The 144,179-nt window shown below is 44.5% G+C and overlaps 1 protein-coding gene across 1 annotated transcript; it reads right to left on the bottom strand.

Annotated features, from left to right (window-relative positions):
• Positions 1 to 45,263: 45,263 nt before the first annotated feature.
• CAV2 (caveolin 2) lies at positions 45,264 to 136,852 on the bottom strand. The gene is made up of 3 exons (XM_069228928.1): positions 136,540 to 136,852; positions 135,676 to 135,863; positions 45,264 to 47,175 (listed from the first exon to the last, which is right to left on the bottom strand). Exons 1-3 carry the CDS (start codon positions 136,684 to 136,686, stop codon positions 47,025 to 47,027), a joined length of 486 nt encoding a protein of 161 aa, XP_069085029.1. The 5' UTR covers positions 136,687 to 136,852; the 3' UTR covers positions 45,264 to 47,024.
• Between the last annotated feature and the right edge of the window lie 7,327 nt (positions 136,853 to 144,179).

Genomic DNA, 144,179 nt, shown 5'->3' with positions numbered 1-144,179 from the left:
GTTATGTTTAAGTTTGAATACTAGTGATGTTGTGTGAGATGCACACACTGTCTTTACATGCTTCCCTGAAATGACAATGACAGCTGCTACCAAATCTTAGTTAGAACAACGTGAGACTCAGATGCTTGAATTCCATACAACATGCTTGAAGACGTTTGTCCATGTTGGTAGTTCGTTGATTGCTGATATCCTCTTATGTTGTCTGACTAACGACATGAGTGATTACGTTTGTTGCCTAGTAAAGTGTATGCCATCATATATCCAAATGAAAAGTGAACAATGCACAATAGTGTTAGAGTATGCACACAGTATAGGAGATAGCAGTTGCCCCCCCCCCCCCTCAGTGAGTCAATGTCAATTTTAGGAAACTTTCTCTAAGGGCAGTTTAATAGGGCACTCAGCAGTAGCTGTGTTTTGCTATTAATGGTAGTGAAAGTGAACCTTTGCATTTCTGGCATTGCCATAAACTGTTTTATAGTGGAACATTCATGATGGGTTACATTACTTGTTAGGTTCACATGCAAGACATTTGAAAATTAGTGCACTGTACTAGTTTTCTTTATGGTGGAATAGTGCCTTCTGGGAGTTTTGGTGCTGTCAGTTCCCAGCACTTCACATGCCATTTCCAAGGACTGTGTAGACAGGTTAGTTTAGTAGACAGATGGCATTAAAAAGAGTGGTATTTGTATATTTTGCAGAGAAGGGTGGTGAGTGGTTTGGTAACTGAGGTGGGGAAGGGTAGTGAGTGAGCATTCAAGACCGACTTTTTGATGGCATGAATGTTGTGGGGACTTACCAGACCCCACTCCCCCAGGTATTCCTGTCAGGCCCTCAGGATGCAGGATGTCCAAGACCTTCTCCTCCCACAATATGAAGTGTGAGGGAGGAAGCAGGGGCCCACTGTCAGTCTTGGGTACTGCCAGCTGGTACCTGGATGCCAAGGAACGTAACTTCCCCACTGACGTCGTTCCACTTCTTCCTGATGTCGTCTCTTGTACGCGGGTAGCTGCCTATAGAATTGATCCTGTTGATTATCATTTGCCAAAACTCAACTTTCCTGGCTATTGATGTTTGCTGGACCTGTGCTCCAAGAAAGTGTGGCTCTACCCTGACAATTCCATCCACCATCACCCTCAACTCATCATCTGTGAAACATGGGTGTTTTTGTGGGGACAAGGTAGTGGTGGTATAGACAGCGAGGTAGTTAACAAAAATAGGTGGAAGGAACTGTTAGTGATGAGGTGTAGGTGCTGTGATGTGAGTGGGTGACGGTTATTGTGTATTGTGTGTGGTGGTAACTTGCGTGTTGTATATGGCATGCAGGTGTGGGGTGTATGTGTGGTGAAATGTGTATAGGTGCCAAAGTATTTTTTTCTAAATCTGGGATTGTTATTTCTTCTATGTGGCTGTGAGTGGTGTTCTGTTTGCAAGGGATTGGGTGTTGTGTAGGGGTGTGTTTTATAGTGCAGTGTTTAGATGTCTTGGGTGTGTGGATGTGTCAGGTGTGGGGTATTCCAACTATCCAATATGGTGTGATGTTCTGTGTGATTTGAGTTCAGACCGCCAATGGTTTTTCACCATTGAAGAACCGCTGTTGTGATTTGTGGATCCGAATATGATGGGAGGATTTTTGTCAGGCTGGCGATGCTAGTGGTGGAACTACCTCTTTTCCGTCCTCCAGTGTCCTGGTGGTTTTAGAATTTTGGCTGCTTTTTGGCAGACTTTGCAGTGTGTCTCTTAATAGGGCAGTCAGATAACCCCCAACATGATGGTGTTTTGGAAGCCGAAACCGCGGCGGTCTTACCGTCATACCACCAAACTCGTAATGAGGGCCTAAATGTTACTATTGTTTTGTATTTAAGTTATTCTATTTTTATGGGATTATGTGTTTTTGGGTTAATAGAGAGGTAGGTATAGATTCCTTCTTAATAGAGACATAGGTATAGATTCCTTCTTAAATCCTCAGCTACATAAATATGTACAGGTGTCTTAACAATACTGTGATAGCATTTGTCCTGGTTATGCCATTTGGCAGGATGGTATTTAAAAGTCAACATTATGTTAGAATGCCAGTATGGGCATTTGATGATGCTTAATACCAGATTGCTATTCTGGGAACTCATACATCAATATTTACTGGTTCTTTAACAAACTAAGATGTATGATGCAGCATTAGTCACTGCCCTATGAGACACAAAAACAAATGATTAATTAGCTGCTATTTGCCCAATAACCCATCTCCTTTCTTACCTCCTTTCAGGGTTAGACGTGTGCCCTCTTGGAAGCAAACACAGATCTGCATTATTTACCTTCCATACCTGCTTCTCTCAGAATTGAAATAAAGGGGCATATTTATAAGCCCCATGGCATAGGGCAGCACAGCAAGTGACCTTGCTGCGCTGCCCTGCGCTACAGGGAAAGGGCAGAAATGCACCATATTTACAAGATATGGTACATTTCTGTCCCTTCTCTCTGCGATGGTGCACAGATTGCTGCTTAGCACCAACATCTGCACCCTTTCACCATGGAGCAACGGTATCTGCGTTGTCAGCAGGATTGTGTTTTGTGCAGGAAGTCATACCTTCCTGCACAAAACCAATCCAGAGATGCATTTTTCTCATTCTATGCATGCTGCAGAATGCAGCACAAATGGAGATAGGAAACAACAAGGAGAAATAAAGGTATTTTACTGATTCTTGTAAATCTGGCAATGCGTCAAAACCAGTGAGTGCTGCATGGGAACATCCACGCAACACCCACAGTATGTCTTTCTGATGCAGTGTAAGGCAATGCAGTGACTTGCAGTGCTTTGGCTTACACCCTATCTACAAGGCCATGAAAGGCCACGCAAAGTGGCTTTGCATGGCCTTGTAGATATGGGTCTGCAGTATGCGCCGCCGTTACCTCACAATAAGTAGTGCACCTGCGGCACACAGGGCTTGTAAATAAGCCCCATAGATTTCATTATATACTTGGCTCTGTTATTATATTGCATTGGGGTCCATATCTTTTGCAAGGCCTTAAGAGCTCAATGTGTGGTCTGATTCCATTATGCATTTTGGTTGTCTGTAGTTTCTTTTCCTTATGACTTAGCTCGATTTTTCTACTTTAGTACGATAGAAAGCTAAACAGTTGTGCCCTAACCCCTACTTACCAGCCTGATATATGTTTTCATATTCCAAGAAAACATAAACTCTCCAGCCAAACCTCTGCTTTACATGAAAAGGGCCAAATCTCCTCACTCCTTCTTTTATATAGAAGGTCCCATAGGTGTATTGCTTATATTAAACAGAGCAATAATTTCAGTGTAGGAATGCGAAAGGGGCGTCCATGCAATGAAAACCTTCTCCAAGAATTTGTCGAGAAAGCATCTACCTTCAACATAGTTCCATAGCAGGTGGCTGGTTTACTTCAATAGCAGCGACCTAAAAGAGTGCAACTCCTCAATGTGTGGAAAATCAAAGTATCAACACAAAATTCAGCAGTTTGTAAGTGACTTTCAACTTTAATGTTGTTTTTCCTGACTACTAAAATCCATGTTGACTCAGTACTACACTGATTTAAGTTTACAATGCAGCATAGTATTATAGCCCTAGAACCTGCCGTAGCGGGCTCTACCGGCTATTAAAGGCCCGCTCCTGCGTTCGGCTCGGGCATTTAACAAGGGAAAGGGCCTTTAATAGCCGGTAGAGCCCGCTACGGCAGGTTCTAAGGCTATTAGAACATTCTGCCACTCAGGGCAGAATGTTCTATTAAAAAAAACAAATTGCTCACGGAGCCCGACGGGATTAAAATCCCCTCCGGCTCCGTGAGGCTTTGTTCACAGCTGTTGCTGTGAACAAAGCGAACATTGGAATGTTGGCGCTGCGGCTTTTACCGGCCAGTAAAAGCCTGCAGCACTCCATTGTTTTCAATGGAGCAGCCAACGTTCGAATGTTCTAATATAGCCTTAGAACCCGCCGTAGCGGGCTCTACCAGCTATTAAAGGCCCGCTCCCGCGTTAAATGCCCGAGCCGAAGGCGAGTGCATTTAACAAGGGAAAGGGCCTTTAATAGCCGGTAGAGCCCGCTACGGCGGGTTCTAAGGCTATTAGAACATTCTGCCACTCAGGGATGAATGTTCTATTAAAAAAAACAAATTGCTCACGGAGCCCGAGGGGATTACAATCCCCTTGGGCTTCGTGAGGCTTTGTTCACAGCTGCTGCTGTGAACAAAGCGAACATTGGAATGTTGGCGCTGCGAGCTTTTACCAGCCAGTAAAAGCCCGCAGCACTCCATTGTTTTCAATGGAGCTGCCAACGTTCGAATGTTCTAATTTCTCTTAAGCCATCACCAACAGAGCTTCTAGTTGATGTTGCCAATTTGAAGGACAGCGCCAATTTTGAACAGCTATCCTTTAACATTTGCACTGGTGTTGTATCCATCTATCCAAGAGATAGCAAAAGTGAAAATGTGACAAACAGAAAGAAAGAGGGAAGTTAGAAAATTGGAGGTAGGGAATTAAGGTGTGGGGGAATGCAATAGATAGGAGTTTGAGAGTGAAATGTGGGTTTGCGATTTGAGGGGGAAGGCTGTGTATGTCTGTGTGTGTTTGTGTGTGTGTGAGTGTTTGGAGAGCTCTCAGTGAGAGATTGAGTGAAGTTATGTGGATATGACTGAAAGTGGATCATATGAGAACAGTGGGGGTGAACAAGGAGATTTTGGAGAGAAGGTTTTGAAAAGGAGTGAAGGCTAGAAAATATGTGAAAAGAAGAATAAGAATTCAAGGTGTGAGAAAGGATAGTCAGTTGAGTGCTGGAAATAAAGTAGCATGTGTGCAGAGCTAGGGGAAGTGGGATCAATCAATCAATCAGTACTTGTAGAGCATGTTTTATCACCTGTAGGGTCTCAAGTCGCAGTGGTGGGCATGCTGATTGTTCGAAGAGCCAGGTCTTGAAATCCTTCCTGAACTGCTTCAGTGATGCAGCCTGTCTGAGTTTGAGAGGGAGTGTGCTCCATGTCCGGGTTGCAAGGTAGGAGATGGATCTGTCTCCAGCTGTGCTTTTCTTGATTCTTGGGATGGCAGCAAGATGGGAGGATCGGAGTTGCCTTGCGGGGGTATGGGTTGGGGCAGAAGGAGTATGTTGTCAGAAGATGGGGAGATAATGGGGATTTGCTGAGAAAAGCCTGAGATAACAAGGTGAGAGAAAATGGTATTTGAGATTAAGTAAGGTGAGGGAATAAGAAAGGGCACTACATGAGGGCTGCCTAAGATGTACCTCACTTGTGAAAGAGGGAAGGTTGCACTGCTGCGACTGAAGCTGTGCCTATTCTGTGCTGCTCCTCTGCCCCCTGCGCTTTGAAGAAGGTACATTTCCACAGCTTTTTTCCATCTGTACCTCTTCTGTAAGAGAGGGGCTTGCATGGTATATGCTCCAGCTACACCTATTCCATCAGAAAAGAAGCTTCTTGCATTGTTAAAAACTGTGTTGTACCAGTTCTGTGTGTGTGGCAGAACCCTCTGCCACTCCTCCTGCTTCTGCCACCTGTCCTTTATCTATTCTTTAGTTCAAGGAAGGTTGCATTTCTACTGCCTATGTTGTAACTGGGTTGTGTAGCAATGAAGCTTGGAACAATACTTTGTATTATAAAAAAGGGGAAATGATTGCCATTGTTAATACTTGCGTGATATGAATGGCAAAGTCCTAACAGAATATTTGAGCAGAACATACCTTAGGTTTTGCACGAGAAACCAATGCCGTTTTTTTATTCGACTAGACCACTATGTAAAATTCTAAAACATATCTGCAAGTAACTGTGTGTCATTTGTGACACTTTCAGCCAATTGTGACTTTTTGGTCATCATTGCTTTTCATGTGGAGGTTTTAAGCCCATAATGCTATATTAAAAGCATAACTACAAGCCTCAGAATGTTAACACCTTTTGGTTAAAAAGCTAGTTAAGGGCGATGATCTTTTTGTCATGGAACCACTTTGCAGTCTTGTGAAAAGCATAATAAAATTAATTTGTACTTTTCAGGCTGTTTTTCACACAACTCACTAGGGCAGAGAGATGGATCAGCCATTCAACGGCAGATGCAAATGGACGGACTTCAATGCTTCTCTAACAGACATGTGCATGCCCATTAGGTGGAGCGCAAAGCGCTCCATCCCGTGATGTAATCTCTGTTTGGGCTTCTAACCACACCCATGTCACGTCAGTCCCTTACATTGGTTTGTGGACTTGTCTTTTAAAATCCGCTTGCTTTCATTAGTGTAAGGCATGCATACGTCATGCCTTTTCCAGTGTTTAGCCATCCTTGAGTGCACTGACCAACTACTGGAAACATACGAGGTTCCTTGTTTTCGTATGGTTTCTGGACTACTTTTTCTCTTTCTTTCGCAGTGCGATCATGTTGTGTTTTATGCAGCACAATCGCGCTCGTTTCTTTTTTCTTCCATTTAATGTGGCAAGAAAAGTCTGGTTAGGAGTTTACAATGCTCTAATTCTAACTCGAGGAAATGCAAGACCCGTTGCTTTGCAAGTGCTTGTTGTTTTTTTTGCCAGGAACAATGAGGGTCTGGAGAAGTTTTCAGAATCACAACAATGCATTACCTACAACCGCCACCCTAGTTCTTAAGTAGTAGGAGTGGAGTCTGAAGAGGCACAAAAAGAATGAGTATTGGTAAGGCAAATAGGACTGACCCTGACAACCTGAAACGTGTTTTATAAAAATGTTTTTTAAACAACGGGAATAGACAATAAAAGTGCAAAAGTAACAATAATTAAAAATAGCACCATCTAAAAGTGATTTGCATGTGTTTGTAAAAGAAATAACAATGACCTACTACGAAATTAATTAAAAAAACATGAAAGGAAGATAGAAGTTAAAACATTTATATAGCTACCTCCCCAGGCTCTGAAGTGGACTACTATCTAGGTGGATGTATACATGCAACATCAAAACAGTTCAAAGTGAAGAGCACCAATGGATGAAGTAGGCTGAACCATTAACTGATATAAGCTCTGGTGGTTGGAAGCAAAATGTGAATGAGATGATAGTTAATCAAAAGCCCCATCTGGTACATATGTTTGTATGTGTTTTTTTATTGTGATTTGTTTGGAAAATATTATGTTGGGAAGACAATTGAAGATGCCTCCATGCCTGAACTAAAAAAGACACAATTTTCTGGTGCCGCCTGCACCTAATCTTGGTTAAATATTAACTGGAAAAAGTCAAGCATATGGATTACAGTGTAGCTCTATCGGCCATACATAAGTTGCTCGCTACAGTTTCCGTTGCAATCAAAACTGTATGGAAGGCCTGGTTCCGCTGACTTTAAGAAGATCACTGTTTCAACTGTAGTTTGACTGTACTTAAAATTGTATCACTTGGTTTGAAAGAGCCACAAGATATCAGCCCATTACAGGGCTGACAATTTTCAACAAGGCGCTGGAGATACGTCGCCCTCTGATTTTAGCCTCACTTTGATACTAATAATATCCTCAACATAGTAGAATAGTGTTTTCAATCAGGTCACAGAACAGAATCGGCCCTGTTTGATGTAATGGATAACATTGAACTTATTACAGATTGTGACCATCTTACTCCTATTAACTCTATTTGATTGGATTCTATTAGATTGTTGTAGTAATTGAATCAGTCAATGAACCTACCTTCCTCGGCAGACACAAACACGAATGGTGGACAGAATGGTGAAATTCCAGTCTTTCAAACCTTCCTTACACTAGAGCTTCGCCTTATAAAATAAGGGTGCCACTACTCACCAGCCATCAGGATAGGGTGCTGAGTCCCTCCTGCCCTTCCCCCCTTCATAATATAAATGCTTCTAGGAAGCATTCGCCTGAAGAATTTACCAATACAATCCTATGCCCACGGGCGATAGTTCAGACTCCCAATTGTTAATTTATGGGCATGCTTGAACATGTAGGATGCAAGAGGGATCACATTCGGTTGAGCTGTATTAAAATTACATGTATTTACTTAATCTGTTCTCCCCTTTAATCTCAGGTCAGGAAACCAGCAGATCAGTGCCACGAGACCTGGGGACAGACTTAATGACACATTGCGCTGGGTTTGCATCTCAAAAGAGATGCAAATCAGCACAACATTGCACTGGGATTTAATTTCCAATGCAAAACTTGTTTCAAGCTGGAAAGTAGCACTAAAGTATACTGCTACTTTGCATCTAGGGGGTCTGCCATGTGCGGCAATTGGGCATTCCTATGCAACCGCCCATCGTTTTTGACACAAAGCCCTGTCTACGAACCTTGGTAGACAGATGTTTGCCTCACAAAATGACGCGTCCTTGATACAGGCGTTCCTACAGAGAAACGCTTACTTTTCTCCAAATATTTCTGTACTGTAAGGGTATTCCTCTAATACAAAACCTTTGCTTGACATCAGGCACACAACTGTGCACTATGGAGTGAGGTAGCCAAACGTGAGCCAGCGCTAGAGTACTGCACAACGGTGCTGTATCTCAATAGATGTGGCACTGCTCTGCTCTCTCCCTTTCACACAACGCAGCACAGCAACTTTGGTTACAGCGCTGCATTGCGTGAAAACGTAGTAAAACTGTCCCCATGTCCTTAGTGAGCATCACATAAATGTCGTGAATCAATAAACCTAAGAAATAAACTCTGATAAAAAAATCACAAAATTCTAGAAAATTGACCAAATCTTCAAAAAGATCCTTATAAAACCTGAAAATGATGGAACAGGAGTGCTTCTGTAAATCTCATGTCTTGTCCGTTTTGAGAAATGTATTAGAATCACCCAAGCTCAGATTTAACCGTTCAGATTAGTCCCATATTTATACTTTTTTAGCGCTGCATTTGCGCCGCTTTGTGACACAAAAGCGGCGCAAACTTACAAAATACAACTGGCCCATATTTATACTTTTTGATGCTAAACTGCGCTAACGCAGTTTAGCGTCAAAAAATTTTGCGCCGTCTAACGCCATTCTGAAGCGCCATGCGGGCGCCGTATTTATGGAATGGCGTTAGACGGCGCAATCAGACCGGCGCTGCCTGGTGTGCGTGGAAAAAAACCACGTAGACCAGGCAGCTCCGGCGTTGGGAAAAAATGACGTTAGGGCGTCTTAAAATGGCGCAAGTCAGGTTGACGCTAAAAAATCGTCTTAACCCGATTTGCGCCATTTTTTCGACGCCCAGACGCCATTTCATGACTCCTGTCTTAGTAAAGACAGGAGTCATGCCCCCTTGCCCAATGGCCATGCCCAGGGGACTTGTGTCCCCTGGGCATGGTCATTGGGCATAGTGGCATGTAGGGGGGCACAAATAAGGCCCCCTATGCCACCAAAAAAATAAAAATATAAAAAAAATTATACTTACCTGAACTTACCTGTACTTCACTGGGATGGGTCCCTCCATCCTTGGGTGTCCTCCTGGGGTGGGCAGGGGTGGCAGGGGGGGTCCCTGGGGGCAGGGGAGGGCACCTGTGGGCTCATTCTGAGCCCACAGGTCCCTTAACGCCTACCCTGACCCAGGCGTTAAATTCAGGCGCAAATGCGGGTTTTTTTGACCCGCCACCTCCCGGGCGTGATTTTTGCCCGGGAGTATAAATACGACGCATTTGCGTCGCCGTAATTTTTTTAGACGGGAACGCCTTCCTTGCATCTCATTAACGCAAGGAAGGCGTTCACGCTAAAAAATGACGCTCTTTCTTCATACGTTGGCGCTAGACGCGTCTAACGCCAAAGTATAAATATGGCGTTAGTTTTGCGCCGAATTTGCGTTGAAAAAAACAACGCTAATTCGGCGCAAACGGAGTATAAATACGGGCCAACTGTATTTTCTGTTTGCCCCGCTTTTGCATCAAAAAATGACGCAAATGCGGCGCTAAAAAGCTATAAAAATGGGCCTTAGTTTGTTCAGTTTTAGTCGGGTCTGCTAATTTTTGCTGTTTTGTCGAAGTCCAAAAGTGCCACTGTTGGCTGCATTTACTAAGATTGTCTCATTTATTTACATCGTAAGAGGATGGAAAATGTAGTACCAAGTCTTTCCTGAAAAAATACGTTTTTGGACGGCTTGAACATTCGGATGCTGCCAGAACGTCGGAGTAACGGAAAATAAGGCACCTGCGAATGAAACATTCTATCATCTGTTGGTAGGTGACAAAATAAAACGTCCTCGGGAAAACAGACCTCAAGGGCTGGGTGCCACGGATGTTGCCACATGCGATTCCACCATGTGGACTTAAGACTTCCCTTTATTATTGACTGTTAGTTTCATTGATATAAATTACTTTTCCATTCAAATTCTGTACTCTGTCCTATGCATTACACGTAAATATTCAGAGCTGGCATATTCATTTTCAAGATATGTGTACCCTATATGTCGAGAAAATGTTTTTTGAATGTGGTTTGTGTCCTTTTTATGGTCTGGCTTGACAGCGCAACTGTCGCCAGACAATTATGTGAGAACCACCAGGAGAGGGGCTTTGACTCCACCCTGATGTTGGGAGCCAGGAGCACATGGGCAAAAGTTGTGTGCTTTCACAGAAAAGTGCTTGTGCTCCACACAGCTGTGATCATTTTGTTTATTTATCCAGCTGCCTGAGCTTGAGCTTTAAGGGTCACACACACACATTTCATTGTAATGCTATGAAAGTGCCTTAGACAACTTGATAATCTATGGTGGTTGTCTCTGGCATCAGCACAGATGGGAGGAGGCACTCATTAACAAACATGGATTTTTTGGTCTGGCTTGACAGTGCATTTATAAGGAGACCTATTGGCATTGCCAATGGTTATTAAGTCTGGTGTATGCAAAAACAACAGATGATGGGTGGAATGAAGAAAGAATCAAACATTCACTGCCAGTCATAGATCTGGGTTTAATCCATGAGGTTTTTTGCTTGCCATGTCATTCCAGTTTGGACCTAGACAAATGCAAAAACTATTGAAGATGAACCTGGCCTGGCAGTTCGGGCTGGACTGTTCCCCTGTGTAACGGGGTCAAGACTGATGTGCATACAGCTAGGTCCAAACTGGGGTGGTGTGGTGGGCAAAAAAACAAAGGATTAAACCCAGACCTTTGTGACTGGGGTGAATGTTTGCATTTTTCAGCATTACGTCCATCATCTATTCTTTTTGCTATTAACTCCGACTTGGCATTCTACCTGTCTGCATGCCCTTTTGATTAACAATATTCATCACCATTGGTCTTCATGGGCCAGCCAACTTTAGCCATTGCTCTGAAAAAGTGTCAGTCATATCTTGGATCAGCTAAGAAGCGTACATTCATCATGTCATGCTATTGGCTCTTTGATGTACCATTCTGCCTCCTGTTTTACCTGCAGGGTAAATATCACACCCTTAGTCACATTCAATTCTATAGCTCATACATATCTCAAAGCAAATCTTTTTTTGTTGTCTTTTTACTGCAACAGGCAATGATGCAATGCTTTTGTTTTACAATCAATTGCTGGAGTTGTAAAGCACACATCCTTCCTCTCAGCCCAGTAACAAATATCAAACACTAGTGCATGACCCTCTGCCCCTCCATCTCTGCACCATTCAGGACCCCGTCATCCTCACTTGAGATCAGATTGATTGTCTCCTGTGACTGCTTGTTTCTGGTATCACTTTTTGCTCGCACAATTTTACAGCTTACTCCCACTACAGCACCCCGTCCATCACCTTGCTGCAACATTGCCACACAGGAGACATGCACAAGGAGTCAATCTCCAAGGGATACAGGGATGCAGGGTTCATGCCTGACCCATGCTTTCTTTTTCTACAGCCTAGCTTCATGAACCTTTTTATTTTCATCTCAGGCAATATCCCTATGTGACCTTAGGCTGTACTTAGGTGCATTGACAAGGCACAACTTATCTTGTGCTTTTGGTTGTGCTTACCTGCTTCTTTTATGATACTACAGTATGCAACAGTCCAGTAGAGTGTAAAGGACCATTTATTAGGACAGGATTGCAATTGATTTAACATCGACATTCCAAACTAACTCTTTACTTTGGCAGAAACATCTAAAAAACAGTTCCCTTGTACCCCACATTCGCTTCCCGCAAACTCTCTCTCCAGTATTACTTGTTTCATTCTCCCTTTCACCTTTCCTTCCAGTGAGCTTCTTCCATACCCAATCCCATTCTCAGTCTTTCACTCAAGTAACTGTCAGTGAAAATCCCTTGCCCTGTCCTGAGCATCCCATGCACTGTCATCTTTCACCCATGCTGGCTTCTTTCCTCCTCCCCGAGGGGTAGATAGGCCCACATCTGACTCCCCACCCCCCCCAACTAATGCCTAATGCCCCGCCCATTGCAACCTGCCCTACACTGGCAAACAAAATAAATAAAAAAAACAAGCAAAAACCTGGGAAAAGTCCCCAAGCCCCAAATACTTGCAGGGTGGGTTGGGGGGGGAGGGGGCGCAGAGTTACCAAGGTTAATACAAGGTGCGAGCTCAGGAAGAGGATGACCCCTTCCTGTGGCTCTTCATATACACGCCTGAGCACTCCATCCCCATCTAGATCCCACCTACCCGTTTTTTTACTCACTTTCCCACCACAAAGAATCCCATGGGAAGACTAGGCTGTGCCTCTGTTTCCCATGGGACCCTCCATCATGATGCAAACATATGCAACAGTCCAGTAGAGTGTAAACAGCCATTTATTAGGACAGGATTGCAATTGATTTATCATTTACATTCCAAACTAACACTTTACTTTGTTAGAAACATCTTAAACATAGTTCTCTTCTACCCTACATTAGCTTACCACAAACTCTTTCCCCAGTCCTATTTGCTTAATTTTCCCTATCACCTTTCTTTCCCATGAGCTCCTTCCAAACCCAATCCCATTCTCAACTCTTTCACCCAAGCACCCTTCAATGAAAATCCCTCACCCTGTCCCAGGCATCCCACACACTGTCATCTTTCACCCATGCTCCCTTCTCCCCCCTGAGGGATGGATAGGCCTGCATCTGACTCTCCACCCACCGCCTAATGCCACCCAGTAAAACCCCAGAGGATGTTTTACTTTTCCACCAGCAAACCAACTGCAACACAGCCTCTGTCTGATCTTCTGTACCAGACCTTCCCATTCCATAGTTACCCCAACGTATCCCTCAAATCCAACATGCACTTAGCATTGCCCATGTCCAATAGATGTACTCCAACTGATCGAAACATCCCCAGGTCCTCTCCCTTAAGCCCCCATGTGCCAGAAAGTTAATGCTATAAACCCCCAGAAAAAACCTGCATTGCCTGATTTAACTTCCTCATGGCTCTGTCAATCGCCCCATGCTTCATCGCTCCCCTCCATTTCCTACAGGACGCAAACAGTCCATATCACAGCCAAATTTTGTTGAATGAGCAATAAATCCCTCTACATGTGGTGGAGTAGGGTGAGCCCCGATAAGTGCACCAGATCGTTCCCTCCCAGATGAAGAACCAGTGTATCTGGACAACCACATTTCAGTATCATGGTTGCTAAGGAAGCAACAAATTCCTCCATCTCCCCCCTCTCTCCCCCCACCAGAAAACCTCATGCTGGATGCTGGGCAATCCCAGGTACATCCAGAGATCTGGTGCTCAATGTTTTGGCTGCCCAGTGGATAAATGAGTGTCCCACCATTCACTTGACCATCTTAGACCTCTCACGGCCACTCGCACACACCCTACAAGAAAAGGAATACAGTTAAGCTATATCCAGTCCCTGCACATGTCCCCGTGCCACCCCATCCCCTGGTTCATTTGCGTACATATTCTTGCAGCAGCGTGATCTCCAACTGCCAATTCTACATATCTGAGTCCATTTCCATTCCAACCGAGCAGGCCTTAGTCCTGAAAGAATGAGTCCCAAACTTAGCCGCATTCCATCGCAGTTTCTTTAAAACCATGCGTAGCAACCACAACAGTTGAAAAGGTGTAACCCTTTCCCCATTGGCATGACAAAAAATGTTCTCCCGTCCATTCCCTGGCCATCCTCTCACCAGGCATGCATCCTCATTCCCACCTTGTTGCAACCATACCCATTTGCCTCTCCCCAGCTGATCCATCTTGGATTTGCAAAACCATATCCCCAACTGACCTTTCCCTGTCTGTGTTTCCCCATTAAGCACCCCGGCCTCACGGAATGACTCCAACAGCTCAAATGCCCCAAAAACATCCATATTATACATAACCAGAAAATAGCAACCTCAAAACAATCACTACAACACTATTTCCTACAATAGCTCAAAGGTTATGGCCTCTCGCAAGCCTCTGCCCTGCCCCACCCTTTCAAAATCTTCCCCAGTATGTAATCCCCTGCCGGGTCAAAACCCCAATACAACTTCCCATAACATACCTGCCAATTTACCCACTGTTGTTGCAGGTGACAAACCTTTATCAATTAAGAGCAGAACAAAACATATCACCTTATGCTCCATGGCAACTTGATCCTGTCTCAAACAACCCCCGATGTCCCTAAAAGTGCTCAAATTGAGTCCTTGCCAGTCTGTAGCTCCTTTTTGTGGGCTCCGCTAACAACTTCTCGACCAGTCTCATGATTTTCATGCCCCCACTCCCAAACTTCTGTAGGAACAGGCATCTTGTGCTCCTCTGCTTCCTGCACCAGACTGCGAAACTAATGCAAATGTGAAGGAGACAATGAATCTGCTATAGAATTGCTGACACCCAGCACATGCTTAATTTTGAAAACAATATTCAACTTTAGACAAAACAACATGAAACAGCACAAACGCTGCAACACCCTCAAGTCCCGAGCCTTCTGGGCATTAACCAGCTCAACCACTATCATGTTGTCCACGTTAAACATCACTGTCCTGTTAGCTAGTTCACTGTCCCGCAACGCTGATGCCATCAGCAGTGGGAAGAATTCCAAAAAGGAAAATGCTTTTCCCTTGTTCCAACCAAGTCTGAGGCCAGTCCTCTGCACACTACCTCCCGTCCCAGAAAATACCAAATCCCAGGGCCCCCACTGCCTCAGCGAATATCTGCACTTGACATACTGTGACGTCCTCTTAAAAGGCCATGGAGACCTCACTAAAATCCTCCAGGAATGTTTTCCAAACTCTGAGGTTGGATCTCACCTGCACATAGAGACTCAGATTCTATGATGAGGCAACACCGCAAAAGGTCCTCCTGCCCTAAACCACTCTGCATGCAAAGTTTAGAAAATCAAGCAATTGCTGCACTACACTGAGATCCAATCTCCATGCCACCACCACTTCTCCAAAAAATGCTCAGAGTTCTTGGCTTTGTCCCTTGGTAGCCATGCCACCAGCTGATTTGTGCCAAGTTGAGTTCCCAAAAAAGTCAAAACTGTGATTGAACCCTCTGTTTTCTCTAGGGCCAACAGGACCCCCAAACTCTCCGCCATGGATTCAAATTGCTCAGGAGCCCTGGCGCATTCACCTGACCCACCATGCCGACAACAAGGAAGTCATCCAAGTTTTGAGACACCACTCGATGTCCACTCATTTTCGTAAAACTCCACTGCATAAAGGTACTGAATGCTTCAAACAAGGCACAAGAAATGGCACATCCCATAGGCAATACCCTGTCCACACAAAGTGCATCATCCAGTTGCATGCCTAATAAAGGAAAATCACAAGGGTAATTAGGCAACAGCCTGAAGGCCAATTTGATGTCACACTTTTCCAATTCCACGCCGTGACCACACCCAAGGATCAACCAAATAGTATCATCCAGAGACGCATATACCACTTTGTGTCCTCTGATGCAATGAAGTCATTCATAGAAGCTCCTTCTGGCCAAGACAAAACATGGTTCAGGTGAAACTTGCCCTCCCTCTTCTTGGGGACAACACCTCAAGGAGGAATCATTAAATCAGGAAGTGGCCATTCATGAAAGGGCCCACTATCCTTCCCGCATCAATCTCCTTCCACAACATGTCAACCACCACTCCAGGTGCCTCCCTGGCTGACCGCAAATTGTCAGCCCATTTTCTACCCCTTGGCCCTTGGTAACCAACCCTGAAACCTTGCCTGAAACCTTAAAGCCATCTCGCTGTCAGGATTTACTTCTAACCATAACAATAGTCTGTCCAGCATAATTGGTGTGTGAGCCTTTTTTTTTCGTCCAGAAGCACCTTAAGTTCTCCTCCTCTTACTTGCCCTCCATTGTTCTGATGTACTCTCCAAGGTGAAACATTGTGTGACTGGTTAATGCCTTCCACACGTGTGCTTGAATTTGCACAGGTGTTGGGAGCAAAAATCTTTATTGAACTTCAAGCAGGCCCCGATGTTAGTGCTTGCAGCCCTCGGTGTTCCACCTACCCCCTGTTGGGCAGGGCGCAGAAGAAAGGGTTTATAGACTATCGGCAAATTGCTCGCAATATGCGTAGAGGCTGTGGATTTTGAGGATGCCATCCATTGCATCCATATCTCTGAATGCACGTCCCCCCAAGGCTTATCAGGATTAATGTTCACCCAAGTCCTGTTTTCCTTGTCATAGCTGAGCCAGGCAAACCCCCTAAAATGAATCTGAGCTTTCCTTATGATATCCATGTACTTGAATAGGGCAATAGCCCTATCTGGATATTTTTCACAATAAATACTAGCAAATATCAGAAACGTAGACATCCAGTTCTCCATCGTAATTGGCACTCTGGGTCGCCGCACTAGCCCCCACTCTTCCTCTTTGGACCCCTTCTTAGCCAGTATATCCCTGTGTAACAACTTGAAAACGTCCACGTATTCGTACTTTCATACCTGGTTCCTGTTTTTTTCTGACAAGTACAACCCCAAAGGCATCGCTAGACCCATATAGGGCAGTCTTTTCAGATGAGAATCTCCTTCTTTGTCATCTGCACCTGCCTTAAACTCACTTTGTTTGATGTCAGCCTCACCCGCCTTCTTCACTTTACTCTCCTTTGTCACCTGGATCTTCACTTTACCCACCTCAGCTTCCTTCCAGGACATCCCAACCTCCTCAATCACCCCATACCCTACTCCCACCAATTTACACAATACTCTGCCCTTGCCTGGCTGAGAAGTCTCCTATACGGACCACCACTCCTTCTTACCTGGGGGTAATCTTCCTGGTTCCCGGCTCGCCTTGCCCCTTCCTGCGGGTGCTTCTCTCTGCCGCCATACCATGTTTCCAGGGTCGGCACTTGAGATCTGCAAAACACCAACTGGAGAGGCTGTTGCTCTACTGCTCTGCATACTTTGTCCTGCAGGCACACCCATTCCCACTGTATCATGTATTTCACCTTCCTCCAACTCATCACTATCAATCCCCTAACCCAGCACCACCTCATTCTCTCATTCTGTCTGCAGTTCTAGCATGTTCCTTCCATTCCTGCATTCAGCACACCTAGCACCTCCCTGTCACCACCACCATATGTAGCAATACCAGCTGAACATGATCACTCCTGCGTTGTAGGGAAGGCTACTAAAGACCCCCCTGTTGCTACAGACCAACGTCCCGAGGCTGCCATGTGCACTTCATTGGTGTCTCCATCAACCTGCCAGCCTCACCTGCTGCCTTTGTACCGCTGGTCTCCGCAAAGCTGCTATGACTTTGCGTACTCATCGCATTAGCAGACTCATAAGCCGCACTGACCCTTCGACATCTCCAGAGCCCACCTCAGGAACCCATACCCATCGCCCTTTAATTGCATGTCCAGAAGGTGCACCACCCTCCTATCGACCAGACATTCCCTTCACTTTCTTGAATTGCCCAATACACTTCAAAGCCCCTTCCCCTTCCATACAGAGCCTCTCCCAGCGCTGTTCTGTCTCCACTACCAGCCTGTGCTGTTCTGGTATTCTGGCTTCAATGTCCACCCAAAGCCATTTATTGGCGTGCACGTTTCCAGTGGAAAGAATCCCGCCTGCCATGTCACCAACCTCCTTTTCTTGCGCCTGGATCATTGCAAAATCTGGGGCATCCCCCCCCCTGCTGCCCGCTAGTACCCTGAAGAGACTCTAATGGTGTCTCCATTACCCCTGGTTTCTGAAACTGTTCCCATTGTGCTTTTTGTTTTGATAGAGGGGGATGCATAGGCCCAGCCCCAAGCTACTTGAGGCCCTGCATGATAAATTGAAAAGGCCATCATTGCCTGGGCACCCACTTGCACCCGAGATCCCTGCGTCATGTTACCTATCTGACTTGCTTTGCACTGCCCCTGCCCCAGGGGAGCCACCATCTCGGGGGAGCTGCTGTCGAAAGAGGCCCATAGTGCAAGTGCTGGATAACTCTGACACCTTCCAGCAGACTTCTGCTTTGCCAATGCGAGTGATGTGCCCACCTACTTTTTACAGAAGGTGACTTGGGTCACGTCGGGCGTGCCAGCCCCGGTCAAATATGCCAGGCCTGAGTAGATCGGCCTCACGTGCCTCCCCCAGTGTCCATAGTGCAGCCCGCACTGCGTCTGCCTTCTCTCTGCCCTCCATGTAGAAAAAGGGGGTAAGTGACACCCTGAATTGAAATGCCTACCTCACCATCGCTAGCCCACTAATGCCAACCAACCAAAATGACCAAACACCGCCAATACGAGGTGCGAGCCCAGAAAGAGGATGACCCCTTCCCGTGTCTCTTCATATACATGCCTAAACACCATCACTCCTGCCCAGCTCCCACCTATCCTGTCCTTTTACGCACTTCGCACAAAGAATCCCGTGGGAAGACAAGGCTGTGCCTCTGCTTTCCATGGGACATGGAAAAAAGGTGATGCTTGTACAGCTTTACTGTACTCCAAAACCACACATATACAGTCAGATATGATGGAATGGTAGTCCCAGATGATATAGGACCATTCCAAAACAAGACCATTTATAAATCATTCACACAAAATAAAGTATTTGTTTTCTAAACTGATATAATGTAGGAGCGTTTCTACAGCAAGGCAGCAGAAGCATGTTGTTTTGTAATTTTTAGGTTGGCATTAATGTTCAGTAAAGTTAAAGATGTTAATAAAAAGGTACACTAGGTTTTTTCAATGTCAAAGGTCCTGCCTGATTGCCCTAGTAAAGAATTTCCATTTCTGATGTCTAATTGAACTACCTCCGCGGGAACAGCGGAGATCCCTGTCTAAGCTCATGGGTAGTTTTTAATGTGACTTTCACAGAAGTCTGGATAATATTGTATGTGTAGTGAGGAAATTCTGTTTGTATTCAAGTGCAAGAAAGTACTCGCAATGAGTCCCAACATCTTCAGTCACTATGTGAGCTGGACACTGCATATGCTGTTTGGGTTCAGCTGCTTTGCGACACGGAGGGGATGGGCAGGTGATTAGATGTTTTTTGCATTTCTAGTCTGCGGCATGCTGGGAGCTTGTACAAGCCGCAGTGCTCGACCTTTATCTTCAGGAATTCTCCTTCCCTTTGTGTGAGCTTGAGTAGATCACCGACGCACTTATTCACGTTAACTGCTCAGCCTGCTTTTAACTGTTTTCTAAAACTCAAGTTCAACATGAGTACGTTTTGAATTATCACAATAAAAAAAACAGACTGTTGTTAGGACCTGTGGCTGTTATTAAGAAATAGGACTGAAAACAGCAGAATAAAACATTGTGATACTGTTGATCACATGAAAAATGCAATCAAGTCAATTATTTGGACTCTTATTGCTGTATATGCATGAAAATGTTAACATATTTGTGTGAACATTTTGTCATTGCATGTACATTTTATGCTCCCCGCAGTTAAATAGTTGATGAAGACTGGACCTGACTTACAGCTGGTTTCAGCAGCGCAGGGTTGGTAATACCCGCATTTTCCCGTTTCTTGCTTATTATTTTGTTTTCAAATTACTGCAGTGCATTGTTTGAAATAATCCAAGTTTTGTAACTATTTCCTCACCTCGACCAGAATACAGCATTTCTATCAATTATTATTATTTTCAATGTTCCATCATGCTGTGAGATATTACTTTGCTAAAATAGACCCATGACTGCAGTAAGTGGACTCTAGCTGCTTACTTCTAGGTGCACGACTTCAGAGTTTGTCTTGTTACCATAGTGAAATCATGAATTTAGAAGATCCTTTGTTGCATTCTTATGAGACTGTATTTCAGACTTCCTCTCTTTAAACTGCACCTTCTAATACATATTGGAAAATCATAAATATAAACTATATAAGGGCAGTCCGCCAAGATTGTGTTAGGTGCCATTAGGTCAAACACAGTGGAGAATATATAGAATTATACATGAGTACCTGAAAATATCGAAGTTGTTTTCCATCCAGGAGTTCTGAGAGGCATGAAATAGATGACAGCAAAGCTCGAGTTGCCATGGTGTCACTTACAATGGCAATGTAGAAAAACTCCAGGTTACTGACAACTACCCACCTACAGGTTTATGTTGTGTACAGCCTTTCAAACCCTCTTCTCCTGCCCAGATCACCAGTGCAGAGTAAGTGGACTCCTCAGAGGGATCACCCACAATATGTCCTCACCTCTCGTCAACTGTACTACTCATGCCATCATCAACACCATTACTATCAAGCAAAATCTCACTTCCCCACCCAATAAAAAAAAAACAGCCATACTACCTTCCTCCCACATCACCCTCAGAATAACCAGTCCTTATATGCGTAATCCCAAAAAAAATACCTAGGGTCTTGCCAACCTCCCTCAGACCTCTAAGGATAAGTTCTCCCCACCAAAGCAAATAAATCTGCCTGGTGTTTAACCACCCTCCCCTGTCACCCTCAGAAGATGCCTCGCCAACCCAAAAAATATCAGGCATCCTGCCATTGTCTCTATTGACTCGTAGTGTTACCCTCCCCGTAAAACTAAAAATTCTGGGCGATCTACCACCCTTCTGGACATTCTTTGCATATTTCTTCTTGCGCTTTGCCTCAAGTCAAGTTCTTCACTTTCAGCCTGACAGCAGAGAACCAATGCTGGACATACAGTAGCATTTTGAGGGGTGAATTTCAATGTGCCCTTCTTTTACCTGTCAGTTCTAGCGTGCATATCCCCGTGAAGACACGGAAGAGGGCAGATGATGATTGTGGTACTGGAGGATGACCAGTGGCTGATAGTCACTCATTGTGGGTGTGGCTCGAGAAAGGAAGGGAAGACCCAAGGGTACAAAGGACACATATTGATGCAATACCCTCTGGAGCAGTCGTGATGTGAGGTTGCCAAGCAAGAGAAATCATACCTCATCAGCTTTGTGGCATCTCAATCCTCACAACCCAACAATAGTGATACACGAGCATCTGGGAAGTCACTGTCCACCATAGTCCTATTTCTTGCTGCACCAAAGTTAGTTTTCTCTTACCCTAACATCAGAACAGTGAGCAACTGTGATTTGAAGCCCAGGTTTAATGTGTATTATTAGTTTCATGTGTTTCCATACAGAGCTAGAGCAGTTTACATCAGATTATACTGGAATGCAAAACCAGCAACCTGAGTATAATGTTCTATTGGGACAATCCAAATTTCAGCCACCTAAATCTTTACTTTTTAAAAATCCTTAACTTAATTTTCACATGGTGCAATCCTGAATAAAAAGGGCATAGCAGCCTGCTGATTATTACATTATAAGAAAAAGAGGGCTACACTTTTGAAAAGTTAGCGCCGCCTTTGCATCATTTTTTGTCACAAAAGCAGCACAAACGTCCAAAATATAATTTTATTTGTAAGTTTGCGCTACTTTTGCGTAAAGAATGATGCAAAGAAGGCACTAACTGTTCATAAATCAGACCCAGAGTGTCTAAGATGGAGAAATTACTATTCACTCAAACACAGAGTGCACCATTGGCGCAACTTTGTTGCTGACTTGTATTGCATGAACTTTTGATAAGTATGTCCCTAAATGTTTTGTATTTTATCAAAATTAACATGTAAACACGCACTTGCTATTACCTCTGTATTATGCACATTTAGTTGGCCATATCTTATGTAGGCCTGTGTTTAAAATGGCTAACGTTTGGATGTCATTTTGCTTCATGACGTGCACTTTGTTTCTAGACGAAGCTGGAGTTCAATTATCAAACACAATGATTATTTGCTTTCTTTCCATTTTGACGTATTTTCTTTTATGTGATAACTGTAGAATGACTCAATTTGTTGGAACAGTCCACCTCCACAGTATAGGCTAAATCAATGTATCTGGTTTTGTTGCAGATAGTAAATATGAAGGACGCTTAGAAGCTGTATTGTAGAGGATCCTGAGAAACTGATAAGCTCAAGCTTACCTTAACCTGACTTTAATCTTACTTTACTTGATTGGATGGTTTTATGGGAACTTTGTGTCGGTGTGGCAAATGTTAGAATTGTGTGATTTAGGTTAGTGCAGAATATGCTACTGAATGCTCTTAGAACCTTTTTCAGAGAGTTCTTTATGGGAGAGAAGATTTTACTTGCTTTTTCTTTTGAAGTCACTTTATGACAATTTGCCCTTTTACATATATAAGAATTTGATTGCTTTGGGTTTCATATTAACCAATCCATTAATGTATTGATTATTGATTAACTCTAGTTTGATGATTTTTGACTTGCTGAAAACATTTAATAAACCTTTATGATTTGAAAACTTAATCACTCTCTCTGTCTTATGGAGCCTAATGTGCTTTGCGTTATTAAAATGTATTGATTTGATGTCTACCCTCAGTCACGAAATCAGATTCCTCAGACTGTGCTTCCCAGGGCCCAAACCTGATCAAAGAAAAATGCTAATACCTGTTATGGCCATCTTAGCAGCCGTGTTCTGTAGTACAGGCATCTTTAGTTAGAATTTTGGAAGACATTTTGAGAAAAAATGCTATGTATTTCATTAAACTGGAGGAAGAAGTAGCGGAGGAAGAAGTAGCGGAGGAAGAAGTAGCGTGGCTTTGGGAGTTCCTGATAATCAAAATGGAATATTTCTAAGTATTAAGGCTGCCCACTTTAGAATTCTAATGAATATTTAAATCAATAATTCACAAACATTTGAGTGACCTTGTTTTAGAACACGCTGCACTCCATATGGTAAAAACAGCATTTTAAATTGTCATCAAAGCTGACATACAGAGATTTCCTTGTTCACTTTATAGGACTGATGTTCTCAACTAGATAGTGATGTCATATTTTGCCTTCTTGCACAAGGGTATGGTATATTTTTCTTCTTGGTTTAACATCTCCTCTATAAACAACCTTTTTTAGGTTGAGCGTAAGCGTCAGACCTCTTGCTTTAAAGTATACTTCTGTGGGCTTCCATCTATTTCATTTGTTAGTTTCAGTGTCATTTAAAAAGCCTTGCTTGCTAGTGGTCAGTCATCCCACTTCGTCCCTCCTTCTTCAGTGTGAGAGCGAGACCAAATACTGTATATTTACACTTTGTCCTGTTTATCTGGTCTGTAGGGGACTTGTTTTTTTACTTTATTTCCTACTCCAGTCCAGGGAAGTTTCCCTTTTCATTTGCAGAGCATTCTTCCTCCGAGCTTAGCTGTGAACAAGGCTATAAATCAGGCTGTCCTCTTGGTCACATTTGCTCTTTGCGGGCTCTCTGCAATCTCTCTCAGCTGCCTGGCTCCCACCCTTCCTTGGTCTGGATTTTCTTTACCAAGTGTGCCTGCCTGTGTGCTGAGAGCAAGGGCAGAGAATCACTTGTAATTGCTGATAGCCTAGGCACCCAGCTCTACCAGGGCTCCACAAACCTTAGAGACAATGCCCACTTCTGCTCCATACTGGGATCCCACTCGCACCTCCATCAGTGCACCTCAGTTCACACATTCCAAACTCTCAGCCATGCCAGTGCCTGGAACCCCACACACGCTGTCTGCCAGAGCACCTCAGTTCTTGCACTAAGTGCACTCTGCTGCTCTAATACTGGGACCTTGGGCGCAGCTCCATCAGTGCACCACAGTTCTCACACTCCAAGCCCTCAGCTGTGCCAGGGCCAGGAACCTCACAGACGCTGTCTGCCAGAGCACTTCAGTTCTTGCAGTCAGTACACTCTGCTGCTCCAGTACTGGGACCTAGGGTGCAGCTCCATCAGTGCTCCTCAGTTAACACACTCTAAGCCCTCAGCCATGCCAGAAACCCCACACAGGCTATCTGCCACAGCACCTCAGTTCTTGTAGTCAGGTCACTCTGCTGCTCTAGTACTGGGACCTCGGACACAGCTCCATCAGTGCACCTCATTTCACACACACCGAGCCCTTAGCAGTGCCCATGCCAGAATCCCACATATGCTGTCTGCCAGAGCACCTCAGTTCTTACAGTCAGTACATGCTGCTGTTCCAGTTCTAGGACCTCGGGCGCAGCTCCATCAGTGCATCTCAGTTCTACCCTCACAAGGTCACTTCTTTTCCTTACTGGGACCCCGCTCACATACAGTACCATTACAGCAGCTCAATGCTAATATTCAGTCAAACTCCCAAGCCAATACTGGACCCAAAAGAGAAAAACACAGCTCAGCCAGTGCACCTCAAGTCTAACATCCAACGCCACTGTTGATGGGAACCACCAAAGGGCCACCAGAATCCATCAATTCTAACATTCAGTACACATTTCTTCTCAGTACTGAGGCTCACACACATGCCCTTCAGGACTCCTGCTTCTGTGGTTCAGATACAATGCCACTTCCATACTGGGCCCCACTTGCAGCTTCACAAGGGCACCTCTAGGCTAACACAGGCATGCCAATACTAGGTCCCACACATAGTTCCATTAACATACTTCACTTCTGACCTTGTATGCCCCGTTACTATTTCAGTACTGAAGCCCACATACAACTCTGTCAGTGTACCTCATCCTTACCCTGCTGCACCCCATTATTCCAATACCAGGAATTACACCACGCTCCATTTCTCATTCCTCACCCACAATTGTTCTGTTGTTCCAGCACTGGTCTAGGATACAGCTCTTTCTATACCCCCAATCCCATCTGAAGCACACCAATATTGCTGTGTTGGGGTTCACATACAAATCTGCTAAATCACCTCCTGCTGTTCTGCAGTGCCTCCTGCTTTTCCACACTCTGACTTCTGCTTGAGGACATGGGGGAGCCAATTAAATCTATTCCTAGCTGCCATCTTTATTTGGGAGGGGCTGTTTCACCTATCTCACTCCATTCTTTCTATTCTCTGTTTACTTTCAATGTTTTTTTTCTTCCCCCCGCTTTCCTCTTTCCAGCTCTTAAAATCCACATATTAACTATTTTGCTCTTTCTTTCAACTGTTTAATTCTACTACTCTCCCATTTTTTTGTTTCCCCCTTCCTCTTACTGCCTTCTTTTTCAAACTTGCAAAAACTTGTTTTTTTCTTTCCTTGTTTCGTTCTTCTCTTTTTTCGTCACCAATAAAACTTCTTTCAATATTTTTTTCTCTTCCCTTCATTCTCTCTTTGTCTTTTTTGTTTGCTCTTTCCTTTGACATCCTTTCACTTTTCTTTTTAGATTTTTCTTCCTTCCTTCCTTTCTCTGGTGTTTTTCTTATCTTTATCTGTCAATTCACATTTTACTATAAATCTCTCTTTTCCCCGTCTGTATGTGGAAGCCACAAGTTACTTGTCGGGACCTGAAGTGTCAAAGGGGGTGATTCTCACCCTGGCGGGCGGCGGAGGCCGCCCGCCAGAGTTCCCCCCTCCAGAATACCGCACCACGGTCATTAGACCGCTGCGGGTATTCTGGGTTTTACACTGGGCTGGCGGGCGACCGCCAAAAGGCCGCCCGCCAGCCCAGTGTAAAACAACCTTCCCACGAGGACGCCGGCTCCGAATGGAGCCGGCGGAGTGGGAAGGTGCGACGGGTGCAGTGGCACCCGTCGCGAATTTCACTGTCTGCAATGCAGACAGTGAAATTCATTGTGGGGCCCTCTTACGGGGGCCCCTGCAGTGCCCATGCCATTGGCATGGGCACTGCAGGGGCCCCCAGGGGCCCCACGACACCCCATACCGCCATCCTGTTCCTGGCGGGCGAACCGCCAGGAACAGGATGGCGGTATGGGGTGTCTGAATCCCCATGGCGGCGCAGCGAGCTGCGCCGCCATGGAGGATTCAGAAGGGCAGCGGAAAACCGGCGGGAGACCGCCGGTTTTCCACTTCTGACCGCGGCTGAACCGCCGCGGTCAGAATGCCCTGCGGGGCACCGCCAGCCTGTTGGCGGTGCCCCCGTCATTTTAGCCCTGGCGGTCGACGACCGCCAGGGTTAGAATGACCCCCAAAGTGTTTTTCCCATTCTGTGTCTGTGGGAAATGTGTCAGTACATACATGAACTGGTTCTTTCGCTGCTTGTTTCTCTCATCATCTCTCTTTTTTCTCTAATGTTCATTTTTCTCTTTCTTTCCACACTTCTTTAATTTTTTCCCTCATCGTTTGTTCGCTAGCTTCCTTCACTTTTTTCTTTCGCCTCATACGTTTGCTCTATTTCTTCTGTTAGTTGTGTTTTCAATTTCTCTTTCTTTCTTTCCTTTCTTTCTTTCTTTTATTTCTTTGCAACCCCTTCTTTTTCTTCCTTTTGTCTGTTGTACTCCTTTCACTTCTCTTTTTCTATCCCATCTGCTTTCTCTCCTGAGGCCTAGTTATCAATGGAGCAAAAGGTGTACTGGCACCTGTGCCCAGAGACCTATGGACCTCACTCAAGTATAATTACCGCTGTATTTTCCTACCAAAATTGCAGTCAACCATTTTCATTTCTTACTTCAGGTCCCATGACACCACTACTATGCCACTTGTCCTCTCCATCTTTACTCCCAACTCCCTCTTTTCTTTCACTCTGCAATCTGTCCCAAATTATATTTTTGTTATGGTGTTTTGAGCATTACACTCTAATGCCAAAAGTTTATTTCTGATAAAGGTTTATGTGCATATTTTTTAAGATACAGGATGAAAGTAAATTGAAGTGCTTTAGCTAAATGCTGGGCCACTGAAATTATTTGGCAGAAAAAATATGAAATTATGAGGCAGGATTGACCATTTTATGTGGCAAGAAAGGTCCAGTTAAGAATTTACAATGCCAATAGCTCTAAATCAAGAAAATACGAGACCTATTTCATTGCAAATGCTTGATATACAATGCCTAGAAAACATCTTATTTTTATTTAATGCCATGCTTTGTCTAAAGCGTGCACTTCCAGTTGTGATTTCCTTCACAGTGTGCAACATGTAAGTTTCTTTTCTCATGTACACCCTTAGGTTGATGCTGAGTAGGCTGTGGGCACTCTCCCTGAAAACAATTTTAAGAGTGAGGGTGCTGACATCAATTTTATAACACTGACAACTTAGGCATTATGAAAAATCCAAGCATTTCTCAAAGAACAAGTGCAGAAATTGAGCCATGTCTATTCTGCAGAGAGGGGCAAAGGTTTGATAGATAGCCAGTGGTGTATTTTGGAGTATACTTTTGCAAATGTATTACTAAAGAATGGTGTGGTAGTGCACTGTCATTTGCTGACAGCACATTGTCCACTGAAATGGCTAACAAATTTTGCACTGATGTTCAGTTTTCCTGATAAAACTATAGATGGTGCAAGCAATAATATATGGAAATTGGGTTTCAGCAAATATTTATCGTTTGAACAGCACCAAGTAAACTGCCTTGATTTGTTTGGATTCTATTAAAAGCTTTATTTCGTTTACATGTATTTATATTTTGTTGTGTGTTACAAAAAACTGATGCACTACAGCCTTTCCTTTCTGATTTCATGTGCCCCAGCAAGATTGTCAGATAGTTCACCAATAAATCTGGTTTCAGAGAAGGAAATGTAAACAACATTCTCCATGTGCATGTTAAAAAGAATAAGCAATCGTTTTCCAGAAAATATAGCCTGACATTTGACCTCTGTCTTTGAACTCACAGCAAATGTGACAAGATAAAAAAAAAAAAATTAAAGGCATGTTTATTACCGATTCACCTTCTGAACTCAAGCATGGTTATTTTGGGGGGTTCTGCCGTTGCCCCCTCCCCTTCAACACCACCTATGTGGAAATAAACAGTGCTGCAGTGCAGCTGTAATCATCAAATTATTTGTTCCTCTCCCTGAGACCATGAGCATTGTGACAACAGGTTCTTTGGAGAGTGGGCAAAGGTAGGTGGTCAGTGAGTTTTTAACTTTACTGTTCTCATGAGTGCTTAGTTAAAAGGGTGTGCTACCACAAAGGGTGTTATTCTACCAAGCCATAATGAAACACAGAAGACCCTCAACTCGGCTAGCTTATTCAGCAATGCACACAGTAGATACAACAACGTCTTTCTAGGCACAGGGCAGGCGTAGCAGTCCTGTTGAAATGAAAATACCTGCAGAGTACATTTCCATCTGGGGCCTTCTCGTGAATAGGTTTGAGATGTCAGGGCCCCGGGCCCTTCTGTAGAAGTAATCTTCTAAAATAGGATTGATGTGATGTCTTCATTAATGTTTTTGTAACTGGTATTGTAATTTATTGGTGTTTACAAAATGATGTATGTTCATGTTAGGCGACATTTTAAATGTCTGTGAATTACCAAACACTTGTAATTTACAAGAATATTAAGAAAATTAGGACGTCGGTACAATACTTTCAAAATCAGTCCTCCACTCGTTTTGTTTTATTTTTGTTTTAAAAAGCGTTAAGTCGTCAAATACTCTAATAGGCTTCTTGACGTTCAAAGTTCAGGATTCTAACCAAAGGACCTAGTGGCCGGGTGCAAATTTTAAGAAAGCAAGGTGGTATTCCAGTGTTTGGAGGCCAATGGTGAGAATGCCCCCTGCCCCTTCATGATCCAGCTGACCCGCAAGACCTGCTGAAGCACAGAGGTGGCAGAAAATATGTCACAGGAGAAAAGTACATCTTTTAATTCCTTGTGATTGAGCAGGCTCCGTCTCCTAGATACCAGTTATGTATTTTATATATGGGTTGAAAAATAATTCTGGTTTCAAAGGCAGTCAATTTAATTTCTTTATTAGAGAGTAACAACCTTCGGTCAAATTAGATTGTGGAATCTTAACTGCTCAATTGATGTTCCGTTGTACTGCTTTAAAATGCATTTATATCTGGCTTTAATGCCTCTGGATATAGACCTAATATTGTTGTGAAGTGACCATAAGCTAACAGGTATCTGCGTTTCTTTGGCTGACATCCAGGATCTGCGAACCTGTTAATGGAGCCCTAAATACTTTACAAACAAAAAGTTAGACTGACTCCTAGGAAAAAGTATAGCGATACAGTTCCAAATTTGAAGATAGTAATGGGGATGTTGCACTGAAGAACAAGAAGAACAAGAGGAAGAACATTGTTTTCGATACTAGAAGCACCAAAAGCGCTGGAATTAGACAGCTTTATACTTTGCTTCATGAAAATCAGTCAGAGCAAAGAATCAAACTCTGGAGATCGGATGATTGCTCTTATAGGTCAGATGCGAATAGTTATATAACTATAGCTCAACTCTCTGTGGCTCGTAGGACGTGGTTGTTTGTGAGAGACAGTAGTTAAACATTGTTTAGCTCAACAAAGAAGCAGAGGAATACATTTTAAGGCCACCACTTTTAGGATTTAACAGGTGCCTCATCTTCAAATTTCTAGTACACCTTTCCAATGTGCATTTGACATTTCCTCTTCATATCAAAATAAGAAACTCATTACAGTTTATGAACTGTTAGAGAGATTAATTCAAAGTAGATGTGTTGTGCTGTGGGACAACAATATTGTGAAACAATGGCAATTTATCATATTTTTAAACATTATTGAACCTTTACATATATTTACCTATATTTATAAAAAGTTTTCCTTGCCCTGCATTCCATATGTAACAACATTTTGGAGTGCAGATAAACATCCTTCAGAATGGACTATAACGTGATGGATATCTTTCCATAGAGTGCATTTTGTACTTCCCTGCTAGCACGCCCCTTCAGTGCCAGCTGTTTTACCATTATTAAATAAATTTATAGAAATAGGTTTGAGAGGTAACGAGGTTGTGTGATGTTTCAGGTGCTTAGAGCAATGTTTCATTCACATTTGACTCTGAATCTGTGAAGAAAAATGGCAGTGCATATTCAGTCATTTTTGTGGTAAGGTGGCACAGGGATAAATCAGCCACTTCTTCCACAACCATACCCATGAAATGTGTCCAAGGAGTCCAATGTCAGACAATATGCTAATACCAATAATTATCTATCTGATCTTCTCAGTACTGGCTTCTGGACTGCAATGCCATAAACTCTAAACAACCTTATTTCTCTATTATGACCACTACAGAGCCCTGAATGTGGAACAAGATGAAGCACTATGGTGAGTGAATAGTGCTTAGCATCAGAATGGCACTAGGTAACAAATGCTTCACAAAAGAAAGTGGATTTTCCACCCCTTCCAACCTTCTCACGGATGGTTACCTTTAAAAAATAGAAAGCCATTGATGATTGTAGGAAATCCTGCAGGATTTACCCAATACCCGGCATATTCGCCTGAATGTTTAGGTCATTTTTTAATTGATCAGCAAAAATGTTGAATGACCATTTTTATACTTGGCCCACTCTGAGGGGTCACCCACAAACGTTTTGCCCTTGCCCTCCACTTTTTTGATTAATTCATTTTTGCTGACCTTAGGACTCACTGCTCACCACAGCTAAAGTTGTTGTGCTCTCGCCTTAAAACATGGTAAAAATGGCTTATACTTAATTGGCATATTTTATTTACTTGTAAGTCCCTAGTAAATTCACACTATGTGAGCCTGAGGCCTGTAAATTAAATGATACTAGTGGCCTGCAGAACTGATTGTGCCATACCCTTAAGTAGCACTTTAAACATGTCTCAGGCCTATCGTTGCAGCCTGTGTGTGCAGTTAATAAAATGTCTTTTCAACCGGGCTAAATAAACCCTTTGCTTGGCCCAAACCTTCATTTTCAAACGTCACCATAGGGTAGGCCCTGGACGGTCAAGAGGGAAGAATGCAGTATTTACAAAGTTTGCTCTGTACTTTTAAGTTTTGGATGGGCTGCTAGGAAAAAACTCTTAAACTAGTTTTTCCACTGCAGCAAGGCCTATCTCTCCAATAGGATAACATTTGGATTGCCTTATTATATTTTATAAGTGTAATTTCCAACTGTGAAGTTTGGTGTTTCTGGAATAAAAATTTAAATTCACAACTTAAAGTCGGATTTTAAATTGCAATTCTGAAAATGCCACATTTAGAAAGTTGTCATTTTCTTACTTAAGCCATTTGGTGCCTTCTGACTGTCTCTGAATGCACATCTGGAGTGGGTGACAACCGGGCTTGGTGCTTTCCCTCCAGACCAGGCTTCTCCAACCGGTAGCTCTTGAGCTACTTGTAGCTCTCCAGCTATTTGTAAGTAGCTCTCCTGTGTGCTTTCCAGCCTACTAAATTGAAATCTTTTGTGTGCCTGAATTAATATGTCTATCAAAATTCAAAAGCGTGTTTTCAAGACAACAATGTGTGTATCTTTAGAAGCTGATGGTTGGAGAGGAAAATGATTGGATTTCCAAACTAGGGAACCAGCCACTTACTTAAGCGAGCTGCACATCAGACTAGTCTAAAAAGAAAGGTCGCCCGTCCCAATTTTTGAAAACAGCTCCTTAGGTATACACATGCCAGGAGACTGGTGCAAATAAGTTGTGCAGCCGGTCCTAGACTCGGGACCTACACTGTTCAGGAACACTACCACGGGGACGGGCAACCTTTCTTTTTAGACTAATCTAATGCGCAGCTCGCTTAAGTAAGTGGCTGGTTCCTTAGTTGACTGACTACAGAGACCTATAGTTGTCTATGCATTTAATAGGAGAAGTTCTAAGTTTTGGTTCTGATGAAGCGTCGATGGATCCTTTTTGGACCCTTGAGACGCGAAACATGTTGACCCATGATTAGAAGGTGTATGATAATTTCCTGCCCCTTGTTTGCGTCTTGATTAAGAGAGTGATTGAGCATGATTTCTCAATTGTCACTCTCCGCTTGTTTTTTAACCTTGGCCAAGACCTTTTATTGATAGAATAAATTCATGATGATGTTCTAGGTTTTGAGCCCATTTTATTCTTTCTTCTCTCTTGCTCATTTTGTGTCTGTAGGTCGGCAGTGTCCGTCACACACTTCATTACGGCAGTCACTATAAAAGATCTCCGGCAAAGAGCCCCTTCTTGGGGAGCCCGTCAGACATTGCAGCGCCAGTTTGACGAGGAGCATCTCCGATAATGAAGCATGACATCCTACTGGATGTGTGAGGGCTCTTGCTCCTAACATATCGGTTTCCCTGTAATTTCTGTTTGAAACAGTGTACTCTATTTTTGAGACTGTAGTACAGAGTACACCTAATGCTGGGCCTACTACTGTGGTCCAAGCACAGATGCATCCACCATCGATACAGAGAATTTATCCAGAGGTACCAGTTCTTGAGACGATTTCGAACTTAGTGGTGCCATCGGAGCAAGTGCTCCCGAGGCCAATGCTAGTTCAGACTGAGCCGACTCCAATGTTATTGCCTCCGGCACAGCAACAGGGTTTTCTGAAGTTTACACCGATAACAGGAACACAATCAGATATCACACCAGTAATGAACCAGGCTGTGGGGGTAACTGTTCCACAAGGTGCAAGTGTCAGGGCAGCTCCAGATGCGATATCGCTACCGATTACTGTTGGTCAAGCAGTACCTTTATTTGCACAAAAGAAAGCGAGTGCAGGAGATCAGAGTGAAATGTCACAAAGTCTCGTGAGGATGGGAGTGAGTGATCCTGTGCAGATGATGTGATCTATGGGTCAGACCTTTAATGGATCTAGACCATTAATGGATCTTAGTCCACTTGTAGCATTTCAGATGCAGTAAATGGCCCAAATGTGAGTCAAAGTTTGAAACTTTTGACACCGCAAACTCCAGGCGCAGCAATGCAGCAGGTGCCAGTACCAAATGCAAGTGACATCTCGTTACAAGGATTGACAGCTCAGCAATTGAGTGAATGGTTGGACAGCCTAAATACACCTCCAAATACATCCAAGGGTGAGGAGCAGATAAATCGTGTGAGGTTAGCTACTGAAGCAACAGAGCTAGTTGAGGGAACGAGGGGAGTGAACAGGTTAGAATCCTACACAGAAGAAGAGCTGAGGTATTTGTGCCCCAGAATCACAAGGGAGGTGAGTAAGATACATCAGAAATTATCAGAGCTGGCAGGAAAACATGATATTGAGAAAACAAAACATTTGAAACAAAGTTACAGGTTAGACTTTGAGGCAAAGGATTTTGAGCATATGAGATCGGCAGGAATGAAGGCCCACTTAAAAGAATTGTTGCAGAGTGCTTAGATCTGGGGAGCATTGGAGAAGTGGGAAGGTAGATATACAAAGAAGAAGGATAAACAAAAACGAGATTCACAAGAGGGGTCTGAAGGTGTTCAAAAAGAAAGGGAATCAGTGAAGATGCTTCCGATGAGAGAAATCCCAGGAGGGCAGGTTGTTCATGTCCCATGGCACAGAAGTGATAGATTGTCATTCACAAATGATTACCCAAAATTGAGAGAGAAACCAGTTGAGTGGTATCAGCAGACAGACAGATTTGTGAAACTCTCTAAATGTCTGTGGGAAGACTTAAATACATTGTTGGAGATAGTGCTTCCAGCTGATTTGTGGGTTGAATGTAAGAGAGCAGTGGATTGGCCGACAAATGAACCAGAAAGGGATAGAGTAACAGGTGCACCCTCACCTGAGGTGATGAAACATTACTATAAGGTAATTGAGTTCCTGAAGACAACAATTTCTCCAAAAAACATTGATTGGCAGAGAATTGACAGAACAGTTCAAGAAACTAGAGTCAATACATACCTACTATGAGAGATTGCTGAAAGCATTTAAAGAGTACAGTGGTAAAGAAGCAATTGAGCCGAAAGACATGTTGCATTTTGTGTTCAGGTTTGTTGAAGGGTTGAGACCAGAAGTAGGACAGATGATTAAGAAACATTTGATTTGTTGGCAAGCGAAGTCGATTGATGAAGTGTTGCAATATGCAAAATACTGTAGTAATGAGATTGAATTGAAGCAGAAAAAGCTGAAGGAAAAAGCAATGATGATGCAGATAAAGGCAGCTCAGGCAGGAGTGCAAGGAGCCTTAGTACCACCAGTGCCACAGCAGCAGAGAACTATAATGTTCCAGCCTCAAATGAGATATAGCGGTCGTGGAATGGACATGACACGTATCTGGATTTGGGTACTGTGGTAGTTCAGAATGACATGCAGGGAATGAAATAAGATGTTGCCCTGTCATTTGTGCGGAAACGTGGTACACTGGAAGCGGGAGTGTCCGTTGATGGTGCAGGATGGTATTGTTCAGCAAGGTGGTGATGTCAGTACATTTCAAACCGTGAAAGTTCCAAGAATGAGAGGATTTATTCCAAATGTTCAGAACCGAGTGCAGAATTTCCAACTCATGCAGAAGGTGCCAGTGACGGGTGCACAGTTAACACAGTTGCAACCAATACAGCAGCAGGTTCCTATGGTACCCAGAGAGCTAATGCAGATACCTCAAGCTCCGATGGAACAGCAACAGATGATGCTTACTCAGCAGTTCACAGGTCAAAGACAAGATAGAAGTAATGACACAGTACACCAATTCCCATTTTATAGTGAGGATGAAATAAACGAAGAATGGATGAGTGACAGTTCGGATGAAGTACTGTGTATGCTTGCAGCATCCCTAGAAGTAGATCAGAGAGGACCTTTTGTGAAAGGAAAGGTGATGAGTTACAAGATCTCATTTTTAGTGGACACAGGAGCTACACTCTCTACAGTAAGAAGTGTGGAAGTCCCTAATTTACCTCTTTCGGGCATAACAGTTCACGTTGTGGGAGTGGAAAACTGACAGTTGACAAATCCAATCACAGATCCAGTGTAGGTTGAGATTGGTAATTACCAGGGACTGCATAGGTTTGTAGTCTGTGACTCAAGTCCAGTATCCTTACTGGGAAGGGGCTTAATGTGTAAGACAAAATGCTCCATTCACTGGAATAGAAGAACAAACTAATAGCAATGATGTAGAAGAACAAGTGGCTGAGACGATGATCAACAATGCTAATGAGGAATACCCATTGATGGAGTTTTTCCCAAAGTTTACTGCGAGAGAATTGCATGCAGATTTACAGGGAACAGTGAAGGAAGATGTCTGGGACCTGACAGGTAAAGAAGAGGGTTTGATTAAAGGAGTGGAACCGATTAAGATCATTTTGAAGCCAAACACAGTATTTCCGCAACTTCCACAGTATAACATGGCAAAGGATGCCCTGATGAAAGTGGCGCAAATAATTGGAGATTTTCTAAAACAAGGGTTTTTGAAGGAAGTGTTGAGCAGTCCATGTGATTCACTGATAATGGGCTTAAAAAAGCCATGCGGGAAAGTGTGCATCGTGCAGGATTTGCGAAAAGTGAACGATCTGGTGGTCAAGTGTTGTCCAGTAGTGCCAAATCCAGCAGTGATACTGTTTCAGATTCCTTGCAATGCAGAGTGGTTCACAGTGGTTGACTTGTCACAAGCTTTCTTTTCTGTGCCTCTTCATGAGGATAGTCAGTTTTTTTTTTTGTTTCAAATTCCTAGACAGAGTCTAAAGCTGGTGCAGGCTTCCACAAGGGTATACGGAGACACCATCACTGTTTAATCAGATCCTGAAAAAGAATCTGGAGTCGTTGGAATTACCATACCAATCGAGTCCAGTGCAATACATTGATGATTTGTTGATCACATCCAGGACAAGGGATGAGTGTAAGTATGACTCATTTGCCCTGTTGAATCATTTGGGAAAATTTTGGACATAAGATGTCACCTGTAAAGCTGCAGCATCGTCAGAAATCAGTGAAATACCTGGGACATCAGTCTGAGAAAGTGTCAAGAAGAATCTCCAGGGATAGAATTACCATGATATTTCAGAGAAATCCCCTGACTTCACAAAGAGATGTTAGAATGTTTCTGGGAATGGTAGGGTATTGTCGACAGTGGATTCCAAATTTTGCTGAGATTGCCAAACCCTTACAGCAGTTAACTCATAAGGAAGTTACAGATCCCATTACCCTAGATGAAGCTCAGATGAAAGCCTTCACCGAACTGAGAGAAAGTTTGTGCAGAGCTCCAGCATTGGGAATGCCTGATTACACAAAGCCATTCATATTGTTTTGCCAAGAACGTGATGCTTGTTCTTTGTCTGTTTTGACACAGGTCCATGGAGGTGCTTATCGCCCAGTAGCCACCTTGGACCAAGGTGCAGCAGCTTTACCAGGTTGAGTGCAGTAGCCGCAGTTGGTCAAAGTCTATCTCAATGTGAGGTGGTAGTCATGGGATACCCTTTGACGGTAATGGTACCACACTCTTGAGATCTTACTGACAAGGACAAAAACACAATATTTGACTGATGCAAGACTGACAAGGTATGAGAAGAGCATATTGGGTGCTCCAAATGTGACATTGAAAAGATGTACCGTGTTGAATCCAGCGACATTGCTTCCAGGTAATACTGTTTAAATTGAAAAAGAAGAAGACATTGAGCATGATTGTCTTGAGGTAACTGAGTTGTGTACAAAACCAAGACCTGATATTAGAGACACGCGATTGGAAGAAAATGACCAAATTGTCTTTGTTGACGGTTCATGTCTCAGAGATGGAACAGGGACATTGAGAGCAGGATATGCAGTATGCACAATTACAGGCACATTAGAAGCTTCCTGGCTTCAAGGTGTATATTCTGCACAAGTGGCAGAGTTGGTAGCTCTTACTTAGAGCATGCCATGTTTCTGCGAGACTAAGAGTCACAATCTATACAGACAGTGAATATGGATTTGGAATTGTTCATGATTTTGGTCAACTATGGTCGCAAAGAGGTTTCCTGACCTCTACTGGAACACCAGTGAGAAATGGCGACAAAATTAAAGAGTTGTTGTACGCAATACGATTAATTGAAGAGATTGCAGTGGTGAAATGCAGTGCACACCAAAAGACGCAGAATTACATCTCATTGGGAAATGGATATGCAGATCAAGTTGCAAGGTTTTGCGCATTGAACTGTATATCGTTTAAAGACAAGTGGGAATTCATGCCTGGGGAAGAAAATATTTGCACAAGTTTTGCATTAAAAGTGATTGATACTTTGGAAGAATTGAAAACATTGCAGGAAAATGCAGATAAGAAGGAGAAACGACTTTGGGTAAAATTGAAATGTGTTCAAAGGCCTGATGAAATTTGAATTTCTGAGGAGGGTCAGATGGTGTTGCCTAATAGTCTATTGTCTCAGATGGCCCATTATTATCATGGGCAGGCACATATTGGAAGGGATGCCATGGTTAGGTTGTTCAAAACTGATTGGCTCAATCCTAAATTCAGGCAAGCAGCAGAGGAACTATGTCATTGATGCATAGTTTGTCAGCAACTAAACGTGGGAAAAGGGATAGTGGTGAATTTGAGCCACATTGGAGGAGCAGGAGGTCCATTCAGCAGAATGCAATTGGGTTTCACTTAGATGCCTGCATGTGGTGGTCTGAAGTACGTGTTGGTGATTGAGTGTGTCTTTAGTCATTGGATTGAAGCATACCCCACACGAAGGAATGACAGTCTCACAGTAGCAAAGCTGTTACTTAGAGAGTTAACACCACGTTTTGGATATCCGATCTCTTTAGAATCAGATAGGGGAGCTCACTTCAACGAAGAGGTGATTAAACTCTTATGTGCAGCACTAAACATTGAGTAGAAGTTGCATTGTAGCTATCGCCCTGAAGCATCAGGACTAGTGGAACAAATTAATGGTACCTTGAAGTCAAGAATTGCCAAGATGTGTGCCGCTACAAATCTGAAATGCCCAGACGCATTACCTTTGGTGTTGATGTCAATGCAAAACATACCTGACAGGAAGACAGGGCTGTCGCCCCATGAGATCCTCATGGGCAGAGCAATGAGACTGCCAGTATTTACAGCCAATGCACTTGTCATTAATACAGATGATATGGTGTTGGACTACTGCAAAGGGCTGGCTGATGTGGTTCGCTCTTTCTCTCAGCAGGTGCAGGCCACTACCCTGCCACCCATCCATGACCCAGGTCACAATCTGAGAGCTGGAGACTGGGTCGTCAACAAAAAACATGTTTGCAAGACTTGTTTGGAACCGTGTTGGAAAGGTCCCTACCAGGTGGTGCTAACAACTACGACAGCTGTAAAGTGTGCAGGACTTACGAACTGGATACATGCAAGTCATGCATAGAGAGTGGTGAGTCCGCAAGGGCATGAAGAAGTGTTGTTGAGAGCACCAACAACAGCGAAACAAGTAGATACACTTGAACCGGAACAAGAGCAAGCTGAGCCCGAGGTTGAGCCTGAGCTTGTGGAAGATGGGTCTATCACCTCTATAAGAGACGAGAGTGAAGAATTACAGGAGGGTGTGCAAGAGCCCATCTCAACGGATGCAGCAGGAGAACCGAGCACAGCAGAGGTTCTCCCAGAAGCAGACGGTGCTGAAAAGCAAACAGAGCGAGTGCTAGATCAAGAGTGTGAGAGAGTTGAGACGGATCAAAGCCAAAGTGATTCCACTCCTCCTTAATCCATTGCAAGTCCATCAAGAGAAAACACCATAGAAAAAGAAAAGGAAAGGAGTCCAATCCTGAGGAGAATAATGACAGAAGGAATGAGAAAAGGAGATAATTGGCCTGAATCACAAATTGGAAAGAAGAAAGAATTAGTCATAAATGAAACAATAGAAGAGGAAGTGGATACTACAAGAAAGGAAGAATTGAGCAAATGAGAATTAAGTGGAGAACGAAGGTTGAAAAGAAAGAGAGTAGCAAGTCGAAGATCCGCAGGTCCTGAGTGATCATATGCAGCTACAAATGAATGGCAACATGAGTTTATGTCCTTTTGTTTTGATAGAGGTTCCGAGTCAGTACTTTGATGTAACCTGCAAGGGATCAAAAGACTGAGTTGTTGAGCTGATCTAAAGAAACCTGAAAAAAAACTGTTGAAATAAAACCGGAAAAGACATTGACAACCTGATATGACAATTGAAAACTGGATGTGACAAGCTGCTAATCGATTTTGACTAAAGGAAAGGGGGTTCTTGGATGTGAAACTGAATAGCGAGAAGAGAAATTTTTCTTCATTTTTGATTTTTCCGTTGCACTTTATCTAAGAGTTGCTTCTGCTTTCTGATTCTTTACAGATCATGGCTGAGTGAAATAACCAAGTTAGGAATGTTAGGTATTGTTAGATGTTGGAGTGGCAGTTATGTGTGGAATAATGTTTATAATAATGATTGTGGGAATGTCTATTTATGATGTGAAAAATGCTACTATTGTTTCTGTTCCTGAAACTACTACACTAACAGCTTTAGAAAGGTTTAAGTTAGATGAGAAATATTTGCATGATTATACTAATGGTCAAGGAGAGCTTTCTTCTAATGTATTCTATCGCTTGTTGAGTGAGTATGTTGAGACGATGGATGCAAGGAATTGTCTTGTGTGTACGCAAATTCCTTCCTCAGTGGAAGAAGGAGTTACGTACCATAGTTTCCCATTAACATATGGCATAAGCTGTAGTCTGCTACTAACAAGATTCTATAACCAAGAGTATATACAATACTTTTACTCCAATTACGATTTAGTGTTTTCATTTGTTCCTATTATTAGATATCTGAGTAAAATAGCTAAGGAGCATGATATAGTATTAGTTAGAGGCTTCTTTGAACCAGCATTAACGTTTGGGACCGCATACGCTCACAAGAATAACTTAACATGTTTACTTACACCACTAGAAAAGAGCTTTATAGGGCATACTGACGACAGGAGAAAGGCATTGAAGGAAAAGTTAGAGAAGGGATTAGAGAAGAGAACTTATCAAAATGATTATGCTTACACTGCTATTAAAACACAACGGAAGTTAGCTTTAGATGCATTACATGTAGGGAAGCTTTGTATGTATATGTAGGCCAAAATCACGCACTGACACTTTATTTATGGGAACGAGTGAATGTAGGCATGTGCTTTTGTTTCATAGTAAATGGACTTTTATGCTGAATGGTCAGGACACTGCAATTCCTGGGATTTACTATCCTTGTGGACTTAATGCTTATTACCGTCTTCCTAAAGGATGGTATGGGACATGTTATTTGGGGATAGTTTTCCCTAAAATGTATCAGATAGATGATCTAAAGAAGTTTTCAAAAGTGACTGAATTACATCATAAGCCACAGAGGAGGGAAACTGCTTCTGCGATTGTGGGAGACATTTTTGGTGCAGTAATTCCTTCTCTAGGAGTTATTTTAAATGCAATCAAGATACTGAAGTTGTCTACTATTGTGGATAACATGCTGCCAAATTCTACACGGGCAATACTCCTGTTAGATACTGAATTAGCTGCGGATAGAGCTATGACGCTTCAAAATAGGCTTGCTTTAGACATACTTTTAGCGAAAGACGGCAGAGTCTGTAGGGTGATTAATGCTACGCATTGCTGCTCATACATTCCTAATAATGATAAGGAAATAAGAGACTTACTCACTAACTTAACTAATTCAAGTAAGGATTTGAAGGAATTGAAGGAACCAGGGGTTTGGGAGAAAGTAGGAAAAGGATTTGCTTCAGCGGGCAATTGGTTTAGTTAAATTTGGAATGGGGTATTAATAAAAATTGTACAGGGAATATTTAAATTGTGATTGCTTGTATATTAGGATTATGGGGCATACGCAAATTATGGCAAGGGATAAAATTAAGGAGATCTCAAAATAATCAGTGGAGGGAAGAACAACCTAGGGGAAGAATCTGTAGGGAAAATTTGAGAAGAAGGCAAAATACAGCTGAAACAGAACTTTAAAATATTAGTAAAGAAAGGTGTGATGACATATTTAGTCATCAGAGGGACTGCTGAAGCAGATATACTAATTAGAAAATTACTACTGATGTTTATGCGCTTGAATAATGAAAAGTTTGTAGAAAAATTAATCAAGAGAAAATAATGTGCACGTTTGAAAATGTGCCCTCAGGGCACAACAGCCATTTATACGAGATTGTACTAATATAACTGAAACTTTATGAAATGATGAAAAATATACAAGAATAATGTAGTAATATTTCATATTGAAATGTATAACCTATGTTTTACCTTATCTTGTAGTGCTAACTTAGCTGAAATCATGGCCTAGTCTTTCTAGGCCTCACACACAGAGAGCAGAAATAATAATTGTGTTTGCGAGAAGCTGGATGTATGACACGACCCTGAACTGCCAGATGTTAAAGTTGTTTAGCTAGAATTTTCTGCAATGTACCGGCAGACAGGAGATGATGAAGACAATTTGATATAATTATGTGTAGAGTAGGCTAAATGTACTTTCCCAGGACTCGAACAATGGAGGCACTGACTGAAGAGGAACATGCAACAATTTCGATACCTGAAGAGCTGGATGATGAGGACATTGTATAGCGGACTAATCTGCATCTTGTGAAAGGACTAATATTAAAATTAGTAGATTTGGTAAACAAATACTATAGGTTAAAGTCATATCTGCTGACTGACTGACCAATTAGGAATTAGGGGGATGGACTGGGAGACCCTAATAAAAAGTCATGACAAGGGGCTAAAACTTCAGATGCGAGGGGACAATTGATGATGTCAGGAGACGCTGTCCAAGGTTCTGTCGTTGGGCTCATAATCTGAGAGCCTGATGCGTGGCTGACTAATTGATGACCTGATGACGAAGACTGACTTTGTTGCTGATCCATCCTGTGGATAGGTAGCTATGAAAATGTGATTGACAAATTGTGCCTTTTCTTCTAGGTACCAACTGTACTGATTATAAAATTCTCACTTAGATAGATCTTTTCCAAATTAATGTTTTTCTCTAAATTGTTTTGCATGAAGCCCCACATGCTGATGCTAATCTTGGCTAGGTAGGCTGTTAGGAGTTACGTAGATAGTGACAAATGACTGACGAGCTATCTGCTGAACTCTGATATTAATGCTGGTATTCTTTTGGCGTATGTAGGTACATTTACACATATGTTTTTTTCAGTTATGTTATGATGTTTTTCATTAATTGAGTTGATAGAATAAAGATTGATCTAACAGATGATTTAGTATTGTAATCAATAGGGAAATAAAAGTTCTTTAACTCTTCACGGAGTTGTGGTTATTCATGAATAGATGTTATAGGTATTGTCAGTATAAAATTAATGGTTGTCTATGCTGATTATTGATTCCGGTAGTCACTACATGACTAGGATACTCCATGCGATCCAAAAGGTTCATCGACCTATACGCATCCCCTTGTAAGTTTACTTTTTAAGGACCAGGCGCGCTTGCAGAGTGATAACCCATTTGGTGTTCAGAAGACTTATTACTAATATTATTACTTTGGTGCCAGGGGCACTGTAGGTATTACTCATGAAAAGGTATTCAAAATTGACAAATTATTTTTTACGTTACTCATGGTAACCTTGAATGATGTACTGAGATGATCACCAATGCTAATATTGAATAGGGTGGCCAGTAATGTAATCTTGTCTGATGTGGTGACTATTACAACACTACAATGCTAATATGATCAGTGTCTTGCAATGATTTCCATTGAACATAAGTAGCTCTTATTATAGAAAAGGTTGAAGACACCTGCTCTAGATAGCCACACATAAAGGGAGATTAGGTGTGACTGATGCGCATCCACATCCTGCTGGGCCATCCATGGCAGGATGGGAGGGAGGAGCTGACACTTACACCTGAATAGGCTGTGTCCTGTCCCCACACAAAGGCCTGCATACCCCCTGTAGTGAGTCTGTAGCCAAGGCAGGAAGGACATGGACCCTGTCCACTTCAAAGGCCTCTCTTTGAAGTCTCCCCCACTTTCAAGGCACAACTGGGTGTAAGTAGTGTACCTCAGACACCACCAACTCAGTACACTTTTGGAACTGTGGATACTCTGCCAGAAAGGACTGCTGTGCTGGAAGGACTGCCACTCTGTTGGACTGGTACTCTGTAGGACTCTGTCTTTGCTGTGCTGACCTGCTGCCTGCTGCCCTCCTTGCCTGGGAATGAGAAAGACTGGAAATGCATCTCTCCAGCCCAAAACCAAAGCGGGTCCAAGGGCATGCTGGCTTGCCTCCTGATTGATGTCTCAGGGACATACAAGACTTCCAACTTACCTGCTACAGCACCTGGACTCGGTCAACTGTGAGTCTTGCCCTGCCATATGGTGCCAGTACAGTCCTGGACCCTTGAAAGTGGGTATAAAGTGCTGCGCTAGTCAAAATCAGCACATCAGCGCTGCTGAGCTGTTCGAAACCGGTGGATATCCATCAAAACCGATGCATTGCCGCTGCTGTGGGGATCAAGTTTACCGCATATCCGATGGAGCATAGCATCACCTTCATTTCTGATACATTTCGGACTGCGCACAGCTCGGGACCAACACATAACCTACATCCTAATGATTGACACTGATGCATCGCCTACCCTGCTCCTCGCATCTCCCTTGACGTTGACGCAAACCAGGTACTTTGCAGTGGGCCCAAGCCATTCCCTGTATCTCACCTGCCCTCCATGCTGGTTGGCCTGGACTTTCAAATTTGACTCTGTCCAGCGTGACCAGATAGCCCCCATTGGCACGGTATGCTTCTAAGCACTACATTGAAGTGTATTCTTTAAAATTTCATATAGCACATTCTGCTTATTGTTTTTTTGTTGTTTTGGTCTTCTTTTGTTCATTAAAGTAAGCTCTATTTTTCTAATCAGGTTTGTGGTGATTTCACAGTTTTACTGTTTGAAGTGTTGTACAATTACTTAACATATTGCCTTTTAAGTTAAGCCTGACTTCTCTGTGCGAAGCTACCAGGGAGTGAGCACAGGTTAATTTCAGGTGTGTTTGTGACTTATACTGTCTACGATTGTGGTTTCTGCTTGGAGAGGGTGCATACCCCTGTCAGTCAGAAACCCAATTTCTAACTATATATTTACAATAGGTTTCTTTTTCATTCATTTGTGGTGACTCCTTCCACCTGTGGTGCCTATCAGAACTCTACAACTCACACCTTTTACTTTTTTTGCATTTACCACTTATTCTCTGCTTCACTCCACAGGATTCTATATCAATTCAATGCTGGAACAACCATATGCAGCACTGCCCCTACCTCATACTCACTTTTCCAGCACCTAAGGGGCATATTTATGACCCGGATTGTGTTACATGTATTCTAAGCAACATGGTGCATGCGCAACGCAAACCTTAGATGCGATTTATGAAGTCACGCAAGGCAACTGTGTGTGGTCCTGATTGGCTCCATAAATCTGGAGTAAGACAACGCAGCGCAAATCACTGTGTTGCCTTACTCTGCCCTGGGAAGGCGTTCCATGGACATTGCATGGGTGTTCCACACAACTTCCATGGATTTTGACGCATTCCCAGATTTACCAGAACTGGTAAACCAGAAAATGTGATGAAATACTACGTCTTCCCTGGGGAGGCCTAACAAGGAGAAATCTCTTTATTTCTACTTGTTACTTCCTGTTTCTATGTGTGCTGCATTCTGTAGTACCCTTTTGACACTCGGCTGCTGAAAGGGTGCCAGCGCAGGGGAAAAGGCAAGAGTGGGCGATACTGACTAAAATATGGTGCATTCCTCCCCTTTCCCTTTCACGCAATGCAGTGCAGCAAGGAGACTTGCTGAGCTGCACTGAGTCACAAAGTCATAAATATGCCCCTTAGTGTATATTGTATCCCTTTCTGGGCACCATCCAAAATAAAACGACCATAGACTTTGGTTGCAAAGAAGTGAGAGCAAAGCCAAGGTTTTATTCATCAACCTGAACTCTGCCTGGACTTCCAGAGAAACCAATCTGCAATTCAAGATATACACTGACCCCTTATTTAACCCAATACTTCAAATATGTGCAGCTATTAAGGCGCGGTTTTCAGCACACAAGACACGCGCTCATCCTCCAGTTTCTCGTACTATCAGCAAGCAACATGCTGACAGGCATCTTCATCGACTCCCACTGTCACTAAGAAAACCTGCTATATACCCAGACCACTGCTTCCAAAAACTGCCTTCCTTTATGTGGCTCATCGAAGGGCACACATCAGAAGCTTCCTGAGCCCCCGTTTTCTCCAGTATAAAATTCGAGGTCCTGGGGACATCCATGAGGCCATGAATAAACCCATATGAGTAACAAAATTAATCTTCACACCACAATATCTACTCTTTAAGGAGCCATCTTGAAATGTGACATCAGTGAGACCTGCATGCCTGCAGCTCTATGTTATGAAACTCTGTACAAGGCAAAGCCAGTGAATTTAAAAATCTGGAGTGCTGAGATCATATAAAACATTTTGTAGGATTCCTTCACTCTGTTCTAACTCTGCAAGAATGTGATTATGCAGGGTACACAAAAATACAACAAAATATCGAGCAACATTAATGATTTATTAAAAAACGTGCATGGGCTGTTACATTAGGCACATACAACCTTAGTAGGTAGTTGTTTTCATTAACGTAGTAAGGTTCACACATTTTACTTCACTGTTAGCTTACAAAAGCTGGACTAAATGTTTACGGCAAAACTGATAAATGTACACTCGTGTGTGTAAGCCATAATGAAAGGAATGATTAGATGCACCGACCTATCTCCATCATAATACAAAACTGATGTGTGTCTTAAATATGTGCGCATGGGTTGAAGGACATGTCTACTCAGGTGTCATTTTCTGCTCATTTTCTTCTATTTTTTGTTGCTTGTTTAAGGTCACCTGGTCACAGTGAGGAGGAGCAAGATACCAAGGGAGTAATGTATAGTGTGGGTAAGAGACCGAACAGGATGAACATATCTGGCTCCAAAACACTAGAGGCGAATTCACAAAGGCGTTCATGAGTATGTAAACTAGTACTACAGGAGTACTATCTCACAGGCTCATACTACCTGAGAAGTGCTACAGTAAGTAGTACCTCACAGACTCATACTCATGTAATACTCCTAAGCAGTACTACAGGAGTACTACCTCACAGACTCATTCTCATGTAATACTATCTTTAGCAGTAGTACAAGAGGACTACCCTCCCTGACTCATATTCATGTAATACTACCTGAGCAGTACTACAGGAGTAGTACTCCTCGGACTCATACTCATGTGATAGTACCTGAAGCAGTACTAAAGGAGTAATACCTCGCAGACTCATACTCATGTAATGCTATCTGTTGCCATACTACAATAGTACTACCTCACAGACTCATACTCAAGCAATACTACTTATAGCAGTACTCCAGGAGTGTACTTGATGTACCCGTGAATCCCTTGGTGGATTGGCCCTGAAACATTTGAAGTGAGAGTAAAATGGGAATATTCATCAACAAGTAGTATAAATAGAAAGGCCTGTGCCCTGTTTGCACATTTCCTAATAAAGAATTGAGAATTTCGGGCCAACTCACGAAGGCACTCATTAATGTCTTTCTGAATTAGCTCCTATGCTTATGGCTTCTAAAATACTGCAACTGCAATAAAACGTACAGTAAGCTAGCTCATTGCAGAACGCTGACAGACTGTGCATAGTAAAGACATGCATAGCTCCTGAATACACTGATTGCAGAATCACAAATGCGCAGTACCACATATAACTAGGCAAGACATTGAATCAGGTGATATGTTATATATTTGAGCCGATTTTACTGGCAATTTTGCGGTGGATTGCAAAAGACGTTCAGTGAAATAATGCTATTTTCTGCACCAAACCTATTGAAGGAAAAGCCATGTTGGAATTCTCCTTCAGTAAAAAACATATACTAACGGTTTTTATTTAAATAAATACACTGGTAAAATGCAAGAGTTCATACACCGTTTCCACAGTGTACCTTTGTATCATTCACTTGTTTAATGAGGCTGAGTGCATTAATACTGATCTGCGTGATGTGGTTCAATAAAGGCGACTCTGCTTGATGAAGCAAAACGTTAGATGAACACTTAGCAAAAGTTGTACCCTCGAGGTAAATAGAAATATTTGATATATCATTCATTTTCTGGTAATACAACTGATTCCCTGAAAAAAAAAGATTTTAGACAAAATCAAAGAAAAAAATAAATGTAACCATCGCAGCTGAAAAATATACAAGAGCACTTCCTCTACCAGAGAAGTACATCTCTTAGTCCAATGCAGTGTTATTGCACCAAAGGGGCTTAATCTTGGTCCAGGCGCACCCTGACGGAGGAGAAGATCTTCCCCGTGCTGCTGAAGCAGGGAGTAATGAACGCCTCTGTCGTGGCCTTCCATATCGTTTTCACTGAGGGCAACATCATCAGGCAGGTCTTTATGAAAGGCATTACAATCCTAAACAGAAACAAGAAATAATTAGTGTGCGGTCTTTACTTCGGCTTAGTACAATTCTAGGCAGCACAAAAGCAGACGAGTCTGCCATTCAGAAGACACCAGGTTAGAATGAATAATTTATGTAAGGCAATGGTTGTAAAATACGACTGTTTCTAAAGGCAGAACTTATTACAAATGTATCAATGAATTATAACCTTCAAATTGGTAGATGCTCTGAATGATTTTAATTCTTGTATTCTCGTTTGCAAATCTTTAGGTGCAGAAGTAGAGCAGCACTGGGGGTGTGGTAGTCTCAATGAAACTGACAGAGGAGCATGACTGTAGAAACTGTTCCTCAATCAGAGGAGTAACATACTGTATTTATCGGCGTATAACACGCACTTTTTCTCCCTGAAAATAGGGGGCAAATGATGTGTGCGTGTTATACGCCGATATAATGTTAAGGACCCATAGTACATACCGAAATTTAAGTTTATGAGGTGCGTGTTATACGCCGGTGCGTGTTATACGCCGATAAATACGGTAGTTGCAAGTGCCCCTCAACCATGCCTCAGGCATCATCAAAACAATGCTCAGCCTCAGTTGTTTCATGTACTGGTACAGCCTTTGGCATGCCCAACTGGCCAAGCCCAACACAAAACTGTGTACTGTCTCAGCATAGAGAGGCCTAGCAAGCACGAGACAGGGACCTTTCATAACCAGACCCCTAGGATATCTTGACCATATTATGGAAAGTGCCCCAGCGGTGCAGCAGGCATGTGCACCCACTTTGCGCACCCCCAGGGCACTTTGGTATTGGCGAAAGGGCCGCATATGGTTGTGTGGCCCTTCTGTTATACAGCGAGCGCTGCCACACATATACCACCAGCAAGATCACCAGTGAGAGTAAAATGGGAATATTCCTCATTTTCATAGGGGTGTGACCCTATGCAAATGAGGGAATCCATTTGACTCTGTGCCCTCATAGTATTATAGACGGTGGTGCAGAGGCAAAGAAGCTGTCGAGAGGTGCACTGTCAGTGCGGCCCCTGTTGGCAGCCCTCTGCAGGGAGGAAAAGTGGGTTCTTTGGACCCCCCCACGACATCCCTTTTCAGGTGAGTGAAGTCACTCATTGCACCTACCTGCAAGGGGATCTCTAATCCCCCTTAAAAGTGCAGGTGAGTTGCTGCCTGCACAATGAAACACAGAGCAGCTTTAAAGTAGGCCTGGGTGGAGTTCACGGAGATCTGCTACGCAGAACTCCACGAAGTGTCAAAAAAAACTCCACTGCAGTACACGGAGTTCCGCGAGCAGCAGAGTTTGGGTAAGGCACACTGTTCGCACTGAATTTCAGCATGGGAGTTTCTCCTGCGTTGTAAAATCAGTGCGAATGGCATCATGCGGAACACCAGATGGCGCTAACTTCTTTTTGCTTCACGAGTAGATTTTCTACTCGAGCAGCAAATTCCCCAACGCGAATGGCAGCTTTCTCATTGCAAGTGGTCGTGGCATACCTCGACTGCTGTATGTTTATCTGTTAACCCTAGCAATAAACAATGAGCCTCATTTAGTGGTGGGTACACTGGAGTAAACAGAGCTTGGACCCAGAATCAAGTAAAATGTTTCTCTTGACCCATTTGTAAATGTGCCATCCACAATGAGGCATTTGGGGGGCACACCAGAAATGACTCTGCAGTATGAATAAAGCAATTTTATATTTTGGTAAATGAGGCATCACTTGATTTCGTGGCATGTATCTTGAGTAAATTACACTACTGAACCTGAACAGTATTTCGCAGTTCTCTGTGTTTAGAATTAGATGTGGCCTAATGTTGATCAGTGGAGCATTGAGCAGCCAAATGTATAGAAACACTGTTGTATAGCTTTTACAGTAAGTTTTGGAAGATTTTCTAAATTAAGAGCATTCATTTATGTATTCTAGTAGTTGTTCAAGAAACCTCGGAGGTAATACCAGAGTACATTAATCTTTGGAAACTATTTCTTTGGCCTTCTTCCATTGGTGAATATCCTAAGCTAGTTACAGGAGTCAGGAAACTAGACAGAGTGTTAGATTCTGAGCATTATGTGGAAGGACACATCTGTCAGATAACCAAAACATGCTCAATTCCTGCTGTTGTCCTTCATCCGCAGAATCACAGTAGCTAATTCCTTTATTCAACTGCAAATTAATTCCAATAACTCAGCCTGTCGTAGCATTCCTAAAAACAGTCTACAATAATTTCAGAATAATCTTGTGTGTGTAAATAAATAAATATATATATATATATATATATAAATATATATATATATACATACATATACAAATACACACACACACACACACACACACACATACACATACACATACACACACACATATATATAGATATACTTAGGCCAAAGTGTTTTTTGTTTTGCTAATAACTTTAGTGAAGGTTGATAAATCGTCACAAAACTTTCCAAAACAAAAGTTAATCTCAGTTCCTTTCTGTTTTGGGGTGATCGGCCAAGTGGGGGCAAAGACAAAGGGGTGGCTCAAAACACAGTTTCCCAATACAGTCTCCAATAAGAGTTTTAGACAGCAATATAGAAAAAATGACTGAACAGAAATACATCAAATTTGACTGAAAGCTAGATCGTTACTCATAAAGTGAGCTTTTTGTGATTTAGGGTAATCCCGTTCTGTCGTTTTTGAAAAATATATTTCAAAAGTTAGAAATATCTGGGTGAGGCCGAGTGATTTGATAGACAGGCTGCAACATCAACAGAAATGTTACGGCTGCCATTTAGAGTACTCAGGGACTTGGTTCCATTGTCCTGAGTTGATAAAAAAATATTATACAAGGGGGCCGTGTAGGGGTACCTTGAACCTCTGGCCCTTGTGCGGGGAGGGACCAAATAAAATAAACATTTTTACATTGTCGTTTCTGCAGTACTCCTGCGGTACCCAGTGCCCTTCCCCCCTGGTAAAAAATGTGTTGGGTATCTGTGGGTTTCACGGCCTGCAAAGAGGGGCGGGAGGGTTGGCCGCAGGGCATTCCAGCAAGCCCATGCCATGCACAGCCGGGTCCTGTGCCTAATCCCCCCACTGCATACAGCTGGAGAATATTATGTATACTAACAAGATCATACTTTGCATTAATAAACCCTAGAAATTCACTGAAGAAACTAAAGGTTAAAGAGGAGTTATATGTAGGTTAGGTACTAAAAGTTTAAGTTACATAAGAAAAGACTTTGAAACTGAAAAAAACACAAAGGTTAAAGAGGATTTATACATAGGTTCAAGTTTTGAAAAAAAACAAAAACCAATGACTTTCACCACTTATACGTAAGTGACCTAGGTATAACTTGCACCTTCACAATATACTGCTCTAGAGATTTTACAGCACTCATGACATGTTCATTCATATTACTGATGACATCACAGATGACATCTCAAATCTATGGGGGTGCAAATGAGGCAAACAGTGTGAATTTGCTTTTTTCCCTTTTCGGTGCACCTCTGTAGATATTTATCTTGCTGATACATGTTTACATCATTGCTACAGTGAAAATGAATGGACTAACCAAAACCTTCATTTGAGTGGAGCATAAAGGCAAGATGCACTGGATAAAATTGGACGTAGTTGTTGGAGAGTCTTTCCTCCATCACCAGGTTTTGGGGTCCCTGCAAATGAGCTAGACTAGTTTAAAATAACACACTCCTCAAGAAGACACATCCTCAAGTCTGAGTGACCAGGTAGTGACAACAGTGTTTGCCGTCAGTGCCGGATAGGGTTGGCCCAGTGACTGATGCAGATGTGGGCCTGGGGGCTAGCAACCCCTCAAAAACCTACCCCATGCAGAAAAGCTTGTATGGTACAAAAGGAAAACTTCCTCCAGTTCAGTTCTTCATCAGCTTTTGCGCTATCCTTACCAACAAGAGAGATATAATGATTCTTTTTGAGTGATGAGGAGAATGGTTCATGATCTGGCCTGGAGTTACTTGAGTGATCTGATTTAAGTATGTAAACTCAGGTGATATCATCATTTACAGCTACATCAGCAACTGTAGAGATGACTGTCCAAAATGGAAATCTTGCTCACACATATACCTTCCTGACTCTTAATCAACTCCTAAGTTTAAAATTAAATCTCCAATGGTAAATTATTATTATAATATGATTTTTTTTAATTACACAGCTACCACCCCAAAAGGGCCCCTTAGCTCCTGGACTGATCATGTGCAAATTGTAGAATCTTTCAAGTGGCTTGCTATTTAGTAACAAGCAGGGGTTTTTGATTACTCAAAATGTTTTCTCAGTGAGAGTTCCAGACAAAGCGCAAGCGGAAGATCCAGTGCTTAATTTGTAAAAGAATAAATGCTGGGGTCCAAAGCTTGCTTTAAAGCCGGTGTAGCCTGCTCTATTCAATGTCATGGTTGCAAAAACTGAGGCTGCTACACCTGATGTCTCTTTAAATCACCACTAGATGCTCCCTGATCTTTTAGCTCACTTTTGTGGATTCTATTTTACTCCAGCTTTCTCGCTTTCTCACGATTTTTCCATCTGACATTTCCTCTTTGTTCCCCCCCAACTCTGAGTGTTTTTCTCTCTCTCCTCTAGGTCAAAGTTTGATGAGGAAAAACAAGTATCAGTCCCAGGTGCGTAGTTTGGTCAGTAAGACTGGGTGGGGGAGCTAGAGATTTTCCAACAATCACGCTGGCATAGAACATTAAAATACATCATACAAGCAAGGTGGATGAGACAGGCGTAAGGAACAGTGGAAATGTAGAGGAATGTGGACTGGTAGGAGTACTAAGTAAGAGAAAAGACAATGTGTCTCATTACGAGTTCAGCGGATGGTTTAGACCGTCTGCAGAACTTCTGATGGGAAAGTTGCCGCCATACAGGCTACCTCCCCGCCGGGCCCATTAACAGTTTCCCGCTAGGTCAGTGAGCGGAAACCGGAGTTTCCACCCGCTGGCCTAGCGGGAAACCACCTACAGCATTATCTCCAGCTCGTAATCGAGCTGGCGGCAATGCTGTAGGATGCAGGCTGCAGAGCAGACAGTGAACATTGTGAGGGTCATGGCTAGGGGGGCCCATGCCAAGTCCAAGGGCAATGCATGGGGGCCCCTGGGGCTCCCTGCACCCATTCTCTGCCAGCCTTTTCATCACAGTGCTACCCCCATGAAATGGCTGGTGGAGAACGAGGTTTTAATCCCCAGGGCAGTGCTGCATGCAGCGCTGCCTTGGCAGATTAGGACCGCCACCTACCGCCAGAATCCCGGATCCTGGAGGAGCTGGCAGTCCCAACGCGGCCAGACCACCATGGTTCAAATTTGGCACTTGGACTGCTGCATTGGCGGCGGTCTGACCACTATCCGCAAGTGTGGTGGTCTATTGACCGACACACTCGTAATGGGGCCCCTATTTTGCAATATAACCAACATTTTCAAGGACTTTCAAAACAGAGAGGGAGAGAGCATGCATGTGTTTTTGTCTGTGTCAGTGTAAAAATTCCTGGTGAAATCTGACAGACACTTCCCCATACCCAACTGAAAGCACCTGTACCCAACTACCTATCAGCAAAATACATTTATTGGGGGCTGTAACACCCCAAACACCCCCCCTGGAGCTACACCCATGGTCAGTCCCTAAAAAACAGAGTGCCGGTGGGCCCCACCTGCAACCATCAGATCAAATTAAGCACTAGAAAGGTCATTTTAGATATTTACATATATTTAGTACTCAGTGAATTCCTGGTGTCCCTACTTTGAAGATTATACTGATGGAATACCAAAGTTGCCTTTGTTTTGCGACCTCAAATTTCTTCAAGTGACATATTTTTGTGAATGTATGCAGTAAGAGCTTAAGACCAGATTCATAGTAAATTTTGGGCATAATGCAAGCTGAATTCAAGACAAATCGCTTTTTCATACGTAGTCACTGGATTAGTGAAGTTAATTGGCATCAGATTCTATCTTTTCAGATTGAGAGAGAGAAAGAAAGAAAAAGAGAGAGAGAGAGAGAGACTGACGAAATGAATTGAATTAATGCTACATTTTAACATGTTTTAATTTAATAACACGTACATATTTAACTTAATTTATAAAATCTTAAAATTATTACATGCATTTTAAAATATAACTGATACAAAGTTTGCTAAAAAATAAATAAACAGAAATAAGAAAGTAAGGGAGAGCGGGTGACCTTAATGTTGACCTATTGTTCAAAACATAATATTTTAACATAATGAATTAATAAAATTTAATTAATTGAAAGTGTAATAAAAAGTTAATTTAAGGAGTTTGTCTTCAGTATATCTTTAAATATTTTATTAAGTATTTTAATATTATTTTTTAAATTATTCTGTAGTTTTACTTAACATTACATTAATTTTAGTTATTTTAAAAATAATTATATTAAACAAAATTTAATTTCCATTTATTTTTATAGGAAGCTCTCCAACTGGTGACAAGGAAATTCACAGATAGATGGATAGTTACAGGTAATAACTTCACACTCATAAAATCAGTTGTGGAGTCTTCACCTCGTAGTTTAATGAACTACTGCACTAGACTTAGCTTTTAGGTTGAAGTGAAAGAGGTGGTTAATGCAGCATTGTCCAACCAAGGGATACATGTGTGAGGCCCAGGAGGTGGACTAGACAAGATGCCCTAGTAACTAACTGTTCATAGAATCGTAAATGTCCCAGGGTTTAGAACAGTCGGGGGAAATATACTTGTCCTTCAGTTACAACTTCTTACCTCAGGTATATTACCAACTTTGAGCCCCAGAACCATGCATCTATTAGCTGCCAAGCTATTGGTAAGATAGAGTGCATGTTGACATGCAGCGTTAATCATATCGCTCACATCAGGCAAGAGTGGAAAGGGCATTGAGACTGTTGATTACCACTGGGCAAGGTGTAGTGTGCTAGGAGATTTAGGGGGAGTGCTTGGTAGTGCCAGCTGCGTTGTGAACACCATTGCAGTCAATGAGTAAATGCACAGGCATCAGAACAACCAGGATCTGCTAGCTAGAGGAGAGGTGCTAGGTGGAAAAGAGGTAATGAATTGACTAATTATGGTAAAATAAAATTCAAATGCTCCATGAAACTGACCAACTGCGACTGCAATTGACCTCACAGAGAGCAGTTTCATTTTTGAGGGCCACCAACCAGATTGCATGACTAGTGGGATCTATCATGGCATTTCATATACTCTTTATCCTCATACACCATACATTATCTTTACTTGCCATTGGTCCAATATTGTATGACCCAGTTCAGAGAATGACTTTTCCAAAGGTCACCTAGGCTTCAGGTGGTCTAATGGCCTGATTCTGCACTCTCTCAAACTGTTACCATCCAGGGCATATGGCCATCCTGGAAGCCTATGGATGACTTGGAGGTACCAATAATTATTAGGAATGGGTAGTGTAGCCTACTCACCACCATGCCCATTAAGCAATTAGAGTTAGTATCATCTTTGCACTTTGGGAATGGCACCCATGTCATCACTTTCACTTGTGTGTGTCACAGTCATCCACCTATTGCCAGTGTGGAAGCTGAGGTTGTGGAATTAAAAGAACTGATAGAGAATGTTTCCTCCACTTGAAAGACATCCACAACCTATTTGGGAGCAAATAAAAATTACACCTACTTTGAAAACTCATCAGATAGAAGATTGGGGTCGCGGAAGGGAGAATGTGAGGTATTAGAGGACTTTTCCCTGTATGCTAGGACAGTCATCTGTCCTTTTTTCCCCGGCCTGTAGTAAGATCTGGAGACAAATTCGTTTCACCCTCTTTACTTTATAATGAAAGTGGGATGAAAGATTTAAAAAGGGAAGTAATGCAGAAGGGAGTATAGTCAAGGGATAGACTGAGATCAAGTGTTAAAGCCATAAATTCATTTAGCAATTAATCACCTTTAGAGCTAGCGGGAACACATTTTACTGAGCAATATATCACAGGACAAACTACAGTTACCTCTAAACAGAAGGAATGAATCCAGCAGCCCCTGGGGGCAAGGAACTGGATAAAGAAATGCCCCCTGAAGCTTAATAGCTCAAAGACAAGGTTCTATGGTCCAAAACACACTTGACGAGCCACACTATTGTGTGATCTACACTTCTAATCTTTGTGAATATAACTGAGATCAGAATGCCTTTATCAGTGGCTAACTCAAAAGTGAAACTCATTTTGTATTTTTTAAGAATACCCCCTTATTCTACGACTCTCAACCTCAGATCTGTCAGCTCTTCTGGACTTTGCCATTTATGAAATCCTCCGACTGGATGCTGACATTAAGCTAGCCGAGACTCCAGCCAGTGGCATAACAAAGGCCCCGTTAGCCCCCTCGGCGCGGAGGGGAGGGGGTAGCTCCAGCTGGGTCTCCTCAGCACAGTACACTGTGCCCCTGACTGGGTCCAAGGGGAGGGGCCCTCCTCCAGGGACTCCGCAGGGGGGGCCACTCAAGTTTAGTGATGCCACTGGCTCTAGCAAGAGTTTTTTCTTATCATCCTAACAGGTCTGGAGTTCAGAAAAGACAAAATACATAATATGACAGACTGGGAGCATGAGCAAATATAAATGCCTCCATGCCTACAGAACCCCCACTAGCTTCCTGCAGAGATTGGAATCATATTCCACACCCTCTTCATTTTTACACGACCCTCTCAGCACAGTCTACAAACCCACTGTGTGGACAAAATACCAATACATGGCTACGAGGTCTTGCTACCGGAAGAGACCAATCCGTCTTTGAAACCCAGATTTAACATTGCACTTCTTTGGAAAGAAGCAATGGTGTAGAAAGGGTCCCAGGGGATTTAATGCAAACCAGGAAAATAGCCACAGTACGCTCGAGCTGAGGAGCGAGGAACAGCCATAACTGGGGTGCAGTGGGCCCCTCAAACCTCTGGGCTCCTGTGCCATCTGCAGTACTATTTGTAGGTGCGCCCCTAAAACCGAGAGTGTACAAGTCTTTGAAATTCATGCATGAGTGAACCCGCTTTTGTGTAAGGTGAGATTCAGCATTTACAACAAAACTGAAAATAACTTACCGTCCTCATTCGCCCGTTTCATCTATAAAATCACGTTAATTACACACCGAAGAATGAGAAATCCTCCTGAAACAATATGATTCTCAGGGATAATATGAAACCGAAAGATATATTTGTGTGAACGCCACGAATGCAACCATAGCTCAAGGCACTGTTACAAAAAAGCCTAAACTCTGCCATGCATCGGAAATGAGTGAAAGGTAATTTTGGATTGCCACAATGTGTGTCTTTAAAGCTCACTGTATTATGAGATGTATAATTAAAACGAGTATTTCCCCCAAGTGCCTTTTTAGCTCCTTGTGTTGACAGATTAATGCGAACAGTACAGAAAGGAAGAGTCATATTCACTGTAGTTATATTGCTGGATTAAAGTCAGCGCGGTGTTATTGATGTCTCCTTGGAGCGTTTCTTGACTACCTCACCACGAACTAGGAAAGCTTGCAAGACGCCGGTTGATTTATGCCGGTTCTAATCCCGAAGCAAGGGGAGTAGGGCACTGCTGTCCAACGCAAACAACTGTAAATATGGCAGAACTGAGTTCCTCTGATATCCCTTCTCTAATACCTCATTCAATGACATATTAAAACATTTACCTTTTCCATCTAGTGCCGATTCCCCAAAATTACCGGTCGGGGACTTCAGATCGTGGTAATCTACTTTGATAGTTTATGAAGGGCATTGTTGGCGTTCTCTGCAACACTGACTTTATCGCTTTTGGCTTGATTGTCACCCGTCACTTTTTTAACAATAATGAAACCAAACAAAACTAAATCAGTGAGTAAAATGCCTGAACAACAAAGGCAATAGACGACTGACTACAATGCAAGAGCCAGTAAAAACGTGGGCTAACCTCAATGGCTTCAGTTGGTGTTGGATGCACACATCTCAGAGAATAGTTACACATTCATAAGCATTGTTTATTTATACATGTTTAGTCATAGAATATTTATTTATACAATGATGCTTACACTAGACAGAGTCATAACTGCATTACTCGAGGACAGTGTCAACAATTTGGTGGCATATTGTAATGCTGTTGGGCATCATCGGCTTGGGTGTCGCCCACTGTAACATATCTGTCAAGATCTCAGGGTAATGGACTCTCAGGTTTCCGCTAGAGTCACACAGTTGTCTTATTATGACTACTGAACATGGTGTCTAGATATAAGTTTTGCTGTATGTTGGTGGAGGTGTGTTTCACACAGCTCACCTGCAATTAGTTTCAATGAAACTTGGCCAAGGCCTCTTGTCACGTTAAACTGTACAGTGGAATCTGGTCTTCAGCAGTCAAACAACGAGCTCAAGTCTCCACAGTGGACTCGGTCATCCAGCACCTGCACAGTTGACTCCTCTTTTGTTTCCTGGTAAATGTGCACATATGAGGAGAACACCAACTCCTGCAAGTCTGCTCCTCTCAGCTAAATGATAGTGGAAGAGTTTTAGCAGCCCCAAGTCAATGACTAGAGCTCCAATCTTCATTGTGTCCACGTCACAAGGACTTTATTATACCATTGTAACAATCCTCCATGCTGGCCGCCTGCTTTGGAGCCTTCCTTTTGGCTTTCATGGGAGTTGTACCTCTTGCCATAATCCTTATACATTCCTTTGATTTCCAGTGGAGCCCAAATAGTTTCTGTGATACCAAGAAGTCGCCTTTCTTGCTATTGCCAATAATTGGTAGTGCTCACTTGTGTGTTGAACATTACTTTTAAAACCCTAGCTGAAATGTACTGACGAAGACTAAAAAGAATACAACCTGATGCATTTTGCTAAACATCACCCATTATCCTTGCCTTCCCGTACAGCGACCTGGTAATCCCCCCAAAACTAACTCATGGGTCAATTCTGAACTCACAGTATTCCATTAAAGACTGCCTAACTTTGGCGTCTTGTACCTCATACTCCCTTTATATGTCATCCTTCACTTTTGTTGATCAGACATAGATGATGGGAGCATTGATTCTGCATTAAGATGGTTGTATACAACTACTTCTGCTGGATTATTGTATTTCTCCTTTAGGTCCCTTACACAGCATCATTTCAGGGACACATTCCATACTCTTTTCCAGCAGCTTTCTCTTTCCTTTGATCAAATAGTAGGACTTGAAGAATCCTAACTTCATCTTTACTCTTTCATTTACAGTACTACATAAATTCACCCAAGATGGTTGTACATGAAGGTCCTTCCCTGCACTATTCTATTAATTCTTTATTCTGGGTTCCTGAACAGAGGAAAGCTTTAGGGAGGAAACGTAACAATCTACTAGCTTTCAATAGTATCCCAAGTCTATGCATTGCCAATACCGAACTGAAGCATGGTTGTTAGGGTGCTTTACACAGTACCACAACTCCTGACGGGCAATTCATGGAAACCTGAAACAAACATGTTGAAGAATTTGTATCCAGCTGGAAATATGATGAGCACTTTGCGACTTGAAGATCCTAGACTACTTTCATAAGCAGAAAACATAAATACGTCTTTTAAAATGATTAAGATCCAGATTTATCTAGGCATTTATTTAACAATGATTGCTTTGATGCAATGCTTTGACCAACTGAGACTTTTAGGGTTGTGAATATTGCATCAGTTTCATTAATATAAAGAGCCTTAAAACAAGTAAGTAACTAATTAGGCTGAGTGCCTGTTGCAGAGAATTGTTTCTAAACTCCAAGTCACAGATTCATATCTTATCATGATCAATTCAGCCTTGCATCATTCTAGGGTTGATACACTAACTCAATAGGATTAGATAGCAGTAAGCTCTCTCATTACTGAAATAATTAACTATATTAATTGTTAATATAAGTCATGAGGCACAATGCCAACTTCAAGGGTCGTCCTACAACACTTATCCTTTGGATTACAATTCCGACCATTTCTGTGCCTCTGACCTTTACTTCAAAGACATTTAAAATTGGCAGAACTCTGTTTCCTGCACCATTTCTTTCATATTCTTCTAGACAAAGTGATTGCTCTTGTTTTGACGTTTTCCTTTGGTGTTGGTCCAATTGTATCATTTTGTGAATCTGTTCCACAGTAATCAGCTTGCACCACTTGATTTAAATGAATATCACCATTACCTAAATTACAGTTATTTGGGACAGAGAAAGGATTCGTTCGCTGCCTCATGTTTTCTCTAGAAGAGCTAAACATTTTAATACACCTCATAAACCAAGCAGTGGTGAAATGTCGTGGGTGGAAACGTTTTCTTCTTGAAATGTGTTATTTTTATCACCATATTTACTAATGGGAATGCTTGCCAGCCAATGCGCCTTGACAAGGAACAGCATAGTATTCCCTTTGTAAATACGGTGGGAAACATACCGCAAGGTTAACACCTTTACCACATATTACACTCTTAACACTGCCTCCTATATATGACATTTGTGAAAAATTCCTTTAGGCATGTATTAATGTGTACTCATGGAACCAGTATGATCTCAGGATGTTAACTTGCTCACATTCTCTATTATATTTTGCAGACTTCACTAACGCCTACAGTGCAGGTTGTCCATTTCATCTGCATTGATAGCACACTTGAGTGTCATCAATGACATGCTCATTAAGAGTACTGTCATTAAAAACGTAAATGGGAGGTAATCAAATTAATGGAAATTTCTAGTAATTGTGCCGCTTTTGATAGGCATAGTACAATTTTCCTCTAAATGTGAAAATAAAATTCAAAGAAATGCAAAAAATATATAAAGTTTGTCACACGTTATTCCCCATTTGATTGAACAAGACAAATATGACTCCAGGCCTAACTCTGTAGCCAGGCTGTTGCAATTTTGAACCTGCAGTCTGACATGTCAAAAAAACCTTTTGGCATGAGGAAACATTCCTTTCAAATAATTATGTCAACCCCTCTGTAGACTTTGTAACCCACAAGGGAGGATGCATTCTATTTAAAAGTAGGACACACAGAAATTTAAAGTTACTGTGTCTTAGTGTGACTAGCACCCAAAAGCTATTTTCACTACAGAAAGGCTGACTGGTTCACAAAGAAACACTGGGAATCAATATTAAATATTAACTCTGCTATCTCAGGGTAGGGAACAGCTTAAATGTGTTAAATAAATATATTTTTAATATGTATCAAAAGCCCAACATAATGGTGAAGTCAGATTTCTGATAAGTAGTAAGGAAAAGTGACTTTCAAAAAGTTACCTCTCCTTTGCCTGAAGCTCCTGAGGCTAATTTTCATTAGCCCTTCACCTGTCACCCAGATTGTGAATAGACCTGATGAGATCTGAAACTGCTCCCAGAGCAGGTAGAGATAAGGGGGCCTCCCCTGTCACAAGCAGATGTCAGATGATACCTAAACAGCTCCCTTCCTTTGTCCTTCTAATTAGGCAGGTACCTGGAAGACACGAAACTGGCCTTTTATGAGAAGGCCAGCCTAGGTCTTCTGTAGTCCCTGGCAGTGCTTAATTTGTGCTTGTTGTTTTTGGTGAGGAGGACCGGCACTTTTTTTTAGGGCTGGCACTTATTTTTCTGCCTCAAGCATTTACTGTGAGCAAAACACACATATGGGAAAGATGGAGGAAGAAAAAAACGAAAAAGCGTCACAATGGGGGAAAGCAGAATGCAGCAAGAGTGAGCCGAAGGGGCAGGGAGTGGCTGTAAATGGATAAAGAGGCCCGAGATGGCTTCAGGATTACACTGCCTCAATATTCTCTGCTCGCACATTTAATTGCAGCAGTCACGTGTTTCAGACGATGGATTTGGGCACCAGAACATTTTTATTTACAAATTAAGCACTGGTCCCAGAAAAAGGGTGGCACCAATGGTGAGGTGTATACAAGGGGTCACACACCCCTCGCTTACCCAAGGGTATTGTGCTGAGCTTTGCTGTACGTGATGCCACTGACAAATCTCTCGCCTCCTATGAAAGATCACTGAGATTGCGCTCGGCAGACTAACATCACTGGGGGGACACATTGTGTGAGTTAATAGCTGCACTAGGGAGGAATGCACTCCTGATCTGAAGGAGGGTGTAGCAGATTCCAACAAGAAAATGAAGAATTAACTACTGCAGAAGTTTAGGCTTACACTGGAGGAGTAGCAGAGGACAGTCCGGGACACACCATAAGATTCACAACAAACCAAGGCTGATTTTGTAGATGTCTCAGTGAAAGCACTGGATGTCTGTGTGAAAGGCAATCACTACTTAAGATGGGATATATAATCTGATCACAAAGGAGCACTTCTTGAGTAACTGTTCTTCAGAGTTACACCAGCATCTAGTGGATTCCATGTTGCCTGACCCCAGGCAGCTTATGAATGCAGCTGACGTGGGTGTGTATTAGGGTGCCTACAAAAGCTCCTGAGGGGTGATCCCAAGAAAGAGGGTACCCATTCCAATGCCTCTTCAACACCAATGTGCCCTCCTTAGATACAGTCTGCTGCCTTGCCCTGCTGAAGATATTTGATTTCCATTTTTGAGACTGCCTAATTCATATTTGGTAGGAAAGGTATTTACTCTGTCTTGGTCATGGAATACGGTACTCTGTCACCCTAAAGGAGTACCCACCGATCAAATTTTGAGATGTGCACAAGCCTTGTGGACATATATTGCAATTACTGGGACCACATATTACGGAGGTCCTTTTAAATGTATTGAAAGTTTGTTGGGTGACTGTCAACATGATGGAGCTGCGGGGCAAACTTTCAATGTTTGTTTTTGAATAGGAAAATTCTAAAGCAGGAATTTCTTTTTGAAAATAAATAAAATGACTCTCTTACAATGAACATTTTCTTCCATGGAGTGGACTCATTTTACAGTTTTCACTGCTTCAAACTGTCAGGTTTTACCGGCATTGAGGGAAAGTGAAAAATGGCCATTTGTCCACCCACTCTAAACAGGGTGGGTGGGCAAATGGTCAAACCTCTGACAGCCCTTACTCTGTCGGGCCATCAAAGGTGTATGTCAATGGCTTAGACAGAGTAGTCTAGATTAGGCGAACTGACCTTCAGTTTGGTGGAGGATGTACTCTCCGGTCAAATAATTAATTGGACCCTAAGTCCCAAGGTAAAACCTCAGACCATGTCAAACCTGTTTGGCGTATCTGATCCAAGCTCCATCACAGCCAGCTTGAAATCTCACCAACTGCTGTCATCAGTTGACCTGTATTGGTGTATAATGCATTTTTGGGCTATTTTAAATTAAACTTTAAAAATTCATATTTTCTGTTACACTTATTGGATATTTGTTGTTTTGGTGTCATTGTGTTTAGTAAATTATTCTTATCATTTTTATAAATTGGAGTGGGATTTTTATTGTGTTGTTGTTTTGGACTACTTACCTGTTTTGGTATTTCTAAATGCTTTACACATTTTTCCAGGTTAACCCTGTCTACTTTGTGTCATAACTAACAGAGATTGAGATTTGAATCACTGAAACTTTCAACTGGATCTAACAAGATAGTGACCTTATTCCTTGTGGTGCATTACTGTCCACCCCAAGTAATAATTCAGTTTCTCACACCCAGACTATACTATTGCAGTATAAAACCAAAGGAACTCATTTCTAGGACTGAAACAAAAACAAAGAGCACTGGAAGTGTGCTACATGCTGATATTCCTGTTCAAACTGAAAATATTCTTTGATGATCTGACATTATTCTTCACTGACCCAAATGATGCCTAGAATTGGGCCAAGAAACCAGACCCAGCTGTCGACAAGCCACCACAAGAAAGGAAAAAAACTAAGAAAAGGCGAAATAACATGAACATACTTTCAGGGACTGCAAAGGAACTTACTAGGCAAAACCTGAAAAGGACAAGAAGAAATCACTGGAGGGTGGCACCTACAACATTGCAAGACAAAGATCATCTGATGCCACCTCAAAAACCAAAGAGGGACCATTGGATGCACGTACAGGATCAAATCTAGGTCATTCATTACAAGATGAGCTGCTTCATGGACCTAATATAATTGAAGAGGAAATGAGCTGAGACAAACCTGATAAGAGGCCATAATTAGTGCAGTATCCAAACATCCGGTTCCTTTCACATTGTCATTGAGGGAATGAGGTTCTAATGGAAGTAACATTGTTGGAAACGGGATAGCTGTCAGGAGGGACACATAAGTCGGTTGAGCTCCAGCCTTATACTGCTATACTGAAAAATGAACTTGCAAAAGTATAAGTAATTGCAATATAGAAGTTGGATAGATCAACATCTTCAATCTGCCATAGGGGTTGAAGAGGCTCTGTATGAATTCACATGGTCAGCATTACTAGACAGAATAAGTGAAGTGTCTAACATTGTTATCCACATACAAGCAGGCTGGGGCTCAGGGTAGCACACCCCACAAGTGAGAGGTGAGGTAAAGTAAGCATGCAGCTACACATACTGCAATATTGTGTATGGCATAATATTTATAATGCAGGTACTACTAGCTAGCATGTATGCACATTCTGTATAGCCCAGATCATTTCCCATCTTATTAGGAGAAGACTACAATTGTGTGGCCACCCCCAATGACTCCACAACCATGAATGGCTAAAGCCTTTATAGGTGGCCAGCCATTGGTAGTGGGTACATGGCATGACAGACATTCAACTGAAAAAGTATACTTTTTTCAAGCATGTACACAACTTACATGTCAGATTAACAAGATTCTGTGCACCCCAAAATCTATTCTATAGTTATACACATGAACATTTGGGAAAGACCACATCTTGTCAAGACCCACTGGCACTTTCAATCCAGAGGGTAAAACTAGAGCCACCATCCCCACTGGTTGAGGGCAGGCTGTAGACTCTAAGTGCAGGAATACAATAAGGTGTCAGAAAATGAGGAAACAACATTAAACACCATAGCATAAAGGGAAACATTGAGCATGGTGAGAAGGGGGTTTTGCCTTTTCACAATTCACAGGGTACGAACCAAGATTAATTGAGGCTCACATCTTTCAAAAAAGGTCTTATAGTTCTCAAGGACATGATCCATAGAGCCTTTCAATCAAAAGAAGATACAAAGAAAATGATGCAGTAGCTCAAGAGACTAAGAAATGTATATGATGTGGGGTGCATTGTAAGAATGCACATGATAGCTACATCAATAGAAAAGTAAGAAACTAAAGGGACAATAGATGAACTTGCAAGCGGAAATACACCTAATATAGCCAAACTCCACATGAATTGCACTCAGTTTACTGGCCCGTTGGCTGCTGGACTGTGCAAACAAGTCAAAACACTAGTTATACTATTACAAATTACCTGAGAGGCTGTTATAGTCTACCTCCCCAACACTAGATGTGACCCACTGCACAGAAAGTCGTACAGAACTCCTGTCCATGCAAAATACATAGTATAAAACACTTACCAAAATATTAGCTGGCCACATAAAAAAGGTAGTTCAAGACATTGCTCATTGGCTCTAATACAAAGATCATCCCTTTGATGACAGATGAAGAGAAATAACTTCTTGGAAAACTTCCTGGGAAAAAGATTCTCAGAGAAGGCTTGCCCACACTAATAAGAGGAGCAAAGTATTGTTGGGCCTGGTGCTTCAAGAGACACAGTTTAAGCAAAAAAAAACAGAACTTTCAGTGTGCAGCCTCATAAATAGGGTGGCAGACGTAAATAGGCTTGGTGACCACATTGCCAAAGGTGGGAACGGTGTGGGGGAAGGCCTGTATCTGAACTGTACTCTTAATACGGGTCTACAACAGGGCACTTTCTGCATTATGGGTTATTTATCAGCTTGCTCTGAGACATGTGAAGGAACTGCAATGCAGAACCCATCTTGCAAAGGACTTGTACATTGCTCACAATTGGCAGTAAGAAGCACCAGGTGACCCATCTTTATGGTAACCTACTTATGCAAACCAAATGCAGATTAAGTAATTAATGGTCAAAAGAGCTGGAAAGTGAATTGACAGGCAAGAAATTGGTGTTAATACTAGCATATGCACCAAAATGTAACAGAACATCTGTTTTAGACTATTACAATTTAATTATAGCCACAGGACATATCTGACACCCAGGATACAGGGGAATGTGCACCAGGTGGCTCAAGATTATTGTCCTAGTTGTCAGGGACTGGAAGTAGGCTTTTATCACATGGAATGAGCAGTTCCTGGATTGACTTAAAATTTGAAGTCAATGTTGCGTTCTCTGTCTGAAATTACCAGTAAAACCGGACTGTTACACCTTAAGGTTTCTAGACTAGACCCTGCAGCTGCTGGCCAAACAACTAACAGCCACTGATTGGAAAACAAGCAAGGTACTTGTACTGACACGTTGGCTAGCTGCATTCAAGAAGGAGAGAAATTCAGACCTGGAATGGCTGTCTTGTAGCTGTGTCCACAACTGGAGCTGATAATTAACCACCTTAGGCTGAAGAAGTGTAGACTACACCTTAAACTGAAGTGTAGATAATACCTCCTCGTTCAATGGGATAACCATATACCATGGAATAAATGAATATTTATAGTATACAAACACAGTACAGAATAGTTTTCCCTTTCATCGTCTTCCCCGGTCTCATTTACTAGATTAATGTCTAGATATGGAAAAAACATGAAATCCCACCCAGAATTCTAAATGTTAAGTCAACAAAGAATACTGTTCAAGACCATCAAGCACTGCATCAACGCCATTCTGGACTCACCCATTCTTCATTCCATGGAAAAGTGCAAAGCCACCAACCTTCAGTGAAAAAATACAGAAGATCCAGCAGCCCATCAATGACAACAAGCTTGCTTCAGTTCTTACACCCATCTATTCCCTTACAATCCCACAACAGTTAGCCTTCAAAGCCCTATCTCTCCCAGATCTTGCTGACATACTCATCTCTCTCAAAGCCACTTCTTATGAAAAGTATTTCTCTCTTACCCCTACTTACCACTGTCAATGCCTCCCTTACTCAAGGCATCTTCCCAGAAGCTCTCAAAAGAATCCTCCCACTCCTAAACAGACCTATGCCAGAACCTGATGATCTCCTTAACTACTAGCCCATCACTCACCTATCATTCATTGGCAATATCATTGGAAAAGTAGCTCGTATTCAACTCCAATATCATATCAAGGCTAACCATCTCCTACACAGCTACCAAACTGGCTATAGATCACATACAGTACAAAGATCACAACCTTCCGCATCACAGATGATGCTCTCTTGACCAGAGATGAAGATGGACCCTGTCTCCTGGTATATCTTGATCTCTCAACTGCCTTTGGCATGGCGAACCATCCCACCTTCATATGTACCATGTAGTCTTGAATGGGATTCACTGGCAATGTCCTTCAGTGGTTCTCCTCCTCCCTTTACAACCATTGTCAGTTTGTTCACATGGACACCTCCAGATCTCAAAATATCCCTATCACCTGTGGAGACCACAGGTCTCCAAACTGTCTTCTGTCATCTTCAATGTTTACAAGTAGCCACTTGCTGCTCTACTCACAAATAACAGCATCAAGATTCCTCAAAATGCTGACGATACACTAATTTACTGTTAAGTCTCCTCTATTTCAGACACACAAGGCCTCAAACACTGCTTGCACATTATCCAGACCTGGATGCCAAGTGTCTATCTGAATCTCAATCCCTACAAGAAGGAATTACATTTATTTTCCAAGAACAATAAGCAATATATATTACATAACTGGCTCAATGACATGACCCTTGATCGATTCAAACTTCAACTTTCACCTAATGCTAAGTCACTTGGATTTATCATGGACACCAACCTCACACTCAAAAAGAAAGTCAAACCATTTCTTCCAGAAACAAACTTCAGAACAAATACGTTTGCATCTGAATACTGGTAATGCCCTACTTTATAACATCCAAACTCTACACCTGCATGCTGCCACACAACTTGTCCAGGGCCTGAAGAAATATGATCACATAACCCAATTCTGATAGTACTCTATGGCTTGCAAGATGGCCGCACTTCAGTGAGGTCCCAAAGGTCAGGGGGCAGAATATGTTTCAATCAGCTTCTATGTGAACCTGTGATAGAAAGGGGTACCAGTGATTGAGGAACTTTCTTGTACCACCCAAAATAGCCGACAGGGGGCTGTCAGAGCTGTGCTGTTTCGCGTGTGGCTGTGCTGGGAGGAGTAGGCTGCGGCAAAAAGATGTTGATTGAGGAAGGCCTCAGCGGTGCCACTGGAGCACTGTGGTGAGTGGTTCCAGAGACCTGTGTTAACAAGAAGCGATCCCTATGCCAGGGCTCTGCTGTGAGATGAGCCAGTGCTATAGGGGAGAAAAGTGGAGCTCCTTTGACCCACGCCATGGTAGGAGCCCAGTGTCAACAGGAAGGTACGGATGCATCCACTGGAAGTGGACATGATGCCTCTTGGAAGGGAGAGCAGGTTCGGACAAGGAGGAGCATGTTTTTCCACTGTCTAGGGACTTCGATGACCGGGCGATGTTGGCTTGTGCTCCTCCCTCCTCTAAAACTATTCACAATCTGGCTGGAGTTGCTGGAGGGGGAAGGGGGACTTGCCAGAAGTGTCAGGACCGTTTCAGTATCTGGATGCTGTGGTCCTGCATGCCCTATTCCAGATTGTCCTCGGGCTGAGGCAGGTTGCGGCACACCTCTTCCTTAACAAGAGCCTCAGTGCCTATCAGTGATAGCTTACTTTGCCAATTGCTTGGCAGTGTGCTACACTGTACATAATTAGTCCTATTAGCACCCCTCGGCCTCCTCACAATGGGAACGACAGACAACTGTGAAGCCAAACTGCAGTTCAAGCCCATTGCGCTCCATGCCCTACATCCACAGATTATACTGAAAGGGGTTCCCAGGCTTCTACTGCAGCCACAGTGGATGAAGAGGATGATATGAAGGAACTACTAAAAAGAGATGCAGGACCAATTAGTGCCCCTCACTTCATGCATAGACTCCATCTCTGGGAAGCTAGAGAACATGAGGATAGACTGATGGAGGTAGAACATAAGATCTTATAAACGGAAGACCATCTGGCCACTAAAAGCAAGATCTTGCTCAATATTGAAAAGGTGCTTCATGTCATCACAGCTAGGACTGAAGATCTTTAAGCACACTAGGGTGCTGCAATCACCATGGAAGCACTTACTATGCCTAGAGTTTTAGTTGCATGACTTGGAGAGCTCGCTGAGACCCAATATTTATGAGTTAATGCACGCTCACTTAAGGGATAAGATCACTGAATATAACTGAACTGTGGAGAGGGAATGTCATTTCATTAGGGTGCTACGCTAGGGCACATAGGGAGGGGGAGAGATTCCGCAAGCCACTACTGATTTTGATATGACGGGGGTGGGTAGCCGCTACTGTTATTTTCAGAGAAGATGGCAACAAGGGTCCTCTTCAGGATGCACCCCAGATTCTTCATTCATTTCGCACATACCGTGGTCAGCTATACATCTCAGTAGATTCAGCACTCACATTGTGCTTCAAAGAATACCTAAAGGATTCAGCGCTGGACTGGATTGGGGATGCACAACGCCAGTTCCTAGCACAGCCATTCTTAACTGAAGAAATATGGGAGGTTATTGGCAGACTGCCCACTTGCAGAGCCTCAGATTCGGCTGGTCTGCCCGTTGAATTGTATAAATGCTACACTGCTATATCAGCACCCCACTTACTGGCAGTGTTTGAAGAAGCACATTCTAAATGCATTCAAGATGCCTCCTCCCCCAAACGACAACTGCGCTCTAGATTATAGGCTTGTGTCTGTTATTGGTGAAGAGGGTAACAGCAAAGTGAACAGAGGCATCCCCTCTTGGAAGGTGGGAGTGATGGGGGCAATCTTGGACAACAGTGGAAAGTATGGCTTTACCAAGGGAAGAAAGTAAGGGACTACGCGAAGAAAAACAATAGCAAAAATATGGGACGAGGTTCTGCTTTTGCTCCTATCAGTCTGACAACATCACCACATTAGCTCGTGTCCCTGCAACTAGCCCAACTGGTACTCTGGCCCCCCAATGCCAAATGCCGATCGGATATTATTGGGACAGTTTTAGGATGGAACAGCCATGGCACGCAGATCGGACATTTATTATAGTCCCCTTTCCTTTGGTCCCTTCAACTATGCTTTCTCCCCTCCATCATTCTCGGAAGAGGAAGCTCACTCATCAGCACATGTTGCCCAACATTTAATTAAACTTTTGCTCTTTATTATCTATGTTGAAGATGAATGTATCTGGTCTTGCGTTTAAATGTTCGGCTCTAGATGAAATTCTGGGACAATGTCTACGATCTGTATGACGTTTTCCTCCCGAACAAGGTGGATATCGATCTATCTTCAGATACGTGCACAGATTTCATTATCATTTTATAACATTGTGATTGGAATTACCTCAAGAAATGTCACCGCTCAATAATATGGTGGATGGTTACTCATTCTTGCTATTTTTCATCCCCCGTTTAGGATATGGAACATTTACCACGGCTTACAGTTGTAATTCCTGATTCATATTAATTTTAAAATGTAAATATGGTTGATTTTCAAAAGTAGGGGCTTCTTTAAGCATGAGTTCTGCGGGTGAGAGCAGAGGGGGTCGAGTGATGAGCAGGTCATCCCTTCTCTAGCTGCCAATTTATCATCTTTCCTGGATACGTTAGGAGTGCTTTTGCATGTAAGGAGATAGATATGTCTCTAGATGAGCACAATGTTACGGAGTGGAGTGCTCAAGCACCGCAGGAATAAATGAGTGCAAAAAGGGGAAATAAACAGTGTTGGCTATGGAGAGACCTGGACAGAACAGATGGACGAGGGATACACTGCAAACTGCCTGAAGGGGTGAGGTGGAGCAGGAAAAGTAAGATGAAAATTAACAAGCAGTAATCGATGGAAACGAGAGACAAGGAACAGTGAAAGTTGCCTTCTGGGAGACGGGGGAGCACATAATAGTGGGTTGAGACACAGGTGCAAAGCAAGAGAGGATGGGGATCAGAATGCTAGAAGCGAGGTCACAGCTGAGGTAAAGGGAGCAGGGCATGTCATACAGTAGAAAGTGAAGGCAGAGATGAAGGAAATGTAATAGGGAAGAGGAAACGGTGAACAGTGTATGCTGAGGACTGGGCAGGAGCATGGCACAATGGAGCCAAGAGAGCAACTACTTGAGAAGTAGAGACTAAAGCCCTTCCTTGCTGTGTTTACTTATTTGGAGTGTTGCCTTTCTCATGACACTCTGGGGCTACTCTGTATCCCATGGAGAGATGAAGTGCATTAGCAGTGTCGGAGTGAAAGCTTTTGGAGGGCATGCTTAACCCCTTCGCTGCCAGGCCTTTTCCCCTTCAGGTGGCAGGCCTTTTTTTGGCTATTTGGGGCATTTTGCACATAGGCCCTGTAGGAAGTTGGCTCTGTATGTGCTATTTCAAAGTAAGGAATAGCATGCACAGAGTCCAAGGGTTCCCCTTAGAGGTAAAATAGTGGTAAAAAGAGATAATACTAATGCTCTATTTTGTGGTAGTGTGGTCGAGCAGTAGGCTTATCCAAGGAGTAGTGTTAAGCATTTGTTGTACATACACATAGACAATAAATGAGGTACACACACTCAGAGACAAATCCAGCCAATAGGTTTTGTTATAGAAAAATATCTTTTCTTAGTTTATTTTAAGAACCACAGGTTCAAATTTAACATGTAATATCTTGTTTGAAAGGTATTGCAGGTAAGTACATTAGGAACTTTGAATCATTTCAATTGCATGTATACTTTTCAAGTTATTGACAAATAGCTACTTTAAAAGTGGACACAGTGCAATTTTCACAGTTCCTGGGGGAGGTAAGTTTTTGTTAGTTTTACCAGGTAAGTAAGACACTTACAGGGTTCAGTTCTTGGTCCAAGGTAGCCCACCGTTGGGGGTTCAGAGCAACCCCAAAGTCACCACACCAGCAGCTCAGGGCCGGTCAGGTGCAGAGTTCAAAGTGGTGCCCAAAACGCATAGGCTAGAATGGAGAGAAGGGGGTGCCCCGGTTCCGGTCTGCTTGCAGGTAAGTACCCGCGTCTTCGGAGGGCGGACCAGGGGGGTTTTGTAGGGCACCGGGGGGGACACAAGCCCACACAGAAATTTCACCCTCAGCAGCGCGGGGGCGGCCGGGTGCAGTGTAGAAACAAGCGTCGGGTTTGCAATGTTAGTCTATGAGAGATCAACGGATCTCTTCAGCGCTGCAGGCAGGCAAGGGGGGCTTCCTCGGGGAAACCTCCACTTGGGCAAGGGAGAGGGGCTCCTGGGGGTCACTTCTCCAGTGAAAGTCCGGTCCTTCAGGTCCTGGGGGCTGCGGGTGCAGGGTCTTTTCCAGGCGTCGGGACTTAGGTTTCAGAGAGTCGCGGTCAGGGGAAGCCTCGGGATTCCCTCTGCAGGCGGCGCTGTGGTGGCTCAGGGGGGACAGGTTTTGGTACTCACAGTCGTAGAGTAGTCCGGGGGTCCTCCCTGAGGTGTTGGTTCTCCACCAGCCGAGTCGGGGTCGCCGGGTGCAGTGTTGCAAGTCTCACGCTTCTTGCGGGGAGATTGCAGGGTCTTTAAAGCTGCTCCTTGAAACAAAGTTGCAGTCTTTTTGGAGCAGGTCCGCTGTCCTCGGGAGTTTCTTGTCTTTTTCGAAGCAGGGCAGTCCTCAGAGGAGTCAGAGGTCGCTGGTCCCTTGGAAGGCGTCGCTGGAGCAGAGTTCTTTGGAAGGCAGGAGACAGGCCGGTGAGTTTCTGGAGCCAAGGCAGTTGTTGTCTTCTGGTCTTCCTCTGCAGGGGTTTTCAGCTAGGCAGTCCTTCTTGTAGTTGCAGGAATCTAATTTTCTAGGGTTCAGGGTAGCCCTTAAATACTAAATTTAAGGGCGTGTTTAGGTCTGGGGGGTTAGTAGCCAATGGCTACTAGCCCTGAGGGTGGGTACACCCTCTTTGTGCCTCCTCCCAAGGGGAGGGGGTCACAATCCTAACCCTATTGGGGGAATCCTCCATCTGCAAGATGGAGGATTTCTAAAAGTTAGAGTCACCTCAGCTCAGGACACCTTAGGGGCTGTCCTGACTGGCCAGTGACTCCTCCTTGTTGCTTTCTTTGTTCCCTCCAGCCTTGCCGCCAAAAGCGGGGGCCGTGGCCGGAGGGGGCGGGCAACTCCACTAAGCTGGAGTGCCCTGCTGGGCTGTGACAAAGGGGTGAGCCTTTGAGGCTCACCGCCAGGTGTTACAGCTCCTGCCTGGGGGAGGTGTTAGCATCTCCACCCAGTGCAGGCTTTGTTACTGGCCTCAGAGTGACAAAGGCACTCTCCCCATGGGGCCAGCAACATGTCTCTAGTGTGGCAGGCTGCTGGAACTAGTCAGCCTACACAGACAGTCGGTTAAGTTTCAGGGGGCACCTCTAAGGTGCCCTCTGGGGTGTATTTTGCAATAAAATGTACACTGGCATCAGTGTGCATTTATTGTGCTGAGAAGTTTGATACCAAACTTCCCAGTTTTCAGTGTAGCCATTATGGTGCTGTGGAGTTCGTGTTTGACAGACTCCCAGACCATATACTCTTATGGCTACCGTGCACTTACAATGTCTAAGGTTTTGTTTAGACACTGTAGGGGTACCATGCTCATGCACTGGTACCCTCACCTATGGTATAGTGCACCCTGCCTTAGGGCTGTAAGGCCTGCTAGAGGGGTGACTGACCTATACTTGCATAGGCAGTGAGAGGCTGGCATGGCACCCTGAAGGGAGTGCCATGTCGACTTACTCGTTTTGTTCTCACTAGCACACACAAGCTGGCAAGCAGTGTGTCTGTGCTGAGTGAGGGGTCTCCAGGGTGGCATAATACATGCTGCAGCCCTTAGAGACCTTCCTTGGCATCAGGGCCCTTGGTACTAGAAGTACCAGTTACAAGGGACTTATCTGGATGCCAGGGTCTGCCAATTGTGGATACAAAAGTACAGGTTAGGGAAAGAACACTGGTGCTGGGGCCTGGTTAGCAGGCCTCAGCACACTTTCAATTGTAAACATAGCATCAGCAAAGGCAAAAAGTCAGGGGGCAACCATGCCAAGGAGGCATTTCCTTACACAACCCCCCCCCCAAACGAAAGAGGATGAGACTAACCTTTCCCAAGAGAGTCTTCATTTTCTAAGTGGAAGAACCTGGAAAGGCCATCTGCATTGGCATGGGCAGTCCCAGGTCTGTGTTCCACTATAAAGTCCATTCCCTGTAGGGAGATGGACCACCTCAACAGTTTAGGATTTTCACCTTTCATTTGCATCAGCCATTTGAGAGGTCTGTGGTCAGTTTGAACTAGGAAGTGAGTCCCAAAGAGGTATGGTCTCAGCTTCTTCAGGGACCAAACCACAGCAAAGGCCTCCCTCTCAATGGCACTCCAACGCTGCTCCCTGGGGAGTAACCTCCTGCTAATGAAAGCAACAGGCTGGTCAAGGCCATCATCATTTGTTTGGGACAAAACTGCCCCTATCCCATGTTCAGAGGCATCTGTCTGCACAATGAACTGCTTAGAATAATCTGGAGCTTTTAGAACTGGTGCTGAGCACATTGCTTGTTTCAGGGTGTCAAAGGCCTGTTGGCATTCCACAGTCCAGTTCACTTTCTTGGGCATTTTCTTGGAGGTGAGTTCAGTGAGGGCTGTCACAATGGATCCATATCCCTTCACAAACCTCCTGTAATACCCAGTCAAGCCAAGGAATGCCCTGACTTGAGTCTGGGTTTTTGGAGCTACCCAGTCCAGAATAGTCTGGATCTTGGGTTGAAGTGGCTGAACTTGGCCTCCACCTACAAGGTGGCCCAAGTAAACCACAGTTCCCTGCCCTATCTGGCATTTGGATGCCTTGATAGAGAGGCCTGCAGATTGCAGGGCCTTCAAGACCTTCTTCAGGTGGACCAGGTGATCCTGCCAGGTGGAGCTAAAGACAGCAATATCATCAAGATAAGCTGTGCTAAAGGACTCCAAGCCAGCAAGGACTTGATTCACCAACCTTTGGAAGGTGGCAGGGGCATTCTTTAAACCAAAGGGCATAACAGTAAACTGATAATGCCCATCAGGTGTGGAGAATGCTGTTTTCTCTTTTGCTCCAGGTGCCATTTTTATTTGCCAGTACCCTGCTGTCAAGTCAAAGGTACTTAAGAATTTGGCAGCACCTAATTTATCTATGAGCTCATCAGCTCTAGGAATTGGATGAGCATCTGTCTTGGTGACAGAATTGAGCCCTCTGTAGTCCACACAAAACCTCATCTCTTTCTTTCCATCTTTGGTGTGAGGTTTGGGGACTAAGACCACTGGGCTAGCCCAGGGGCTGTCAGAGCGCTCAATTACTCCCAATTCCAGCATCTTGTGGACTTCCACCTTAATGCTTTCCTTAACATGGTCAGACTGTCTAAAGATTTTGTTTTTGACAGGCATGCTGTCTCCTGTGTCCACATCATGGGTACACAGGTGTGTCTGACCAGGGGTTAAGGAGAAGAGTTCAGGAAACTGTTGTAGGACTCTCCTACAATCAGCTTGCTGTTGGCCAGAGAGGGTGTCTGAGTAGATCACTCCATCTACTGAGCCATCTTTTGGGTCTGATGACAGAAGATCAGGGAGAGGTTCACTCTCTGCCTCCTGATCCTCATCTGTTACCATCAACAGATTCACATCAGCCCTGTCATGGAAGAGTTTAAGGCGGTTCACATGGATCACCCTCTTGGGGCTCCTGCTTGTGCCCAGGTCCACCAGGTAGGTGACCTGACTCTTACTTTCTAGCACTGGGTAAGGGCCACTCCATTTGTCCTGGAGTGCCCTGGGAGCCACAGGCTCCAGAACCCAGACTTTCTGCCCTGGTTGGAACTCAACCAGTGCAGCCTTTTGGTCATACCAAAACTTCTGGAGCTGTTGGCTGGCCTCAAGGTTTTTGGTTGCCTTTTCCATGTACTCTGCCATTCTAGAGCGAAGGCCAAGTACATAGTCCACTATGTCTTGTTTAGGCTCATGAAGAGGTCTCTCACAGCCTTCTTTAACAAGAGCAAGTGGTCCCCTTACAGGGTGACCAAACAGAAGTTCAAAGGGTGAGAATCCTACTCCCTTCTGTGGCACCTCTCTGTAAGCAAAAAGCAGACATGGCAAGAGGACATCCCATCTCCTTTTGAGTTTTTCTGGGAGCCCCATGATCATGCCTTTTAATGTCTTGTTGAATCTCTCAACTAAGCCATTAGTTTGTGGATGGTATGGTGTAGTGAATTTATAAGTCACTCCACACTCATTCCACATGTGTTTTAGGTATGCTGACATGAAGTTGGTACCTCTGTGAGACACCACCTCCTTAGGGAAACCCACTCTGGTAAAGATACCAATGAGGGCCTTGGCTACTGCAGGGGCAGTAGTCGACCTAAGGGGAATAGCTTCAGGATACCTAGTAGCATGATCCACTACTACTAGGATGTACATATTTCCTGAGGCTGTGGGAGGTTCCAGTGGACCAACTATGTCCACACCCACTCTTTCAAAGGGGACCCCCACCACTGGAAGTGGAATGAAGGGGGCCTTTGGGTGCCCACCTGTCTTACCACTGGATTGACAGGTGGGGCAGGAGAGGCAAAACTCCTTAACCTTCTGGGACATATTGGGCCAGTAGAAGTGGTTGACTAACCTCTCCCACGTCTTGGTTTGTCCCAAATGCCCAGCAAGGGGAATATCATGGGCCAAGGTCAGAATAAACTCTCTGAACGACTGAGGCACTACCACTCTCCTAGTGGCACCAGGTTTGGGGTCTCTGGCCTCAGTGTACAGGAGTCCATCTTCCCAATAGACCCTATGTGTTCCATTTTTCTTGCCCATGGACTCTTCAGCAGCTTGCTGCCTAAGGCCTTCAAGAGAGGGACAGGTTTCTTGTCCCTTACACAGCTCCTCCCTTGAGGGTCCCCCTGGGCCTAAGAGCTCAACCTGATAAGGTTCAAGCTCCAAAGGCTCAGTTCCCTCAGAGGGCAGAACTTCTTCCTGAGAAGAGAGGTTCTCTTTTTCTGACTGTGTTGCAGTTGGTTTCCCAACTGACTTTCCTTTTCTCTTGGTAGGCTGGGCCATTCTTCCAGACTCCAGCTCTACTTTTTCACCCTGTGCCTTGCATTGTGCTCTTGTTTTTACACACACCAGTTCAGGGATACCCAGCATGGCTGCATGGGTTTTTAGTTCTACCTCAGCCCATGCTGAGGACTCCAGGTCATTTCCAAGCAGACAGTCTACTGGGATGTTTGAGGAGACCACCACCTGTTTCAGGCCATTGACCCCTCCCCATTCTAAAGTTACCATTGCCATGGGATGTGCTTTAGTCTGATTGTCAGCGTTGGTGACTGTATATGTTTTTCCAGTCAGGTATTGGCCAGGGGAAACCAGTTTCTCTGTCACCATGGTGACACTGGCACCTGTATCCCTCAGGCCCTCTACACTTGTCCCATTAATAAAGAGCTGCTGCCTGTATTTTTGCATGTTAGGCGGCCAGGCAGCTAGTGTGGCTAAATCCACCCCACCCTCAGAGACTAGAGTAGCTTCAGTGTGGACCCTGATTTGCTCTGGGCACACTGTTGATCCCACTTGGAGACTAGCCATTCCAGTGTTACCTGGATTGGAGTTTGGAGTGGAACTTTTCTTGGGACAGGCCTTGTCTCCAGTTTGGTGTCCAGACTGACTACAGTTTCGACACCAGGCCTTTTTGGGATCAAAGTTTTTACCCTTGTACCCAGGATTGGTTTGTGAAGAGGCTCTGGGCCCACCCTCCTGTGCAGGTTTTTGGGGGCCTGTAGAAGACTCTTTACTATTTTTATTTTTGGCTGTCTCACCACCTTTCCCCTGGGGAGGTTTTGTGACCCCTTTCTTTTGGTCACCCCCTGTGGAAGTTTTGGACACCCTAGTCTTGACCCAATGGTCCGCCTTCTTTCCCAATTCTTGGGGAGAAATTGGTCCTAGGTCTACCAGATGCTGATGCAGTTTATTGTTGAAACAATTACTTAACAGGTGTTCTTTCACAAATAAATTGTACAGCCCATCATAATTACTTACACCACTGCCTTGAATCCAACCATCTAGTGTTTTTACTGAGTAGTCTACAAAGTCAAACCAGGTCTGGCTCGAGGATTTTTGAGCCCCCCTGAATCTAATCCTATACTCCTCAGTGGAGAATCCAAAGCCCTCAATCAGGGTACCCTTCATGAGGTCATAAGATTCTGCATCTTTTCCAGAGAGTGTGAGGAGTCTATCCCTACACTTTCCTGTGAACATTTCCCAAAGGAGAGCACCCCAGTGAGATCTGTTCACTTTTCTGGTTACACAAGCCCTCTCAAAAGCTGTGAACCATTTGGTGATGTCATCACCATCTTCATATTTAGTTACAATCCCTTTAGGGATTTTCAACATGTCAGGAGAATCTCTGACCCTATTTATGTTGCTGCCACCATTGATGGGTCCTAGGCCCATCTCTTGTCTTTCCCTCTCTATGGCTAGGATCTGTCTTTCCAAAGCCAATCTTTTGGCCATCCTGGCTAACTGGATGTCCTCTTCACTAGAGTTATCCTCAGTGATTTCAGAGGTGTTGGTCTCTCCTGTGAGGGAACCAGCATCTCTGACTATTATTTTTGGAGTCAGGGTTTGAGAGACCCTGTTCTCCCTAGATAGGACTGGTAGGGGGGAATTGTCCTCCAAGTCACTATCCTCTTCCTCTGAGTTGCCACCCTCAGAGGGGTTGGCCTTTTCAAACTCTGCCAAAAGCTCCTGGAGCTGTATTTTGGTAGGTTTGGGGCCTATGGTTATTTTCTTTAGTTTACAGAGTGACCTTAGCTCTCTCATCTGTAGATGGAGGTAAGGTGTGGTGTCGAGTTCCACCACAGTCACATCTGTGCTAGACCTTTTGCTTCTAAAAGTTGGAATACTTTTTAAGAATCTAAAACTGGTTCTAGAATCTAATTCAAACTTTTACCAAACTTTTAAACTCTAAAAGAAATGCTAACAGGGACTAACACAAGGCCCTAGCAGGACTTTAAAGAATTTAGAAAACTTTTCAAATTGCAAAAATCAATTTCTAATGACAATTTTGGAATTTGTCGTGTGATCAGGTATTGGCTGAGTAGTCCAGCAAATGCAAAGTCTTGTACCCCACCGCTGATCCACCAATGTAGGAAGTTGGCTCTGTATGTGCTATTTCAAAGTAAGGAATAGCATGCACAGAGTCCAAGGGTTCCCCTTAGAGGTAAAATAGTGGTAAAAAGAGATAATACTAATGCTCTATTTTGTGGTAGTGTGGTCGAGCAGTAGGCTTATCCAAGGAGTAGTGTTAAGCATTTGTTGTACATACACATAGACAATAAATGAGGTACACACACTCAGAGACAAATCCAGCCAATAGGTTTTGTTATAGAAAAATATCTTTTCTTAGTTTATTTTAAGAACCACAGGTTCAAATTTAACATGTAATATCTTGTTTGAAAGGTATTGCAGGTAAGTACATTAGGAACTTTGAATCATTTCAATTGCATGTATACTTTTCAAGTTATTGACAAATAGCTACTTTAAAAGTGGACACAGTGCAATTTTCACAGTTCCTGGGGGAGGTAAGTTTTTGTTAGTTTTACCAGGTAAGTAAGACACTTACAGGGTTCAGTTCTTGGTCCAAGGTAGCCCACCGTTGGGGGTTCAGAGCAACCCCAAAGTCACCACACCAGCAGCTCAGGGCCGGTCAGGTGCAGAGTTCAAAGTGGTGCCCAAAACGCATAGGCTAGAATGGAGAGAAGGGGGTGCCCCGGTTCCGGTCTGCTTGCAGGTAAGTACCCGCGTCTTCGGAGGGCGGACCAGGGGGGTTTTGTAGGGCACCGGGGGGGACACAAGCCCACACAGAAATTTCACCATCAGCAGCGCGGGGGCGGCCGGGTGCAGTGTAGAAACAAGCGTCGGGTTTGCAATGTTAGTCTATGAGAGATCAACGGATCTCTTCAGCGCTGCAGGCAGGCAAGGGGGGCTTCCTCGGGGAAACCTCCACTTGGGCAAGGGAGAGGGACTCCTGGGGGTCACTTCTCCAGTGAAAGTCCGGTCCTTCAGGTCCTGGGGGCTGCGGGTGCAGGGTCTTTTCCAGGCGTCGGGACTTAGGTTTCAGAGAGTCGCGGTCAGGGGAAGCCTCGGGATTCCCTCTGCAGGCGGCGCTGTGGGGGCTCAGGGGGGACAGGTTTTGGTACTCACAGTCGTAGAGTAGTCCGGGGGTCCTCCCTGAGGTGTTGGTTCTCCACCAGCCGAGTCGGGGTCGCCGGGTGCAGTGTTGCAAGTCTCACGCTTCTTGCGGGGAGATTGCAGGGTCTTTAAAGCTGCTCCTTGAAACAAAGTTGCAGTCTTTTTGGAGCAGGTCCGCTGTCCTCTGGAGTTTCTTGTCTTTTTCGAAGCAGGGCAGTCCTCAGAGGAGTCAGAGGTCGCTGGTCCCTTGGAAGGCGTCGCTGGAGCAGAGTTCTTTGGAAGGCAGGAGACAGGCCGGTGAGTTTCTGGAGCCAAGGCAGTTGTTGTCTTCTGGTCTTCCTCTGCAGGGGTTTTCAGCTAGGCAGTCCTTCTTCTTGTAGTTGCAGGAATCTAATTTTCTAGGGTTCAGGGTAGCCCTTAAATACTAAATTTAAGGGCGTGTTTAGGTCTGGGGGGTTAGTAGCCAATGGCTACTAGCCCTGAGGGTGGGTACACCCTCTTTGTGCCTCCTCCCAAGGGGAGGGGGTCACAATCCTAACCCTATTGGGGGAATCCTCCATCTGCAAGATGGAGGATTTCTAAAAGTTAGAGTCACCTCAGCTCAGGACACCTTAGGGGCTGTCCTGACTGGCCAGTGACTCCTCCTTGTTGCTTTCTTTGTTCCCTCCAGCCTTGCCGCCAAAAGCGGGGGCCGTGGCCGGAGGGGGCGGGCAACTCCACTAAGCTGGAGTGCCCTGCTGGGCTGTGACAAAGGGGTGAGCCTTTGAGGCTCACCGCCAGGTGTTACAGCTCCTGCCTGGGGGAAGTGTTAGCATCTCCACCCAGTGCAGGCTTTGTTACTGGCCTCAGAGTGACAAAGGCACTCTCCCCATGGGGCCAGCAACATGTCTCTAGTGTGGCAGGCTGCTGGAACTAGTCAGCCTACACAGACAGTCGGTTAAGTTTCAGGGGGCACCTCTAAGGTGCCCTCTGGGGTGTATTTTGCAATAAAATGTACACTGGCATCAGTGTGCATTTATTGTGCTGAGAAGTTTGATACCAAACTTCCCAGTTTTCAGTGTAGCCATTATGGTGCTGTGGAGTTCGTGTTTGACAGACTCCCAGACCATATACTCTTATGGCTACCCTGCACTTACAATGTCTAAGGTTTTGTTTAGACACTGTAGGGGTACCATGCTCATGCACTGGTACCCTCACCTATGGTATAGTGCACCCTGCCTTAGGGCTGTAAGGCCTGCTAGAGGGGTGACTGACCTATACTTGCATAGGCAGTGAGAGGCTGGCATGGCACCCTGAGGGGAGTGCCATGTCGACTTACTCGTTTTGTTCTCACTAGCACACACAAGCTGGCAAGCAGTGTGTCTGTGCTGAGTGAGGGGTCTCCAGGGTGGCATAATACATGCTGCAGCCCTTAGAGACCTTCCTTGGCATCAGGGCCCTTGGTACTAGAAGTACCAGTTACAAGGGACTTATCTGGATGCCAGGGTCTGCCAATTGTGGATACAAAAGTACAGGTTAGGGAAAGAACACTGGTGCTGGGGCCTGGTTAGCAGGCCTCAGCACACTTTCAATTGTAAACATAGCATCAGCAAAGGCAAAAAGTCAGGGGGCAACCATGCCAAGGAGGCATTTCCTTACAGGCCCTCATAACTTTTTGTCCACATAAACTACCCACGCCAAATTTACGTCTTTTTTTCCAACATCCTAGGGATTCTAGAGGTACCCAGAGTTTGTGGGTTCCTCTGAAGGAGACCAAGAAATTATCCAAAATACAGCAAAATATTTGTTATAAAAAAAACAAAAGGGAAAAAAGAGCTGCAGAAGAAGTCTTGTGTTTTTTTTCCCTGAAAATGGCATCAACAAAGGGTTTGCAGTGCTAAAATCACCAGCTTCCCGCTTTCAGGAACAGGCAGACTTGAATCACAAAACTACATTTTTCAACACAATTTTGGCATTTTACTTGGACATACACCATTTTTACTTTTTTTTAATGCTTTAAGCCTCCTTCCAGTTAGTGACAAAAATGGGTGTGAAACCAATACTGGATAGCTAAACATTTCTGAAAAGTAGACACAATTCTGAATTTAGCAAGGGCTCAGTTGTGTAGATCCTACAAGGTTTTCCTACAGAAAACAACAGCTGAAATAAAAATATATTAAAATTGAGGTAAAAAAAAAACAATTTTCTTCACGTTTCACTCTGTAACGTTTTACAGAGATGTCAGATGTTTTCAAACAATATACCCTTACGTCTGCTGGACTCTTCTGGTTGTGGGGATATATAGGGCTTGTAGGTTCATCAAGAACCCTAGGTACCCAGAGCCAATAAATGCACCTTGTAAAGGGTTTTCATTCTATATCGGGTATACAGCAATTCATTTGGTGAAATATAAAGAGTGAAAAATAGTTATTAAGGAAACCTTTGTATTTCCAAAATGGGCACAAGATGTGGTGTTGAAAAGCAGTGGCTATTTGTACATCTCTGAATTCCAGGGCCCCCATACTAGCATATATATTACATGGCATTTCTCAAATAGTCGGCGTTTATACACACTGTCTTACATTTGGAAGGAAAAAATGTAGAGAAAGACAAGAGGCACTAACACTTGTTCTTCTATTCTGTGTTTCCCATTTCTCCGGATAAAAATGGTACCTCACTTGCGTGGGTAGGCCTAAAGCCCGCGACAGGAAACGCAACATGGACACATCCTATTTGACGTTGAAATATAATGGCGGTCATTACAACATTGGCGGTAAAAGCCGCTTACCGCCATGCAGAAGACCGCCAACACACCGCCGCAAAATTCCGCCACAGCTATTATGACCCACAGTTCGGAATCCGCCAAAATTCAGACACCCACACAAGTCCGCCACACCAAAGGTCAGTGATAAACTGGTGAAAACAAAACCTCCACCGTCACGCCAACAGAAATACGCCCACACTATCACGACACACGAATCCACGCGGCAGTCTTTCAACCGCAGTATTCCATTGGCAGTACACACCGCTGCACTCAAAATACACACACATTTACAAAACACAGCCACATTGGACAATTCCACATACACACACCTGATACACATACACACACCACTCCCACACACCCATTACAATATAAAACACACACCCACATCACCCACAAACCCCTACGACCAACAATTCCGAAAGAAGGCCAGAGAGAGACATCACCAGCAAGAACAACAGCATCCACAGGCACATAACACCATCACCCACAGAACTTCCACTCACCTCACACAACACACCACTACATATCAGCACAGTTATCACCACACACTCCACCCCACACATCACCTACACCACCCCATGGCATGGCAAAGACACCCCAGGTTCTCGGAGGAGGATCTCAGGGTCATGGTGGATGAAATATGAATATTAATCGTAGAGCCACAGCTATTCGGAGCACAGGTGCAGCACAGCTCCATTGCAAGGAAGATGGAGCTATGGCGAAGAATAGTGGACAGGGTCAACCCAGTGGGACAGCACCTAAGAAATCGGGAGGACATCAGGAAGAGGTGGAACGACCTATGGGGAAAGGTGCGTTCCGTGGTCTCAAGACACCACCTGGCGGCTCAGCGGACTGGCGGCGGACCCCCACCTCCTCCCCCACAACATGGGAGGAGCAGGTCTTGGCGATTCTGCATCCTGAGGGCCTCGCAAGAGTAGGTGGAGGAATGGACTCTGGTAAGACAAATCTTAACTATTACATCCCCCACCCTACCTGCATGCCAGCACATACCCCCACCCTCACCCCCAGCACTCCAACTCCTCACAAATGTCCCAACATCACAAACCACCCATTCCAACACCAAGCCCTGCATGCAACAACAAAGCATGGACACCCATCACTAAAGCATGCCCACTGCACATACCCGTACAACCCCCTAAACCATCATCACACAAGGTCCCACACAGGAATGCAAGCACTGGGGTACACGGTCACCCACCCATTGCACATCATGCCACACACAGATGTAATAAAAATCCTTTTATACCCCTGAAGGACCCTACCCAACGTCACCGGACAGGAGGGTCCACACATGTCCACACCACCAGCAGAAGAGGCCCACAGTGATGACAGCAGCTCTGTACAACTGGATGTAGATGACCAGCCCGGCCCATCGGGGACCTCTGGACAGTCGGTTCCCCTCACAGTCACAGGCCACCACAGACCTTCCCCCCTCTGGAAACACCAGCACAGCACCCACCCAGGGGGCCCATACCTCCGTCCCCAGGACATGTCAATCAGCTGTGTGTCCACCACTACAGGAAACCCAGGCTAACCCACCACCCCAACAACAACAGGGACATGGGGGCAGTGGCAGTGGGCACACGGTCCAGGGGACGGAGGTCCAGGAACACAGGGGAACTGGGAGGGCTGCTGTGCAACAGGGGGCGGACAGGCCAAGGGAACCCACTCTCCACGAGGCCCTCTCCTCCATCATGGGAGCCTACCACCACTCCCAGGAGACGATGGCAACGGTACTGGCCAAGTTTCAGGAGACCCAGCGCCTACAGTAGGAACAGTATATGGGCTTCAGGGAGGAACTCAGAACCATCAGCTCCACCCTGGGCACCATCGTAGGGGTGCTGAAGGAAGTACTCAACACCAGGAGGGACACTGTGGCACTACAAGGGGCCCCTGACACTAGCATGGAAGATGAACTGCCCACCACCTCCGCCGGTGCTAGTGGACAGGACGCCCCGCCACAGGACCACCACACCAGCACCCCACCCCCTGAAGAGGGAGAACCACCCCGCAAACAGTCCCTGAGATCCAGGAACAAGACAGAGCACGATGCCAAGACCCCCGCCAAGAAATGAGACCACCTTGATTGTCATCCTACTGTCCCACTTTGTCACCCTGTCCATTCTTAAACTGCCCCTGCTCCACTTCCTATGCCCATTTGGGCAATGCACCTGTGAGACTAATAGGCTGGACTCTGCCATGGACATTCCTCCACCATCACCCCTCACCATTTTACTACCCCCTCCAATATTGAGAACTTAAATAAACACACTTAAAGCACAAAACAATCTGGAGTCTGTCTGTGATTTCGAAATAGTGTATTAGCAATTACAGTGACAAAATGCTCTTTCTATTGTAAAGTCAACATACCTATGTCACACAGCTCTAGTACATGAGGAATCTAAGCAGATGTCACACAGTGGGACCCACATCTGTGAAATCGTAAGGGAAAGTGACAACTCAGTGACCATACACTGGGTGAAAACAACAGACAGTAGAGAGGCAGTAGTGTTAAAGTACATGTAGTAGGCAGGTCTGTACTCTTACCTGTGTCTCACTGGAAATATTGCTGGATCACTGAGTCCCTGTTGTTCATGTCTTATTCCACTGCTTCCTCTTCTTCACTGTCCACAGGCTCCACAGCTGCCACAACACCGCCATCTGGACCATCCTCCTGCAGAAAAGGCACCTGTCGTCGCAAAGCCAAGTTGTGAAGCATACAGCAGGCCACGATGATCTGGCACACCTTCTTTGGTGAGTAGAATAGGGATCCACATGTCATGTGGAGGCACCGGAACCTGGCCTTCAGGAGGCCGAAGGTCCGCTCGATCACCCTCTTAGTTCACCCATGGGCCTCATTGTAGCGTTCCTCTGCCCTTGTCCTGGGATTCCTCACTGGGGTCAGTAGCCATGAAAGGTTGGGGTAACCAGAGTCACCTGCAAATGGCGAGGGACAACTGTTAAACACGCACTAACCTGTAGGGATATCCCCAGACCCAGACAACCATTCCCACTGTCTTGCTTCCAGGTGCTCACCTAATAGCCACACACGGTGCCTCTGGAGTTGACCCAGCACATAAGGGATGCCGCTATTCCGCGGGATGTAGGCGTCATGCACTGAGCCAGGGAACATGGCATTCACATGGGAGATGTACTGGTCTGCCAAACATACCATCTCTACATTCATTGAATGATAACTCTTCCGGTTTCTGTACACCTGTTCACTCCTGTGGGGGGGTACAAAAGCCACATGGGTCCCATCAATGGAACCTATGATGTTGGGGATGTGTCCCAGGGCATATAAATCACCTTTCACTGTAGGCAAATCCTCCACATGAGGGAAAACGATGTAGCTCCGCATGTGTTTCAGAAGGGCAGACAACACTCTGGACAATACGTTGGAAAACATAGGCTGGGACATCCCTGATGCAATGGCCACTGTTGTTTGAAAAGACCCACTTGCAAGGAAATGGAGCACTGACAGCACCTGTACTTGACGGGGGGATTCCTGTGGTATGGCGGATTGCTGACATCAGGTCTGGCTCCAACTGGGTACACAGTTCCTGGATTGTGATAATCGCATGTCGCTCCTCCATTGTCTACAGGTCCACCAACGGTCGGTACACGGGAGAATGCTGCCATCTCCTCACATGTCCCAGCGGACGGTACCTATGAAGGACAACAGCGAGCACAGAGTCAACCAACTCAGAGGTGCGTACCCACAGTTTACACAGAACACCATTCATACACAAAAGGTGGCCTGTATGTGTGTTGAGGCTAGGCCTAGGTATGTGTGACGCAGTTGAAAATGAAGCCATGTGGGCCCCTAAAATGGCGGCTGCCTGACCTCTAAAGTGGGACAATGGGATGTGAGGTAACTGCGCTGGCGTTGTACACCGTCGCGGTAGGCGGTCGAAGACCGCAGCGCAATGCTGCATTGGTTAACATTGGACCCTATGGGTCCCAGGAGCCAATGACGATGTATGCATGGGTGACGGTATGCACTGCCGCAGACGTGACCGCCATTTTCTATCTGTTCATTTCACTCGATACCTGATCTTCGACAGGAGAGGACCTACACTGCAAGTGCTGCTGTGACCTCAGTCTGGAAGAGACAATGGGCCTCATTCTGACCCTGGCGGTCTATGACCGCCAGGGTGGAGGCCGGCTGAAGCACCGCCAACAGGCTGGCGGTGCTTCATTTTGTATTCCACAGCCGCGGTCGCCCAGCCGGGTCTGGCGGTTTTCCGCCGGATTTCCCCCGGCTGGGGGAATCATCCATGGCGGCGCTGCTTGCAGCGCCGCCATGGGGATTCCGACCCCCTTCCCGCCAGCCTGTTTCTGGCGGTTTTCACTGCCAGAAACAGGATGGCGGGAACGGGTGTCGTGGGGCCCCTGGGGGCCCCTGCACTGCCCATGCCACTGGCATGGGCAGTGCAGGGGCCCCCTAACAGGGCCCCAGCATGATTTTCACTGTCTGCTTTGCAGACAGTGAAAATCGCGACGGGTGCAACTGCACCCGTCGCACCCCTGCAACACCGCCGGCTCCATTCGGAGCCGGCTTCTATGTTGCAGAACCTTTCCCGCTGGGCCGGCGGGCGCCCTTTTGGCGGTCGCCCGCCGGCCCAGCGGGAAAGTCGAAATGGCCCCCGCGGTCTTTTGACAACGGAGCAGCCAAGTGGCGGTTCCCGCCCGTCGGCGGTGCCCGACACCCGCCGAAGTTAGAATGAGGCCCAATGTCTCGAGTGTCTGGGGAAAGGGCCTCTGCCTTCACATCGGAGGAGTTGGAGAAACCCGTGGATGGGGTCCTCCCCAAGTACACGCTACTGTACGGTCCTCCAGACAAACAGGTAAGTACACAGGGTGCATGTTGTATGGGCTATGCCTGTGTGGAGAGGGCTGGATGTAAGAAGGAAGGGGGGAGAGTGCGGCGTGCATGAAAGACAGTGAATGATTGTGCCACATGGCAAGGGTAGGGATGGGGGCCAATCACTTTGACGGTGCAGTTGGTAATAGGTTTCTCTTCCCCCTGTACATTTCATGTAGGTCAGCGCCCACCAGAAAAAAGATAATTGGCGTGCCATCGCCAAGGACGTCCGGACCCTGGGGGTCCACCACAGACGGAGCACCCACTTGCGGAAAAGATGGGAGGACATTTGCCACTGGAGCAAGAAGACGGCGGAGGCTAAGCTGGGGATGGCCTCCCGACGTGGGAGGGGTGCCTGTCGCACCATGACCCCCCTGATGTTCAGGATCCTGGCGGTGGCCTACCCGGAGTTGGATGGGCACTTGAGGGCATCACAGCAGATACAAGGGGGTGAGTACACTCTCATTCTGCTGACTTTGCGTGCAGTGGAGGGGTCTGAGTGGGGGAGGTGGGCTGTGGGTTTCCCTAGGCCAGGGCGAGTTCTGTAGGCAAGGTCCCTCCGTAAGGCAGGCCATGTGGCACCCCACCCCACCTCTGTAGAGTGCCAAGTACACCTAGTCATGCCCCTGTGTCATCCATGTGTGCAGATGTCATCCATAGCCTTGTAGGGCATTTCCCAGGAATTGAACAGTGGAGCCCAAGAGCACGGAGTAGTGCAGGGGGCTTCTGGGTCTGTCGTGTCCGCCAACGGTAGCGGTAATGCATGCACTAAACATGTCTTTCTTCTGTCGTCCCCCCCCTTTTTGTGGTCTCCACGTTCTTGTGTGCATTAGCATCATCAGGCAGAGGAGCAGTGGCACCGGAGGAACAGGGGGCTGCATCCAACATGGCCATGGAGGGCCACACTACGGACTCTGACTTCACCAGTGGGATGGAGTGCGAGGGGAGCTCCACGGCGGGGACAGGACCTGAGACCAGTGACAAAGACTCGTCCTCTGATGGGAGCTCCCTTGTGGTGGCGGCAACATCGGTGCCACCCCCATCTACAGGTACAGCCGCCACCACCCCTTCCAGCCCCGCCCTCCCAGCAGCCCCTCAGCCTTCGCCCCATGCCACATCCCACAGGCACTCACACAAGCATCATACCCATGCACACATACAAACATCCACTGCCTCCACTGTGTCCCCCTCCTCCTCGTCTACATCCTCCCTCCCAGTCTCATCTCCACTCACACCTGCATGAACTACCTCTACAGACAGTACGTCCCTCTCCAGCACACCCACCAACACACCCCGCTCATGTGCAGTCACCACCCCCACTACCATTCACACGTCCCCTGTGTCCTCTCCCAGTGTGTCTGTGACGCCCCCTCCCAAGATACACAAACGCAGGCACACACCCACCCAACAGCCATACACCTCACGACAGCCTCCAGCGCATGCACCTTCACCCAAAGTCAGCAAACTAACACATCCTACAACCACCACCTCTTCCTCCACTCCCAAACCCCCTCCAGCTACCCGTCCCAGTGTGTCCAAGAAACTTTTCCTGTCCAACCTTGACCTCTTTCCCACACCTCCCCCACCCCGTCCGTCTCCTAGGTCCTGAACTAGCACCTCAGCCACAACATCTCTGGGACCAGTGGTGCCTGTAGTCACCGGAATCTGGAGTGCACCGGCCACCAGGGCAGCCAGTGTGGCACGGAGCCACAGCACAGACAGTCCTCCACCTGTCAAGCATCAGAGGTTGGCCAATGCCCGGCGGGAGAGGGGGCAGACTCCAGCCACCAAAGCTACTCCCAGGGGTCCCGATGGGTGTGTGGACTCAGCTGTGACACCCTCCAAGGTGGGGAAGGGCCACAAGAAACCAGGAAAGTCTGGGAAGAGCAGCACGGCGGAGAAGACCGCCATCATCCCCGCTGCTCTGGAGGCCACCTCCAGCACAAGCCCAGCTGCCCAGGACAGGACCGCCAGCACAAGCCCAGCTGCCCAGGACAGGACCGCCAGCACCAGCCCAGCTGCCCAGGACAGGACGGTCAGCACAAGCCCAGCTGCCCAGGACAGGACCGCCAGCACAAGCCCAGCTGCCCAGGACAGGACCGCCAGCACAAGCCCAGCTGCCCAGGACAAGACTGCCAGCACAAGCCCAGCTGCCCAGGACAGGACCGCCAGCACAAGCCCAGCTGCCCAGGAGGCCACCGCAAGCACCAGCCCAGCTGTCCAGGAGGCCACCGCCAGCAGAAGCCCAGCTGCCCAGGAGGCCACCGCCAGCACCAGCCCAGCTGCCCAGGAGGCCAACGCCAGCACAAGCCCAGCTGCCCAGGAGGCCACCACCAGCAAAAGCCCCGCTGGGCCATGAAGGACCACCAGCAGCTGAGTCCCTGCACCGCCATCTCAAGCACCGCTGAACAGGGCACCGCCGTCTCAAGCACCACTGAACAGGGCACCGCCACCTCAAGCACCACTGAACAGGGCACCGCCATCTCAAGCACCGCTGCACAGGGCACCGCCATCTCAAGCACCGCTGCACAGGGCACCGCCGTCTCAAGCACAGCTGAACAGGGCACCGCCGTCTCAAGCACCGCTGGCCCATGAGCGGCAAGGGCACTGACGCAACTGAGTCCGTCACGGGGTGAATGGTGCACTCTGGGCACCATGCCCCCTCCAGAACCAGTGGAGACAGTCATCCACTACCTCTGTCCTTAGCAGGATGAAGCACTCTGGGCACCATGCCCCCTCCAGAACCAGTGGAGACTGTCATCCACTACCTCTGTCCTTAGCAGGATGAAGCACTCTGGGCACCATGCCCCCTCAAGAACCAGTGGAGACTGTCATCCACTATCTCTGTCCTTAGCAGGATGAAGCACTCTGGGCACAAGGCCCCCTCCAGAACCAGTGGAGAGTGTCATCCACTACCTCAGTCCTTGGCAGGATGAAGCACTCTGGTCACAAGGCCCCCTCCAGAACCAGTGGAGACTGTCATCCACTTGAGAGACTGTGGCTTTGCACTCCCCAGGATTGAACAGTGGGCAAACCAGCCACCGTAGAGACTTGTGAGACTGTGGATTTGCACTCCCCAGGATTGAATAGTGGGCAAACCACCCACTGTAGAGACTTGTGAGACTGTGGCTTTGCACTCCCCAGAATTGAACAGTGGGCAAACCACCCACTGTAGAGACTTGAGAGACTGTGGCTTTGCACTCCCCAGGATTGAACAGATGGGCAAACCACCCACTGTAGAGACTTGTGAGACTGTGGCTTTGCACTCCCCAGGATTGAACAGTGGGCAAACCACCTACTGTAGAGACTTGAGAGACCGTGGCTTTGCACTCCCCAGGATTGAACAGTGGGAAAACCACCCACTGTAGAGACTTGTGAGACTGTGGCTTTGCACTCTCCAGGATTGAACAGTGAGCAAACCACCCAGTGGAGAGACTTGTGAGACTGTGGGTTTGCACTCTCCAGGATTACACAGTGGGCATGTGGCCCCCTCGTGGATTTGGCATTGTGCACTCAAGCGGCTGAGGTGCCCCCCCTTTCCCTCCCCCTGAGGTGCCTGTTTAGTTGCTGTCTGATGCCCCTGCAGTGTTCTCTTCATCATGGTCGGGGATCTTGTGTGGGCCTCGCCCATACCGTGTGGTCCCAGTGTTCCACGGACTTTATTAGAGCACTACCTGGACTACTATGCTTGGTATATATTTTGTACATGGTGTATATATATGTTTCTGCCTACTTGCTTTTAATATATTACAACGGTTACACTAATTTTCTATTGTCTTTGCATTCTTCCAGGGGGTTTGGGGGGTGTAACTGTGATGTATTGGTATGCATTAGTGTGTGTGTTGTGGTGGGTGAGGGTGGGGGTGTTGCGTGTTGGTTGTCCCTGTTTTTTCCCTCCCCCCTCCCCTGTGTCGTAGGTGCAGTACTCACGTGGTCTTCGCCGCCAGCGTTCGTGCTCTAGTAAAGGAGCAGGAAGACTATTGCAGGTAGGATTTGGAGTTCCGGGTCCATGGCGTCCTCGTTCCTCGTGGGTTGTGTAGAGGTGAGCGTTTTTCTTTCGGGATTATTGTTTCCGCCGTTTTTTTATCCACGGTGAATCCGCCCCAGAAAAGGTGGCGGATTGGCTGTCATAATAGTGTGGGCGGTACATTGTGTCCCGCCTGTCTGTTGGCGGTGACCGTCGCGCTGTTTGTTTGTACCGCCGTGGCGGTCGGAGTGTTAAAGTGGCTGTCTTTGTTGGCAGTTTCCACCACGGTCAAAATTGCAAATTGTTTACCGCCGGGCTGTTGGCGGTCTTACCGCCGCTTTAACACCGACCGCCAGGGTTGTAATAACCACACATGTGTTTTTTGGAAAGTGCCTAGCTGTGGATTTTGGACTCTAGCTCAGCCCGCACCTAGGGAAACATACCGAACCTGTGCATTTTTTAAAACTAGGCACCTAGGGGAATCCAGGATGGGGTGACTTGTGGGGCTCTCACCAGGTTCTGTTACTCAGAATCCTTTGCAAACCTCAACATTTGGCAAAAAACACACATTGTCCTCACATTTAGGTGATAGAAAGTTCGGGAATCTGAGAGGAGCCACACATTTCGTTCCACCCAGCATTCCCCCAAGTCTCCCAATAAAAATGGTATCTCACTTGTGTTGGAAGGCCTAGTGTCCGCGACAGGAAACGCTCCAAAACGCAACATGGACACATCAAATTTTTACATTGACACCTGCGTGTTTTTTGGAAAGTGCCTTGCTGTGGATTTTGGTCTCTAGCTCAGCCGGCATCTAGGAAAACCTACCAAACCTGTGCATTTTTTAAAACTAGACAACCAGGGGAATGCAAGATGGGGTAACTTGTGGAACTCTTACCAGGTTCGGTTACCCAGAATCCTTTGCAAACCTCAGAATTTGGCAAAAAACACTTTTTCCTCATATTTCGGTGATAGAATGTTCTGGAATATGAGGGGAGCCACAAACTTTCTTCCACCCAGCATTCCCCCAGGTCTCCTGATAAAAATGATACCTCACTTGTGTGGGTAGGCCTAATGCCCGTGACAGGAAATGCCCCAAAACAATACTTCATTGAAAATTATCAAATACAAAACTACCTGTTTTTGCAGGAAGGGGGGCATCTGCGTTTTTGGTCCTGGGCTCAGCAACCATCTGGGGCTAAAATAACTTTGCCCCCCAGGGAAGCGACCCTTGCCTAAGGGGTCGCTCCCCATCTGTAAAAAATAAAAATCATTTTAAAATCCCTGGTGCCTAGTGGTTTCTGCCCCGCTTGTGGGCAGATCAGCCTAATTAAAATAGGCCAATCTCCCTCCAAGGTGGACCGAAATGAATAAATAAATAAATAAATTTGCCCACCCAGGGGATCAACCCATGCCTAAGGGTTCGCTCCCCTTACATGAAAAATGTAAAATCTGTGGTATTTAGCAGTGCATGTTGAGGGTGCAGTTTATAATTATTTCAGGCCACGAGTTATAGTTACTTCACATAACTATAACTGTGAATCTCAATGGTTTTATTTGTTTAAAATAGTATGTTTTAATTGACATTTTCACCACACTATAATGTCCCTTTCACTTTTGGTTTTCTCACTGAATTTCTACGTTGTTTCTTTTTAGTTATTTAAATTCCAACTATAACCTCACTTTAACCTTTTTCCAATGAATTTATATGTATTTATTTACGTAAAGTAAGATGTCCAATACCATGTGTGGAGTGAAGTTGGGGGCAGAGCCTGACTACAACTGCCCACAGATGCGCAACAGCCCCCCACAGATGCAGAGCAACCCCTTATGGATGCCCAACCCACCCACCTCCATGCATGTGTGTCTATGTCATGTACCAATATCAGAGGTACCATATTGAGTAAGGAGGACCTGCAGGCTTTGTCAAGGTCTCAAAATACCAAAATAATAGTGAGTGGGCCTACTGGTTTTGAGCACATCAACATATATTTAGCAGACCTATTGGCTTTGTCACAATGTTACCTATAACTATGATCAAACATATATTTCGGAAATTCACACATTACCATGTTTAATAACAATAGTTGTCTCAAGTTATTGTTAAAAAAAACATTTTAAAAAAATTAAACATATTTTGAGTCGTTTCTTAACATCTGAGTGGAGCTGAGTCGAGTCGAGTGGCACAGAGTGAGTGCAGCAGACTAGAGTGGAGTGGTGTAGAGCGGAGTGGTGTAGAATAAGAGGCATAAACTGGCATTGTGTGGGCTAGAGTGGCATAGAGTAGAGTGGTGTAGAGTACAGTGGTGTAGAATGGCACAGAGTAGAGTGTATGGAGTGGAGTGGTGTGCAGCACAAGGGTGTAGAGTATGGTAGAGCAGAGTGGCATAGAGTAGAGAAGTGTAGAGTTGAGGGTCCTGCAGTGGCATGGGTTGGAGTGGGCAGTGGAGTAACAGAACTTGAGAGGGACCTCCTGCAAAGTACATTTAGAGGCTCCCCTCCTTGACCCAGTCAGGAGGTCTCAGGCCAGGGGCCTGCTGTTGGTGCTCAGGGATCTCCTGCACTATAAGGGCTGCACGAACTAATGTAATGCCACTGGGAGTGGAATACTTGAAGGGATGCTGACTAGAATGGAGTGGCATAGAATGGTGTGGTGTAGAGTGCAGTGGCCTGGAGTGACATAGAGTAGAGTGGCACAGAGTAAAGTGGTGTGGCATAGAGTGGACTGGCATACTTTGAAGTGGTATAGGTTACAGTTGAGTGGAGTGGAATGTCATACAGTTGATTGGGGTAGGGTGGAGTAGTGTAAAGTGGCCTACACTACAGTGGCATATAGTAGACTGGCATAGAGTAGAGAAGCATAGAGAGGGGTGGCAAGTAGTATAGTGGCATAAAGTAGAGAGGAGTGGGGTAAAATAGAGTGGCACAGAGTGGCATGGAGTGGCACAGAGTAGAGTGGGGCTGTGTGGTGTGGGGTGCCATACAGTGGAGTACAGTATTGTGGCACAGAATAAAGTGGCATAAAGTAGAGTGACATTGAGTGGCAAAGAGTGGCATTGTGTGGACTGGTGTGAAGTGGTGTAAAGTGACATTGAGTAGAGTGGCGAAGAGCGGGGTGAAGTGGCATAAAGTGGAACAGACTAGCACATAGTTGAGTAGAGAGATGAAGAGTGGAGTAGACTGGTGTAGAATGGCATGGAGAGGTGTAGAGTGGTGTGCAGTGAAGTGGTGTAAGGTAGAGTGGTATACAGTAGAGTAGCACAGAATAAAGTGGCATAGAATTGAGTAGCATAGACTAGAGTGGCAGTGAGTAGAATGGCATAGAGTAGAGTGGTGTAGACTGATGTAGCATGGAGTAGAGTGGAGTACAGCAGAGTGGTGTAGAATAGAGAAGTGCTGAGTACAGTGGCATAGAATTGAGTTGAACAGAGTAGAGTCGAGCAGAGTAAAATGCCATAGAGTAGAGTGGTGTAGATGATGCAGAGTGATGCAAAGTGGAATGGAGTAGAGTAGAGGAGAGAGGCACAGACTGGCAAGGAGTAGAGTAGAGGGGCGTAAAGTGGCATAGACTGGAGTGGCATAGAGTGGCAGTGAGTAGAATGGCATAAAGTACATTGGTGTAGACTGATGTAGCATGGAATAGAGTGGAGTACAGCAGAGTGGTGTAGAATAGAGGAGTGCTGAGTAAAGTGGCATAGAATTGAGTTGAATAGAGTAGAGTGGAGCAGAGTAAAATTCCATAGGGTAGAGTGGTGTAGATGACGCAGAGTAATGGAAAGTGGAATAGAGTAGAGTAGAGGAGAGTGGCACAGAGTAGAGTAGAGTGGCATACAGTGGAGTGTAGTAGAGTGGAGTACATAGAGTGGAGCAGCATACAGTGGTAAAGACAGGGTGGTTTAAAGTGGCATAGATTAGATTGCTATAGAGAAGAGTGGCACAGAGTGGTGTAAAGTGGAGTGGCGCAGAGTGCCATTGTGTAGAGTGTAAGGTCATGGAATGGTATGGATTGCAGTGGAGTAGAGTGGAGTGGGGTTCAGTGGAGCGGCACAGAGTGGCATAGACTGGAGTGGAGTTGCATAAAGTACAGAGGAGTAGATTAGATGGTATACAGTGGAGTGGCATAGAGTGAAGTGGCATAGAGAAGCAAAGAGTGGCATTGTGTGGAGTATAGTGGAGTGGCACAGAGTAGAGTGGCACATAGTAGAGTGGTACAGACTGGCATAGAGTACAGTGGCATGGAGTGGTTTGGAGTACAATGGTGCAGAGGCATAGAGTAGTGTGGAAACAAGTGGTGTGGTATAAAATGGCATAGAATAGAGTGGCATGGCATAGAGTAAAGTGGCATATCATAGAACAGAACAACATAGAGTGGAGTGGCTAGAGTAAAGTAGAGTGAGTCAAGTGGCTTGGAGTGGTGTAGAGCAGAGTGGTGTAGATTAGAGCGGCTATAGAACAGAGTGGCATAGAGTGCTGTAGAGTGGAGTGACATGGAGTGGAGTAGAGTGAAGAGAACAGAGTGGCATAGACTAGAGTAGCATAGAGTAGACTGGCAGAGAGTGGGGTAGAGTGACCTAGAGTAGAGTGGTGTGAAGTGGTGTAGGCTACAATGCTGTAGGGTAGAGTGGGGTACAGAGGAGTAGTGTGGCATAGAGTAGAGTGTCAAAGAGTAGAATAGTGCAGAATTGTGGAGCATTGAGTGCCACAGAAATGCATTGGGTGGAGTGGCAAAGAGTGGCATGGAGTGGTGTAGAGTGGAGTAGGGTGGAGTAGAGTGGAGTAGAGTGAGAGGAGTAAAGTGGCATAGACTGGAATGGAATGGCACGTAGCAGAGTGATGTAGAGTGCAGTGGCGTAGAGTGGCAAAAAGTTAAGTGGAGTAGAGTGGTATGAGTAATGGCATGGAGTAGTGTGGCATAGAGTGGGGTGGGGTAGAGTAGAGTAGGGTAGAGTGGCATGGAGTTTCATAGAATGGAGTGGTGTACTGTTGAGTGGTATAGAGTGGAATAGTGTAGAGTGACAGAGAGTTTTGCTGCACAGATTAGAGTGCTTTAGAGTGGAACTGTGAGTAGAGTGGAGTGGCATAGTTTAAAGTGGAGTTGGATGGAGTACAGTGGAGTGGCATAGAATGGTGTACAGTATAGTGGAACAGAGTGGAGTAGAGTGTTGTGGAGTGGCACTGTGCAGAATGGAGTGGAGTAAAATAGAGTGGAGTGGCATTGAGTAGAGTGGTGTAGAGTGGAGAAGCAAAGAATACAGTGAAGTGCCAAAGAGTAGAGTAGTGCAGGGAAGAGTGGAGTGGAGTGGCATAGACAGGAGCCGAGTGACGAAGAGTAAAGTGGAGTGGAGCAGAGTGCATTGGCGTTGCATAAAGTGGAGTAGAATGGAGTGGTGCAGAGTGAAGTGGAGTAGAGTAGTGTAGAGCACAGCAAAGAAGCGTAGAGTGAAATGGTGTAGAGTGGCATGGAGTGATATACTGTAAAGTGGTATAGAGTGGAGTGAAGTGGCATAAAGTGACATGATGTAGAGTGGTGAAGGGTAGAATGACAGAGTTGCATTGAATAAAGTGGCATGGAGTGGTGCAGAGTAGAATGGAATACAGTAGAGTAGCATACAGTAGACTGGCATAGAGTATAGTGGCATAATGCGGTGGCATGTAGGAAGCAGGGTGGCGTAGGGTGTCATAGAATGGACTATCTTAAGGAACAGTGAAGTGGCACACAGTAGAGTGGAGTAAAGAGGAGTAGAGTGGGATAGAGTAGAGTGATTTAGAATGGACTGGCATAGGGAGACACCAAAATACATTGTGTGGAGTGGAATAGTGGTATAAAGTGGTGTAGAGAGAAGTAGAGTGGAATAGACCTGCATGGAGTATAGTAGAGTGGTATAGACTGGAATAGAGAGGCACACTGAAGGGTGGTATAGAGTGTAATGGTGCAGAGCGGCACAGAGTAAAGTGGAGCAGAGTGGCATTGAGTAGAATGTCATTAAGTAGAGTGTTGCAGTGTGCGGTATGGTATGGCATAGAGTAGCATGGTGGTTCATAGAGTGGAGTGGTGTAGAACAGAGTGGCATAGAGTGAGGTGGTGTAGAGTGGCATACTGTAGAGTTGCATACAGTAGAGTGACAGAGTAGAGTGCTGCAGAGAAGCACTGTTTGGAGTGGTGTAGAGTAGGGTACAGTGATTAAATATTAAAGGGGTGAAATTTGAGAGTGAAATGGCGCTCCTACTTCCCTATCTATGTATATATTCCAACAGAATTCTATTATACACGGTGCTCAGAACAAAGGTTTCACCCCTAAAAGCCTTACTCGATAACAAAATTGTTACCTAGAACATATACATCAAGTAATGGCACACATGAAAATCTATGACATCAGTTTGTAGTAAAAGGTAACAGGTACAATATCAGTAATACATTCCCAAGGCTGATCCTTAGGAGTATTATGTATTTGTTTGATTATTCAATAATACAGAAACCACAGTCCGATCAAAATATCCGATCCAAAGTTTGTATAGATTCTTTTTTCAATCTCAGTCTCTAATCCCCCATCAGATCTACAAATAAGTACAAGTCTTCAATATCAGTCTTTATTCAGGAAATCATCCAATAGATTACGTAATTGTCCAAGTAGGTTACAGGTCAATCATCCAATGGATTGCGTAATCAGCCAAATAGGTCACAGGTCAACACGTATTTCATCTGGGGTGTACCCCTTGACTTCCTAAGGACCTCCTTGTAACCTTCTTTTATTCTATTCTGCTCTCAAGTATCCCATTCTGTATATATAAGCACTCCTTCAAATCGATTCGTGCGGGCAGTTCAGATTATCCTCCCTAGTCCACGTACGATTCTTTCCCCGTATCTGCCTCTTGCGCCGCGAGTACGCTAACGCTCCATGTACGAAAAAGTAGAGTAGGGTACAGTGGCATAGAGTAGAGTGGAGTCAGGGAGACTAGAGTGTAGTGGCATAGAATAGCACAGAGTATAGACCTGTAGAGTGGCATTGTGCAGAGTGGAGTGGCATAGGGTACAGTGTAGCGGTGTAGAGTGGAGTGGTGTGGAGTGGAACACCATAGATTAGAGAGGAGTGGCAGAGTGGAGTGGCGTAGAGTAGCGTGGAATGGCGTAACTGGAGTAGAGGGACATAGACTTTAATGGAGAGGCACAGAGCAGAGTGGAGTTGGCGTACAGTAGAGTGGAGTGGTGAAGAATGGAGTGGAGCAGGGTGGTGTAGAACTAAGTAGAGTAGTGTAAATGGGAACAGTGTAAAGTGGAGTGGTGTACAGTAAAATGGAGTAGAATTGAGTAGAGTGACAAAGAATAGTACAGTCTGGGTGTAAGTAGCTGAAGAGTCAACAGAGACAGTAGATAGGGTGAAAGTAATATAAATAAGAGAGTAGACTTTTGTAGAGTGGTACAGAATGTAGTAGAGTGGTGAAGTACAGAGTGGCATAGAATAGTACAGTTGTGGGTGTAAGTAACTAAAGGGTCAGTAGAGATGGCTGATAGGGTGAAAACAACATAAACAAGAAGTTATATGACAGTGTTAAAGGAAGGAAAGCACATTGTACATTCATATATAATATTAAAACGCTAAAATAAAAAAAGTAGTAGGTTGTGAAAAAACAAGGAAGAACATATGCATTTGGTCCATGAGCTAACACTAGAAAAAAAGAGAAGTCTACGTGAGGTAAGGAATCCGAAGACTGCAAATGAAAGTGACTGAATTGTAAACAATATGCCTCGCAGCACAGCCCATGAGGTAAGATCTAATTAAATACAGTCCCAGATTATATATTCCCCAGGGTTACAAGAAGGCTCTGGAAGTGGAACTGGATGCCCCTCTCCCTATTGAAAATTAGACCACGGACACCTGGGCCCGCCCAGTGGGCAAGTTTTAAAACAGGTAGAGCCCACACCTTTTTTTTATTGGAGTCGCAAATCCACGAAGGCGGTAAAAAAAAAATATGGTTTGGCCCCAGAGGGACCCAGTTACAAGGCCTAGAGGGGCAGATATCCCTATCCTGTCCATGAATATGTAATTTTTCATTTTGATCTAGGACAGGGGACTGAGTCACCGAGTCCTGAAATGGCTGGTGCCACATCTTTGTTTATGTGGTGCAAATCAATCAGATCATAACTTTTGATATGTTTGATATGTTAGATCCAAGGATCCTTCACAGCATAAAATATCTATAAATGTTTAACCTTAATTTCTAAAAAAAAAAAAAAATACTGAACAGGTTCACACTAAATTACAAAAAGCACACTTCCTGGACCAAGATCTAGCTTTCTGGCAAATTTGGTGTAATTCCTTTCAGCGACCTGTAGCTCTCTCTAATGTTCCTATGGACAATAGCATGGGAAAAATTATTTTCGGGACCCCCCACAGTTTTATTTTTGCCTGATGTCCTAGGCCTGGTGGCGGGGTCAACAGGGACCCTGTCTGGGGCCAAAAACATTTTTTTTATGTTGCTGCAAATTTGCAGAGGATCCACAGCAGTTCCCTGCGCTTGTCTTTTTTGCCCCCACCTCATGTAGGCCAGGTCCCGGGGAGGGAAGCTGATAAATTTGTGGGGGGGTGGCGCACATGGTGTCCCCTCCTGGGCCAATTTCAGCCTTGGGGACACCAGCCCCCTGGGCCCGGCCTTAGTAAAAAGGGGGGAGGGACACTGGTACCCCTCCCCACGCCGATTTTGGCCCCAGGAACCATATCCCCCAGGACCTGGCTGCTGAATAAAGGATGGGCAAGTCATCTCCTCCCCAAGCTGATTTGGACCCTGGGCCAAACCCAGCGGGCCTGGGCAGACATGTAGAGTGGGGCCACATGTAAATTGAAAGGGGTGGTGTTCAGCCATGGGGTCCCATCTCCGATCTTGTGTGAAATGGGGAGGGGGCCACGCAGCACTCCTCTCTAGGCCAGTAATAGCCCTGGGAACCGGATCCCCCAGGGTCAGCTCAGGCTTTCTTCCGGGGAGCCCACCCCAGGACATAATGGTTTTCCTGTGTTTCCTCTCGCTTGGTGGAAGCAATTTTAAAACTACTGTCAAGTGGGAGCAGACAACTGTCCTCTCCCAGTGGGTGGGAGAATGAAAAATGCTCCTGCCAGCTAGGAGTGGACTTTTCATCTCTTTCCCTGTCTGCACTGAATGGACAGGGAAACAGAAGAAAAGATTGCTCCTGCCTGCAGAGAGCTACATTATTAACTGCTCACTGTGGGCAGCAGCAATGCTGGGTTCCAAAAGAGGCACACCTGGCTTGGGTAGTGGGGGTCTTGGGGATTCCCCCTGCAGACCCCTAACATAGTGAGGTAGGTGCCCTGGGTGGGCAACAGGGCACCCACCCTTTGTGGCCGGACCCCGGGGGATGGTGTCCCAGGGTAGGGGGCAGCATGGCCCCGTTCATCTTTGGATATCAGGTGGGCCTCTGGGAATGGGGCTGCTGGGGCCAGAATTCCCGCTGGACTAGGAATGCGTGCTACTTCCTCCCTTTGTAATATGGCTGAGCCCCAGGAGATGGGGGTTCCCGGGGATGAAATTGGCCTGGGGCAGTGTGCCCCCCCATAAATTTAGCAGTGGGCCCTGATGGATGGGGTCCCCTGGGCCAAAATCAGCAAGGGGAGAGAGCCATGTACTCCCTTCCCTCAACCAATGAGCAGGGTCCCAAGGCACAAGGTCCCTGGTGCTAAATTCAGCCCAGAAAGGGGGACATGTGTCCTCCTCACCCACAAAATGTGTCTGTCACCAGGGGTTGTGGTCCCCGGGGTGAAATCAGACCAACTTATAGTGCCGGGGCCCTGGGGGTGGGGTCCCTGGGGCTGAAATCATCTGAGGGGGGCATGTTCCCCCTGAAGTGTGTTGCCGGACCCTGGGGGTTGGGATCCTCAGGGCCAAAAGGGCCCAGTGAGAGGGGGCCCCCATTAGCCCTAATAAATACACCAGGCCCCAGGGAATGGGGTCGCAGGGGACAAAGGCGGCCAAGCGAGGGAGCCAGCAGTTGGCTGCCTTTTCGGGTTTGCCGTAGGGCCTGGACACAAGCCAGGTCTGGCGGTTGGATTAACATATGGTAAATAAATATTACTTTAGATTAAAATATATATATATTTCACTCTAACTCTGAAGGAGTTTTGTTTTGATGAATCTTCATGAAATTTTCCAAAAAACAATGGTGGTCACTTCAGCTGCTGTCTGTAAAGTTTGGAGGTGATCCCTCAAGTGAGAAAAAGGTGTGGGGGGGGTCCGAAACACATTTTCCCATTCATTTTTCCATTAGGATTTTGAACAGCGATAGCGTCGAAACCACTGGACGGAATTACACCAAATTTGGCAGAAAGGTAGCTCTTGGTCCAGAAAGAGGCCCTTTTCTTATTTGGCTTAAAGCCACTCAGTAGTTCTCTAGTTATTAAATGAAAACCAAATTTGTATATATAGGGATGCGGATCCTCCTTGAAACCTCCTCGGATCCTCCGCAGATTCGGAGGAAAAGCAAGGCCCTGATTGGCTGCAACCTGACAGAAAAGTTGCAGATGCCATCCATTCTGCTTCTTACACTGCATGGGGGTGGGAAAAAAAAGTGTTAAAAAAAATATAAGGGGTAGCATATTCTGACCCCATAGGACACATGGCAGGGTCCCTTAGGGACCCCCCCCCCCGAGCAAAAAATGCCCTATTTTTCAGCCGGTCAACGGATTCAAGGATCCTCCTCAGATCCTGGGGAAAAGCAAGACCCTGATTGGCTTGCCGCAACCTGACACAAATATTAACATGTGTGTTGAAAAAACCCATAGAAATTCACAGAAAACGACAAAGGTTACATGGAGGTTATAGTTTGGTTTGGATTTTTGATAGTTTCAGTCATGGTAAGTAGCTTGGTGCTGTATCTCTACCGCTAATCTGTCTGTAAAAATGTTATAAATATGCTGTCCTGGTGTGCTCTCTTTCTGGCTGATTGTATGGTCAAAGTAGGACTATTGGAATCCAAATTCTCTCTCGAATAGCACACACTTTAAGGATACTAATTATTTTCTTACATGAAATTTTGCCTAACTAATTGCAGACATGTTGATTCTAGTTAACTATACCTTCACAAATAATAGAACATTCCATTAAGAGACTCTACCATAATGACATTCTACTAAAGGCCTGGAGATACGAATATTTAGCCAACAGGAAGTGGCAGTATGAAATATCAGTACCAGTGCGTTCAGTTAGCACATTCCATTATCAGACGCTGACAAAATAACATTACTTTGATTATATGCTATGTAGTAATTTGTTTTTTAAGATCAAGTAACAAGAACTGTACTTATGTAGGGACCACATACTGTGAAAAAAAGCTACCAGCTAAGATTTAAGTAATTCCAAGGTGGTCGTCCTTTGCAGTGAAGCACCCAAATTTAATTTGCAACAATATGACACTTGTAACAGTGTAAGGATACAATGGTGAACAACAAGGCATAGCCAGTGTCAGGTGACAGATGCTTCTGTCCATAAACAACTCATTTACAAAAGACATTATTGATCAGCACATTTACATGAGGGTTTGTTTTCTTTTCCAAACATATCTCCCTTCCAATCATTACTACTCTGAGACACTGAAGAGCAGTACTAGCCAAACCCTAAACATAGTGGGCTTATTATACATGGGGTCAAGTATGCCTTGTCATAAATGATAAGGACTTTGCAAGTCATCAAAGGATCGGCCATATAGATGAACGAGGCTGAAGGCTGAGCTCCTTTATAACGTCATGGAACACTGAGGTTAATTGCAATATGTGTTTTAGGTACGGCAATGGGTAGTTGTTCCTTATAAGACATGATCACACCATCAGCCTTACCCCAAACCACTTAAGGGTGGCTTGGGCACCAAAATAAAAGCAGCTTCTGTTACTGCATCAGATAGATGAAAAAAGTGGTCCACATTGGAAATGTGGAAATTTTTCAAATTGTAATTCACGCTGTATAGTTTTTTGGCAAGGTATGGGAGACCTAATCTCTCTGCTTGCTGCAGGAAATGGCTGAGTTAATATTGGGGAAATCATCAGTAACAAGCATTGGCACAGCCAATAGGACTCGTCTTATAGTGCAAGTTACAAGCTGTAGTTTTTGCCAGTGTTTGTAAAGTATTGCCTCCACTGTATGTACCTTTGTTGCTGCAGCGTGTACACTGGTGGTCTGCGTTTTTATTGTGATGTAAAGGTTTAAGTATTGCCTTTCCCTGGGTGGTCACTGTTTGTTTAATGGGTTCTGAGTGAGTGAGGTCTACACAAAAGTGTCATGTGGAGTATTTATCTCCGACACATGACATCACATGGTTCATTGACACAATGGTGTGTTTGTATGAGTTGATGGGTGAAGCAGGGAAAGGAGGGCGGGACAGAAGAGTGCAGGAGAACGAGAGAGACAGTTTCTCTTGCAATCCTTGCCTTGGCAAAAGTGCTGCTGAAGGTCACACGAAGGAACAGTAGTGAAGCCGCAGGTACAGGGTAGTAAACGGGGCTGTGACTGGGACACAGAAATCGTCAGATTCATTGTGCAGATAGGAAGCGCTGCCCTCCCCAGACACAGGGATATGAACTCTTCTAGCATGTGAAGTTTCAGGGATGCAGTTACACACTGTTTGCTCTCATGGAATGCAGTTTTTTTTTAACAAAGAAAGGACTTTCGGTTGGACAGAAACAGCACAATTTGCTGATATTTTCTTGGAATCAAAATACTGGGATGTAAACAAGTTTAATGCCTGTGTGATTTGGGGTAAAAAAAGACCCTGTCACCCTTTCAGAACACACAGGAAAGGATGAGCATGGCGAGGCTATGCAATGACTCCAGTGATTTCTTCTTGCATCCGCTTCTCTGGGGCGGTTTTGTGTTTAATAAGAGCAGTACTCTAGGACTGGCTGAGGGATAAGTAAAAAAAAAAAACGATGACGAGGCCGGCATTGACTGCGTCATAGCTTCGAACAATAGTACCTGAAACTGGAAGTAATTGCTATGGTAAACAACACTGCAGTGCAGAAACCACAACAATTAGTACTGCAGCTACATAAACAGTGCTTAATTTGAGCTGGTGGTTGCTGGTGGGGGCCACCTGCACTTATTTGTGTGGACTGGCACTTATTTATTTCTCATCAGACATTTCCCAAGAGCAACAGATGGAAAAATCAACAAAAGGAGAAGGAAGAGAAACTGAAAGAGAAATTCAGGCACCAAGGGAGAAAGTAGAAACCTGTAAGGGTGATTTAAAGGGACAAGCAGTGTCTAGCAGTAAATTAAAGAGGCTTGAGGTGGATTGGGGTCTACGCATTGTTGGCATTCGGCACACTGATAATTTCTAGTGCGACCACAAGTGTCTGAGCAGCGCTTAGAGCATCAGCACTTATTATTTTAATGCATAATATTATTGCCCTTGTTTTGAAAAGATCTGTGGACACTCTTTTTAAAATGGCACAGTGGTAAGTGAAAAAGTGAACAAGTTCAGATTTTGTGTGAAAGTGAGTCACAGTCACAAACTTGCTTGCCATTTAGGAGTGTGATGCTTCTTTAAGATATACATTTTCTTTCTTGTTGAGTTGTACGACAGATTGGTGGTATAGTTGAAGGAACGCTCTCTTTTTCTACGAGCTATTTATCAAGAAAGGGACTGTTTATTTGATCACATCATGGAATAAAAGTACCCTCTAATTGGAGCACATTAAAAACATATGCATCACTATTCTATGATTCTGTAAATGTAGACACTGTGGATGTGATAAGATCTATATTAGACAAAGATATTTCTCACCTGTATGTTCAACAGAGCTTGCTGCTCCCCCTTGAGAAACCAATCTACCCAACACCGACAACTAGACAGATTTAAAGAGATACTATAGAACCTGCATGACACCTGGACCTGATGAGCAATGCAGACAACCATCCTCAGATGACATTGACCGGAATCTGGTAAAGATCTCTTGCTACCCACATCCTAAACCACATGAAAAAGACTACTGCCTATGACAGAAACCTAAAAGCTGGCTGCGAAGGTAACCAAACCCAACAGCACATTGACGCACTACTAATGTCAAAGTACTATACATCTCTCTGATAATATATAACATAACATAACATAACAGATTAAAATTATCTCCTGTCTTGTGGATCTCTGTGCAAGCCCTTTAAAGGCCAATCTGGGATACTTGTGCCTGGTGTAGCGTGGGTACTTGCCTTTAGCTTAGGCATGTGTGCTTGGCATATTACAAGGGGCTCAGAGAACCCAATCTGGTCAAAAACACTGGGTCCTGAACAACCAGCAAATTACCACCCCCTATTTACAGATCACTCACTATATTGTTAGGAAGTTGGAAGGCTAAGAGCTTTCATTTTGAGGTCTATCAACTTACATTTCAGGAAGTGAGACTAAAACCACCATGAATGCCTGAAGACACTAAATCAGGGTAAGGCAGCTACTGTGATCCTGATCAATGTGTCTGCAGTTTTTGAAACCATTGCCGCTCTTTTCTCATTAGACAGCTGAAGACTATGGTGGGGTATCAACACCAGCAAGGGTACGATTTACTTTTCTGTTGCTAATAAGAAATGCTTCATGCACAATAAGGATATACATTGAAAAGGTTGAAAATGATACAGTTGAGAAGGTTGGAAGTGATACAGATATCCCTGTCCCAGTATCATTTTTATATCATGCTTTGCACAAGTCATTTAAAGGTCAAGATGTATATTTTAAGGCAAGCCTTGATAAACGTGCAGGTAACAACACACAGGATTTTGCAAGATTACACGCCATTTAAGGCAGATTACATGCCATTTTAGGCTCTATCCAAGATTGGATTCTTTTAAGTTGATACACTTGGATGGTTCTAAAACTGAGTTTGTCTTGTGGTTTATAGAATATAACGTCACTAGTAGAGGTTTTACATTGTTGTTTTGGTATTACACGTGATCCATAATCAGTTACAGTATGTAGAGGTCTATTTAGATATCAGGTCAGGTGAACCCAATGGTGAGAACATATATAGTTTCTGTGAAGCTGTTCTGAAGTATCAGATATTTTGTAGCCCACTAGGATACCTTGAGCAATGCTTGGAGGCCAAATGGAATAGTGTAATGTTCCCTGTGCTTGGATGCCTACTGGCCTCTAGCAGAGACTACAGATGATGCAGAATTAAAACCATAAAATGAGTATTAATGTCTGAGGGGACTGAATATGCTAGTAAATTTAGGCGCATTAAGCCCGGTAAGCACAATACCTCACAATTATCAAGATGACATCCTATATCAAACTAAACAGGCATTTGCAATGCATAGGGTCTCGTGTTTACTTGAAGTTAGAGCTTCTAGCATTGTAAATTCATAACAGAACTTTTCTTGCCACATAAATTGAAAATGTGAAGTAAAACAGTTGACATAAGCAAGTCAATTCAAAGCTCCACGGCCGCCATGAGCGTAAGCGCGAAGGAGAGACACAAAAGGAAAAAGAAGTTTGCTCGCAGTCAGACATATTGGAAAACATGCAATTATCCATGTAACAGGGTCGGTCCCCAAGGCGGTAACAAAACTCCCCCAAGGCAGGACAAATGTAAAGCATTTACCAATGCCATCAAGATGGGTGTGAAGTGGGGGTGGTTAAAAGCCCACATAGATACCAACACGTCGGAAAAGCAGCGCTTGTGCGCTGCTATGCTCAACCTGAAAAGGAAAACAGCCTAGAGGCCCATTTTAAGAGGTTACTTAGGTTGTTTCCTAAGGTATCAATAAAGACCGGGTCTCCTATAATTAGATTACTTTTGTCACAGAACAAGCACTAAAGGGTGTAAAGAATACACAGAGGCAGAAGACATATGCAGGCAGCGGAATCAGCTGATGCCTTTCGTAAGACACAGAACATAATGTAGACTTGTGCTCGAAATTCTCTGGGATACCAACCAACTATGGACAAACTTTGGCAGAGCTCAGAGAATCAAAAAAACAACATACCACTTATAAGCAGTGAATTAAGCAACTAGTGTGGAAAGAGACACATACATCTTTTGAGATGACCTTGGAAGAAAAACAAGGCTCGGGCTAGTGTATAATGCACATGTCAGCATTATATGTAGACCATTAAATTCAAGGAGAAATTCAAAGTTTGTCTTTTATCTAGCACTTTTCTTTCCCTGGATTAGTTTTCTTGCTTTTTCTACTTTTCACATAGCTTATTTTATTGAATTGTGCTTTTTATTTGGAAATATTATTCCGGGCTTCAAAACGATCTTCAGCTTTAGTATTGTTGAAGATGATTTTGCAGAGCATTAGCAGTCTCCTCTCACTTGCACTCTCTCCATGTCAGGAATCTGCTTTTGTCAAACATGATAACTAAAGAATGCCCTTGAAATATGACTCAGTGTGCTGAAAATGATAAAGGTACATTTTAACACCCTCGCAATAGCTTTAAAGGCACAACAACATTATAATGTCTAACGACTGCCAGGTTATGGGGAGGACAGGCAAAAGCAGCTTTAACTCTTTGCAGACACTTTTCACCATGTGTCTGAGTTTGGAAAATAATTACTTACACATTTTACCTGCACGAAAGTCATTTGTCTAAATATGTAACATTAATGATCATTAAAGGTATAACAAGGAGAAATGCACATCAAACTATGTCCCAACATGCAGTTGCATATTCTTGGTTGTGGAAAACATAATTTTTTGTAAACACTAACACTATGGTTCTCATTATGAGGCTGGCGGTCATAAGACCGCCAGCCTGGTCGTGGCAGTCCTACCGCTATGGAGCCGGCGGTAAGGACCACCACATTAAGAGTTATGGGGCTTGGCAGATGCCAAGCCTCCACAACCCCACCTGGCCCGCCGGTGCAGTTGCAACGCCGCGGCCGGCGGTGTGCACCTCCAACCTGATAGCAGGCCTCAGCCTTCGGGCCAGATTACTAGGCTGCAAACTGCCAGGCTTTCCGTGTCAGTCACCCTGCCACGAAAACCCTGGCGATCACGCACCAGGTGGCAGGAATCTTCATTCCTGTCACAGGCACACACATGCACACATGTCCCCACACATGCACACATCCTCCCCACTTGTCCACACACTCACAAACACCCCCTACCCCTTCATGCACGCATGCATTCACATACACACCCATTCAGCATACGCATACATGCACTCAGACACCCCCACTCACTCGCATTCATCCAGACACCCCCACTCACTCGCATTCATCCACACCGACACCCTCACTCACATTCATCCACACAGACACCCCCACACACGCGCACACACATTCACATTCACTTGCATACATGAACACATTCACCACCACCCTCCGCAGACACGCACACACACACCCATACACACAGGCACCCTCCCCCCCTTTGGATGCCCACTTACCTTCTCCGTCGAGGAGGACATCCGGGAGGGGATGGGTCCTGGGGGTCTTGCATCACCAGCACCACCACGCCCGCAGGACTCCGTCAAGCTGAATCATGGCTTGTAATATGGCAGGCGGAGTCCTGCTGCCATGGCGGTGCTGACGATGCACCCGCTTCTGCACCATCGACTGCCAGCCAAAGTGCTGGCAACTTTCCACCACAAATATGGTGGACTACTACCAGCACTCGTAGTACGGGGGACTGCAGACCGCCAGCAGTGCGGTCTAGTGGTGGGTTTGGCTTTGGCAGTCAGGGAAATTGACCACTAAACTCAAAATGAGGGCCTATATGTTGTAAAATGCGCCCCAAACAGAGAGGGTCTGGCTAAGAAGGATAAGCCTCTATCTGGGTTACACCTACAGAATGTGCCGCAAAAGCAAAAGAAAATATATTTGAGTAATTGGGTCTGTGAAAAATGATTATACACATTTTTCTTTTAAACACTGCCTATTTTCCATACATAGACTTGGATGTTTGCTTTCACTACATAATATATATGAAATGTACCTAACACCTTTAACTCTGGTGCATGTGTGCTTGATAAATAAATATTACATTTCAAACATGTCAACCAAATTGAAACAGTTTTGCCGTTAACCAATTTCTAGAAGACTAGTGTCACTTTACAGCATTAGTAATTAAAAGATCAGCCCGTACAGAAGCACAAAGCAACTGACCACAGCTCCTACCGTGCTTCACGGATCTTCTGACTGACTCTTTCCTCTCTAGACTTGTCCTCTCTGTACAATTATAGTCCTGTCTCTTGACACTTATTATTTTCAAAACACCTGACCGTCTATTGTTCAATTAGCACACCTCATCTACGTGCAACCTATGCAACCCCCCTGCACAGAGCTTAATTTGTAAATAAAAATGTACCGGTGCTCAAAGCCTCTCTCTTAAACATGCACCTGCTGCAATTAAATGTGCGAACACGGAATACTGAGGCAGCATAAACCTGCAGCCATCTCAGGCCTCTTCAATCCATTTAAAGGCACTCCCTGCCCCTCCAGCTCACTCTTTGCAGCTTTCTGCTTTCTCCCTTTGTGACGCTTTTTCGTTTTTCTCTTCCTCCGTCTTTCCCATATGTGTCTTTTGTTCGCAGTAAATGCTTAAGGCTGAAAAAAAAGCACCGGCCCTAAAAAATAAGTGTTAGTGTTCTAGACCGGAAACAAGCACAAAATGAAGCACTGTCCCTGCATTCCAGATTTCATGCGCTCAATTCTATGGAGAGTACTCTCACATATGTATCAACCTTTATCACCCTGAGTCCATCATTATTGTTTTTTTAATGTTCTGCAGTGATCAACACAGTTGATCTCTCGAACACGGTGAATAACCGTGCCTCCCTCAGCCTCACCAGTACAGTACTGTACTGATTCTCATCCTTCCTCTCTTAGGTATATCTACTTCCCAATGGGTACAGTCCTATTTGTTACGTGGGCAAGAAACCTAGGCTCAATTAACAACCCAGCCATGCAACTGGAATCTTTCATCATCACTACAGCTATCAAAACAAGATGTTAAATCTGGAACATATGCAAAATCCAAATTCAGATCCCCTTCTGCACAGTCAAAGTATGGTTAAATAATTGGTTATTAAGCAATCGGACTACTACACTAGTTTGTTAGTGAACCTTCCCCTCGTCAAAGTGTAAAACCTTTCTGCTATTGTATTATTCTATCCTTCTACAAACACATATTTCCTCATGCAACTTAAGATCAGACAACCGATACCTCCTTAACGACGCCCAAGCCACCCTGAGCTCTCTCCAGATTCCAATACTTTCACCTTCTTGGAACCACTCATTGGAATACTTGGCCAATATATTTCATGGCCACCCCATCATTAAAGAATTTAAAAATAAAATTACAAACACATTCCTTGAAACTAGAAGGCTATAGAGGGACTTCAAAATAAATGATGTCGATATTTGTTGTTTTTTGTAAATGTACCCCATGCTAAGTGACTGATCCTCTCCAGAATGGTCTTGTACCTTGTTAGACGGTATTTCAGATTTTTTCTCGTCTTTGATTTTCTTACAGTCCAAAGATTTACAATTTACAATTATACAAGCAGCGATTTCTGTAACTCCACGCATTACGTTGAATTTCCTATCTACTGTAATTTAGACGTGGCCTCATGTGCAATATATCTTATTGAAATGTTATTCAATGCACACAATATATAACTAAATAAATATATACATAATTCATTCTGCTTAGAACCCCCCCCAAAATTCCCTTCACATTAAGACCGGAGAAAACTGCATATTTCATGCCTGAATTCAGCAAAACATCTGTGTTCAGGCTGCACACACCTTCTAGGACCGTATAACGTGGTTGCAGGAGGGGTATACAAGCCACAGGACTAGTGAGTGACCCCAATTGCTATTCTTTCAGCAATCAGATCGGTTACTCTTTTAACAATCTGAAAAGGGCCATGTGCTAGGACCATTTTAAATTGGCAGGCAGCAGCCAGATTAGCTGGAGCACAAACTGCCCACAAATCACATTGGTGCTAGCAATCTGGCAGTGGTCCAAAGACTGCTAAGGGATACTGTCTGGTGTTCATGTACGTTTTAAATCCATGATACATGAAAGCAGATGCAACTCAACTATGATTCCCCCGTGGGTTCACTTCAACTTACAACGGATTGATAATGTTTAGTCTTAAAACAATCAAAGGTCTGTGACTGGGTATACTTTAATGGGGAAGGAGATCTATCTATAGGGTCAGAAGTCAGGGACCAAGAGATGTTTGTTGTCACTCTGTGCTTTTAAAAAGTTAGCTCGCATAAATAGGAACAAAATGAGATCTGAGAAGGAAGATATATTCCATTGATAAGGGCAGAGGTTCATTTGAGCAGTTTCGGCACTTGAAATACCTAAAGCTGAAGGATGCAATGAGTGCTGTTAGGAATCTCACATGGAGATGAAACATAAAAAAGAGTCACAGTAGGAGTCAGTAGGAGAATGTAAAGAAACCACAGGCAAGACCTCCTAGATGATTAGCCGGGAATGTGCACCTGAGGGCATTCATTTCAAGCAAATCCTTAGACTGAGGATCATTTTGGATATTGGTTATTACATTGTTTTTCCTATTCGTTTGAACTGCACAGGCAAAGAAACAGAATTTGTTCAAGTCTTCGATCATAGTGATAATTATGACTTCGATTGATAGAAAAGTATCTGAATTTAGAATTTCCATTAATTGAAATACATTTTGAAGGATACTGGCATAGTCAGTTTAGGAATTCTCTCTAGCCATGTATTGATAAAGAACAAAACAGCCACAGCCAACATTTTCGTGCCCTTAAATAAATGCGTCAATGATTCCCAGATGACAAGTATTTGAAATTAATATCTACTGTAGAAAAATGAAAGGGACTGCTGGATGATCTGGAAAAATAAGCACATGGGTAAATAAGAACAACAGTGGAGTCAGCAATAAAAACAATATTGACGGAGTTACCCGTTTTGTTTGTATTCCTGTCAGTAGTTGCTCAAAAACAAATGAGCGCTTTTTAAGGCTTCTCAAGACTCAGGTGCTCATTCTGAGAACTGGGGTGGCCATCGGACAGCCGCTTAGTGGCGGTCTGATCCACCACATTCTGACCGCGGCCGAAACGCCACAGGAATACTGCTGACACCGTCACACCAGAGACGGGCTCCAGCCTGGCGGTCCCGGCAGCTGTAATCCATTAGGATTACGAGTTCCATTTTGCAGGCCTTTCCATGGCGGCTCACACCGCCGTGGAAATGCTGGCAGAATGGGGGTGCCAGGGGCCCCCCTTGGGCCCCTCCACTGCCCATACACTTGGCATGGGCAGTGCAGGGTCCCCCATGCACAGCCCCGTCGCGCATTTCACTGCCTGTAACAATGGCTGCTGCTGCACCCTCTGCACCGCCACATTGACACCGGCTCGATTACAAGCTGGCATCAATGTTAACACTGTTTCCACCCGCTGGCCCTTCTGTGAAGGCAGAATACGGCCGGTGGTGTCCTGACGGCACCAGCGGTCTGGTGGCGGTTTGAGTTTGGCGGGCGGCAAACTCGGAAAGAGGGCCTCAGTGTGTTGCAAAATCAATTAAGGGGTAAATATTATGGTGTTAAAATATGCAGAAACTATTAGGGATTTAGTATGGAGAGATGCACTTTAATATTGGGATTTTCTTGTAAATATCATGAAAATAAATATTCTGGAATATCCATGAATTTAAGAAAAGCGCTTATGTAAGTAATGTGATAGAAACAAAATGATTATTTACTTTTTAGTTGGGGACCAACGAGGAAGATCATGATTTCAAAAACGAATTATCGACTCATGACTGTGAGAAACGTATTATGCCTCAACATTTCCGGAAGTATTTGCTTTCCCAATTTGCTTTCTAATTTCCAAATACAAAAGAAAGTGTTTAAGGTTCTTAACAGTATTGAAATGTAAATTTATTTCAGCATCATTATTTAAAATCGTGGCATGTAAAAGATAAAATACATCGTTATTAAGATTCAATAAGTAGAATATGCAAACATGGGTCAGACCCCTAGACTGCACATTGCAAACTCTTCAGTTAGTGTTCGACCCTAGACACACAATTTCTAAAATGACAATTTTAGATTGTATCAGTTGGATCAAAACAAGTAATAATTGCTTGGCGATAGGAGCAGATGTCCCTTTGGTTGATTGCTGCCAGCAAGAGGTCTTTTCTATCATGAAGATGTGCTGGGCAAATGCATACTATGTCCTCTTTGGTAGCCCCACAAAGACATCTCATTTGTAGAATCACTGTTCCTTTGCCGAAGGAGACTGTGCAAAAACAGGGGTAGGTGTCCAAAATGAAAGTTCATAAACTTGCATTTTATTAATGCTGGATAACCAGATTCAAAGAAGGCCAATGTTTTTGAAGTCTTCTAGCAATGTAGTAACATCTAGGCATGGAACTGATTTGATAGTAGCACCTTGTCCAGAGCTAGTGAAAGTTCCTTCAAGGAACAGTTAACTAATCCTGTAAGGACAGGATACATAACTATTATGTCTCAGAAGGATTCAACTCCCAGGCGTATTTGTGCTGGTGATCTGTTAACTGGTAGACTGAAGATGTATCTGTACACTTTTGATGTTGTTTTTGTCCAAAAGCATAGCATTTAGACCTTCTAGCGCCTCACTACCGCAGGTCGGAGTACGTAATAACTCTGCAGAGTCTATCTTTTGAAAGGGAGTGGGGCTTGGTCCCTTCAAAGTTCTAAACAGTGTGAGAAATGTCTGTATCAGTGAAATTTTGAGCTTATGGGGCTGGAAGGAACCTTTTGTGTTGAATGTAGAACCCCACGATAGGTGTACTCATTGACCACATCAATAGGTTGGCCTTGCAGGTAGCATTTCTGATTCCCCCTACTGTGCTTACTGACCACAATGACGAGTGGTATTTGTTCCAGGTGATAAGCATCCCACTGACTGTGGATTTAAGATGTAATATGCCAGGTAGGTGTTACAGGCAAAATTTTGTTTGGCTTAGATGGATTACATCTCAAACAGTAATGTTTAGAAAATAATTTTAAACAGCACTAAAGTAACCTAAAGCCCTCATCTGCACTCCTGCAGGCCATTTTACTAGGGGTAGGTGGAATATTCCGTTCCATCTGCAGAATTAGCGGAATAATGGTGACTCATGTGACATGTTGTTCTGTACAAATTCCTCAAATTGCTGTGGGGTGGAATTTGTTCTCGCATACAGCTACAGAATGACAAGTTAGCAAATGTGAGTGAGATTTGGCATCCCCTAGAGTGATTTCCAGTCCCTAGGAGGACATCGAGTGAGATTTTTCTTACAGAGATGGTCGCTGGAGGTCACAACTATTCACGGTCAGAAGTGTGCCACTCAAGTAGAAAATCTACTCGAGTAGCTGCACCTTCTTGCACACCGTGTGGTGCATTCATGCTGATTTTCCAGCATGGAACACACTACCGGAGCTAAATCAGAGCACAAGCAGCGTGACATGCCTATTTCTGCCTATTGACCGAACCCTGCAAAATCTCACTGAGTTTTTATGTGACTCTGCAGAATTCTGTGGAGTCAAACTACGTGAGTTTCGCCCACCCTACATTTTACTCAGATGTTTAAAGTATAGGTAAGCATATAAATGTTTCTTTGGAACTCCTTGTCATGCTCCTTCACCTGACTTGCATACATGATGACACCATTAGAACTCTATAGAAGTAATTCTTGGTCTACCAAAAGCACTAGGATGCAATAATAATTGCAGATTCTGAGCTATGCAAATGCCAAATGACAATTATAATTAAAGCACAGCAATATAGCAGTTGTGCATGTAGGATGCAGCAGCTCAAGTTTAGCCTTGTCAAATGATATGTGTCAGGTGTTGGGTATTTTGTGTTTTGTCACTGCCTGCAAAGGAATGCCACTTCAATGCCAAAACAAATTACTTGGAGGCAAACAGAGAGGAAAGTATTTGAAATAATTTTGCTGGATTGTGATTCCTTTTTAATCATCCTGTCCTCTGAGTGTAATCAAGACGTCCTTGTTAAAACATAATTGTTCTATGTGGCTTCAGTCATTATTATCACGGTTATCAGTGCCTGAAGAAGAACCCTTAGGGTGAACATCCCCTGAGCCAGATAAGGCAAAGAATGGACCCACTGTTATGATCATTCATAGATTAAAACTCTAATGTCTGTTTTTGCTGTTGCCAATGATTTTTACATTGGCATTGGAGCCACTCACTTCTTGGATATTAGAGGATGATCCAGAATTCGCAGATCAGGGGTTTGAGGTGGGATGAAACGTGGGAGTAAAGAATATCTTTGTACCCAAACAACATGCTACTGTACGTAACGGGGCCTGAGTTGACCATATTCACGATACTGCAAGTGTTTGTGCTACTTAGGAAGGTTTGTCGCTATAAACTAAACATGGAGCAAATCTGACATATACCCTCTTACATCAGGGATACTGTGGGTGCCAGCAGAATGCCCAATGCTGATATTGACAGATGGTTTTCCATACAAAAAACACGTATGCCTTTTTTTGATCAAAATCTTTATTTACTGCTAAATACGTTTAAGAGTACATGGCGGGCCTAACTGCGGCAAAGATTGCCAAGCACAGTGAAGCCAAAGAACTGTTGGCTTTAAACTCTTGGAAGGTAGAAATGGACTGGGCCATTTCAGCAGAAAAAGGGATAAGTGAAATCAGCGGATGCCCTAGGAAATGGGGTACATTTGGGAAGCATGGAAATCCTATAGAGAATTTTCAAATAATGGTATAAAGTGCTACAAAGGCAGCCAAATAGGAATGAAGGAGGCTTGTGAAGAAGCCAATTATGGGAAAGAAGAACTAGAGAACACGCCATTATGAACATGTGGTTTTCTTTTGTCCACTGCTGTCAACATCATATTGGTCAAGAGTTGGTGTTCTGTCTGTTTATAAAATGCATAACAATTCAAAACAAAAAAATGAATAACGCACAAGAACTTTACTTTAATCCAGGTGGCTAGGCCATACTGACAGCTGTTGTCCATCCTGTTTTGGTTTTGTTGACAAATAACAGTTCCAATTGGCTGGCATTATGCTAGACAGAGGTGTGGGCCATCCATTGCTATTTTGTAGCAGGACACTTCTGCCATGTCATGTGTGTGTAGGATTCTGCTTATCACCCCAAATGAGAAGGTGTTTCCTATTGGCATACCACAGGAAACCGGCCATGTGAGATTATCAACTCTGAAAGGGGGTAACAGAAAAGTTGACAGGGAGGAGTCTTCGACGGACCACACACTGAACTTTCACCCTCCTGGATTTGACTTTGTGAGTGATAAAGGCTGGTAGCCACATGCCACAAAAGATTGGAACCCTCCTAATGCATTGCCACTGACTCCAATGCAAGCAGGTGTTTGCATCAAAATCCTGTGGCCCACTTGCAAAATGTGAATAAACGTTTTAGAAGATCACCTGGGTGCATTGCCATCGACATGATTAACTGTGGTGCCATCTACAACTACCAGGATTTTCTCTATCCCTTTACTCAGCTGAAAGTCCATATGGCAGGCATCTGAAGCATTAGACTATTCCACAATGTTTCATCATTATTTAGACATGAAATGTTCTTGAATTTTCCTGAATGGAGACAGGAGGCTAATGGGATGTGCAGGAAATTTGTATTTCTTGTATGGTAACCCTAGATGTTTTGCCTATTTGCTGAACCCAGTTTTTGCTGGCTTTAGAACTCTGGGAGCTTTACCTCTGCTAACTAGTAGTAAAGTACCTACGCTCCTCTTTTTAACATAGTTGAATTGGCATAACTCTAACTGGCATATTTAACTTACCTATACGTCCCTAATTTATGATACAAGATGTATCAAGGGCTTGTACTTTCAATGCCACTAGTGGACCGAAGCACCTACTGTGCCAACTATAAGTGGGAGTGCAAACAAGGCATCAGGACTACTATTGTGGCCTGACTGAACCAGTTTTAAAACTGAAATTCGACCTGTCAAAATTAACCATTGTGACAGATCTAAACCGACCTTTTAAATATAAATGTCACCCCTAAGTAAGCCTCGTAGCCCATAAGACAGGGGGCATGATATTTAAAGACAAAATATGTAGAAAGTTAACATTAAACAACCTTACATTGAAGGCTAGCACCTGAAAGCAATTTCCACTGTAGCAAGGCTGTCTGTTCCACAGAGAAATACTGAGATGCATTATTAAATTTAATAATGCTGTTGTTGGCTATGAAACACCTAGAAATGTATTGCATGGCCTCTGTGTAATATTTATTAAAAACGCAATTCAATGGTAAAGTCAGATTTGTATTAACTATTAAGGATAAGGCACTTCTAGAATGTTACTATTTACCTACCTAAATAAATTAGAGGTTAATTTGTATTAGCCTCCAGCTGCAACTGTCTGAGTGCTCAAGCTCTGAATGAGGTGTGGAAACTGCTGCCAGACAAGTTACAAAGCCCTGGGTGTTAGGAGGTGTATTTCTTCCTCCTGCATGATAACCACTTATGCAGTGCCCAGGAACTTAATTAACATCAAAGGAGCTTCCCCTGTCACAGGCATTTATAAGATTACACCTGGACAAGCACCTTCTTTTGTTCCCCAAGTCACAGTCAGGCAGGCACCAATCCTAGAGGGGAGGGAGCTGCCCCCAGAAAGTGGTTTGAAGTTCCCACATAGGAGGCATTGTTCATTTGCCTGGCCACTCCTCTGGGGTGGGCATACAGGCTCTGCAAATGTTTCACCATCTTGGATTTAGACCGAGAGGGACACTTTGGGATTGTTTGCAGAAGGGTACACAGGAAACTCTGCAAAAGTGGAAAGGGTAAGCTTTATGAACTTTCATCTCGTTGGTTAGGAAGGAGCCAGGAGTCACCCACAACCACAAGCTGGTGCCAGACATAGAGGTGGCATCCCTAGTACTCTCCTCAGATGACTACTGAACCTGAGAAAGATCAGAAGAGGACTGAACCTTCTGTCTTAGACCTGAGAATAGCAATGAAGGACTACCTGCACTCTCGTGTATACAGGACAAAAATGAAGACTTCAATACTCATAAAGTTAACCTCCTGTTCAAGTGACAGGGATACATCAAGTTACAAGTGTCCTTTCTGAAGATTACCAGCTAACTAGTTACAAACAGACCTGACCTGATCCCTGCTGGTGTCCTGGCCCTTAAGTGCTGTTCCTGTGAACCTGGAGTCTTTGGTTGTGTCTGGGTGGACTTCTCTTACCACCCTCTGCAACTTGGGATTTAGAAACCTTTTAGCTCCAAAGACTTCCGGAAGACCAGAACAAACCTGCCAAGCTGATCCAACAAGATGCATTGCCTCTAGGCTGAAAATTTAGGTTTCTTTTGCTCAGAGCCTTTCAGCAAATCTGATTTTGTGAAACCTTGCAAAGGAGGTATCTTGTCTCGTGGAGCCCTCTTTGGCTACAGCGTGCAGCCTTGCCCCACTGGTGGAATGCAAGCTCCATAGAGTGACTAAGTGCAAATGAAGAAATCTTGACTGGGTGAAGGCACCAAATGTGTCTGACCGGCAAGGGACCTTTACAGTGCGTGTATTTGAGTGTCTCCTCTCCTGCTCTGAGCTTTCCACCAAAACGTATGGCTTCACTGAGTCTTCATCCAATAACTATCTTACCTTGTGAAGCCCTCCTCATCAAGAGCTACTGCAACTAGTTGATTGTGATTGGTGCTTAATACTTTTTAGACAGTATTTGTGTTTAAAACTTTAAAAGTTCATTTCTCTGGTTTTCCTTAAACGTTTTTTGTAATTTTGGTGCCCCTTTATTTATTAAAATGTACTATATTTTTCTAAATTGGTCTAGAATTTTTCTAGTGTTGTGTTGTGATCTTATAACTGTTTTGGTAATGCATAAATACTTTACATGGTGCCCCTAAATTAATCTTGTCTGCTCTGTGCCATAGCTACCAGAGGGTTGAGCTCAGGTTATTTTAGTGACATTATTGGTTCACTGTGACAAGAATGGCAGTTATTGCTAAAACTGTGTAATCTCCCTAACAAACAACCCAATGTCTTACAAGGTGATAGTAATTAATGTCACCAAGGTTGATGGCAGCTTTATTTATCACAAGGAAGACACCTACCACCTTCCTGTGTTAGAAGCACATATGTCGACAGTATGAGGTTTATTATTTCAATCACACTCTTCTCAATACCTGTGGCTAAGAGTCTTGGTACTGTTATGGGGCGCATATCCTGAACTAGAGCCCCTCATAAGAGATGCCACCTTTTTTTCATATGATGTAAAGGACTACCTTTTGACCTACGGGGGGAAAGTATAAAATTGTCTCCCTAGGTTTAACTTTTTCAAACATTGTTTTTATTTTGAAGAAAAATGACTGGCAAAATCATCACAGAATTACTCAGATGGAGAGCTCACGAAGGAGACAAAAACTGACAGAAAACGTCAGGAGGGAAAACAAACTGATTGGATGAACCTTGGGCAACCAGCAGCATAAAGCTAGACTGCTTCTACTGAGATAATTCACTAGACCAGCATAACCTATGCAGTGCTTATTTATATGATTTAGCTGATCATTCTTAACTACTGCAGACTTATATGGATCAGGTAGGTAGTATAATATCCACTTGCAATCCAGCTCTCTGCTTACCGTAATAGAGAAACTCTGTAAACCAGACATTCTTAAACCTACTTGCTCTCTGGCCAGGATGGTTGGATGAAATCCTGAGGTTAACGACCTCAGAGTGTGTTAGTTATCTAAATGATAATGAAAGTGTATTAAAGGGAAGCTTTTAGTTTAGTCACAGATTTATATCATCCAGACCCTCACTCAAATGTAATTACCCCCAACATGCAATGGAGCAGCCGCCAATGTAGGAGGTCCTGGTTCATTAGCAAGACTATTAACAGAGAAGCTGACCAGTCATTGATCAATCCAGCAGAGAAGATTCGGGTTGGTCATCATCCTTGATATGCAAAGGCTTTTCCTAACCAGATCATTATCAACATGCATTTAAAAAATGCCCAGCTCAATAACCCTTTGTGATGCAGGCGACCTAACTAGTAATGTCTGAGAGGGGGCTTGTGGCCACAGACCATGTGCCAAGAGGCTTACATACCATCATGTAGAGGGAAGCCATAGAAAGACTTGGCACTCACACAGCAAAAAAAACAGACTAGCACTTGTGGCACACAGTCAGGGATGTGTTTAGATCACATGATGAACATTACTGCCAGCCCATGCAGTATTTTCCAACCCTGCCATCGAAGTTTATACCTATCAGGGATGGTGTTGGTGAGATCAGAGGAGGAGGTATTGTGAAGTTAGGATTCCGTACAAAAAAAAACAGGAAACACCAATCCACTTCTTTCAACAAACTCAACATCACCCATTAATGCTTTGACTGCAAATGACAGCTCAGCAGTACACAGGAAAGAGGGATGTTTAGAGATTAGCAATGTTCCCTGTGGAATTTCTCCTGATTGCTTCTCAACTGCCTTGTGTTTGTTCTGTTTGCAAAACAAGCCTACATGGATACAGCACCCAACTATATTTCCAATACACAGCTGAGCAATTGGTTCACTGAGATTTTCTGCAGAACAATACTGAAAGGGTTCCAGCTGCTGGGTGGAATAAAAGTGGATCTATCTCCCACTTTCTTGAAAGGACAAGGTTCCCTGCCATTTTTGCATTATTAGCATGGACAACCGCAGAGCAGCGTATCGTTTACTTCCCTTAGTAAAATGTTGGTGTGTTCTCTGCACATTCCTTTAAAACTTAGATGCAAAGTTGTCTTTGGGGACATTAGATGCAACGTTGTCTTGGGATACATACAATGCATTATTAAACATGGTGGGTTTTCTATGACTTTTCGTTTTCAGGCCTAAATATCAAGAATAATACTAGTGATAACCTAAACTGTTCCTTTATGGAGTATTGACATTGGGTCACCTTTAGACTAAATTGGTGCCCAATTTGCAAACAGTGTCATTGTTTGAGACAATTAACTTTAATTAGATTAATATATTCTGAATTTATATTCAGACAATTCTTCGTTACGCTTTTCAGAGCTACTGCATGTGCAAGGGCTGTCAAGAATAATTATGAAACATCTGCTTCATATGTCATTCAAGTAGAATATATATGTTCTCAGCCTTATCTACTTAACCATAGGAATGCAGGTGGCCATCGGAATTATATGTACTTCTGTTTTGGCTCCATACCAGTTTTAATGGTCGAAGGGGAGTTGTATAATATTCCTGGGTCTTTGCAGTTACCACTTATGCAACCACAATAAGTAGAAACTATAATACATATCCTGTTGGATTGTATTATGATGAATTATTGGGAGGAACTATGAATTCACCATTAACAGCAAGGTTATGGCAATCCAACTGGCATTTTAATGAACCTAACTTGATTGCTCAGTTGGGGAAAGTTTTATAGCACTGGTACACCTTTCTGTTTTACCCTTATACTTAAGCTTCTGCAGCCAAGCTGTTCAACATTTTGGAGCAAATGTTGACTTTTAATGAAAATGGCGTCTGTTCATGTGGATTTCTATGTATGGATGTATTCAGAAAAGTAATGTTTCTGTATTTAACACTGGAGATAAAACAAAATTTAGGATTAAAGCTCATCTCTCCTGTTAGTAGTGCAAGAGAAATAAACATATGTCTTATAGAGCATCTTTCAGATACCTAGCGCTAAATGTTTCTTTATTGGACTCAAACCATTTCTTCTTGAGAGGAATATTGAAAGTAGGATTTTTCCATGGAACACGTGGGAGGGTAACTACTTAGGATTTCATGTTCAATGTTCTCATCTCAAATTCTATATAGACATAACTTCCATAAATACCTCCCTCCGAACCCATTAATGTCAAATGCAGAGGCCTTTATACCTCAATACAGTATCCAGTATTATCCAATGTTTCTATGTACCCACTATTTGGTGTTGTTGCTGAAAAACCTTATGGCATTCTCCACATTCATAGGCGCACACTGGCAGCCTAACTGAAGGAAGTACACTGTGTATAAACAGAGTTAGCCTAGATATGGCTGGCCTAAAAGTTATAATTCTATGACATTCCTTTTCGGTCTGCTGTTCTTTTGTAGTTATTCTTGTTTTCACATGGAACTATTTATATCCTTGTAAGCAGAGTCCGCAATCACGGTTTTATTGAAATAAACCTTATCTGCTTACTTGCAACAGTTTCCGATGGTGCCATCACCAAATGTGTAATGAATGAATACAGGGTAATCTTACCCTTCCTCTCTTCCGGTCCTTCTGCTCCAAAGTCGCCATCTAATGGTTTTAGTGTATTATGTTTAGATTACCTAACTTCCTTTTCGAAGGACTCCCTTCCCATGGAAAATGCCATGCCATTTGTCAGTAATGTGGTACCCCCCAGTATTATTCTTATGACTCATGTAATTGGGCACAACTTCTCAAATTCTAAACATTGGCCAACAGTGAACAAACTCAATGCCCGCCTAGTACTCAACAAAATGAGAATTATCAGATTGGGCCGACTTTCTTTCTAGTCATACATTTACAGGTGCTACAATTACGTTGCTCGATAGCGTACATGTTATTGATCTTGGAAAGATGAAAATAGGCTTAACACAGCATAATATGAAATCGCAACTCTTGGCCTAAACAGATCTCTGTAGTAGAGTATTAAAATAAATGAGCTACTTGCTGGTAATGTACGAACTCTGAGTTCTTCCTTTTCAATGTTTGCAGGTACAGAGTAACTATGCGTAATCGTGAAACAAGAGGTGGAGACTTTATTTTATAACACACATTCCAACAAAACCTGCTGTTGAAATATATTTTTGGTATGGAGAAGCGAAGTTACAGTTATTTTTTTTGTTTTGGCTTTAGGCATTTATATGACATCGATTTCCCCGAAGCCCTAAATTCACTTGACAATTAGTCAAAAGCAATGAAGGGTGTGGCAGTGGGATTAAATGCTCTCTGAAATGAATAATGTTTCCGATTTTATTAAATAATATTAAGCCAGGAGCATCTCTGAGTGTCTAGGGAAAAGAATTCCAAAGGAGACCACTCTGGATTAGAACTCTCTGGTTGGATGAAGATGGGTATTTGAAATGTGGGAAATCCATTCCGTTCTTGCAGTATAAATGGAGGGGGTTTTACAGAAATACGGCCTCTAAATAGCTTTCAGCACTCGATACATGGATGCAGAGGTCTGTGCTAAATTACCAACACCAGGTAAAAAATTATTCATTTGTAAAAAAATAAATTTAAAAAAATTAGCATGCCCTTCTGCTAAAGACATTGTGCCCCGCTGCAGTCAGACTAATTTACCAAGGATGTTACTGCTATCTACGCCTGAACGATACAGACCCTAGAAGAGAACCAGCTGCTGTAATCCTCCAAGGTACATGGCATGAATATTGAGTTTTAAGTATTTCACTATAAATGTATTGTAATAAGAACGTAGATTGTAAAAATACTGTGAAGGTAAGTGCAGATAGGTAAGCACAGGTTTACGGTACTCAACTTCACACCTTCAAATAGATGAACACCAGGTGTGTGCATATATATGTATATGTGCATGTGCGAAGATAAGAATATGTATACAGAGAGAGAGAGAGAGAGAGAACACAACAATTAACTGTGTAATAGGGTCCAATGTTGCCAGTGTGTTATTCTGGTGACATCATAAACCACAAGCCTGAAGGCCATGCGGTTGGTAAATGTCGCCAGAACCCCAAGATAAGAATAGAGAGGCATATAATACATTGTACCCATCTAGTAGGGTACCATCTATAATATCATATATCATTTAATATCACGTTTATTTTGGGACAGTAAGCTTGAAAAAACAGTTCTCTTCAAAAGTGTAGTTAATAATGGGCACTGACTGGAATTCGAATGTTCTAAATGTACTAAATAGGTTGTTAATAAAACAATGACGGGAATCAGAAGATTTAGCTGAGTCTGTGGCTGCAGTATTTACTGCATACTTATGGATTTGTTGCACTTGTCACATAATTTGTTGCATTATCTGCAAAGTTTGCAGAGTTCACAAAAAATATTTTTTCTACCTTAAATGGATAACAAAATGACAGAGAATGTCAAGCACAATTTGCCACATAATTTAGACACCCTTGCTGCAAAATGTGGTCGTCTGGACTACATAATCCTAGGATGTCTGAAAACTGAAAATGTTAAAGCACTTCAGAGTGGTTTGGGGACAATTATTATAATAATTCAATCTGTCTTTTACTGGCAATATATTGGTTTTATACCACAGAGGTTTTTGCAATAAAGATACCAAGAAATGTAACAGCGATATACATGTATAAAATGAATGTGTCTCAATAACAAATGTTATTTGCAAACTTAATTAAAAAACACACACATTCAAACATTTAGGGCCAGATGTAGCACACAGTTTGCACGTCGCAAACAGCGAATTTTGCCGTTTGTGACGTGAAAACTGCACTTTGCAATGCACAAAACCCGTTTTGCGATTCGGTAACCTGGTTACCGAATCGCAAAACGGGTTTGTGAGTCGCAATTAGGAAGGGGAGTCCCCTTCCTAATTGCGAGTCGCAGTGCAATGCCAGATTGCTATGTGACCGCGAACGCGGTCGCATAGCAATCGCAGTTAGCACCCATTTCAAATGGGTGGTAACCCATGGGACCCCTTCCCCTTTGTGAATGGCATTAAAAACATATTTCCAGAGCAGGCAGTGGTCCTATGGACCACTGCCTGCTCTGGAAAAATGAAATGAAAACGTTTCATTTTTTTAGTTTTGTAATGCATCTCGTTTTCCTTTAAGGAAAACGGGCTGCATTACAAAAAAAATAAATACTGCTTTTTTAAAAAGCAGTCACAGACATGGTGGTCTGCTGTCTCCAGCAGGCCACCATCCCTGTGAGTGCCGCGTGTCTCAAGGGGGTCGCAAATTGCGACCCACCTCAGTAATACTAATGAGGTGGGTCTTTGCGACCTCCTTGCGAGTCGCAGATGGTGTCAGGGACACCATCCTAAATTCCAATTTGCGACTCACAAATTGCGAGTTGATCTGACTCGCAATTTGCAAGTTGCAAAATGGAATATACCTACATCTGGCCCTTATTGCCACACTGCAAATTCCGAACTCAAGTGTATTACCACAGTAGAGAAGAACTGTCATGAGAAAAACATGTTGTACTGCCTCACAGATTACTTGTAATAATTACTTTACACAGGGAGGCAAAACGTCTAATGGTCATGAGTTCTCTTCAATGTGCTTTTACCATATCAAGCAAGTTTAACTATAAGTACATGGCATAGACCAGTGGTTCCCTGGGGGTCCATGAAGCCTCCTCAGGGAGTCCACGACTGCTTAGAAAATTAAATAATATTAACAGATTAGGTCCCCAGCTTTCGATAATGACTCAGTGGGGGTCCCCGGATTCCAATAATGATTCAATTGGGGTCCCCAGGTTCCAGTAATGACAAAGTGGGGGGGCTATGGAAGTCAAAAGGTTGGGAACCACTGGCAAAGACCATGTTTGCAGATGAACTGAGTACAATATGATATCTCAACATAGTTGTGAGAGGGGCGATTGCATGGTTCATTCAAGACTTCGTCTCTTCCCACACACAACAATGGTAATAGAGAGGATATTACACTTTGCCTCTGAACATAATATATTTTTGTGTGTGTATGTGAGTGTGTGTGTGTATCTATATATACATAACTTTTCGTAAAGCACGCTCATTGGGAGACTATCTAACCAAAAGCTATTTCTCGATGAAAGCCAATACATCCTGGCTGAGCCAAAAAAGTTTGGGATTTTGGAAATGTGGCCATTGCAAGGTGTGAGAAACTAGGGCTGATTGCAGAGGCCCCATAACTTTTTGCCCCCATTTTCCACTTTATGCTGGTGTTTTCCTGACTCTGATGGTGCCCTGGGTACTGCTAACCAGTCCCAGGGCCTGTGCTCTGTGTAAAATGGATATGCAAATTAGGCTAATTATAATTGGCTAAGTTAACCTACCTATAAGTCCCTAGTATATGGTAGGGCATGTAGGTTTAGGGACCACAGCATAGGTGGTGCACACCTAGGTGCATTGCTGAGGTGCCCAGTGTCATTTTAAAAGCAAGCCTGCCTTGCTGGCTGCTTTTAAATTAAAGTTATATGCAAATTCGACTTTGGAATTAAAGGTACTTCCAAAGTCTTAAACTACCTTATTTTTACATATAAGTCACCCCTAAGGTGTGCCCTATGTGCCCCTAGGGCTGGGTGCCATGTAACTATAAGCAGGGACTTTATAAAAATAGATTTATAAGCCCTGGTGAGGTAAAAACAGCCAAATTCGTTTTTCCCTCATTGAAGTAAATGGCCTTCATAGGCTAGAATGGGCAGACTTTATTTTAAATTGTAAAGTCTCCTTAAATGTTACATACCAAGAATTTGGTATCAAATTAATTGTTGTAATAAATCCTACAACTTCCAGTTGTTGGATTTAATATAACTAGTTCAGGTAAAAAGTTTAGACTTTACCTAACAAGTTGCCAATTTCAGCTCTGCATTGTTTTTGCTGCTGTACTCTGATTGGCCAGCCTGCAGCAGCTTCTGCCAGGCTACCTTGATGAGGTGTGAAGTGGCCTGACTTCACACAAAGGAATGTGCTTGGGGGAGAGAATCTCCCCTCAGCAGATGGTGAGGCAGGAAGGGGGAGGGCTGCCAAACTGGTCTTCAAAGGCAGAGAAGGACATTTGCAGCACCCAGCAACACCCCCACATCCTGCAACCCCAGACAGCTAGGTGCCCCCTTGATTAGATTAGGAGAGGGCAGGAGAGGGGTGTGTTTATGATTTTTAGCCACACCAGTGGGTGGGCTCAGCCAGATGCAACCTCCAAAAATCAGATTCATCCATGTTGGATTTTTAGAGACTGTTGCCTTCTGGGATGGATTTTTGCCACACTTCCCAGGAAGTGGTCATCACAGGGGGACGACCCTGTCCCTGATTGGAGAACCAGGGCCCCCCTGCTTTTCACCCAGGAGCAAGGATAAAACTGGCAGACCTGCACCCACGCCTCAGATCCCCTCCAGAATTCAACAAGAAAGGAACTAAAGAAGAAGAAGGACTGCCCTGCTGGACCCCTGGCCTGCACCTGGACCCTGCACTCAGAAGGACTGCACCAGCTGCACACTTGGGCTTCACCACAAGAAGGACTTTGCCTGGCTTCAACTGGTTCAAGGAGGGACTCCGTTTGCTACAGGTGAAAAATTGCTAAACCAGAGTCCCCTGCACCAACTCCTGAAGAAAGCGACCAGCCGACCACTGTCCAGTGGCCAAAAAGGAGTTTGCGCCAGGTGCATTCTGGGAGTTGAAGTCCGCACCCCCCAAGGACCATCACAGAACTTCTGGACCCTTGGGGTGAGCTGTGGACCCCAAAAGAACCTTTAAAGAACATCTGGGTGAAGCCCCAGAAGTTTGGAAAAAATTTGAGAATTTTTGGAAAAAAGCTCCAGAGAGGGACCGACCCGCCGCGGAAATTCTAGCCGGCTTGCCTCAACCGCGACCCGGCCTGACTTCGTGGTTCGTCCCGGTAAAGAAAAACATCCAAAAAAGAGACTAAGTCCGAACGTAAAAAGTTGACCGGGAACTCCCAGCCATCGAATCCGAGAAGGGCTCCACGGACGTCGGATCAAGATCCAGGTTTACCCCGGTCGAAGGATTTTCATCTCGAAAAAACGACTAAGTCCGAAGGTAAAAATGACCACCGAGGAAACCGACTTCGCGTATCCGGACAAGGGCTCCAGGAGGTCGGATTCAACTGGCAGGTTCGTCCCGGGGAAGAAAAACATCAAAAAAGAGACTAAGGGGGTCATTCTGACACCGGCGGTCTAAGACCGCCGGGGCCAGGGTCGGCGGGAGCACCGCCGACAGACCGGCGGTGCCCCGCAGGGCATTCTGACCGCGGCGCTTTGGCCGCGGTCAGTGCAGGAAAACCGGCGGTCTCCCGCCGGTTTTCCGCTGCCCGTCAGAATCCTCCAAGGCGGCGCAGCATGCTGCGCCGCCTTGGGGATTCTGACACCCCCTACCGCCATCCTGTTCCTGGCGGTTCGCCCGCCAGGAACAGGATGGCGGTAGGGGGTGTCGCGGGGCCCCTGGGGGCCCCTGCAGTGCCCATGCCAATGGCATGGGCACTGCAGGGGCCCCCGTAAGAGGGCCCCGCTTGTATTTCACTGTCTGCATAGCAGACAGTGAAATACGCGACGGGTGCAGTAGCACCCGTCGCACCTTCCCACTCCGCCGGCTCGATTATGAGCCGGCTTCATGGTGGGAAGGTCGTTTTCCCCTGGGCTGGCGGGCGGCCTTTTGAAGGCCGCCCGCCAGCCCAGGGGAAAACTCAAAATACCCGCCGCGGTCTTCCGACCGCGGTACGGTATTTTGGCGGCTCCCGCCGGGCGCGCGGTGTCCGCGCCCGGCGGGAGTCAGAATGACCCCCTAAGTCAGAAGTTAACTTTTTAACCGAGGCCTCCCGCGACTTGTAGCCGAGCAGGGCTCCATCGCGGTCGGCCTGAAAGTTTGACTTTGCCCCGGTCCTGGTGCAACCAGATGACCCAATTGGCGCTTTTTGTTTCTAAGCGCTAGAAAATAATAATACTTTAAAAATTCATATCTCCGGTTCCCCTGAACCGATTTTAATCGTTTTTGTGTCATTTTAAAGATAAAAATATAAGCTATTTTTATAAATTGGTTTTGGATTTTTAAACTGTTTCCTGTGTTTTATTTAATTACTGTTTTGTGATATTTGAATGCTTTACACTTTGTCTCCTAAGTTAAGCCTTGACGCTCGATGCCAAGCTACCAAGGGTAGAGCTGGGATTAATTTACTGAGACCTAACTGTACCTATGTGGAGGTTAGTGGCTTGTTGCTAGGTGTAGGTACCTACCTGCCCTACCAATAACCCATTTTCCAACACAAGGCTTGCAATTATGCCCAGAATATGCAAAAGTATCAAACCTTTGATGGTCGCCAGTGTGAAATTAAAGATCGAATCACTTGCGATACGGAATTTGTGATCTATGTTATTGAATGTGGATGTCACAAGAAATATATTGGGAGCACCATTCACAAGCTAAAAGTCAGATTTTTACAACACTTTAGAGCCATAAAAAATCAGGACAGGACCTATCCTTTGGCTAAGCATTTTTGGGATATACATAAAGGAAATTATAGTACACTATCGTTTTATGGTATTAAATCTATTAAAAACAACCCTAGAGCAGGCAACAAAGTATTAGAGCTCAGACAATTGGAATCGAAAATGATTTTACTTTTAGGTTCTGAGTCTCCATGGGGGCACAATCTTGACGCTGAGCTTCATGTCCATCTTAGATGATATTTTAACTTTTTGAACTGTGCTAACTCTGTGTATTGTGCCGATTTAATATAGAAAGATATGTTGAATGGCTATTCAACTCCATAAATAGAATGGTGTATACTATATCGTTTCCGAACCATAATGATGTCTAAGGAGGGAGATGACAACATTACTATGATCAAATAAAAAATTTTTTAGAGGGGTATTTATTTATTTTTAAATTTACCTCCATTTCCAACTGTAGGTCTAGAAATTATGTCGAAAAATGGCTGTCTGTTATGTTCTTATAGGTCTGTATTTGCAATTTGGTTTTAAGATCTTATCGTCCTTTTATTTTGAGACATGCAGAATATTGAAGTTATACATATATCTATAGGATATAGGATGTGAAGCAAAAAGCTATTAATATAGTCCTTTTAGTATTGTTTTTAATATTTAGCTGCACTTTATATGCATGTTTTGCACACTTAATTATTGTATTACTCAGCACTTAGCACTTTACATTTTAAGCTCAGGCCTTGTCTAATTATAGACCAATAACATGTACTTTTAGGGTTAATTAATATACAGATAAAAACGAAGAAGAATCACTTTAGAAGATGTGGACACTAGATAAATATCTAGGTACTAAGTCATAATTCAGGATGTCTTTTGAACTATGGCACTAATTGGCCACATATATACCAAATATAAAAATAGTAAAGAAATTGGATATCAACTGTTAAGCAAATAACTCAAAAAGAGGTTGTAGACTATAATTGACCGAATGTCTCTTAGATATGAAAACCCATTACCAACATGATGTCGTTTTGACAATATAGATTAGATTGCAATATAAATACAACGTAAGTTATTGTCGCTAGTAATAGATTATAGATGAAAGTGATGAACTGTCGATATACTACATGTGTTATTTTCTATTTATTTATTTATGTATTGAATAGGATAACTAAAGAGTGACATCGTTTTGAATTAAAATTATGTATTATTTATTGGGGTTTTATCATGTCTTATCTATAAGGTATCTATGTCTCAGCCATGCAAACTATGTAAATTATTTGAAGTAGTTTAACGATTATAGGTGATTCATTTATTAATTGTGAAATTTAAACATAATTCTATATTTAAACATGTCTTAAGATGGCCGCCGCTTTAGCTTACACTGTGGTGTTATGGAAATAAATGAAGGACTGTTAATTTGCACTTAAAAGATGTTGGCTTTGTAGCCACAGCTGTCCAGTAGAAGGCGTTTTGCCGAAACGCGTTGACATCGCATTTCAGGACGCTGTGTCACCTGTATTAAGAAATAAAATTATCAACTGAATTCGAGCCTGTTGGATGCGAGTTTACTTTACCATTAAAAATTCACTGACGGGATCGGTGCAGCCGTCAGATGGCTAACTGTCCATCTGTTGAAGAATTATATATATATATATATATATGTATATATATATATATATATATATATATAAAAATATATATATCTCAAAACAACACCCTTTCAAGAAACTGTACCACCACTGGTGCATTTTGACTATTACTATATTACTAGACTAGTACTAGACTATTACTAGTCTTGTTCACTGATAATTAGTTCTTCCTTCCTTTCTCTCTCTATAAATAGTGTAATCCCGACATCCCCTAGGCAATGCATTCTGGAATATGTAGTGCTGTTGAGTATTGACAAAAAGTGTTACATAAAGCGTCAATTTGTGGGGTACTTTTTTCGGACATTACGATACATCATAGCTAAGTGTTATTTCTATTTATAGTACAACCTACATTTCATGATCTAATTAAAAGAAAAGAAGTTATGTACACGACCATTATTTGCTTAACAATGTGTTCTAAATTCTGTAATTTTATACTGTGTTCCTTTTGATTACACAACATTGAAACTGTTTTTTGTGATTATAAAGACATCCAGGGGTGAGCGGCTCCTCTATTTGGGCAGAGGAGAGTCGCCCACCGGCCAGCAGCGGCAAACCTTTTACTGAAAAACGAGAATAAACTATGTTTATTATTGGTTTTTAGTAAAAGGGGCGGGAGACGGGGGTGATGAGCAGTGAGGGGGAGTGCCCAGCACTCCCCCTCAGAGCGCTTGCGTGTCTGGCCAGCCGTCTCGGGCAGACCACACACACATGTGCACAGGGCTCTCTCCCACCCAGCAACACAGTTGCTGAGCGGAAGAGAGCCTGCACAGGTTCCCAGTCTGCCTGAGGGCATCCTGGCTGGACGCTGCCAGCCAATCCTGATGCTGCTCTGAGCAGCGTCAGGACAGGCCGCAGCGGCGCGGCTGCGAGAAGGTAAGTGTTTATTTTTTTTCGTAATTAATTTAAGTTTTATTTCCCTACCCCCCTCCCTGTGCAGTGCCCTGCCCCTTCTGAGCACCACGAGCCACCACTAAAGATATCACAGCTTAGTGCTATCCCTACTTATGCTTTAAATCGTAATTTCATAATGTATTTACATCTCATCACATTGCATTCAAATACTCAACTCTCTATAAATGTGCATATTGATATTGAAGGCAAGAGATCTCATTCCTCGTGTTTTCATATACTGAGAGAAAGTTATGAGGGACTAGTCCAGTAAAATCTAATAAAATAATTATGTCCACAGGGGTTTCATTTTTTAGAGTTCTTGCAATGACTTTGTGCCCAGGCAACAAATTTTCCAGTGGTCGTACATAGTTCATATTGGCTATTCAAAGATGTATGTACAGTTCCTCGCCGGTGATTAATCCAAACGGGGTCTTGGTTCTTAACTTGATAATATATCGTGACTCTGGACAACTAAGTTTCAAGGTTCTATTACCACCTCTTTTGTTTTTAGGTACACGGGCTACTCCATAGTTCAGCATTGTTTTCCTGTCATATCATGGTTTAGTGCATAATGTCTGGCAATGGCGTAACTTGGATCGTTTTTCTGTACCACCCTTATCTTTCAAGTATTGCTTTTTTAGTTTGCAGGTGGTACTTCCCGCATATTTCATGCCGCCTTTGCACTCTAGCACATTTAGTACATAATTTGTTGCACTGTTATTTTCTTATTATTAGTTGTGATTTTGAATGTTCGACCTCTAGTATCCTCTACTTCTTCTTTTGTTTATGCCAGTGTGACAAACTTTACATTTCTGACACTTCACAAATCCATGATTTTTGCAAAATGTTGGTAGTTGATACTCTGGCGCCAATGTTTCTGTAGAATATTTCTGAGCTTGATATTTTGATACATCAACTGTTGATGGAAAGAAGCATTTTTAATACCTGCCCAACGTCCATATGTAAAGGAGACATCAACAATAGCATCAAAATGCAGAAATACAATCTATTTACAGTACTTTTCATATGGCACTGTTCCAAAATGGCTAGGGGCCTCTACATGCAGAATGAAATGCCTGTAGCATATTACACTTGCTTCAGTGGGTAAATTCAATACTTTAGTATTGCTTAATATTTCTTCAAACACTGTACTATACAGTATGTGTATGAATGATGCTTAAAAAAGAACCAGACAGCAACTTATATTTCAATGGATAGACAAAGGAACAGAACTCGAAAATAGGTCAGTCAATGTGGGGACAGAGTATGAACAGTGACTTTTATGGTGGAAGAAAATGGAACTTCCAACTAATGGTGGAGACATAGGGCCTCATTACAACATTGGAGGAGGTGTTAATCCCTCCCAAATGTGACGGATATACCACCAGCCGTATTACGAGTTCCATAGGATATAATGCACTCGTAATACGGCTGGTGGTATATCCGTCACTTTACCGTCACTTTTGGGACGGATTAACACCTCCTCCAAAGTTGTAATAAGGCCCATAGTGAGTTCACAATTGCTGCACACAGGACTACTAATAAGTGTTGATGAGGTAAATTCTACAAGCCATGCACCTCTGACGTGTTTCCACTACTTGAACAACTACCTAGAACTGTCAGATGTCTTAGGGCTCATTTCCCAAAGCTATTTGGGAAGGTCCTTGTTTCAAGTTGAAGAGTGTCAAGCTATGTTTGGGATTAGCAAAATTGCGTTTTAAGCTTGCAAGAAGAATTATTCACACATACGTTTCATATGAGTGAATCTTCCACGGTGGGATGATGGCATTCCACTGTTAGAATGCCCTGAAAGTCCGAGAATGCACACAAAAATAGTATTCACAAACTTTTCAGCAACACATTCACACGATAGAAAAGTTCAAAGATGTATTTATTTTAAGGGCATTAGTAAAAATAATTGGGGCTGTAGTGGAAAGGGTTTCTCATTCATGAAAGGCAATTCACAAATGCCTAAGAACCTGCAAGTGTTGCAATTTTCGAGGTGCACTGTGCTGCTGAAAATGGGTGTGAATTTCAACAAAACGCCAAAATATACTGCAAAATGTAGAAGAACACCTTTAGAAAACTAATTTGTACAATGGGTCCACAGACGTTTGTTGAATTAAACTGAAAGCATTCACAGAATATGAATTCTTGGTTGTGACTGTGTTGTCTCAATGACGATATGTTACTAATGCCCCGTGTCATAACAAAGGCCCATGCATTCCCCACAGTGTGGAGGGGGCGAGTTCCAGGTGCCCCCCTCAGCCCAGTACACAGTGCACGGCGACAAACTCCTGACTGGGTTCAAGGAGGAAGGACCCCTCCTCAGGCCCCCCACTCAAGCTTCATTATGCCACTGCCGACGTCTATGAAACATAATCACATTTTGAATGATATTCTGCATGAGGTGATGCTTTCAATTTGATTGTTCATCACACGTCAGTAGTTTGTTCAACCTTCATGTTTTAATGTGTATGTCTGCAGTGGGGAAGACAAAGAAAAGGGTGTGTTTGGATACAACATCCTGTAACCCTAAGTTGCAATGGCAGCACTTAATGTACTGTCTCTGACATGCGCAGATCCTTCTGCACCCAAATAGGAGATACAAAATCTGATTGTGGTAGAATGATGTTGTTGGGTCTCACTCACATGGTCCTGTGGCTCACAATATCATCTCATGTCCCTCTGAACTCTATGTGTAATGGTTCTGTGGTACTTGCCATTTCAGATGCGTACTCACTCAAGCAATTGTCCAAGCCCATTTGCAGTCAGAGGGCTGGAGTGTGCAATTAAGTGGACGATGAGTCAGAAGAACAGTCCTTCTGCATATTTTAGTGAAGTCTTCATTTCTTCTTAAACTCATAATTTTAGAATCAAAAACACGTTTTTAAAAATGTGATTGTTTTGGTACTTAAATGGCCATCAAACCCCTTTGTTGTGAAAGTGCAGTCTCTTATGCAATTAGGTACAGACTAGTTTAAGGTGCATAGGCTTGGCATCTCAAAGAAAAATTACACATCAAACAATGTCTCTATTTTCAGTTGGACATGATATCCCTCTACGCAGGGCACATACGTCTTATTATCATACAAGATGGTGCCTCAACAATTATAGGCAAACTGTGCATCAGTGAACTAGTTTGTAGCCTAAACATTCACTTCCCAATAATGTGTCATATTCCACTTAGCTGAGTGTGGGGAGGGGCAGGTTTTTTCCATAAACACTAAGAAAGTCTCACGAAGTACCTACATCTTTCTGGGTGCAGGATCTCACTCAACTGTAAAATTCCATTGTAGGCAGTGGAACGCATTGTGGATGTGGGTGGGGTTATTGTGGCTCTTAATTTCAGTCCAGTTGTTTCACATTTCACAAAATAAAGCTAGTGGCCGACAGCTCATCAGTTACAAGTGATTCATTTGAAATACATGCAGATTTGTGCAGCATCGCAGTGGATGTCACAGAGAAGTGTCTCAAACCCCGGAAGCTAATGAAGCATCTACTGACAGCATTCCAGTGAACATAACCGGTGCTCTCTGTTCTGCCGAGGTCTACGGGTACGTCATTGTATTGGAGCAATTTTACAACTCGGTGTCTGAACTGCCCAATAGATTACGCCAGAAATAGCAGATTTTTGCAGTATAAAGGTCTGTTCTCTCGTACATTGTCATGCACAATAAAATAAAAAGTGTACTGAGTAATGTATATAGTAAAAGAGGACAAAAGGCCCAAAGACACTTTTCATATTCCAACAATATCTACCCTGGTCTCCAGATTTACCTATTCTTTCCAGGTACTACTTTCCACCTGTGCTTATTTGACTGCCTTCATCACCCTGTGCCCATCTCTAGTGTTCTATGTACACAGCATCAACACCAGCCCCAAGTAAGAAAAGAGACCACTTAAGACATGGTAGGTGTCTGCCCACAGCAGACTTTTTATCATAATCAACATATGGCTTCATGTATGGTGCGTCACACTGAAAACAAGGTAGTGGTAAGGAGGTGAAAGAAAAGGCTAGAAGATAATTGAGGACCCCTCCTCTCCCAAAGGGAGAATGGCACCACAAGGCTCAGTGGGACAGATGCCGTGGAAAGCACCTTTGGGCCTGGCAGGTACCTGAAACTCAAAACTCACCAGATATGCACGCAGCTGAGCAAGGCGAAGATGAGGCCAGCCAGGAAGGCCAGCGGGATGGCCAAAAGCAGGGTGAGGAGCTTGTAGACCAGGTATTTGCTGACTTCAAACAGGGCGTGTCCACAGATCCACACCTTGTCAAAGCTGTGCGTGGTGGACGGCTCTGCAATCACATCCTCAAATCCAATCTACAATTTAACAACAGAACCGTGCAGAGTACAAGTGAGGTTCCACTCATTAGACATGCCACCCAGAAGTAACACACGTGAGCCACAATAAAGCATGTACAGTGTGGGAGAATGCTGTCTATCCTTCAATTTAATGCATCATTAAGAAGCACAATTCCATTACTGGGCAATTTGTTTTGGTGCAATACATATGGGTATATTGATTGACAATTCTCTCTTCAACCCAAAGTGTACTTTAGATTACGGGGAGCTTGGGGATCCGCTAGTGCCAGTAGATCTAGAAAGTCAAAGAAGCCCCCTCCCTCCCATACACACACCACTGCTTTGTAACTGCTGTCTTTCTCGTCTTCAGGTGTGTTTTACTCGGACACACTCCATCTCCAGCTGCCCCTGGAACTTGCCAGTCTGCTCGCTCAAATTCAGTGGACTTGGGATTTATCCGGACTTTCCCCATGGCCTCAATCTTCCCCATCCGCTGCCTTCTGCTGCTACTCTCTTCCTCGATTCTGCCCTCCTCACCTTTAGAGTTGCTGTGCTCACTTCACCTTCCCTTTCCTCACCCGCCCTCCTCTTCGGTCTGCAGCTGCCCACCTCACCTTTTTGGGACTATTTCCCCTCTGTCAGTTTCACCTTTCGCCATCCCATCTCCCCCTCCTCTCTGCTCTCACATTCTCACCTGGAGATGGGTGTTGAGCCCATGCGGGTCCCTGTCTGCGGACTCCTCGCCTTTCTCCCGGGCGGACATCATGGGGGCGGCCGATCGCTTGAACTCGTCCGAGTCCATGAAGATGCGAGCGTCGGCTTTCTCCTTTTCCAGACCCATGTTCTGTGCTCGGAGGGGAGGACGTGCCTCCTCCGGGCCCAAGAGTACGTGTGTGTGTGTGTGTGTGTGTGAGTGTGGCAGACACCCCTCCTCCTCCGCCCGTCACCGAGACTTTCCTACCACCCCCAGCTGCCTCTACAGTCTGAGCCGGGAGCAGCCGACGCTCAGAGCGGGAGCGGCCCGTCCCGTCCTGTCCCAGAAGCAGCCACGCCCCGGGCAGAGCAACGCAGCTAGGCAGAGAAATGAAATATGTTCCACAGCCTAAAAATCCGACATACGGCTCTCAAAGCAGATGGAAAAAATGCATAAAGCATACACAACTACAGCGCGGGATTGTCTCCATACTAAGGTAATGAGAACGAGGGGAAGATAAAATACTAATCAATCTCCTAAAATCCAACCTAGGGATGACAAAAGGGAAGAGATGTACATACTGTATACGTACCACAGCCTAAATTCGTGCAAGCCAACACGGAAAGACATAGATGCAAACTACAGTGTGACGTCTTAAAATCCAAGCCACGACAGGCCCAGAAGATAAAATAAAACACAATATATATATTGTGCCTCAGCTTCAAATCCACCTAGGCCAAGGTGTGAAGCTGTCGCCCCGGTGTGCCTGCCACACATCACCACAGCCAAAACAAATAGTCCCTGGTGAGGCACCAAGTTCACAACCTCTGAACCACAGCCTAAAGTAAAATACTGAGTGGTGCTACATTTTACTGAATTCGAAAAGCAAAAGCTTTACAGTCTGGCTCTTTGCTACAACCAAAAAATAAACGCGATACAATTGCAAATTAAACTAATAGGTGGGAAATGCAATCTTACTTAATGAAACCTCAATTGTGTGAGAGAGACTGTTTGTGAGAGAGAGAGAGAGAGAGTGTCACAGAACTGAAGCCCAGTGGGTAACAGTGAATTTAAGATAAAACAAGTGTTTTCAATTCCGAACTCAGAGACGTAGTTTTGCCATGTCACGGTTGTGGAGCCACATGAGTGCCAAATGGGCTCTATTTCAGACTCTGTGGAAAGGAATGTTGTATGCCCAGGCAGACTGAAGGGAGCCAGTGCAGCAGCAGTGGGGCACCCATGCACAAATCACTGGGGAGACTATACATGAAATGGCCTAAACAGTGGCACAGTACTGTGGATGGAGATTTTCACACCTGATTGGCTGAGGGCCAAAGTTAATGCACACACTACAAATCTTTATAAATCAAATCATTATGAATCACAGTTCTAACACAGAATTATATTCAAACTGTTAGAAATGGGGTCTTTAGTTGGCAGTCAGGTTACCCCCTGTACAAGCAAGGACCATCACTCTAGTCAGGGTAAAAGAGAATCACCCTCAGCTAATCCCTGCTTACCCCCTTGGTAGCTTGGCACGAGCAGTAGGCTTAGCTTCAGAGTGCTAGGTGTGAAGTATTTGTACCAACACACACAGTAACTTAATGAAAACTCTACAAAATGACACAACACAGTTTTAGAAAACTAGGAAATATTTATCTAAACAAAACAAGACCAAAACAACAAAAATCCACAATACACAAGTCAAGTTATTAATTAAAAAGCAAAAAGAGTCTTCATGTAGTTTTAAACACACACTTACACTGTTAGCGTGAAAATGTACCTTGAGTGCGTCAATAACCCTGCACGGCGAGTGTGCGTCAAAAAGGGCTTGTGATGCGTCGATTTCACTCACGAGCGAGACCTTGCATCGTCTCTCCTTTCGTCATGTTGGGCATGTCATTTCTTCTCTCTGCAGGAGAGCGGTGCGTCGATCCGGTCAGCACTCTCGGGTCTGTGCAGGCCTTGCGCTGTTTTTGCACGCCAGGCGATACTTGCGTCGGAAGTCCAGCCACACGATGATCTGAAAACCACGCAGCACGAGTTGCGACCTCACCAGCCTCTGTCAGCGATGCTGTGCGTCCTTTTTCCAGTCCCAGGTGTCGATCTTCAGGTCGTGTTGCAGACGAGTGCAGATTTTCAGCCGCGAAGCCAGTGGTGCATCGATTTTTTATCCGCAGATCGGAGTCGCATCAATCTTTTCCCCGCACGGCGTTCTGTGCGTGGATTTCTTCCTCTTAGACTGCCAGCTTCTCCTTTCAGGGTCCCAGGAACTGGATGGGAACCACTTGGCAGAGTAGGAGTCTCTCCAGAGACTCCAGGTGCTGGCAGAGAGAAGTCTTTGCTGTCCCTGAGACTTCAAACAACAGGAGGCAAACTCTAAATCAAGCCCTTGGAGATCTTCACAAAGTCCAGTCTTTGCCCTCTTACTCTGGCAGAAGCAGCAACTGCAGGATAGCTCCACAAAGCACAGTCACAGGCAGGGCAGCTCAGCTTCCTCATCTCTTCAGCTCTTCTCTAAGTAGGGGTTCCTTTTGGTTTCCAGAAGTGTTCTAAAGTCTGTGATTTGGATGCCCTTCTTATACCCATTTTCTCCTTTGAAGTAGGCCTACTTCAAAGCAAAGTCTCTCTTGATTGTGAAATCCTGCCTTGCCCATGCCAGGCCCCAGCCACTCACCAGGGGGTTGGAGACTGCATTGTGTGAGGACAGCCACAGCCCTTTCAGGTGTAAGTGGCCACTCCTGCCCTCCCTCCTAGCACAGATGGCTCATCAGGAAATGCAGACTACACCCCAGCCCCCATGTTAACCTATGAGAGGGACAGGCCTTGCAACAGTGAAAAACACATTTAGCAGTATTTCTCTGTCAGGACATATGAAACACATTACTATATGTTCTACCTTAACCATACACTGTACCCTGCCCTTGGGACTACCTAGGGCCTACCTTAGGTGTGCCTTACATGTAAGAAAAGGGAATGTTTAGGTCTGGTAAGTGGGTACACTTGCCAAGTCGAATTTACAGTTAAAACTGCACACACAGACACTGCAGTGGCAGGTCTGAGACATGATTACAGAGCTACTTATTTGGGTGGCACAACCAGTCCTGCAGGCCCACTAGTAGCATTTGATTTATAAGCCCTGGGCACCTCTAGTGCACTTTACTAGGGACTTACTACTAAACCAAATATGCCAATCATGGATAAGCCAATTACATACACATTTTGTATAGGAACACTTGCACTTTAGCACTGGTTAGCAGTGGTAAAGTGCCCAGAGTAACAAAAACATCAAAATCAGAGTCCAGCACACATCAACAACCTGGGAAACAGAGGCAAAAAGTTAAGGGAGACCACACCAAGGATGAAAAGTCTAACACGTGTCCCCCCAGCTGAAAGTGGGGAGCAACTACCCAACCTCATGGGAGTTCTCATCACAAAGGCGGAAGAACCTGGATAGATCATCAGCATTGGCGTGTTCTGTACCAGGGTGGTGCTCCACTGTAAAGTCCATCCCCTGTAGGGAAATGGACCACTTCAACAGTTTTGGATTCTCACTCCTCATCTGCATTAACCATCTAAGGGGCCTGTGGTCGTTCTGAACTTGGAAGTGAGTACCACACAAGTAGGGTCCTAGCTTCTTCAGCGCCCAGACCACAGAAAACGCTTCACGTTCTAAGGCACTCCTCCTACGTTCCCTGGGAAGTAACCTCCTGCTAATGAAGGCTACGGGTAGATCTAGGCCCTCTTCATTAAGCTGTGAGAGTAATGCTCCAATACCATGCTCTGAGACGTCTGTTTGCACAACAAACTCCTTGGAGTAGTCAGGTGCCTTCAGCACAGGTGCTGTGCACATGGCAGCCTTCAGGGCATCAAAAGCGGTCTGGGAAGCCTCTGTCCAGATCACCTTCCTGGGTTGCTTCTTAGAAGTCAGCTCAGTCAAGGGGGTAACAATGGTACCATAACCCTTGAAAAACCTCCTGTAGTATTCTGTGAGACCGAAGAAGGCTCTCACTTCAGTCTGGGTCTTGGGAGGCTTTCAAGCCAGAATGGTATTGATCTTTGGCTGGAGGAGTGCCACCTGGCCACTCCCCACCTGGTGTCCCAAGTACACCACAGAACCATGCCCTATTTGGCACTTGCACGCCTTAATTGTGAGGCCTGCCTTCTGCAGGGCCTCTAACACTCTCCAGAGGTGTTGCAGGTGTTCCTCACATGTGGAACTGAAAACAGCAGTGTCATCCAGGTAGGCAGCACTTAACTCATCCAGCCCAGGCAACACCTGGTTGACCAACCTCTGAAAGATGGCAGGGACACCTATTATCCCAAATGGCATCACTTTACATTGAAAGTGTCCATCTGGGGTAGAGAATGCCGACCTCTCCTTGCCCCCTCAGTTAAGGCAATCTGCTAGTACCCAGATGTTAAATCAAACATAATAAGGTACTTGGCAGCTCCTAACCGGTCAATGAGCTCATCAGCTCGGGGGATGGGGTGTGTGTCAGTCTTGCTGACCGCATTGAGTCCCCGGTAGTCCACACAGAACCTGAGTTCTGGAGTGGCACCAGGTGCAGCAGCCTTTGGGACCAATACCACTGGGCTGGCCCAAGGACTGCTTGAGTGCTCAATAACCCCTAGGGTAAGCATTTTGGATACTTCATCCTTAATGCATGTCCTGACCCTGTCAGTCACCCTGTAAACTTTTTGTTTACTGGGTGTACTGTCCCCAGTGTCCACATCATGTGTGCACAAGTGTGTGACTCCTGGGATCAGGGAAAACAGCGAGGCGAACTGTCCTAACACGTGGCGACAGTCACTCTGCTGCTCCTCAGTCAGGGAGGGGGAGAGGATCACTCCCTCCACAGACCCATCTTTTTCTCCTGCAGACAGGAGGTCAGGAAGAGGCTCACTCTCCTCCTCCACCCCATCATCTGTCGCAAGGAGCATGGACAGTTCAGTACGCTCAAAGTGAGGTTTGAGGCGGTTGACATGCAGGACCCTTAAAGGGTTCCTTGGAGACTGCAAGTCCACCAGGTAGGTGACTTCACTCTTGCGCTCCACCACCTCAAATGGCCCAGTCCACTTATCCTGGAGCACCCTTAGCTCCACTGGCGCCATCACCCACACTTTCTGACCAGGTTGAAACTCGACCAGAGTGGCATTCCGGTAATTCCACCGTTTCTTATCCTCCTGGCTGGCTTCTAGGTTCTCCTGTGCGAGACTCCTGAAGCGTGCAGTTTGTTTTCTCAAAGCCAGCATGTAGCTAAATACATCCTGGGGGGGTTTACTTGGAGCTTTCTCCAAAGCCTCCTTCACCAGACTTAAGGGTCCCCTCACAGGGAGGCCATAGATGAGCTCAATGGGACTAAACCCAAGTCCCTTTTGAGGCACCTCCCTGTAAGCGAACAGGAGGCATGGCAAGAGGACGTCCCACTTCCGCCTCAAGGGCTCTGACAGGCTCTGAATCATGCCTTTCAAGGTGCGGTTGAATCTCTCAACCAGACCATTACTTTGGGGGTGGTAAGGTGTGGTGAACTTGTAGGTCATCCCACATACTTTCCACAGAGACTTCATATATGTGGATATGAAGTTGGTACCCCTATCAGACACCTCTTCCTTGGGGAACCCCATGTGGGTAAAAACCCCCATCAGTGCACAACCCATCACAGGAAAAGTGACTGACCTCAGAGGAATGGCTTCTGGGTACCGGGTGGCATGGTCCTCCAAGACCAGGATGAACCTGTTGCCCAAGGCTGTCTTGGGGTCCAGAGGCCCCACAATGCCAATACCTACCCTCTCAAAGGGAGTACTAACCACAGGTAAAGGTTGGAGGGGAACCTTACATTTCCCCCCATTCTTGCCACTTGCCTGATAAGTTGGGCAAGAGCTATAGTGTGCAGCAGAATGCTTGTGCATCTGGGGCCAATAGAAGTGGGAGACAAGCTTCTTATTGGTCTTGTCCTGCCCCAGATGTCCTGCCAAAGGCACATCATGAGCCAACCCCAGTAGGAAGGCCCAGAAGCATTGGGGTACCACCAGCATACGAGCTGACCCATGCTCAGGAACCTTAGGCTCACTATACAGGAGGCCATCCTCCCAATAGATCAGGTGAGTACTGGGCTCCTCGCCAGCTGCCTGGGCTGCAGCCTGCTGCCACAGTCCCTCTAGAGTAGGGCAACTTTTCTGTGCTTCACGGAATGCCTCCCTGATGGGTCCCTCTTCCTGCTGCCTCTGTGACAGCTCAGGGACCTCTCGTAGTTCAGCCACCTGTTCCCCGGTAGGCTCCGGGCTGTCACCCTCAGGCTCTGCCTCATCCTGGACCGTGGGAACTTCTGGGGCTGGTTTCCCGCACCCCGTGCCCTTCCTTTCCTTGGCGGTCTCCTGGGACACTGTTTCAGGCTCCAGGGGCTCTTGACCACCCTGACGGGCTGCCATTGACCGGGTGGATATGCATACCCACCCAGGCAGACCCTACATCTCCAAGTGAGACCTGTGTTCCACCTCCTTCCAAGTGGAATCGTCCAGGTCATTGCCTAGCAAAAAATCAACAGGCATGGTTGGACTCACAGCTACCTTCAAGGAACCAGAGACCCCCCCCCCATTCAAAGGAAACCTGCGCCACTCTGCACAGGCGCTCTGAGTTGTCCACTGCAACTACTTGGTGAAGTACCCGGGGATCAATCTGCTCTTCAGACACCAGCTGACTCCTCACTGTAGTCACACTGGCTTCTGTGTCTCTCAGAGCCTCAACCCTCTGTCCATTGATGGTTACCCACTGCCTGTATTTCTTAGTGTTCTCAGGCATGAAGGTTCTCTGGACCATCTCACTGTCCCCTAGGGAGACAAGGGTCATCTCAGCTGGCTCCGACCCACCTGGAACCAACTCCACCCCAAGCGCTACACTGGCCAAACCCTGGGATGGTGCACCAATGGGTGCCGGTGTACTTTTGGGGCATTTGGGGTCCCCCCTCACATGACCCACCTGGTCACATGCATAGCACTTACGTGGGAGAACACCTGCCACTGGCTTCCCTTTGGAGAACCATGGCTTCTTCTCACTGGGGGGAAGGAATCCTTACCCTGGGAATCAGTTTGGGGCCCTTTAGAGAACTCCCCCTGTTTGCCCTTACCCCCACCTTCTTCTGAGAGGGACCCTGCCCACCCTTGGTGTGGTCTTCCCCATACCTCTTCTGGACCCTGGTGCTCTCCCAGGGGTCTGCTTCCTGCGCAAGCTTCCTGGGATCAGTCAGCTTGCTGTCAATCAGGTGCTGGCGCAGCTCTGGAAAACATAAACTGTACAAGGGCTCCCAAGCAATCAGATTGTAAAGCCCCTCATATGTAGTTACCTTACTGCCCTTCACCCAACCATCCAGTGACCTGCAATAAGAATCAACACATTCCAACCATGTTTGGGATTCCTTCTTCTTGTAGGACCTAAACTTATCCTTATACTGTTCAGGGGTGAGACCATATCTTGTGAGTAGTGCATACTTCATGATAGTGTAGGTGAGATTCTGAGCATCCCCTAAGGCCGTCAGTGTATCCCTCCCCTCTACCTCAAAGTGCTTCCACAGACGCGTCCCCCAATGAGCTTCAGGGACCAGATTCATGTGGAGAGCAGACTCATACCCCTTGAACCACAA

This window comes from Pleurodeles waltl, chromosome 4_1, assembly GCF_031143425.1.
Source record: "Pleurodeles waltl isolate 20211129_DDA chromosome 4_1, aPleWal1.hap1.20221129, whole genome shotgun sequence".
Classification (NCBI taxonomy): domain Eukaryota; kingdom Metazoa; phylum Chordata; class Amphibia; order Caudata; family Salamandridae; genus Pleurodeles; species Pleurodeles waltl.
Note: the sequence above shows the minus strand (reverse complement) of the source record. Positions and strands in the feature narration are given on the sequence as shown.

Bases quoted from the DNA above. Each gene is read 5' to 3' on its own strand.
- CAV2 (XM_069228928.1), bottom strand. From the start codon at position 136,686: ATGGGTCTGGAAAAGGAGAAAGCCGACGCTCGCATCTTCATGGACTCG. The intron at 135,864-136,539 runs GTGAGAATGTGA...GTTAAATTGTAG, and splicing joins GGCTCAACACCCATCTCCAG to ATTGGATTTGAGGATGTGAT. The intron at 47,176-135,675 runs GTGAGTTTTGAG...GTTTCTGTTTAG, and splicing joins CTCAGCTGCGTGCATATCTG to GATTGTAATGCCTTTCATAA.